Genomic DNA, 120,000 nt, shown 5'->3' on the forward strand with positions numbered 1-120,000 from the left:
CTGTATATTAATCACTGATCAAGAAAACTTCACCACCAAGATTTTATTTTATATACAGTACAGAGGTGTTGAGCCCTAGTGATTTCTGTCGCTTTTTGAGGGGCTGGTTAGTCGTTCCAATGATGGGTTTAATTTATGGCTTTGTGTAGTGAGGATATGTGTTTCTGTCTGTCTGGCTGTTTGTGTGTATTGTATAGGTCTGTGTGTTTGTTTCTGTCTGTATTGTATATGTCTGTGAGTGTGTTTGTTTCTGTGTCGTCTGTCTGTATATTTCTATGTGTATTTTTCTCTCAGTCTGTTTCTGTCTAACTGTCTGTCTGTCTATGTCTCAATTTGTAAGTGTGTCTGTACTTTTCTGTCAATCCATTATTGTTTGCCTCTGTCTGTCTGTGTATGTACTTGTCTGTCAATCTGTTTCTGTCGAGCTGTCTGTCTCGATGTATACTGTGTCTATCTATATGAGTCATACACAATCAAAACCTTTTCTCTATTGTTCAATGTTTATGAAGTTCTAGTTTATGGTTGGAATAATTCAGTTTTAATGACTTCTCTTATATAACAGTATGATATGGTTTTTGTGTTAGATAGGTCGGTCAGGAAAAATGGTAACACTTTTATTACAAAAATTAATGATTTTCTACTACATTCAAGGAAATGCTGTTACATAAATATCATTAACCCTTTCCTGCTTTGATGTAGATATGTCGCACCTAATGGCCAAAAATTAACATGTTTACACACTAGAACTCGTTATTAATAAATGTTGTACCTTACATTAAAATTGATAAAAAAATGTCCAAACATTTTGTATTTATTTCATATTTTTATTGGACGATATAACTTGTATCTGAATCGGTATTTTGTGTGCTATTTGTGGCTTTCATTGCAGAGAAACTCATTAGTACAAATATAGGTATTGTGGACATCATTTACACGATAGACTGTATCCTGTTATTTTTACAGATATCATCTTGTTGTGCTTCTGGATCTTGCTGTTCATCTCTGGTATGGCTTACCAGCTTTATCGAGAAAAGTCAAGTCCTCCATTCCATCCACCAAACCTTTCCTCTTGGAAAGCTACTAAAAAGTTCTTTAACTTTGTTTTTGATAAAATATTTGTTTGCCTACCAATGGATCCAGATCCTGGAGGTGCAGGCATAGAAGATCGGCCAACGTGGATATTAAGAGTAACGTATTCATTTAAACTATTACGTCGTCGAGTGACCTGCAGTAGACAGGATGGATTTGAGTCTGGCTATGAGAGTTTCCAAAGGGTGAGAACTTTATCTCAGTCAGCAGAATCCATCCCAGAGTCTGACAATTCAACAGTTCGCACCATTAAGACAAGAGTCAGTGAATGGATTGAGAAACTGAGATCCAAATCTAGACCAGATAATGAAAGGTTACTGCAGGTCAGTGAAAATGAAGAGCATGAAGAAGAGGATGAAAATCAGCTTCAGGATGCAGATGTTTCATGCTGCACTTTCAGACAGACTCAAGTTGTCCTCGATGATGAGTATACAGACAATTCTCAAGCTTAATCAAATCTATGCAATGAAGTCATTTAATGTCTTATATCTACCTAGTGATACTCCCCATGCCATAGAGGGAGCAACATAAGTAAAGCAGTGTCTGAGACGGTGGACAATCAAAGGATTTTGGGAGAAATTTACATTACCAACCATGCTTTCTAAGTCCTATAGTGGTGCAAACTAACATCACAGGAAATTGACTCATGAATGTTTCCAGCAGTAGCAAGATCAATATTTTTGTCATACAAGAGTGTGTTGATTCTCTCTGCCACAAATAATCAAGCTCAATACAGTACATGCTGAGGACAGTACTGTACATAGCAGTCATCTGAAAAGTTTTGTGTTATTGTAAGCTGGAATTATTAGAATAGTTGAAAAGCTGTGGGTCTTTTGTCTTCCTTTTTATACACTGCTCATCATTTATTGTTACACTTGCCAGGGTCTCAAGAAAAATTTTCCAATATTTGAAAGTTATGAACTTAGCAGTGTAAGAGTACTGTACACTGGGCCTTCACTCATATTATTATTATTATTATTATTAGTTGTGGTTTTTAGCAAATATTTCATAGTGTTTAGGCATCTTAGAAAGTACAGTATCAATATTTTGAAGTATCATTAGAAATTGATCTTTTTATTAGTACAGTACACATTACAGTACAGTACTGTATTGTTATAATATTTATTTGGTATTTTTTCTCCAACATTTGCTTCTCAGTTGATTCAGATACATTGCTTTGTTTATTGAGAATTAAGGGTGAGAGTAATAATTCTTTAGATTTGTAATTGCAGTTTTACTCTTTTGTAGAGTACTGTATAGATTGTATAAATAACAAGAGAAATTAAACTTCATGGAACATACATGGTGTTGCTATATATTAAAACTTCAATTTAGAAAAACTGTAAGGGAGAAACTTTCATGAATCTGGTGATTTTTTTTTTTTTTTTTGCTTCTGTTTCATTCTAAGTTTTTAGGGTGCTAGACCATGGGTGGGCAATTATTTTTGATGGAGGGCCACTTCATGAATGGTGGCACACTTCGCGGGCCACTGGTTAACAGCGACGAGCCAGTATTGCTGCTATGTCCACCCAACTTCCAAAATTGTCCTTTCTGTAATTAATAAGAATTTTTTTTTTCTGGTTGCCAAATGCAGTGGAGGGCCACAGAAATAATTTGGCGGGCCAAATGTGACCCGCGGGCCGCACTTTGCCCACCCCTGCGCTAGACTAAGCTTGCCTCTCTCACTGGGAGTTGTCATGTTATGGTGTAGGTCAAATAGGTCACAGTTCTAATAGGTGACAGTCATACTGGGCCCCAAGTTAACCTACCCATTTAGGATTTGGGCTCACTGTGATTGTATAGTATACTTGTTAGGGACTGGAGCCCATCAGAACTGGGTCCCCAATTCTAGTGGTAAGGGTAGTTTAGGGTTTAGTAGGACTAGGATGGGCTCCAATCCTAAATGTACCCGGTAAGTTTATTGTAGGTTAGAGTTGACCTGATTAGTATTGGAGGCCATTTGACCATTCATGAACAAAGTTATTTATTTATTTAATCATTTATTTATTTTTTCATACATAGTTCTCATAGAATCCCTTCACACTATGTTTAAGTATACTGTACTTTCATAATTCTCAGATATAAATCATATTTCCTGAAAAAGTTGTTTATCTTGAATACATTACAGTATATGCATTCTTTGTTAATAACTTGTTAGAGCTCTCTTCATTCATGCCACTTTTATATTAGGTATATAGTTATTTGTCATCTACCATCATGTAGGTACTTTTAGTTATTGTTATTTCACCCTATAATGAATGAAGGCATCAGTGAGGTAGAAAGTACAGTATATTCAGATTAGAAATATCGTCACAAATTAATCAAAGTCCCTGTGATCCGTCTTCTCATCTTAGCCATCGAAGAATTATTATTCTTAAGTTTTTGCTGACAGTAATGTATAGGCATTTTTCACTCAATCCAAATGTTTTAAAAATATGTACAGAAGGTTGGCTTATGCAGAACCTTATCACCTTATCGTGGTGCAGTATTTGATTGTGTCTGCAGATTCCTCTTACACAAACACTCTGTCTCTCTCAACCTCTCTGTACATCCACAAGTTCTTCCAACTTTCCTTTATTGCAAACAACTTATTTTCTGTCTGCATGAAGTTAAAATTTAGACTATATATATATATATATATATATATATATATATATATATATATATATATATATATATATATATATATATATATATATATATATATATATATATATATATATATATATATATATATATATATATATATATAAGACAAAATAGTCATTCAGATTTGTATGATAAGTATTCTTAAACTTAGTCCCCAAGGAATTAGTCAGTCATTGTTTCTAGCATTACTATTCATATATACTGTAATATGTTTGGGTTTTTCACCACCCTTCCTTATTTATTTAATGTTTAAATAGACCCCCAGGCTAATGTAAACTAATAATTAGGGTTTGGGCCCATTAGGATCAGATCTTATTAGAACTGGGACCCCATAGGATTGGCACCCATTCATCCTAAGGAATAGTTTGGGGCATAGCAGAATTGGGACTCATTTGACCAGTCACCTCTGGATTTCATTAGTGTATGCAATAAATAGTCTGTGATAAATTCCTGACTCCTTTACAGTTTGTTAGCAGAACTAAAAAGTTTATCATGTGCTGGCACACTCCACTCTACACAGTACACTATATTACTGCATATGTTTTACATATTCTGTTACTTTCTGTAAATTATATTTTAAGCTTTCAGTTGGATTCATTTCTAAATACGTATACTGTACTGTACTGTACTGTACTATTATTATCATTATGTGTGAACTGTCTTTTTAAACAGAAGAACAGTATTTAATCCAAGTGCATTAACTACTCAAACATTCTTCACACTACTTGCAATATTTAGAACATTGTTTGATGGGCTTCTTTTTCTGCGCTGTATTTGGATGTACAAAAAGCCTGCTCATTAAATCCGTCCACTTCTTCCAACTTCCCCAGACTAGTAGCCAGTGTAGTAATACACATTCCTTTTGTTCTTCAGTCCATTGTCTTAAGGTGAAGTTTAGTCATAGGTGCTTTATCATGTCCTTATCATTGCCACCAGAATTTTAATTGTAATAATCAGTTGTATCAATGGTCCTGCTGCCAGCATGCATCATGTACTCCTCATAAGTTCAGCTCATGTTCAGCTTTTGGTTTCAACATCTTTTCTCTTTATATGTCCTTGAGCAAGTTTGTTTTCAGCACTTTGGTTTTAGTTCACCGTCACACTATTCCATGTATCATACAGCAGCATTCCATCTGAAATCTTCCCCATGAATTCTTTAGTCTTTAGAATAAACCAGTTTCCTGCACCTTTGAACACAATTTTCTTTATAAGATTTTGAAATTCCCCAGTAAATGCTATTACTGTATTTTATATTAATAAATAATTGCATATTATACAGCCTATGAGTAACTTGAGAATAAGGGATAATATACAGTAGACAGGCATCACAAACACCATTTTGGTCTTTATGCATATTTTGCTGACATGATAATATGTGAGTTACTTCCAGTTGGTTGCTGTTTGTAGGTAACAAACAACTTTTCTACATGTGTAAGAACCTCCTGGCATAAAGGTACAATATTATAAGACTGCTTTTGCATATTTCACATAGTCCTCCCACATTGTACAAAATACTAAGTGGTTAGTTACCTTTGTATTATTAGCTCAAGCAGCTTAAACTGATGAGACAAATTCTCAGGAAGTTTAAAATATTATTAATTTCATATTAAAAATTATCCATATGTTTACTGGTGTTCATTTGTATTAGACAACGGTTTTATTCCAGATATTATCCTTACCCTTGTGTATGGAATGTTAATATGATTTATGGGAATGTCTTCTCAATTCAAAATTTATAAGTTGTATTCAACATATTTCAGTTGTAATTCACTCCTCACTCATACAGATATGTACACATACATACAACATTTGCACATTATAACGTGTCTATCAATGCACATATCTGCACACCTCATATTACATATGAAAACAAACACACCATACTGTGCAACACCAAGTACACCATTTAGCACAGTATTATACCCCCCCCCCCCACACACACACACACACACATTGTTAGAGTGTTGTTATGGTTGGATTATTTGTATTTAGATTTTGTGAGTACAGTTACTCATTCGTGTCAGTCAGTTATATTTAGTACCATAATATGTGATACCCTGGTTCAATAGCCTGTGATGGACTAGACCAGGTTCTCTTGGTTGTCTCCATTGTTTTCATGATCAATAAAATTATTTATGCAAACATATAAGAACTATGATATCCCATACTGTAAAAAACATATGATCACATGAAGATTAGCCACCCCAGCTTATTTCATCTGATGATTAGACACCCTAATGTTAGCTTAACCTAATTCCTAACAGGTAGTGTCAAGGTGTTTAATCAACAGGTAAAATAAACAAGGGTGGCTAATTTTCAGGTTAATTTACAATGTATAAAAATATAGGCTGTGAAAGTCATAATGTTTTAAATTTACTTTGAATAGAGGTCAAAAACATGAGTTTGAATGTGGAGGAAGACTAAAACCGGTTCCTGACCCATGTAAGTGTGGTTATACCAAGAAATTTCCAGCCAGATGGTTCCCGTTTTCTGTATAAGGTATTGTTCATCAGTGGGGGAGACACCTGTGTTTTGCGAGGCAGTCAAGCGTAAGTGATGTCCATCTTGGGAGAGCAGAACTTAACCAAAGAATTTCTTTAAGAAAACCTTATTCGCCCTTCATAATGCATTTAGAGGTGTCAGACTTTATAATCGTTCTGATATTGTCAAACAAATTTATTGTTTGAAATTAAGTCTTTCTCCTGTAGTGTAGTGTAGTGTATACAAAATGTCGACGTATAAAATAATTGCTTTCTTATATCTGTACATTCCTTTATATTGTCAATTTATTAGTATTGTATAAAGTAGAAGTAATTTCGAGATGAGTTATGTGCCAACTTACGTTGTTGTATTCATTGAGGGCTGACGGCATTCAAGAGCATAACAGAATACAGTGCGTACAGATGTCAAGGAATTTTGTCTGAAAAAAAAAAAAAATAATAGCCTTCACAGCTATTATAATAACTAATGTGATTTTATTCACATACAAGAAGAATCAACCCTCCTGAACTGCAAAATTAGTAGTTACTGTGGTTTCAAATATTTTATCACATATTTGCATATTACGATAACTGTATGTTGCAAGTAATGTTATGCAGTTGAATATATGACGATTAACAGCACCGTACTTTATATGTGCCAATTTTCAACATAATATCGTTGTTTAGAAAGGAGGTTAATTATATCTCGCATCCTCGTTGTGAGTTAGGATGACATAACTAGTCAAACAAAGCGGGCGGACCCTAAAATAATCAATACAGAAGTAGGGGAAGGAAGATGAGCCAAAGACTCGGGGTGGTGGAAAGATGGGGGAGGAAGGACGTGTTGGTGAGACGCTATGACATAATAAATATTCAACCTCATAATATTTTCATTATTTACTAAAATAATTAAGATTTATGTTAAATTTACATGGAAGAAAACATGAATAAGCGAGTTTAAAATAAGAATTTTACTTGGGGTGCACTTAGGATTATACCATTTATGAAAAGCATGGAGAGCCGTTTTATGACAAGGATATTACCGCCCTCTATGAGCGTGTACTTGAACCCTGGCTCAGGTAGTTCACTCCCCTACCACGAGAGTGAGCTGCAATAGTCTCACCTTGTCTTTTAAACAAGCCTTTTCTCGCTTGCTGCTTAGCCTCATCATTTTTACATATATAGTAAATTCTTACACCATTACAAAGCTATTTAATAAACATGTAGATTATAAATAAGTGATGAAACACCCAGGGTTACAATAAAAGTGCATATGTCGAGGTTTCATTATATTTCATATATCTTACAATAACCACTACACACAACATGACTGGCGGGTGGCGGGAAAAACAGAGTATATCATAGTTCACATGATAATGTTATAAAATGGTCCTAAAATCATAACCTGGGTAAAAAATTCTGGTGTTTGGGGCAGCTGTTGTTGTGTTTCGTGTTGCCGCAATTTTCTCTTATGATAAATAACTAATTTTAAAATGATTTTATAATTAATTCTCAGCGTTTAATCTCCAGTGATATGCATTTAATTTAGTAAACCCAAATTCTGTATTAAATGCCTTGACCACACAACAGGAATTAAGATTAATTGACAGCGTTATTTGTTGTTCTGGATAACAGTTTAGTGATCAAAGCGACGAAAAAAATAATTAAGGATTGTAATATGTGCGTTTAATATTTCTTTTTTTTTTCATTGTGCAGTTTCTATTACGTAAAAATTACTTTCCCATATACTCAAAAATAGTTTACTATACTTTTAAATATATATCTTTTAAAATATAGCCTCTGTTTACTGCATATCTGAAAAGGTTAAATTATTTTAGAAACACAATTTAGCTCATCCCACTGTCCTCGCTACCAACATCACTTTTGTTACTTTCAATTCTAAAAATGTAAAACAGTAAAACCCTGTTAAAGCGATGTCTTTTAGAGGCCGGTAGCTTTAGCTAGATGGCAATTGTAAATAATGCGAAACTGATGGCGAAAATACGTAGGTGACTGACTGTAAGTGTTGAGTGTTATGACCAAGTTAACGTTATATATAAAGGTGACAGCGAGTGAAGGTTTTATTGTAGATTGACGTGAGTTGTAGCGTCATAACATTGACGCCATAACATTGATGCCACAACATTGATGTCATAACATTTAATTAGCCGTCCACATTATTAACGAGACTATATTTTCAATAAGATGAATATAGTCATTCATGACAAATGAATATATAAAACGTACCGATTCCATACATAAATTTCTATTGATGGTCAGAGTAATTTATGATAATTTTGATGTTCAAATGAATAAAATATGAGGACTTTGTTTGGTATTTGAAGCAACATACGACATTTCTCCCTCAAATATCAGCTAACATTTTTTTCCCGGGGTAAAAAAATATATAGAGTCGCCAGCATCGAGAAAAAATCAAGAAAATCCATCTTATGATAAGGTTAATATGTTATAATAATTTAGAGATTATAAGTGTGTGTGTGTGTAAAGTATGTTAACAGCTGCCCCAAATTATTTTAAGTTAGATATTTTGGGTCGCGTCTATAAGTGAAGACAGATGCTGTGGAGAGCAAGAGGGAGGAAAGTGGCGTCTCTTTGGTATAAACAATCGGCTGAGGCCACTTACTCTATCAATTATTTTTTTTCCTTTCACTATGCAAGTGTATAATATGTGTGTAACAGATATATTACCATTAACTGTATGAAGAATTCTCTCGGCTACTTTCTATGATGATGACTGCGTGATTGATTTGAATTATATACATACAATTACAGTGTGATAATCATGTGGTTTACAAAAATAATCACAAAGACATTACAGTCAGTGGGATATTACAGAAAGCTACTGTACTGGCATATCTGAAGTGTAACATTCACTATAATACAATTTACAACACAATAAACAGAACAGTATAAAAATTAAATAAGACTGGCATTTTTATAGCTTTCTAGTATCTCAGTTTAGTAATTACGTCGCTTTTATCAGCACATACCGCGGAAGGGTCGACATTTTTTTCTTCATATCACAACCTAAAATTTTATCATTTAAAAAAAAATATATTCACAATTTCGCAGAGCATTACAAAGGATCCTATTTAAGTCGGTCTTTCGTCTGTGCAAAATAAAATTGAGTAAGCCATTCACATAACACCAATCAATTAAGGGCGGAGGAAAAGACGTGATCATGGGGTGTTTTCAGCGTAAACAGTCGGCCGGGCCCGCGCTGCCATTCTGCAAGTGACAGCCATTGAGCGCGCCACCGCAGCCCCTCCCGCTACACTGAGCACACTGAACATGGCAATACGCTGTAAAATTCCCACCATGCGCTCAGAATGAAGTCTTTTGTCGCTAATTTTATGGGAAATTAGTTCGTGAAATGCGGCGCTATTCAGGTGAAACCAAGTCTGATATCTGATCAGATTGAATTTGTCATAAGTGCAGTGATATCAATCGTGGGCAGCTCTTGACGGGGGGTCTGGTAGGACCGCGTTAATAGCTTGTATTATAAGGCTCACTGCCACCGTAATGCTGCCACTCGTTATAATACTCGGCAAAAATCTAGTGATTAGAAGTTTCTTAACTCATTAAGTGCCTTGAGGAGAAAGAGAGTTGTTCCTGGAAAACAAATTTATGGATTTGGAATCTGGGAAAGAAATGTCGAGGTGAAACTATTTAAACCGCGGGGGAGAGAGGAGAATGTTGTGAGGGAGGGAGGGAGGAGAATGTTGTTGTGGTGAGGGAGGGAGGAGAATGTTGTTGTGAGGGAGGGAGGGAGGGAAGGTTGTTGTGGTGAGGGAGGGAGGAGAATGTTGTTGTTGTGAGGGAGGGAGGGAGGGAAGGTTGTGTTGTGTATACGCATGAGTATGATAACTAAACTACACAGTCTACTACACTATACACAGTTTACACACCTTTATACAGTAATAAATAGGTGTCAAGAGGCCATCCGCTGCCGCCCATCACTGTGAAAAGCAGAGACAGTTGACAACACCCGTCTCGCAGTGCTCGGCTACAGCATCCCGTTTTCTGTGACTAAATTCTGTTTTCTCTGACTCGGGGATGCTGTTGGCCGCAGTCAGAAGCAACAGCAACTTATGTAACTAAAGATTAATCCTAAGCTATGGGTATCTTCGTAATCTTTTACCTTTCAAATACCAATGTACATGACAGCATGCATTATAGTTAATATTATTTTGGTTACAACTGGTATCGTCATTTTGTACCTAACTGGGGGTTTCTTTGTGTCATTCATCCGTCAAAAAAACTTATCACCTTGCGCTTTAAAAACTTGGGAAAAAAAAGAACATTGGCAGGAGTATCAGCGCAGATTGCACAAGTTGGTCAGAAAACCCAGCACAGTTGTGTCCTCTTCTACCGGGAACAAAGAGCTTTACAAAAGGTCTCCTCACTACAACATAAGTTTTGTATCAATAACACGTCCGAAAACTTCCACGATGCCACCATAATGTCAGCCCAGAGCCGGGACAGCCGTACAAAATCAGAATCATATGTGCACAATGTTGACATTATCTCGTGGAAAGTCGCCGTGATAGTACGCCCGTTCTTCGTTATGTCTGAAGAGGAACTATCACTAAGGTCACGCCTCATGGGTGAAGGCTCACCCCCATGGGTAAGCCACAACTTTTGAATAGGCCACAACCTCCATGGGTAAGCCACACCTCTTGAGTAAGTTTTACAGCCTGTGGGTAAAGCCGTACGCTATGGGTAAGCCACACTCTATTAATAAGCCACACCACTTGGAGTAGGCCACACCCCATTGGGTAAATCACACCCCCTTGAGTAAGCCACACCTCCCCCGTTGATAAACCACACCCTGAGGGCAGGTGAACCACACAAGAAGACAAAAAAAAACAGCCACTCGAACCTCAGTCGTATTAGATGACGGTGGTGACGGCGGTGGTGACGGTGGTGGTGGTGACGGTGGTGGTGGTGGTGGTGAGGCCCTTAGACTTGTGAGTACTGCGAGGCCGAGAGATCCGGCTCACGCATCAGAGACCATCACTGGAGCCTCGGCCAATAGTTGGCGGCGCTCAGATCAGGGGTCTGGCTGGGGATCTGGACTGGCACTGACACACCCGCTGATATTAAGCCTGTGGGAAGAAGAGAAGAAGACATGGGTTAGTTAGTGTCTTAGCTGACGTAATAAGCCTGTAAACAATCATTACCCAGCAAACAATAAAAAACACTGAACAATTACAAGTTTGCAAACAATAATAACAAGCATGTAAGCAATGATAAGCTTGTGGACAGTTATAAGAATGTGTAAACACTGATAAAGGGAATGTTTACAATACTTAGAATCAATATAAAGGTTGAAATGTTAGTTTAGTGTAAAAACCCGGTAATAGTGAACTGTAGGCTGGCGCTATACGTGTTGTGTTGTGTTGTGTTCAGTCTGACACACACTAACCTACAGTCACCAGTTAATGTTCTCTGACTGTTAACAACCTATGAGAAACTGATCTATATAGTCTTGTATTCTAAAAAGGTCGTAAGTTAAATTTCCATCTTAATTTGATATGTAAGAACGTATTTAACACTTGAATACTAACCCCCTCCTCCCCCCCCCAAAAAAAAAATGACATCGAAAGTGTACTGAGACTATATCTTAAGTTAATCAGTTAGGTACATTCTTACATCTTTACTTAGGAGGAAAATTTATCGTAGTAACCTTTGAATTTTTTTTTATTCCTGGTTCATACACGCTTTCCTTCTCTCCCTCCCCTTCCCTTCTTTCATCCCTCCTTCCCTCCCCCTCCCCCCTCCCTCCCCTGGGCCACCACACCTTTGTCTCCCCTCCTCCCCCCCTTTTAGCCCCCACCATATCACCACCACCATCTTCACACTTCCCACCCCAACCTGCATTTGTTCCTCACCCCTCCACCCCTCTTACCATTATCTCTCTCACTCTTACCATTATCTCTCTCACTCTTACCACTATCTCTCTCACCACTATTTCACATCATCTCACCACTATCACCACCACCACCACTATCTACCACTCTACCACCACTATCGCCACTCTACCAACCACTATCACCACTCTACCACCACTATCACCACTCTACCACCACTATCACCACTCTACCACCCTACCACCACCACCACTATCTACCACCACTATCACCACTTCACCACCACTGCTCTACCACCACTCTACCACCACTATCACCACTCTATCACCACTCTACCACCACTATCACCACTCCTCTACCACCACTATCACCACTCCACCACCAACACTATCACCACTCAACCACCACTATCACCACTCTACCACCACTATCACCGTCTCCAGCTCATTATTAAGTGTAACCAACTATCATCAACACCGTAGCCTAACACCCTGTCTCCTACACTTACACTCAACATCCTATCACGTTCTCTGCTACACCCAACTACACACACATCACTCCCAAATTACACCCTATTAGTCACCTCTATACACCTTACAAGAATCAAATATACACCCTATCATGTTGTTGACTACACCCAGCTACACCTATCACTGTTTACACCCTATCATAACTCGATACATTGTTGATATGTCACTTAACACATTCAAACTTGTGGTGTAACTCTTCAAGTCCTCGAGTTTGTATACAAAGGAACTATTCTATTGTTATATTGAATACTACTAGAACCATATAATAATAATAATAATAATAATAATAATAATAATAATAATAGCAGCAGTATTGATTATGTCTAGCTATGAACCAATCAGAAAAGTCGTATCAAATTTTAGAGTTTCTGATACGTTAGTAAACCAAACACAGAAGACCACCCATCTACGTTCAAAACTTTCTATGAAATAATCGATTTTTTTTACACGATTTCATAACAAAAATCAACGTGAAATTAGAACAACTTCCAAATAAACTCTCAACAAACACCATTCATACAGAGCCTTCACACGACACCACAACACTAAGTCATTCAGATCCTTTACAAGAGACCGGGGTATAAATGTGCAGTGTCTTGGAAAGTTGTAAACGAAACCGATTTAGCAACACGGAGAAGGGATCGAGGCGCCACTTGGAACTTAGCACGGGGAATCAGCGCGAGGAATCGACCCACCGCTAATTGTGCAAGTCGACGGGTGTTTGCCGAGCCCAGTCGCCCGGAAACCAGCTGGAGGTGAGTGAGGGTGTGTGTCCGTCAGCTCGGCCCGTGGGAAGCTGCCTCCCCCGCCTGTGGCACGCTCCATGTACGGACGAAATCCCATCACTAAAATAAAAATGGACAAAATCTCACCAGCCCATGTTTTTAAACCCAAATACACCCCGTTTTTTTTTTTTTAGCCTAGGTTCGATGGGATTTGGTTATACACTCGATACGACATTCAGTATTGGTTGTTCCTCCCGTGATGCACTCCCTGACTGTTGGTAAATACTCTAAGTGTTGCTTCTGACGCCATCTACATGTTAAAAGTCAGTTTATTAATATCATCTACGTCAGCAGCGGATCTACACATACATCTTGTTGACATTTACGGGATATCTAGAATTTATTTAAAACTTATACTGGCATTCCCTCAGTCACAGATGTTTCGAGGTTAGCATTCTGTTTCTCATGTTAACGATTTTATCATTCTCTTATTAACTTTACCCTGATGTCTCTTGTTAGTTTTAGAACCTTTTTAAATACAATACTAAAACTAATAAATTCCCAAATATGAAGACAAATTTACCCTCGTATCTGATATAAATAGTTATCAGAATTAATAAAGAAAGATTCCCATAGATTAGAAAATATATAAGCGTAAAGGATGGACACGTAGCATTATAATCCTTTCTGAGTCATAGAATCGAATCCCACATAAGAGTCTCGAGATGTATTGAGGAGAAATTAGGTTAGATTTGAATGTATGTGAGTTCAGTGTGACTCTCTCTCTGATACATTTTCACTCGGTATTAACAGTATATCTCTACGGTATTGACAGTCTCTCTCTCTCTACGGTATTGGCAGTCTCTCTCTCTCTACGGTATTGACAGTCTCTCTCTCTTTCTACGGTATTGACAGTATCTACGGTAATGAAAGTTTCTCATCTGTTCACAATATCTCCCACACGTCACCACAAATCAGCTGTTCCACCAAGTAACAATTAAGGCGCCGTCTGTATCTCGGGAACCATTTAAATGATGAAGGCAGCCAAGACAGAGAGAGAGAAAGAGAGAGACAGAGAGAGAGAGAGAGAGAGAGGTGAGAGCAAGAGTGGCCTAATACTGTGTCAATATGCACATTGCCGCGCTAATGTTGGGATATTACGGTTCAGTTTATATTTCTGTCTGTTAGTCATTTGGTTTGTCTTGACGGAATGGATCACCTGAGGATTACACACCCCGCCAGTTTATTTCACCTGGAGATTAACCACACTAATGCTAATCTAATTTTGACCTAATCTAACCTAACCTAACCTACACAAGAACCTCAGGTGGCGTAAAGGTGCTTAATCACCAGTTAAAATAAGCTGGGGTGTCTAATCTTGTGTGTCAGGGCCGGGAGGGGGGTGGGGGAAATATAATAATAATAATAATAATAATAATAATAATAATAATAATAATAATAATAATAATAATAATAATAATAATAATAAAAATAATAATAATGTAATAATAATAATATAACAATAATAATAATAATAATAATAATAATAATAATAATAATAATAATAATAATAGCCATAAATAAATACGAAAAAAAATCAAGAGTGGGAAACAATATATGTATGTTGTGTTGTCAAAGTAAGAGAAAAAAATGAGACCCTGCAATTGTGTGTAAATGAGGCAGAAAGTCAGATCAGCAACCTGGGACTTGATCACATATGGCAGCAGGGTCTACCATTAGACAATACGTTATGCTTCCAATATCTTCCCAGGCGGTAGTACCTCCCTGTTCGGTAGTATTTAACGCACTGTATTTTGTAAACAGTTTCCCGGATACAAAACTAGAGATAAAGTTTTACATCGACTTAAGTTTTTTACAATGTGGACCATTAGCCTAACCTAACCTAACCATTGTAAAAAAATATGACACATTTACATAGTGTATTTTGTAAACACCTTCCCGTATATAAGAAAATTAGTTATTGTGTTTTACGTATTTACAGTGGCCAAGTTTTTACAATACTCTTCAATGGGAATATCATTGTAAAAAAGTAAAAACGTTTGTATATGATATATTTGTAAACAACTTCCTGAGTACATATATACATACACAATACCTCACTAGTCAGGCATTGTAAATGGAAGTCCGCGTGTATATAAACTTGACATACATACATACATACATACATACATACATACATACATACAGTATATATATATATAAAATGCTAAAGATTATATTTTTTCAACTAACCTCAAAACTCAAAACTTTTACAAACATCCTGAACTCCCCTCCCCTCCCCCTACCTCCCCTCCTCCTCCTCCTCCCTCTGAGTCAGGGTCGTTTCACAGATAATTTGGTGGTAAATAAAAAATAAAATCTGTAAAACTACCGCTGTTTTGGGTTAAGTTAGAATTGAAATGTCGGTGAGTGGTAGTATTTATATTTCATATATTCTCCTTGTAGTAATTTTCTATGCGGTCTCGTTCAAACTCGCTCAGCCTCTACACACACACACACACACACACACACTGGACCGACACACACACACACACTGGACCGACACACACACACACACACACACACACTGGACCGCACACACACACACACACACACACTCTGGACCGACACACACACACTGACGCTCTTTCTCGGCCATGAGGGACATTTTTTTAACTACGTCTCTTGGGTTTTTTGGGGTGATTATATTTGTCACTTTTTTCGTGTGTGTGTGTGTGTGTGTGTGTGTGTGTGTGTGTGTGTTACAAGAACATATGGGTTGACACTTTATATGTTAGTTAATATGCCAGGAAAAATTGTAGACGAGTGAGAAATGGTACCGGTATTTGGAGTGTACCTGTACCTGTAGTGTACCTGTATAACATTCCTAGTCAACAACACAACACGGGGACACCATCAGACAACACACAGAACAGTACTCATTAAGCACGACACTCACCTGTTCCCGTGCCGCCTGCGGAAGAGGTGGCTACGGCAGCGTAGGAGGCGGCCGCCGCGTGGCTGGCGGCGTTGAAGGAGGAGACTGCGACCTGCGACGCCGTGTTACCGCAGGAGGCCAGCTGGGAGGAGGAGCGCTGGTAGGAGGAGGAGAGGGAGGAGAGAGGGTCGTGGAACATGTAGGGATAGGCGGAGGCGGCGTCCCTCTGCTGTAGGCACGACCCACCCATGGAGCTTAGCGACCCGGACATGCTGTAGGTAGGACAAACACACACATGGACGTTAGTGGATTGACACACATACGTACGTTAATTTAATATAGTTGTTACTTAAGAAAGGCAACATAGTCACCAGCAAAAGGATAATTGAGAAATATTATGTAAACCGTAATTTATTAATGTATAATAATAATAATAATAATAATAATAATAATAATAATAACTTACCTGTCAATAGAAGATAAAAGTGGTTAAATATTTCTACTACTACTACTACTTCTACGACAACAACAACAACAACTACTACTACTACTACATTAAAATAAATGCGCGGAAAAGTATAGACGAATGAAACCAAAGACGATGAGTAGAAGCTAAAACAGAGACAGATGCTGAGAATATTAACAAGGAGAGTCCCGTAGTCATAAAAACAAAAGCGCAACGCATTATTCTCTCAGCCAATAAGAGGACCGAGAGTGACGCGTCAACCAATCACTTGAGGTAATCCAGGTCACGTGACTCGAGATGAGGTTGTTACACCCGAACGAGCAATTACCCGTCGTATTATCGGCACTCACTGGTGCTCCTGAGAACTGAGGCTTTAACCGGATCACTGCCAGGAGAAAGAGAGAGAGAGAACTGAGGCTTTAACCGGATCACTGCCCAGGGAGAGAGAGAGAGAGAACTGAGGCTTTAACCGGATCACTGCCAGGAGAAAGAGAGAGAACTGAGGCTTTAACCGGATCGCTACCTCGAGAGAGAGAGAGAACTGAGGCCTTAACCGGATCACTGCCCAGAGAGAGAGAGAGAGAGAGAGAGAGAGAGAGAATTCTTACCCCCCTAACCATCTCAACCTCATACTAACAAACCCAGAATTCGCCTTTAAACTACATTATAGAAAATATAAAATAAAATAGTAACAACAAATAGCAATAAATAACAGCTAGCAAAAAAGAGTTAACTACCCGACTTAGGTAATTAAACACGGGCGTGATAAACTGGGCGTGTGTGACCAATGGGTTTATTTCCTGATGGTTATAGAGGAGGCCTATTAGCTCTGGGGTCTATTGGGACTTGGGGTCTATTGGGACTTGGGGTCTATTGGGACTGATGCCTACTCGGTCTGGGGTCTATTGGGACTTGGGGTCTGTTGGGACTTGGGGTCTATCTGGGGTCTGTTAGACGATGCCTACTCGGTCTGGGGTCTACTGTATTGTCTGGGGTCGTTGGTTCTGGGGAGGGGAGGTAAGGAAGGAGTGGAGGGAAGGGGGAGGAAGAAGGGAGAGGGGGAAGAAGAAAGACGGGGGAGATGGAGGTAGAGAGGTGGGGGGAGGGAGGGAGAGATGGGGGGGGGTAGGGAGGGAGGAGAGATGGGGGGGGTGGGTCGTGGATGTTCATATCGTCATAATCCCGGCCACGTGACCTCTGACAGGCAGGGGTCGTTGAGTGTGAGTAGTACCTCCCTCCCCTCCTTCCCTCCCTCCCTCCTACCCTCCCTCCTCCTTCCCTCCCTCCCTCCTTCCTTCTTCCCTCCCTCTCTTCCATACTAATTATCAACATTCTTTATTCTTCACGTTATTGCTGTGTTGTATGTTTATTTGTGTGATTATCCCAAGGCTGATGTAGTATTCAGTGTGGATCGGGGGGGGTGGGGGGGCGGGGGCGTGGGCGGGGGGTGGGGAGGCGGGGGCGTGGGCGGGGGTGGGGGAGGCGGGGGCGTGCGTACTGGACAAAACCCGAAATGGACAAAATTAAACTAATAACAATATCCTAGGAAATAAAATCACACAAAATTATTCCCGTAAAACCCAAAAACCCACAAGACTAAAATAATTCTAATATGTAAGATGTAATAAAATGTCTAAACTCACCTTCATTCTCGAGTTGTTCTGACGCGGGTTAATTCTCCATTGCAGATAAAAATATGTCAATTTCTTATCTTTCTCGCGTCTAATTTTTCTTTATATTCAGTCTAGTGTTCGTTGTTTATACCTGGTTAATTTTACCAATGAGTTATAAAGACATATATTCCCACGGGCATAATATTAACTCGGTTTAAAAGTATATATGGAAGAGTATTTATCAGAATTCTAGACTTGCTTCATGTATAAACTGTGTATATAATTTCCAGTACATAACTCAGCCTATAACTTATGTGAATTAACTCTATAATAACTGGATGTATCTGTTATCATGTTATTATAGAGATCAGTGTTTTACTGGTATAATTGTGCAAAATTAACATCAAAGAAATATATATCGTAATTGGAACTATGGGAAATTTTTAAATTATATCCTAAAAAGACGATACCACAATTAGCGTCATTTATAAATTCGTTATTTTCGACATAAATACAGCTTAGTGAACGCTATTAAGAAATTTAGAAGCTGATAAAATTAAATATATTATAAAATCATAAGTCAAACTGAGAAATAAAAGTCATTATGAATAATTTATTGAATATTTTTTTCTTTGTTGATCTTTTAGGTTTTATTTTGGTGTGGCGTAATAATGGCGCTTGGACTGTAAACTGGACGACGCTTTGTTCCGGGACATAATTACCGATTATAGATACATTACGAGTGTTATGTGGACTATAACCGATTCACAAGGTGTACTATATCATGAACAGTGACTTAGATGTGTAAGAGTGACGGAAATGTGAAGTTAATGGTGAATATTTAGTTAAACGATGGAGGCGGGAGTGAAGGAGGCAGGACAGAGGTAAGCAATTAACCAACCTTGTTTACTAGTTAGCGGCCAGGTAAGGTGATGATAAAGACTGGTGCCGATATTGTGTGGTGCTAATATTGTGTGGTGCTCATTGTGTGGTGCTCATTGTGTGACTTATTTCGTATGGGTAAATATTGTGCACTACAGCGGGTATTAATGACGTCACTTTATTAAGCGTCAGTCACGTGTTTTGGCATGACGTCATTGTTTACACGCTACAGCTTTACCAATCACTCATGACGTCATTGTTTACACGCTACAGCTTCACCAATCATTCATGACGTCATTGTTTACACGCTACAGGTTTAATCCTCATGACGTCATTGTTTACACGCTACAGCTTTACCAATCACTCATGACGTCATTGTTTACACGCTACAGCTTCACCAATCACTCGTGTTGTCTTCCATACTGCCAAACGCACCATAGAAGTTTGTTAACATAATCTTTTGTGTTTTATGTTGGGGTACAGGGAATTTAAATCAGTTTTTGTGTATATATTTTTATTTTATTTTTTAATTTAGGGTCATTTAATAGAAGACGTAATAACCGAAAACAATCATACGGAAAATTTCGAGAAGCTGGAATCATTCTGCTCAGTGCTCGCCTTTCCTGACTTGACTGATAATGTATTTCTTGCTTGAGGAACTTTTTTTAAATTACGGCTTAACGCAGCCAGTGACCTAACCTTATTTAAATTACTCAAGATCACACACACGCACGCACACACACACACACACACACACACACACACACACACACACACACACACACACACACACCCACACACGCGACCTCCCATAGCCCACCCATAACAAATGCTAATATTGATGTAGTTTGAGCACTTATACAAATGTCAGGTATTAGTGAGCGTGAGGGGGAGGAAGTGAGGGGCGAGAGGTGAAGAGCGGTGAGGGGGAGGAAGTGAGGGGCGAGAGGTGAAGAGCGGTGAAAGGTGAAAGGGGGAGGTGGGAGGTGAGGGGAAGAGAGTGAGAGGTTAAGCGTGAGGGAAGAAGAGGGGAGAGAGGGGTGTGAGGAGAGAAGAGGGTGAGGGGAGGTGAGTGGGAGGTTAATCGTGAGGGAAGAAGGGAGAGTGAGGGGAGAGTGAGGGGAGGGTGAGGGAGGAGAGACTGAAGTGAGCAATAAACCAGAGGAAAGTGTCGTTCGTCTGGAGAAGTCAATGGCAGGGAAGGAGCTGACGATGTGATTACAATATAGAGAGAAGACGAGGGAATGGTGGGGGGGCGGGGGTGGGAATGATTGGTTGGTAGCAGGAATGACAGGGTAATAGAATGACAATAGTTTAATTAGGTGGGATCAGGTGGGTGGTGGGTGGATGGGTGGGTTAGGTGGTGGGGTGGATGGGTGGGTTGGGTGGTGGGGTGGATGGATGGGTGGAGTTAGGTGGTGGGTGGATGGGTGGGTTGGGTGGTGGTGGATGGGTGGAGCAGGTGTTGGGTGGAATTGGGGAAACAGGTGGTGAGATTGGATGGGTGGGTTAGGTGGTGGGGTGGATGGGTGGGTTGGTGATGGGTGGATGGGTTGGGCCAGGTGGTGGTGGATGGGTGGGGCGGGTGATGGGTGGATGGGTTGAATGGCCCGGGTGGTGGTGGATGGAGTGGGGCAGGTGGTGTGGTGGATGGGTGGGGCAGGTGTGGTGGTGGATGGGTGGGGTCAGGTGGTGGATGGGTTAGACGGGTGGTGGTGGTGGGTGGAGCCAATTGGTGGTGGATGGGTGGGGCGGGTGGTGGTGGATGGGTGGGCCAGGTGGTGGTGGATGGAGTGGGGAGACGGAGTGTTGGATGGGTGAAACAGGTGTGGTGGGGTGGATGGGTGAGGCCAGATGGTGGTGGATGGGTGGGGGCCAGGTGGTGGATGGGTTAGGCCAGGTGGTGAGTGAATGGGTGGGGGCCAGGTGGTGGTGGATCGTTGGGCCAGGTGGTGGTGGATGGGTGGGGCAGGTGGTGGTGGATGGATGGGCCAGGTGGGGGATGGGTGGGGCAGGTGGTGGTGGATGGGTGGGGAGCCCAGGTGTTGGGTGGGTGGGAAACAGGTGGTGGGGTGGATGGGTGAGGCCAGGTGGTGGTGGATGGGTGGGGGCCAGGTGGTGGATGGGTTGGGCCAGGTGGTGGTGGATGGGTGGGGCAGGTGGTGTGGTGGATGGGTGGGCCAGGTGGTGGTGGATGGGTGGAAACAGGTGGTGGGGTGGATGGAGTGGGGCCAGGTGGTGGGGTGGATGGGTGGGGCTGGTGGTGGATGGGTTGGGCCTGGTGGTGGTGGATGGGTGGGGCCAGGTGGTGGTGGGTGGGTGGGGCAGGTGTTGGGTATTTTAGGCCAAGATAGGGATGGTAGTGTGCTGGTCAGACCATAGTAGATGGAGTTGGTACGGTGGCTCGGCCTATGTGGACGAGGGGACACAATAGGTGGAGGAGGGAGGAGGTCGGCCCGGGCCAGGTGGAGGAGGGAGGAGATCGGCCCGGGCCAGGTGGAGGAGACAGAAGAGCGACCCGGGCCACCCACTTATCGTGTCTGGGCCCTCACCTCCTCCTCACAGTCGTTGTCTCAGTAAACGCCATTCATCCCGGGATCGATACTGACGACGGCGATTATTAGCGCCTAATAGTGGAGGGGTTAGGTGAACACTTAATTGGCCCTCCTACACCTCCTCTCTCTCTCTCTCTCTCTCTCTCTCTCTCTCTCTCTCTCTCTCTCTCTCTCACACACACACATAATTGTTGGCTTCTTTTCTCTTCCACTACTTGACTTCTCTTTGTTTCTGTTTTGTGTACGTCTGTGAACGAGTGTAGGTGTGTATCCGAGTGTATGTAAGTGTTAGTCCCTGTGTACGTGTGACCTGATCTGAACCCTGTTATCTTTCTCTTGTTTCATACTTGTTTCTGCTGTTCTCTTATTCTTTCTCCGTAAATTGCGTTATTGTGTGTGTGTGTGTGTGTGTGTGTGTGTGTGTGTGTGTGTGTGTGTGTGTGTGTGTGTGTGTGTGTGTTTAAAGTGCTGACGGTACAGTACATTATGACACAGGTATGAGTCGACTTACCATTGGAAAAAAAAGAATATATCTGGCGTAGGATGGTCATTGGTGAGAAATATATTATTGATAAAGGAGAGAAGAGTGAGGAGGGGGTGTCGGAGAGGAAGAGGGAGGATGAGGACCACTCGGGGATGTTGACCCTACAGTTCAAGAGGCTGGCTGGGAGCAGTCCACCCATTACTCTTGATTGCTCTCACCTCACCTTATCTCCTCGCTCCACCGACTCCCAGCCCCCCTACCCTTCTCCACCGATTCCTTCCTCCTCCCCTTCTTCTCTCCCTCCACCGACCGAGGTCTCCCCCTCACTCCACTAAATGCCTCCTGTCGCTTTTCCATCGTCTCTTCCCTCCTCCCCTCACCTTCCCTCAACACCCCTTCCCTCCCTCAAACCTTCCCCTCCCCACCCCTTCCCTCTCTCAAACCTTCCCCCTCCCACCCCTTCCCTCCCTCACCCTTCCCTCCCACCTCTTCCCCACCCACCCTCTTCCCTCCCACCCTTCCTCCCTCACCCTTCCCTCCCTCACCCTTCCCTCCCTCACCCTTCCCTCCCCGCCCCACCCTCACTCTTCCCTTCCCTCCACTTCCTTGTTAGTTGCTGCGTCTTCTTATGCCCTGTTAAACACACTCGTTTATCACCTATCATTATTACACAGTTACACCGGCAGCTTTACGTTAAGCGCGTCGACTACCGAACAATGTAGATCACCCTACTAAATCATATCCAATTATAATTATTGATATTTGAAGGTAAATTTGTCATACTACTACTACTACTACTACTACTACTACTACTACTACTACTACTACTACTACTACTACTACTACTACTACTACTACATTTAGCCAGTGCCTGTGTGTGTGTGTGTGTGTGTGTGTGTGTGTGTGTGTGTGTGTGTGTGTGTGTGTGTGTGTTTGACTACAACTGTCTATAAAATTTGCATCTATACAAATGTTTGTGTACAAGTTTCTATAACAGGTGTACACGTATATTGTATAACAGTTTGTGACTTAGTGTGGGAGTTTGTACACGTGTGTCTGTGTACTAGTGTTGGTGTAAGTGTTTGAATCATGTGTATGTCTGTAAGTATATGTGTAACTTGTGTGCTTATGTATGTGTCTCAGAGAACGAAAATTAAAGTCCTGTAGACGTACATGTGCGTGTATGTGATTGTGTGTATCTCGATATATGTATGTGTCTGTCTGTTGACGTGTATATGCCACAGCCGGGAGTGTATATCTACGTGTGTGTGTGTGTGTGTGTGTGTATATATCTGTGTGTGTGTGTGTATCTGTGTGTGTATCTGTCTGTGTATCTATGTGTGTATTTTTGTGTGTGTGTTTGTGCATCTGTGTGTCTGTGTAATCTGTATGTGTATCAGTGTATGTGTGTTTGTGTGAGTGCCGTGAGGTGCCTGGTGGTGACATATGTTTGAGTGGCTGCCAACGACTCTCCTAACATCAAGTCTAATTATCTCTCTCGTCAAACTTCCTTTCCAAAGCTATTGAAAGTTTATGTCGACAGCGTTACCAACTTACCCCCAGTCTCTCTCTCTCTCATTATTCAACATTTTAATATATGTTGAGTGTGCAATGAATAAAATAACAAAAAAACAACGGGATGGGGATGGTGATTGATGGTGATTGATGGTGGTAGTTGATGGTGTTGGCTGGTGGAGGGATGGGTACTACTGTTGGTAACGGTGTTTTTAGATCAGCCTCGAGGACTGTTGAAGAGTTAAGACACAACTGTTGTTACCGTTTGTACTGCGGAAATTGTAGGGGGAGGAGGGGAGAGGAGGGGGAGACAAGTTACAGGTGGGGGAAGGGGTGGAAGTTTGAGGAGGTGGAGGAAGATGTTGCAAGGAGGGGTTAGGGAGGGTCTAATGTCCGGGGGAGGGGTGGTGGGGGGCTGTGGTGAGGGTGGGGGGCTGTGTGTGGTGGTGGGGGCTGAGATGGTGGTGGGGGTTGATGCCAAGTGGGGATGTAGGGGGTATACCAGGATGGGGAATGGAGGTGAAAAGAGAGGGGTTAATGGTAAATATCCCTCCTTCCCCTTCCTGTCCCCCTACTCCCCAACACCCCCCTCTCACCCCTCCAGCTGCATTTAATCAGTGGTTGTGTCGTAAATGCTGTATTAGAGTCTGTGTGTGTGTCGTGGAAATTAGTTTGTGCGTCTGTAGGTTTAGAGTGGCTGAATGGATACTTCGCTCGTCTGCAGTTCTAAGGGATGCTAGTTCGTGCCCCGGGGTACTTCCAGTTTACTCATGTGTAAAAAGACCTTTGCAGTTGAGGAAGTGAAGGCGATCGAGTGCAGTGTCGGCAATACTGTCTCCTTGTTGGTTGAAGGATCAGTATTAAGTGTGTCGTATCTATACTGACTTTGGGGTCTTGTTTCAGTGTATATTTGTGGAGGGACTCGGAGGCTAAATGATAGGTGAAGGAAGCTAAATGATAGGTGAAGGAAGCTAAATGATAGGTGAAAGAAGCTAAATGATAGGTGAAGGAAGCTAAATGATAGGTGAAGGAAGCTAAATGATAGGTGAAGGAAGCTAAAGGATAGGTGAAGGAAAATGATAGGTGAAGGAAGCTAAATGATAGGTGAAGGAAGCTAAATGATAGGTGAAAGAAGCTAAATGATAGGTGAAGGAAGCTAAATGATAGGTGAAGGAAGCTAAATGATAGGTGAAGGAAGCTAAAGGATAGGTGAAGGAAGCTAAATGATAGGTGAAGGAAGCTAAAGGATAGGTGAAGGAAACTAAATGATAGGTGAAGGAGGCTAAATGATAGGTGAAGGTTGTAAAGGATTATTGTGGACCTTGACTACAATAAAATCTCCTTATATAAATAGGACACACACACACACACACACACACACACACACACACACACACACACACACACACACACACACACTACCTATGCCCCCTCTTGTTGCAGTAATGGCACATCATAGTAACATCACCCTTCCTCACAGTCGCTCCATAATATCACATCATCGTAAATCTCAGCACCTCACGTCACTCCGCAGCAGCCCACAGCTTGTAGTACAGTTTTATCCCACAACACAACACAACACAACGCAACACTGTAGGATTCCACAATTGCAATAGGTTATAATCCTAATGGTTTCACGTTATGTTGGGGGCCTATTAACACAGAGGCCTATTAGCACAGAGGCATATTAGCACAGAGGCCTATTCGATCGGTGAGTGGTGGTTTATAGGCGTGGGGTGGGCGCGGCGCGGGGCCCTGTGATCTATCCACTAGAGACTAACTACAAGTGTGGGAACGGCCGGCACCCATGGCTACACATCCACCTCACAACCTCTTGACTCCTTTGATATAGTTAATTAACAAGATAAATTGTAGGCACGAGTTTCTGCGCCATTCACACAGCCTAGTTTAATTAGTAATTTTATGTAAAGGGAAATACTTCAAATGAATATGCTTGTATGAGGCTGTTTGGGTAGGCCGTGTTGATGGTAGAGTCAATCAGGTCTATTTTGTTATACCACGTTTAGAGCGATGAAGATATTTAGGGAATTGTATATCTTAAGGTGATGAGACAATATGAATTACAGGAATTATTTTATCATATTTCAGGTAAAACTGATATAACGCTTGATTTATTACTATGAGTTAGGGTAATCGAGAGGAATAATGAAAAGTATTAGGGGATTCTTATTATGGTACTGTTAAAAGTGCATTACGCAATCACCAACTTACTAATAAGAATCATGTGTAAAACAATTAAGCCGCTTCAAAGTGTAATTCTTTGTTTGAACGTTTAAAAGGTGAATGGAATTAAATTGGAACACCTGAACACCACACTAGGTAAGCGATTGTATTGGCGACAATTTTTTTTTTTACTATAATACATTACATCGAAAGGTTGAATATTTGGATAAGTTATATGAAGTTTTACCTTAACATATTTGTGAAAATGTCGTGTTTTGTCGCTCTAGTGGGAAAGGTTTGTTTTTTTGGAAGCCGTAGAGGTCTTAGGTGCATAGCTAAGACGGTGTTTACAAGAGGTTAAGACAACGATGCGTGTGAGGTTAAGTAATGCTCCCTGAAAGGAATGCTTGCTGGACTTTGACACTTAGCTTGTTACTGAGTTGATCTTACGTGTAGAAGCCATGAAAGAGCCAGAGGACCGTGCACCATGCAATTCACTTTACCTGTAAGAATATGCCATGAGAGAGCCATTATGCCCTCCTCCATGTGAGTAACCTTACCTGTAGGAGTCTGCCATAGTGTTGTGAGAGTCTGCTTGGGTGCCATATGGATGATCTTACCTGTAGGAGTCTGCCATAGTGCCGATGGGTTGCGGGATGGACGGGTACATGGAGTTGAAACCAGACTGAAGGGGTAGTCTGGAGGCTGCGGCTGCGGCGGCGGTGTTAGCCATGCCCACGCCCACCTGGTCGACACTGCGGCGCTGGGTCCTCAACTTCTCCTCCCGCCGCCACTTGGCTCGCCGGTTGCTGAACCAAACCTGTACCGACAGTTGGGTAAAGAAATCCCCGTTGATGCAGCGTCAGGCCGGCCCCAACACGCAACCACACGCAAACTCACGCACGTGCACGCTAGCCACACGTCAACTCACGCGTCATGCCCACTACCACACGTCGTCCACGCTAGCCACTCTTAAACTAGTATATTCAGAGTCAGACGCACATACAGAGACTCTACCACACGCATACTCACCAAGTACTCAGAGACGCGCAGACTCGTGCAAACACATTCACACGATATTATGCGTACATGTATTGGGACGCAAGCACACGCACACATGTATACACTTCTATTACGTCTGTATATGGCCGGTTGGGTAGCGCACGTATGAACTGGGACATGCACGTCAGCACACTCATTTTAACGTGCACATATCCGGGTATATGCGTCACATACTTGCATACAAACAGACGCAACTCACTGACGTTCGCATCGTATATAGTTTAACTTTACACTAGCCAGGGGTGACAGCATGCATTTGTTTAACCATTGAAATAAACGGCTACGTATAGTTACCACTGTACCCGCCACTTCTGACCTGACTGGTAAATGTGTTTCTCTAGAGGGGGGATTCTTGTCCACCAATGACTGCTCATCCTTCACTTTATCAACTAAACCCCTTTGGTCTTAACCCAGATTTTTAACGCAGTAAATTTGTCGTTTACTCGATTAAATATTTTTTGGTTCCCGGTCAAAATAAAATAACCCCAAACAACGCCATCAGCCAGTTATTGACGTTTGGTGACCGAATGGCAAGTTTATCGGTGTACAGGTAGTTGATGCCTGCAAGCGAATTTTTTTATTTTTTTCAAGTGTGAGTTTTTAATCTTTTTCATATTATTTTATTCATATTGTAATGTATTTTTTTTTGTAGTTTTGTTTTGTTTCTTATTTGTAATTAATCTTTTGTTTTGTTAGGTCACTCAGGATGGTAAATAATTCGCGTTGTAATTGATTGAAAGATAGTTTACCAGTCTTAGGTCTACGGTAGGGCGTTGATTTTAGTGCTGACGTCTTCTGTCTTACACGCACGCACACACACACACACACACACACACACACACACACACACACACACACACCTCAAGACACATAATCTAACCAAGACACAGGAAAGGTAGAGACACTGAAACCTCACAATCATGTAGGGGAGAGAATCCATTACCGAAGGAAAATTATACCAATAAATTAAACCAGTGACGTTAGGGCGGCCTTAAATGACCTGATAAAACGGCGTGGAAAAACCTAATCCACTGTTTTGTTTTTTGTGTTTTTTAGGAAAAGATTATTATTACTGGGAATATTTAGTTAAGTTTTGACGTTAGTAATGAGTAGTTAGGGTTTGATCTTATCTCCCTTAACAACTTCCTTTTCTTGTATGTGTTTTTGTTACGGTAATTGGAGTTTTATGTTGTTGTTGTTGTTGTTGTTGTTGTTGTTCCGTGTCTCTCCCCTGATTGTTAAGGTGTCATTATTTCCGCCTCGTAACATTAAATATACATTCATCATTACACATTACAGTACACGTTATTATCCCGATAAATGAGTCGTGTTATTATATTATTCTATATTAATTAATTCTTCTTAAACCTCTACTCTTCCTCCTATTAGTGACTAAATTAACTTGTGTATTCTCTCACCTTTTTACCATTTCCTCCTTGGGTATATCACTTTATGTATCCTAAATCTGTTACAATCCTAAAATACTGTATTCCTGTATCTGTAAGTCATGAATCCTGTATTTGTCCCTCGTCGACTTGGTTGCTACGATCAATCATCCTCCTGACGCGGCTCTCACCATAGTCCACCTTCAGACACTACGTCACTAGCTCATACCACACCTGAAGGTTCTCTGTTGAGTTGTGTTTGCGTTCTTAGACTCTCCTTCAGATCAAACACCAAATTTAACCCACCTTGCCTTGTTATTGTCTCTGATCTAACACCAAATCTAACCCACCTTGCCTTGTCATTGTCTCTGATCTAACACCAAATCTAACCCGCGTATCACAACTACTAATACCTGCGTTAGCTAAACTCCTCATTAGTAACACCTTATTCCTTCTCCTCTTGTCTCCCTCTTCGGGTTTATTATCTACGTTCTGTTTACATTAGTCTTCTCATTCTTCCTCAGCACCAAGAATGACTATACACTGCCCAGTCTAATCCTCCACCCACTAAAGCGTCCTTCTCTTCTCACTGACTGACTCTAGCTGATACTGACTGACTTTAGCTGACACTGACTGATTCTGGCTGACATTGACCCCCCCCCTAATTCTCACTGACTAAAGGTTGACTCGATTGATTCAAACGGTTACACTGACTCAAGGGTAACACTGACTCAAGGGTAACACTGACTCAAGGATGAACACTGACTCAAGATGAACACTGACTCAAGATGAACACTGACTCAAGGGTTACACTGACTCAACATGAACACTGACTCAAGGGTTACACTGACTCAAGGGTAACACTGACTCAAGAGTAACACTGACTCAAGGGTGACACTGACTCAAGATGAACACTGACTCAAGATGAACACTGACTCAAGGGTGACACTGACTCAAGGGTGACACTGACTCAAGGGTTACACTGACTCAAGGGTTACACTGATTCATGGGTTACACTGACTCAAGATGAACACTGACTCAAGAGTAACACTGACTCAAGGGTGACACTGACTCAAGGGTTACACTGACTCAAGGGTTACACTGATTCAAGGGTTACACTGACTCAAGATGAACACTGACTCAAGATGAACACTGACTCAAGATGAACACTGACTCAAGAGTAACACTGACTCAAGGGTGACACTCTGCGCCTCCCCCCTACCTGTATCCGGGCCTCAGGTAGTCCAATCTTTTCCGCCAGTCGTTCCCGGGCGAACACATCTGGGTAGTGAGTCCGCTCGAACTCTACTCCGTCACCACCACCAGGGAAGGTAGAGTAAGACAGTGTGAACACAGGCACAGTTAGACCAGACGTGTAGGTGTGTGGGTGATGTGGGTGATGTGGGTTATGTGTGCGTGTGTGTTTGGAATAGAAGTGAGCTGCTGGTGTGTACGTGTTGGGTTTATGTGCGTGTTTTGGGTGAGGTGTGTGTGTGTGTGTGTGTGTGTGTGTGTGTGTGTGTGTGTGTGTGTGTGTGTGTGTGTGTGTGTGTGTGTGTGTGTGTGCGTAATACAATATAGCAATAATATAACACCTCATTGTTATAGTTAATTAATAGATGACCTCAGGTGTTTCTCTATATTTCCTATTTTCTCCCTATAAGTTTCACAGTCACTTCTATCCCATCTTTATCCTAATCTCCCCTCTCCCTTCATCCACTAGCCACTCCTATTATCCATTACTCCCTCCTTCTCTACCTTCCCTCGTCTCCACCTCCCTTCTCTACCCCACCCACCTTTTCTCTACCTACCCTCCTTTTCTACCTTCCTTTCTTCTCTCTTTCCCTTCTTCTCTACCTTCCCTCCTTCTCTCCACCTCCCCTCTCTACCTTTCCTTCTCCACCTCCCTTCACCATCTTCCCCCTTCTCTACCTTCCACTGTCTCCCCCTCCTTCTCTCCACCTCCCCTCCTTCTCTCCACCTCCCCTCCTTCACCACCTCCCCTCCCCTTCTTCTCCCCTCCTTCCTACCTCCCCTCCTTCCCACCACCTCCCCTCCTTCACTACCTCCCCTCCTTCACCTCCCCTCCTTCCTACCTCCCCTCCTTCACCACCTCCCTTCCTTCACTACCTCCCTCCTTCACCCACCCCTCCTTCTACCTCCCCTCCTTCACCACCTCCCTTCCTCTCTCCACCTCCCACCTCCTTCACCACCTCCCCTCCTTCCACCCCTCCTTCACCACCTTCCTTCTCTCCACCTCACCTCCTTCACCACCTCCCCTCCTCTCCACCTCCCCTCCTTCACCACCTCCCCTCCTTCACCCCCATCCTTCCCTACTCCCCTAAGCACCACACTTCGTCTCACCTTTCTCTAGGGCGTCGATCTGTTCATTAGTGAAGGAAGTTCTGTTTCGCTGTAGTTTTCGCTTAAGCCGCAGACGAAGCTGTGAGTCCTCGTCCGTGCTAGAGTTGTGCTCGCTGTTGCCGTCACTTGTCACCTCGTTGTTGTTGTCTGACGGCGAGAATAGTCCTGCGGGAAGAGAGAGAGAGAGGTGGTGTTTAGTAATGGATGTATGGCCTGCGGGGAGAGAGAGAGAGAGAAGCGTGAAGCTGATGAAAACAGTCCTGCGGGAAGAGAGAGAGAGAGGAGGCGTTAAGTGAAGGTCTTGAAGCTGATGACCCTTTAAAACCACAGCTAAAGTGACAAATAAGCCAGATATTGATAAGTTAAGCTTCAAAACCACAGCTTAAGTGATGATACGCCAGATATTGATAAGTTACGCTTCAAAACCACAGCTAAAGTGATAATACACCAGATATTATAAAGTTACGACTCAGAGCCTCAACTTACGTGATAAATACGTCAGATGTTCATAAACTATCGCCACCAAACACCAAGTGAGGAAGGCGGAGAACTGCACAATGAAAGGGCAGAAGGAAGGAGAATAGGAGAAGACAAAGAGGATTATAGAACAAGAGAAGAAAACAGTACTAAAAGGAAAAGAAGATAAAGGAAACGAGAAGAATACAAGACGAGGAACAGAAGAGGAAAAGGAGATGGAATAAGAAAAGGGAAAGGATAAGAAAAATACGAAAATCAGACAAAGAGGAACAAATGGAAAAGGAGAGGGAAATGATAAGAAAGCACGAGAATCAGAAGAAGGAAAAGAAGAGAGAAAGGATATGAAAAAAGACGAAAATCAGACAAAGAAGAACAGAAAAAGGAAAAAAAAATGGGATGGTAAAGGATACGAATGAAAATCAGACCATCTTGCCGCAATCCGGTTAGGTCATGAGTGGTGAAAACTTGGACTGAGACAAATTGGTAGCGTGTAGTGATGCCGACAACAGCAAGTTTAAATGAGGACTACATGGTTTAAAACTACGGCAAGTGAACAAGTAAACAAGGAGGAGGAGAGATGATGATGATGATTAAGACGGAGAGAGACAAAGGAGATTGAAGAAGAAGGGATAGGTGGTGTTGAAGAAGAAGAAGAAGAAGAAGAAGAAGAAGAAGAAGAAGAAGAAGAAGAAGAAGAAGAAGAAGAAGAAGAAGAAGAAGAAGAAGAAGAAGAAGAAGAAGAAGAAGAAGAAGAAGAAGAAGAAGCTGTGATGATGAAGATAAAGAGAAATACAAAAGAGAAAGGCAGTAATAAAAAAGAGACATATAGAGGAATGTTAAAAGAGAAATGCAAGAAAAACAAGAATGAGAATGCAAAGAAGAAGGAACTAACGAAGAGAAAGAGGAGGAGAGAAGAAGAGGAGGAGAGAGAGAACAGGAACAAGAGGACCATCACGCCGCAATCATGTTAGCCAAGTGCCGCAAAGACTTTCCTCAAAGACAAATTGGTGGCGTGTGCTGGTAGATGCTAGCGACCGCAAGTTTAAATGAGAGACTCCCAGCCTCCACCCCGAGAGTCTTCAAGCAACACCATAACACTTTACGACAGAGAGATAATATAAAGAGGGGGAGGAGAAGAAAAGGAGGAGGTGGAGAAGGAGGAGAAGGGGGAGGAGGAGGAGGAAGAGAAGGGGGAGGAGAAGAAGAGGGGGAGAGGAAAATATGGTTTATATTTACAAGTTTGCTTCATTCAGATCCTTCTCCACATTGCTACCACTATTATTGGAATCAGTACTACCACCGCTACTACTACTACTACTACTACTACTACTGCTACTACTACTACTACCACCATCATCATCAGCAGCCTTACCATCACTACCACTCTTACTAAAACCATCACCATCATCACCACTACTACCAACATCATCTGTCTGTCTGTCTGTCTGTCTGTCTGTGTGTCTGTCTGTCTTCATCTTGTTTATGTTGAGAGAGAGAGAGAGAGAGAGAGAGAGAGAGAGAGAGAGAGAGAGAGAACAAAGGGGAGAGACGGAGTAGACAGATGACAGGAAGATAAAGAGGGTAGATAGGAAGGAATAGAGAGACGGTAAGAGAAGAGGGGGAGACAGACTAATGACTCAAAGGAAATGGGAAGAGGAAATTCGATCATCAAAACACATGATAAAAAGTAATAAAATCCCCAAGAAATTTATTCCCTAGAACCACAGACCGTGACGATACACCCTTTATCACCCCCCCCCCTCCCCCAGCTCCTTCCTCTCTCTCCCTCAGTACCTCCCTTCTCTCCCTTGGTACTGATTTTCTCTCCCTTGGTACTGATTTTCTCCTTCAGTACTCATCTTCTCTCCCTTGGTACTCATCTTCTCTCCCTTGGTACTCATCTTCTCTCCCTTGGTACTCATCTTCTCTCCCTTGGTACTCATCTTCTCTCCCTCAGTACCCGCTTCTCTCCCTTGGTACTCATCTTATCTCTCTCAGTATCTCCCTATCTCCCTCGGTATCCCTTCCTCCCTCAGTCCCCTATTTCCTTCAGCTCCTCCCTCTCCCTGCTCTTCTCCCCACCTCATGCGCCCCTCCTCCCTCCTCCCTCCACCCTTCCCCCTTCATTCCTCCTCCCTCCCTCCCTCCTTTCATCACCTCAACCCCCTCCCTCCAACTCCTCTCCTTCCCTCCCCCTCCCTCCAACTCCCCTCCTCCTTCCCCTCCCCCATCCCTCTCCTTCCCTCCCCTCCCTCTGTCCCTCTCCCTCAACTCCCTCTCCTCAACTCCCCTCTCCTTCCCTCCCTCCCTCCAATCTCTCCTTCCCTCCCCCTCCCTCAACTCCCTCACCTTCCCTCCCCTCCCTCTCCTTCCCTCCCCTCCCTCAACTCCCTCTCCTTCCCTCCCCTCCTCAACTCCTCCTTCCCTCCCCATCCCTCCTTCCTCCCCCTCCCTCCAACTCCTCTCGCCCCCTCCCTCAACTCCTCTCCTTCCCTCCCCATCCTCCCTTCCCTCCCCTCCCCTCCAACTCCTCTCCTTCCCTCCCTCCCAGCTCCCCTCTCTTCCCTCCCCCATCCCTCTCCTTCCCTCCCCCTCCCTCCAACTCCCCTCTCCTTCCCTCCCTCTTTCCCTCTCCTTCCCTCCCCATCCCTCTCCTTCCCTCCCCCATCCCTCCCTCCTGCTCCTCTCCTTTCATAATACAAAAATCTGCACAAATAGCCCCCCCTAATGGAAGAGCAATAGAGCAAGGCTGTAATAACTTTTAATATCACTCGTAAGGCAACAATTCTATCAGGTTGAAGGGGCTCTCAGGTTGGCAGTGTTGAAGGAGCTCTTGTCTAGCTGATGGGCGCCTTGTTTCTAGGGTGAGGTGGGGTGCAGGGGAGGGGGGTGGGAGTGGAGTAGAGGTGGGGTAGGAAGTAGGGAGGGGTGGGATGGGGTGGGGTGGGGAGTGGTGGGGTGGGGTGGGGGAGGGGTGGGGTGGGGTGGGTGGAGGCCATCTTTCTCTCATTCTCTGATAGCAATTATCAAAATAAAACACACAATCAATATTTTTATTCGCGGGAAAATTGGTGTTTTATTTTTCTTCTCCACTGGACGTAATTGCTCATTTGAAGTGCATTTGGATTTTTTTGTTTTAAATATTTGTATAATTTATGATTTGATTTGTTTTACTTGTTTGTTTTTGTTTGATTCATTGTTTATTTTTTATTCCTGATTATTATTTTTTTTTATTAATTTTTTTTTCTGATTATTATTATTAATTTTAGTGTATTTTATTGTTATTTTTATTTAAATAGTGAATAATTAATACATTTTTAGTCTTTATATTAATTATTTACATATCAGTTCTCTTCAGTAAACAACTCTATACGCTAAATCACACCTTTCTAAAAAAAAATCCCCTCAAATACGAATAACAATAACAGTCAAGTCAAGAAAGGCGGACACTGGATTGGGTAAACTCAGCCGAAACATCACTTGGGTCACCGCTAACAGCACAATGGAGCGTTTTAGCGTGAAATTGTAACAGGAGCCAGTGTGAATGTTAGTCTGGTACTCGCTGTGAAGTTATACATTATTAGTATCTTAGTTTTCATCAGCCTCTGCCAACACTCTTTATTATTATTATTATTATTATTATTATTATTATTATTATTATTATTATTATTATTATTGTTATTATTATTGTTATTGTTATTATTATTATTGTTGTTGTTACCAGCCTGGGTACTTGTATTACTATCACTATTCGTCATTATTACTACTACTACTACTACTACCACGACCACCCCTGTCTATCACCACCATTACAATTATTACCATCACCAGCAGTACCTACCATTCCGACCATTATTACTATCACTACCACCCGTACTATTACTATTACCACCATCCCTACTACCACCACCACCACCACCCGTACTATTACTATTACCACCATCCCTACTACCACCACCACCACCACTCGTACTATTACTATTACTACCATCCCTACTACCACCACCACCACCAACTTATCAACCACTACTACCACTATCACCATCATCACAACACCACCACCACCACCATCATCATCATAAGCATACCTGCGTAAAACGGGACAATGAGGTCGTTATATCTCTGCGTGTGTATGGAGGACTAAACAGTGGGGTAAATACCAGCTTTCCTTCCCCGTGTTAACATTCGTCCTGGCGGTGACGAGCTGACCACGCCTCAACAATCATCACAAATAAGTAAATAAACAAATAAATAAAAATAAAAATACTACCTCCATCCTGGGCTGCTGTCCATCACACCTACCCTGCCATCACCTGCCCCCAAGCATCACTCAATTCTGCCATCACCCACCCCTGCCATCAATTTCCACCCCAAGCATCACCTACCCCTGCCATCACCTACCCTTGCCATCACCTACCCCTGCCATCACCTACCCTTGCCATCACCTACGTTTTGGATTCCTATTTTGCATTTTGAATTCAACTCATAGCTTACAAGTTGGGTTTTGAAGATGAATAAGACTGATTATCCTGTGTGTGTGTGTGTGTGTGTGTGTGTGTGTCAAAAATGTTTACTTCCCAGCTTGTTTACCTCATATAAACTTCACCGAAATAACTATAAAACTTTCCTATTTTGTTTCACTTGTAAAATTACTTAAAATTCACAAACACAAGATTTTATGGTATTTCAGTTACTAAAATTAATGACTATTCGTAGGTAAAATGGTTATCATATTTATCTCCTAAGAACAATTAATAAATCCCTTATAAAAAATAAAAAATAAAATATATTGTCATTTTAGGTGAGCATTATGAAGGTCCCTGATGAGAGGCATATTTGTCAGGTCATTTTACGTAAAATAATGGAAATCCACGAGGGAGAGATGGCTGCATTACGCTTTGATAAGGTCCAAAACAAAGTGAGCGCCCCTGGGGACTTATGCCTCCCCTTCACCCTGGCGCGGATAACAGAAGCAAGAGCCACCCCGCCCCGGCCGTCCTGACAAAGAGGGAATAACCTAAGAGCCTCCTCCATATTTCCTCCCGCCATTCTGTATTCTAGGGTCATTCTCCGCCACTCGTAACAGAAGCAAACGGTCGACATTAAAATGCAATTCAAGGGAGCATGAATACCAAGTGGCAGATAAAGTTGTCGTAGGGAGCGAGGGGGAGAAGCGCCGCCTCTCCATCATCGGATGCTTCACGTGCGTTTGGGCAGCCTGAATTAGCGTCTAAAGAGGCACTGATACACTGTGGCCCGCATGTACCCCCACCCCCTACTACCCCCACCATCTCCACCCTTACCCCCATCAATTCCTTTACCCTCACTCCCTCACCACCACCCTGACCCCCCACCACCCTCATCCCCACCACTTGCCTTAACCCCACCACCCTCACCTACCCACCACCCTCACCTACCCACCACCCTCACCTCCCCACTACCCTCACCTCCCCACCACTGCCTCATTCTTCACTCCTTGACTTCTCCCAGGCTACCTCACAACCCTGGCCCTCTGTTTTGACTCTCCCAGCCTCTCATAACCCTATACCCACAACCTCAGTGACAGTTCCTACCTTTATTTTCAAATTGTCAATGTTCCTCTCGATAAACCCGTCCTTGTGCCGCCGCTGTCGTCTGTTTAAATTCCATCGTTTAACTCAGTGGCCGTCAAAGATGAGGGTTTTTATCCACTCGTCGTTAAGCTGTGACCTACACATGGCGTCGAGTTTGTACAAAGATTCTACCGTAATTTGAGGCAGTCTAACATCCCTACGTCCGGAATATTTCTTCCCTACCTAACCTAACCTAACCTAGTTGAGTTCTGATTGAGTTACTTGGTAGAATGTTAAAGTATACAGTATTGTTTGAGTGTGAGGGTCGTTTGCTAACATTCTTAAGGGTTTGTTCGTCACAATGTATCAAAACTGTTCACTTGGGCTGCAGACTAAATATTGTTAAATCAGCATTGTAGCTACGTGCCTTTTCTCATGAGTGAAAATTTACTTACTAATCTTACTAATCCTATGACTGGGCTCAGAGCTCGTGTAGGGTCGTGCAGTGCGGAGTGACACACATTATCTTGTATCTACACACAGTTCATTGTTTAATCAACACGTTAGGTAGCCCTTAGAGAACCTGTAAAACAACTTCACTTCACTATTATTCGCCCATAACAAAGCACTTCCATGTTGCTACTGTTATCTGCATCAGGGAGGTACTGGAGTGGGCGGCGGAGGGCACTCGTGGGTGAGGTGTCGTACGGTCCGCCACACTCCACTTGTTATTGTGTCTGTTATGAGGTCTCCCCTCGTCCACGTCGAGTGCTTTGATAAATCAGGGAGCCAAGTGTCGACTTATGACCACCTAATTGTTGTTTACCGGACGACCTTACCCCCTACGCGTCCTCACCAGCTTATCTTACCCCATGACAAGTGCTTAAGCGAGATGTGGAGGTCATTGTGTTTTGAGTGGTTTAAGTGTTTGATATGAGAAGGAGTTACTGTCACGAGGGTGTAGTGGAGTCTCAGATAATGGATACCACCTGTTGTTACGTTCTTTCTGTTCGTCTGTATCTCCGTTGACTCAGGGAAGTGTGTTATGGGTTATGACGTGTGTGGGACCTATGACGTGTGTGGGACCTATGACGTGTGTGGGACCTATGACGTGTGTGGGACTTATGACGTGTGTGGGACCTATGACGTGTGTGGGACCTATGACGTGTGTGGGACCTATGACGTGTGTGGGACCTATGACGTGTGTGGGACTTATGACGTGTGTGGGACCTATGACGTGTGTGGGACCTATGACGTGTGTGGGACTTATGACGTGTGAGTGACGTAGAGTGAAGTTATACGTAATTTGGGGTTTAAATTTCGTATCTTAATGACTGTATCGTCCAGTTGCTGTCATTCTCTATCTAGTTATCTTTGACACCTGTGTGTGGTGGTGGCAGTAGACGCTGCAGGAGTATGGTGGTGGCAGTAGAGGCAGCAGGAGCATGATGGTGGCAGCAGGAGCATGGTGGTGGCAGCAGGAGCATGGTGGTGGCAGCAGGAGCGGGTTCATTACTGAGTAATTGTGTTAGCGGACCACTTGATGACAACAGCAGGGGAACAGCGCCTCGCGGCCCTCCACCGTCGCTGTTTATACGCCCTGATGTTGTACGCCCTGATGTTGTACGCGTATGTACGTTGTTGTTTTATCCTGGCATGCATGCTATTGTTTACACTGCCACACGGATACTGCAATTCTACACTGCAACGCGCTGCTTGATAATTCATCTTATTCAATGGGTATTGTACTCAACGGATTAAAATATTAGACTCATTAGATTAACTCATTGTACTCGGGGGGGGGGTGGCTTCGTACTCAGGGGTTGGCATCGTACTCGAGGGGTTAACGAGTCAAACACGCATCATTACCAAGTCGAACAAATGAGTTTTACTGTGACTTCTCCCTGTTTAGTCTAGTTCATGAAAGTGACAGGATCCTCACATAGGAATTGACGTAAAAATGGAGTCTTAGATCTCTATGACTTGAGTCTCTACCGTAAAAGCAGCGCCAGCACGAGCAATCAGCTGCGTTTGACGTTCCCTTCCGCTGTGTAGACTTTTTTTTTTAAGTTATATGTAAGCAAACAAACCTGAAGTGGTGTTTGTGGTAATAACATTAAATACATTACATCTATGAATTACCCATAGAAAGTTTCCTTGTTTCCTTGTACTGGCGGAAACATACACGACCCAGCCACCATGACAAGGGGTCTTGTGTATTCGTCTATAGCCCAACACACGAACTTTTGTATCGAATGTTACAGTGAGTCCCAACCTGATTTACCCATTAGAATTTGTTCATTAGGGTTAAGAGCCCATTGGGATAGGGTCTCTTTAGTGTAGGAGTTGAACGGGCCCATAAAAACTAGTGCCCACTGTACTAGTCATGAGTATGTAGGTGTTGTGTGATGCGAATATTGGACCTGTATATGTTGTTAAAGTCAGTGAAAATCTGTGTTTATATGTCACTTGTTTATCAGAGGCACTTCCGTGTTTGACTTTACGAGGAATCCCGTCCCTCGTGTCTCACCCCCCCCCTCACACACAAACATGGCTGTGGTGAGACTCTGACCTTATATCATGTCTCTAACACAGCTGGAGACGTCTTTGAGCAAGTGACATAATCTTCCATCCTTAACTCGAGTCGCTTTTAAGGCAATTGGCATGATCCTGCACCGCCTTGCACCTCAACCTGAAATGTCTGAAGGCAAATGACGTGATTCGATATTACTCTCCACCCCTTAACTCTCGATAACGTACAGGAGGACTTGGCCGAGTCCAGTATTAGACACGTACAGGTCATGTAACTGACTTGATTTACCCTCTCACCTCGCCACGCCAGATGCCAACTGACTGACATGACCTTTGTACGAGACATCTTTGCCCACCCCTCTTCCTTCACCCCTCTTCCCTCTCCCCTCTTCCCTCTCCCCTCTCCCTCTCCCCATCTCTCACTTCTCCGGGCCAGGACGTCTTGAGTGCACCTCAGCCCGGGGCGCCACACATATTCTCCTCCCCAGTCAGCCCCCGACAAAAATGTGTCTGAAAACAAATTTCGTGGTCAAATCAGGCGTAGGGGGCGCGTCTGTAAGCTCTGATTGTTAATTTTCCCCGCGCCCCCCTCCCCATCCCCCACGCACTTTGATGGCGTGTGTGTGTGTGGGTAGGTAGGGGAAGGGATGCGTGGGGGAGGCGGGGGGGAGTGAGGGGGAGGTGGTGTTTCCGCTCCACTCGGCGCTTTGATTTGAAAAACATGCGTCTGGCCCAAAAAACTCGATTTGCTAGCAGGCTCCTCTTTTATATATGAAATGGTTTATGCGTAACTCAATTTCCAAATGTTGCCGTTTTATTTTGTGGCAGATAAATGGGACTGAGAGGCGTACATGATATTTGTTAGTTTATGGCTTTGATGCTGCGGCCTTTTTTATTTTTTATGGTGAATGTTTGCTGCGGGGGGTCGCCGATTAGAGCTTTTGCTAATAAAATTATGGCCATGAATATTTCATGTTCTTTAGTTATACGAACATATCAAAGCTACCCACGGCAAAATTGCGCCGAATTTTCGCTGGTTGATATATGCAGTTCTGAAATAAAAAAAATTAAAATAGTATTGGCACACAGTCACGTATTCATTACGGGACTATAAACATTTTGCTAACTTTGGTCTGTAAATTATTAATGCAACAATGGGAGTTTTTTTTCTATATCATATACAAATCAATACCTGTTCGATGGTGTTTACAGTAAGAGTGAACTTGTGTACAGGATGCAACACGAAGTAAGAGTAACGATATGAACATGGTGAACAATTGAATTTTGTTCCTGATATTATTTAGACGTCGTAATAATAATATGTATTCGACGACACTAAATAAATATGTAATACTAATACATACGGAAGGTAATGTATACGGATGTGTTAATTTTACTGACAGTAATAAGTTAACATATCATTATTGAAGAGATCAAACGATGTGTATTCTGTTGGGATGATTTGTGTGTGTGTGTGTGTGTGTGTGTCATTAAGTATAAAGTTGCCGGTGCGTTTTATTACGTCTAGACACACTAAAACATCTAATTTAAGCAAACACTTTAACAAACACGATCCCAAAATAGCATAGCGGCAAGTCTGAACCGACCTCACACGTCATGGCAAGATGTGTAACTGAAACGTGGCAGCCTTTCACCGTAGACTTTCAAGACCCAGATAATATCTCTATTAAATCTTCTCTTGAATAATTTACCTTAACGCAAATGACCAAGAACTAGGTCATTGGTTGTATGATTCCGCACTGTACAATATCATCCCTGAAACGCAAAAATTTATGTCAGTCAGGTCAGGATGGCTTGCATTTGGGTTGACTAAACGCTGCCGGGAACGTTTTTATGCATGACAAGACCTGCTCACGCCTCACTGAAGAGCGATATTTATTGACAGAAAAATGAGGTTAGAAATATTGATATGAAACAAAATTAAATGTGATGATACTGATAACGATAACAAAGGCTAATGTGGTGCGTAGTTAAGGCGGATAAAGTATGAAGATTATCTCAATAACTACAATACTGCTTTGCCTTAGTTATTACCGGTTATAAAACTGATGAAAGAAAGATTGTAAGAGAAAGAACATGATTAATGGTAGGCTGTGTTATCTCGGACATAATTCAAGGCATTAAACTATGCGGACGATAAAAAATATAAAAATGTGAAGAGAAACAGGAGGGGGAAGGAAGCTGGCACCAGCCATCACTCAGGGAGACCAGGCATCAAGTGACTCCCGGGGCGCCGAGACTGAAGACAAAATGATGGATTCGCTCGTTGCTCTGGCCAATAGGGGGCGAGGAGAGTGACTCATGTTGCGGGATACGTGTTATTCACCCACATTTTTTTTTTATGTTCTCTGAATCGTAACTATATTTTGTCTTCTTTTTAAAAATATTATTGTTGTGATATGTGTGTAGGAATTTTTTATAATGTTGTTTCTTAAGATCATCTATGCAAAAATGATTCAATAATATCCTAGGTGCCAACTCGTCAGTGATAGCGAGGGGCGCGTCTAATGTCCCGTAAGTTGTCTACAATCCCACTCATCAATCTACCCGAGGAGTCACCGAGACAATGGGGTAAAAAAACCCACTGCATCGAGAAGGAAGCGACACTATTATGTGGATGATAATGTGAGAAGGGCGTGGCTGGGAGGGCGCTGTGCTACTCTTGACGTAGACGTATGGGGCCGGGCAGTAAACAAAGCTAAAACGAACGCTGTCTTCACACTCCCCGAGGCTATTTTTTGTGCCATCAACATGTATCTCAGTGGCTGGCGGCTTTAGTAGTCAAGATGTAGGACTCTACGTGCTGGATGTGTAGAGAATGTCTTTGGTGAATTTTCTTTCCATCTAATATGAAGCGCTTAATTTAACCCTAAGTGAAGATATATACTATACTTAAATAAGAATCTTGTGTAATTTAGATGAATTGTTATGGTTATTTTTATCGAGGTTAAATCATCTAGATGTGTCCTTCCATCTCAGTCTACGAGGGAAATTGATCTAACCTAAGAACATTTGTGAATTTGGGACTTGATCTGGTTGAATCTGTCTTAAGAGTTCTCCCTGATGGGGTACTCCAGCGAGAGGAACACACATACAGTACATCCAGCCTTCAAGTCTCCCATCGGAAAGTGTTTGTCATGACGATTTTAAAATCCATTATGCCCATGAGATCAGATCTAACTACTGACGGAGGGAGGCGGAGAGACCTTCCCCGTCTTCTGTGACTCCAGGCAGCTCGTCCTTAACTGTCAAGGAGATACGTCATTTGCTCAAAGATTCTCTGCTGGTGACTCGTTCAAGCCTTCACATCATCGCTATCTCCTCTCACACGATCTGATGATGACTGTCTAGTATCTGAAACTTGTTCCTCTGTCACGTAATCTTGGGCGTTTTCCACACCATTTGATACTCACTTCAGCAGGAGGTAATCGAGTGACTGCCACTTCTATTCCTTATCTAAAATCTCCTTTAAGACATTGACTTTAAGCCTATATACTGAATCTTGTACCAATACCATGCTATATCTCCATGTATACTCGTATGTATCACTGTATCTGACTATTCTTGTACCTGCATTACATTATATTACTGTAACTATGTACAGTATCTATGTATATTACTCTCTGACTGTATTCCTGGATCAACATTCAGATTTTTTTTATGATGGTTTACGAGTCATCTTACTGAGTCTTCTTCCCATAGGTCGTGGCGGAGTATAAACACAGAGGTGAATGATGGTTAGGATTATAACATCAGAAGACCCACCATAAATTATTAACAAGACATTACATCCCTCTCCCTCTCACCCCTCTCCCTCTCACCCCTCTCCCCCTCTTCCCCTCTCCAATCACTGGCCAATCATCCCGCCGCGTAATTCGATTATTTACCCGTTTATTTCTCGACAACTAATTACTGCTTTCACCACCACACACAAATTTCTGATGGATCTGCCTCGTCTAAATCACATTACACCGCCAGAGCCATGTGTCCGCTCCATCTACCGCCGCTGGATCACAACTCACTCGCCAGGCCTACGCGACTGACAAGAATACGCGCCTTTCCACCTTTTTTTTTTAGGGAATAACAAAAAATTGCTATTTACTACATTAGATTAAGATTAGATAATTGTTGATGATGTTTTGGTAAGTTTGGCAACGTGGCAATATGGAGGAAGGGGGGTGTAGCTTCGTCAGGAGGGGGAGGAGGGGCGGGTGGTAGGGGTAGAGGAGGGGGAGAGAAGGGAATTACGGAGCAAATGACACAGCCTAACTTCCTCCTCCACTATGGCAAAAATAAACTATCAAAGAATTTTACGTAACCTAACCTAACAACCTAATTTACAACTTGGTACAGATGTCAGCTGTACCGGTAGAAGAGAAGAAGGTAGATTGACTTTTGGAACACCCTGTATTCACCCTGACCCTGACATTCACCCTGACAATCACCCTTAGAGCACTTATATGTGTTTTTTTTTTAGGTCATAACTTAAAAAAAAAAAAAAACGCATCATCGAGAACCATATCTAGTTGCTCGCTATGTTCCTTCTGATTTTTGTTTTGCTTTTGTTTTTTATTTGTTTTTTGGTTTTGTTTGTATTGTTTTAATTTTTGTTTTCATTTGCATTGTTTGTTGTTGTTTTTATTTTGTTTTGTTTTATTTCTTTTGTTTTAGTTTGTTTTTTGTTTTCGTTTTATTTTGTTTGATGTTTTTATTTATTTATTTATTTTTTATTATTATTTTTTTTTATTAAGGCTTCTGTTTTTCTTGTTTTGTCTCTGTTTTTTTATGTTACGAAGATTATCTGTAACGATCTCAGTAACAGCGAGAAGAAACCTGAAGAGTGAGATTCCTTCAGAATAAACCCCCTCCTCCTCCTACTTTCCCCTCTCCCTCCCCTACCCCTCTACCTCCTCCCCCCTCCTACTAACCCCTCCCCCTACGCACGCCTGAGTTATGCCGTGAGCGCTGGATCCTAGCGCCCTTCAACACTACCACTGACCTTTGCTTCTGGGCCTACCACCTCTACCTATCCTCTACCACCACCACCACCACCACTACCACCATCCAGTGTTTTGGTGTTTTTCCTCCTCCTCCTCCTCCTCCTCCTCCTCCTCCTCCTCCTCCTCCTCCTCCTCCTCCTCCTCCTCCTCCTCCTCCCCCCTCTTCCTCTTGCTGTAGTAGTCATAGAGAAAGATATAGATTGCCGAGTCCATTGGTGTGTGTGTGTGTGTGTGTGTGTGTGTGTGTGTGTGTGTGTGTGTGTGTGTGTGTGTGTGTGTGTGTATAAGATGTACAGTTATGGGCAAAATTCCCTTGACACTTTGGGCATCGACCATCTGATTAAGGGTCTTGTACATAAGGGAGTTTTTGATCTTAAAGTCATTTTATTTATTCTTTTTTTACTCCTGTTTTTCTTATTATTCTGACGTGATATAATGAGATGCAATGTGTCATGAGGAACTTTGTCTGGAGCCATACCAATGACAATAAGTTTTAGTGATAAAGATCCAGGGATGAGTATTGTTATTGTCTGTGAATTACGGTAAAAAATGTAAACAATGTATGATGATAGTGAGGTAGGAGCACATGGGGGTCATGGTGTAGGGGGTGTGGTGACGTATTGCCTGGTGGGGGAATAACTGAGTTAGCGAGGGCTGCTCTTTTTACCGATGAGGGGAGCGCCTGTAACGAGGGCAGCTCGCCCGAATGCTAATGTTCCTCTCTACCGCCAGGGAGCCTCCCTCTGTCTTCCTCCTAACACCGCTAGAGGGCCTCTTCTGTCATCTCCCTTCCTCTACCTCAGGGAGCCTCTTCTCTCATCTCCCTCCCCTCTCTATCTTTCATCCTCCTCTTACCTCAAGGGAGTCTCCGCCTCATCTCCTTCCTATTACTTCGAGGAAGTCTCCTTCCTCTTCTACACGGAAGATCTCTTTCTTCTACCTCCCTCTACCCCAAGGACGTGTCCTCCCTCATCTTCCTCCCTCTGAAAACGGATCCCCTTATTTCTTTACTATAGTGGAGTAGGCTGGGCTAAGGATAGGTTAGATTAGCTTAGTGTTTGGTTCGCTAAGCTGTATTAGGTCAAGGTTAGGTTAGATGAGTTGTAGGTTAGATTAATTTAGGTGCTGGCTAAGTTAGGTTATGTTAAGTAAGGTAAAGTTAGGTTAAGTGGAGAGCTGGATCAGTAAGCATTAGCAGTGAGCTGACTCATCCAGCTGTCGTGTGAGCCTCTTCCTCACATGTTACCACACCGGATTCTTTTTAACCTACTTTTTATCCTGGGAGGGGGGGGGGGCTGTATTTACCTCACCCCTTCCCGGCCCTGATTTCTTCCTGAACTGACTGATCTTTTTTCTTTTCTTTTCTTTTGTTCAATGTGCATCCTATCGTAATAAGTAACTAAATTCTTCCTTACTTTCCTCTTTGGTATCGGTATATTGTTCTTCACAAGGACGTGGTGGAATTTGTACTTTAAAACCTCCATCAGTATATTATGCGTTTATGTAAAAGACGAAGAATGTTGACTTACATATTGGTAGGAAACTCGTGAGTGCTGGACAATCTGTTTACTGGTACAAGTTTTTAGTGAAATTGTAAATGAGTAAAACTGTTAAAGTTATACAGTGGTGTAGAAGTGTTAAGGGTGATTATATAAGTAAATGGAATACCAAAGACGTCGGGAGGAAGGTAGTCGGTGTTGGGTAACAAGAGGGGAGAATTACTAAAACCTGGAGATTTACACCTGGCCCTCCAATGGCTTCTCTTCTACAAGTATGGATTAGGAATCTTGGTCTTTTTTTAGAGGTTATGAAAGTGAGAAACCTTAGTGCATAAGTCTTTTAACCTGCCTCTTCTCCGAGACACTTGAGGGGTGCCTCCTGTCAATGATTTTTTACGTTATTGTTTTTTGTTTTGTTTTGTTTGCCGCCATTTTATAAGCTTCTACAGTATGCTTTACCTTTATACATGCACGCGGACGTGTATACTTGTTCCCACTTGCTTATAGGTTAGTCCCACAAAGGGTAACGGCTTCGTGGGGATAACCATTAGGCAAGCTTGGACGAATCGAAGCTCCCTGACATTCCTCAGCAATTCCAGTCGGGTGAAGGTCGTCTCGAGTTAACTCTTGCCACAGGAACACGCCCCCGGGGTCAAGTGTGTGGAGTTATGAACGACGCCTCCGTGGTGTGGTGCGCTGTGAAAAACTCTCCTGAATAACTTTACGGAATCTCCGAATGGTGTCACTCAGCGCTTTATCACCTCGCGAACTCCTCTCACGAAGAACTGATACGTCAAGCTTTTCAGTGAAGCACGCTCTGACCCTCGATACTGACCCCCCCCCCCTCCTGCGGGAAGACAAAATCGTTCTCCTAGGGGACTTCAAGACGAGAGTGGGAGCCGACCTACGATATAGAAAGAATAAACGACAGTGGACTAAAATTGCTAACGCTCTGCGCACGACCTGGTTCTTACCAAAACCGAGTTAAAATTGAAGACCCAAAATAAGGCCACCTAGATGCACCCGCGGAACAAGCACTGACAACACCTTAACAATGCAATCACACGCCGAGCAGACCACACAATGCTGGACCCATCACACACTTCTCATAACCAAATTACGACTAGAATTTAGAGCCCTCGAAGACGACAAACAGACGACTCAACTGCGGAGCCCTTGAAGTCTCTGTTAATGTGTGTCGACTGAGAGTGAAACTTGCAGAGAACTTCGACGCCATTCCCGAGATGACCGACCTTGTAGACCTCAACATCAACGACAAATTTGCCGAACTGAGATTCACCATTCACCAAGACAGCCACTCAACTCCTCACCGTCAAACACAAAGCTCACAACGAGGCTCTATCAAACCAGCAGCCCATTCGTCCTTGTCGGTGCCTTAAAGAACTTAGTAACAGAGGTGTGGTGTATGCAGAACGATTGTCACATAACTCGTTTTTACATCTAGATTTCTTAATGCATTAAAAGATACATCGTTTATTTGGAGGAATCATCAGGTATCGTTTTACTTAAATCTATAAAGGTGCATTTTTTCCCCAACTTAATATCATAAATAATAAAATAAAAAAATACGGTTTACTCAAGTGGAAATAAATGTTACCTAGTCCGTATCTCAGTGGACTCCTCAGAAACACCATCTTTGATCCACCGACTCGGCCTACATCAATGACCCGCCTCGACTAATCCTCAAACAAGGCTTTCAGACGCACCTCAGAAACCCAGTATTACATTTATTGACCATTTAATTGCTCTCCACACCTGTACCTTCACTTATATTGACCTAGAGATTAAGGTGAAAGGTGGTCTTAACTGGTATTAGTTGAGCGTGTGTTTGTGGAGGCAGCGAGGTTCATTGTGTGCCATATACCGGGCTGTGTTGACGAAGCCTAGCCACACGTGCACGGGATTGGCGTCTTTATTGTTGAGCTTGGAGGAGGTGGGGGAGCCGCGACAGGAGCCACCACCCCGACAAGACAAAATGCCCAATACAAGATAAGCTAGTGAGTAAACATGAGGCTATATAGACCCCATGAGTTATATAGAGTCGTCGTAAGGTTACCTGAGGGGGGCTGGTACTCTCTCTCCTCGTAACATTTCTTGATTCATAATGACTTAAATACGACAGGGAACAAATATTAAGTAAACACAAGTATACACGATTCTGTATATTGTATAATTTATCAACGTTTCATATAATTATTAAGCAGTGATTCATACGGATTATGATACACCAAGCAGCAATTATGAAGCAAATAATAGCCACTTCACCAGACAGTGTTGTAGCTAGTGGGTAGATTATTACGTCCTGACCGAGAGGGTAGTGGAGAGAGAGAGAGAGAGAGAGAGAGAGAGAGAGAGGGAAGAGGTACTAGAGTATGATAGAGGAGCGACCAGCAAGAGGAGGAGGAGGAGTAGAAAAAGAAGAAGGAGGAGGAGTAGGAGGGGGTACTGGAGTATGATAGAGGAGCAACCAACAAGAGAAGGAGAAGTAGGAGGAGTAGGAGAAGAAGTACCAAGAGGAGGAGGAGGAGGAGGAGAGGGTCACTGCCACTTTGATGTCCGTCGGTGTCCACTGTGTCCCTGGTGCGTCTAATGGATCCCAGGGACATGTCCAGCGGGCCTTTGATGGTGACCAAGTGTCCTCAAGGTCCCCCCGTGCACAAAGCTGAGGACCAGTGATAATACTTTCTTATGTCCTCGCTTCATTTCCCCCACCAACTCTTATTGGGGTGGGGGGGGCTTTACCCTCTGGAAGTGAAATAAGTCTTGACCCTTTGTGAATCCCGTTTGCCTCTGTCTGTCTCTGGCTGTCTGTTTGTCTGTCTCTGTCTTCTGTCTCTCTCTCTCTCTCTCTCTCTCTCTCTCTCTCTCACCCGTGTACGTAATTTGGTGTTTTACGTAAGCAAGAATTGAGTGAGAAGACTTACAGAGAGTTAAGTGCATGAGATCTAGCTTAAGACACTGATACAACCTATTTTTGTCATGGCAGTAAGCTTCAGTATCCCTTAGAGTCTTATGTGATTCTCAACTTTGATTTTATTTACTGTTTTGTGTGTGTGTGTGTGTGTGTGTGTTTTAAGATAGTGGTATTCTGTGTTCTGATTGATCTATAGTCTGTGTTATGTACGATTATGACCAGAACGTGATTTTGTAAAGTTTGTGGTCTTTATCAATGGTAATTTTACATAACTAATCATATTTTTTTTTTACCAACGAAATCTTGATAATAAGACCTAAAACAATATGTCAACAGCTAACACTTGATACACGTCGTTGAATACACTGTAAGAATACGCACATATTTTTTTTTTTTTGTTATATGAAAGGACGGCCCACAACTCCCCAGAGGCCAAACTGTCCACTAAAACGCCAGAGATGAAAACGTTTACGAGTCAATCCATCGTGTCAACCTCGGCGTCACCCATCACACACACACACACGTTGAGAGACTAACTGTATTTTTAGTCCCGATATTTCACAACCAGTCGAGTTTAATACTACAAGCTGGTGGGAATATAGTTACGATATTACTACTAGTACTAGCACCTCGTTATAATAGTAGTACTAGCTCACATAACAAGCTAGTTGGGGGGGAGGGGTCAGAGGTCATATAAGAAGGTAGCTCACTAACTGTAGGGTACTGGGTGGCGTGCGTGTTAAGAGTATTATTATATCAGCGGCCTCAGGTGCAATGGATCTCCAGTTAAGCTGTTCGAGGAAGTACCACAAGTGTTCGAGTCTTGGTCGCCGCTTTCTGCTGATTTACAGTAACAATTTCTACTGATGGTATTGTTTCTGCTGTTGTTTTTGGGGTGTGCCTTTATTATCGTAGCTACTATTATTCTTCTATTGGTTTTGTTATTACTATTACTCGTAGATCTATTATTTAAAAGTGATATTTCAACCTATTTTGAAAGTATTAACAGAGCTGACCTGACCTGACCTTACCTTAACCTTACCTTAACCTTAACCTAACCTAACAGTGACTGCTCAATCTTACACACTTATGACATTAAATTGCATTGATACCTAAATTTAATTGCCTCCACACACCTGGATATATATATCATAATTCAGGTTTAACTACTGACGAAAGAAGACCAAGAACACATCGTTTTAGGGCTGAGTCTTGCTGTTATATAATTTTTGTCCACTGCTGCTGGTATTAACCCATAGGAAAGACTAAATAGAACGAAGACCTTGGTAATCCGGTCTTTCAAGCCTGAGTGTGTGCTTGGACAGGAGATACCTTATATAAGTGTGTCTCAATACAATAAGTGTGTCAAGGAAGACGATGGTGTAAGAGATAAATACGTTACTAAGTTTTAAATAGTAATTCTGATCGGGATTCTTGGAGTAACAGAGTTAGTGTGTTCGGTAAGGTGGTCGGGGAGGAGGAGTGAAGTAAGGCGATTGTAAGTACTGAGTGCAGGTGTTTGTGTGTGAGTGAGTGAGGTATCTCTTTCAAAGCTGTTTCTCTCCATTTCATCATCTGTTTTTTTATATATAGTTATTTACCTCCTTTACCTTCCCCTTACTGTATATAATAGACAAGAAAAAGGGTAATGGGAGGTATTTCTGATGATTAGGAACGTCCAGGTAATAATATAATAAATTTCGGAAGGTAAACAAAACAGACGAAGATTAAACATAAGAAAATAAAGATAAATGATAATTAAGGGAGTGGAAACATAACAGTACCGTACCTCTCTTGGGGTCTTCCCTGGGTATAGGCGGCAGGGCTGTGTTGTGATGCTGAGGGAGTCCTAGGTGACCAGCAGCCGCACCTGGGTACCACGCCGCAGCCCACCCAGCCGCCGCAGCTCCTCCGTTGAACATCCGTAGTTTATCGTAGACGCTCTCACCGCCGGCTGCACCCACACCCACGCCCACACCTGAGCCTTGTTCCTTCTGTGCCGCCAAGTTCCTCAGTACCCGGTTAATGGATGATACCTGAAGGGGAGAAACAAGGTCCTGCTGTAGTTTCATCACATTGTTGTTGAAATTTAATTAGTGTTATAAAAAACATAGACGGGAGTATTAATCCAAGCGGGATATTATCTACTGATCGTAACGTAACACCTGGCGTAGTATTGACGGTAGAAAGTATGAATAATTATATCTTACAGGTGTTGAAAGTCACAGAAGAAAACAACCTTTTTTACCTGTCGTTGATTTCTTATTTTCTCTCGGTTTTCAGTCTCTTTCCCACTTCATTTCACCTTTCTTTCCCTGGCTCCATATTTTCCTTTTCCTTTTTGTTTTCGACCCTATCCTCTCCCATCTCTTCCGTCCCTCTTCTATCTCTTCCCATCACTCTTCCTCCTTCCACCCCATCACTCTACCTCTTCCACAACTGTCCCATCCATTCATCCCCTCTCATCTCACTTTCCTACACATGGTGGGTAGAGGTAGGGGTGTGTGTGTGTGTGTGTGTAATCGCCGCGGAACACTGGTTTGGTAGAGACTTAGGAGGGGTCCTCTGCACGCCTCCCAATCTGTGCCGTGTCTCTTGTGTTGACGATGATGACGAGGACGACTACGATCTGGCTTTAATCTCTCTCTCTCTCAGTCAACACAAGACTTGAGAGTTTTAACAGCACAAATTGCCTGACCAGACATGACTGTACCTCGGCGCTGTTTTGCCACCAAATATGAAGAGTAGTGTAAAAGACTGGTACTGTGCCCTAATGAAATATATTGAAGCCCAGACCAGGTGAAGCCCAGACCAGGTGAAGCCCAGACCAGGTGAAGCCAAGACCAGGTGAAGGTGCCAGTGAAGGTGAAGCTAAGACCAGGTGAAGCCAAGACCAGGTGAAGGTGAGGCCAAGACCAGGTGAAGGTGAAGCCAAGACCAGGTGAAGCCAAGACCAGGTGAAGCCAAGACCAGGTGAAGCCAAGACCAGGTGAAGGCCAAGACCAGGTGAAGGTGAAGCCAAGACCAGGTGAAGGTGAAGCCAAGACCAGGTGAAGCCCAGACCAGGTGAAGCCCAGTAAAACCTAGACCAAGTAAAGCCCGCAAATCCCAGACCAGAGGACAAAAGATTATAGTAGTCCCCAAGTTCTATCGGACCCTAGTTCTATTGGGCCCCCGTCATATTGGGGTCAGTTTTATCGGGCCCCAATTCTATCGGATCTTAGTCCTATTGGGCCCCAGTCTAACCTAACCTAACTTAACCTAACCTAACAAAATTAACTTAAAGGGAAATTTTGTCTCGGTCAACTAGGAGAGGTTTTCATAGAGCTGACTAACGCTTCTGGAATAGAGATGGAGAATAAGGAAGGGGGAAAGGAGAAGAGTGTAATAAAGAAGGTGAAGAGCAGGAGAAAAAAATAAATGAGAAGGAGGGAAAGAGGGAGGGTGGAGATGTAAGTGGGGAGGGAGGAGAATAAAGGAGAGAAGAGGAAGAAAATGGGGGAGGGAGGAAGATGATTACAGGAAGTGAGAGAGAGAGAGAGAGAGAGAGAGATAAGCAGTAATCAGTAAGAGAGGCAGCAGCAACAAGAGAGAGGTGATCGGCCGCTCTGTCGTGCATATTGACAGCTTCTTAAAGATGACGCGTCCTGCACGGTTCTCAACACTCCTTCTTCTCTTCCTTCTCCTCTTTCTTCCCCTCCTCCTTCTTCTTTTTCTTCCCTCCTCCTCATTCTTCTTCTTCTTCTTCTCCTCCTTCTCCTGATCCTCCTTTTTTTCCTACTTCTTCTCCTCCTTCCCCTCATCCTCCTTCTTCTCTTCCTCCTTCTCCTCCTTCTCCGCCTCTACACACCCTCTCTCTCTCTCTACCATCTTCCCTTTCTCTTTCGTTTTCTGTCCTTCTCTTCTCTATACACTCCTTTATTCTCTCTCTCTCTCTCTCTCTCTCCTCTTCCCTGGATCTATGGTCGTGTTTGTGCGTCTATAGTCAGCCTCTTGTCATTTCCGTATGTTTGAATGTTAGTCTCTGTTCGTCTATCTGTCTGTCTGTCTGTCTGTCTGTCTGTCTGTCTTGGCGTATTTGTTTATGTTCCTGTCAGTCTTTATTCGTTCATCCGTGTGTGTGTGTGTGTGTGTGTGTGTGTGTGTGTGTGTGTGTGTGTGTATCGCTTATGTGGTTGTCTGTTGGAGTATATGAGTGTGTTTGTAAGGCTGTTCCTGTCTGTCTGTCTGTCTGTCTGTACAATATGGTTTTAAGTCTGTCTAAACGAAATCCTATGAGCTGGAGTATCTGTATTTCTCGTCTGTCTGTGTCTGTCTGTCTGTCTCTGTCTGTCTGTCGCACATCTGACCCGCTACCAGGCTTATTTCTTCCCTCCAGTACACGCGGGAAGTTTTATAATTACACGGTGTTGGTGGGTGAACTTCAGACGACCCCAGAAGTTAAGGAGGAAAAATATCTCCATTATCTCAAGGTCAAGATAGAGGGAAAAAAATAATTAAGGAAAAATGTCAGTTTTTTTTTTCTTTTGAGTTGTGTTAATTACTTGTTTTTTTTCCTCAAGTGCCTTACCTGTTCTTTCCCAATTAGCTTACCTGTTTTTTTCCAAATACCTGCATGTCCTTCTTTTAATTTTCTATGTAATTATTAGCTTTATCGGTGTCCTATTTACCTATGTAGTATTTAGGTTATACCCGTGTCCTAACTACCTTGTGTATTAATTAACTATACCCTATTTATATCCCCATGTCCTAACTCTGTGTTACTAATTAGGTATACCTGTATCCTAACTACCTGTGTATTAATTAGCTATACCCTAATAGAATCACCGTGGCCAAGTGGAGATGACAGGCCCTAGTGGGGGAAGACGGGGGGGGGGAGGTGCTAAAGAAAGTGAGAGAAAGGGAGTTAATGTTAAGGAAGAAGGAAGGGAATGGGAGAGAGCGAGAGGAGGAGGATAAACAGCGAGGAGAACAGGTTGTGATGTGGGTTATGACGAGTAGATGAAGCGAAAGGGAGTAGAAGTAGACAAGAAGAGACGTAGAGTTAGAGAGGGTAGATAACATCCAAGGAGGGAGGGCAGCCAGCCAGCCTCTCGACCCTAGCCCAGGCGAGGTACCGAACGCCATTCACACCCACCCACACGGAAAACGGACGAATGTCTTCTAGTACCAGCACTCAACCGTGACTTAGTCTTCCTATAACACCCTCAACTAATTCAACTAACCCTCTAACTTAACCTAACACCAATGACCTACGTCTTAATCCTTATTCTTAACCTGATAATAAAAATCCGAACGTAAACGAACACATAATTCCATCAAATGTGGTTTTTTTTTTAGTAAATGATGGGAATCGGATGAGTGACCACGGCTTAGGTCCTGGAAATAGACAACGCTCATGAGCCCCTTGTAAAACAGGCTACAGCATTGCCTCGTCTGGTGAAGGAAGAGTCGAGTAACTTCATATATTTCATTTAGAAGTTTTTTTGGGGGTGAAGGAAGGAGGGGGAGGGGGAGGGGAAGGGGAGGGAGGATGGGGAGGAGTTATGTGTGTGGTGCCGAGAGTAACATAGCGAAGAGCTTTGGCTGGTGGTGACTGCTCAAATGGGCCCCAAGTCCTAATAGGCCCCCTACTCTTAAAAGACTCTATAGTCCTAATAAGATCCCCTCTTAATTGACCTCTCTCCTAATACTCACTATCCTAACCTAACCTAAACCTTCAATTCTACGGTCTGGGCCTACTAGGACTTGGGGCCCATTTGACCTAAAATCTTGTGCTCGATGATGTGGGTAGGTGTCTGTCTCTGTCTGGCACTGAACAGGGACCTCACTTTTCATAACACTATCCTCTCTCTCTCTCTCTCACACACACACACCACACCACACCACACCATACTGGCACTCCTCCAACGCTCACCACACAGGCACTATACATACAAACATACATACATACAGTACCTACTATAAATTAAATACACCATCGAAAAGTTAACCTGTCATTCGTCGCTCACATATACCACTAACATGAGGTCAGGTCAGGTCAGGTCAGGTCAGGTCAGGTCACTGTGTATTAAGTCTATAACTTTACCCGGTTCAGAACACCGTATATGTCTGTGTGTTGGTCGTAACTCACATCGCTACAGAATTATGGCGGAAAAAACATAAATTTCAGATATTTGAAAATTAGGGAATCATCATTTGTGGAGTGAAATGTTGGAAATGAAACCTATGAGATATTTTACGTATTTTGCTGTCAGATGAAACTACAGACCGGGTTTTAAAATAGCGTTGACTGCCAGTGGTCCACATGCTAATAAAATGATTTATGGTTTTGTGTGTGTGTGTGCGTGTGTGCGTGAGCTATTTCCCGTTTTATAACCTCAGTTTAGTGTATCAGAAAGTCTTATTTTCATGTCGGGAGGGATTCCATAATAAGCCCTCGTAATAATGTTCCAGGATTGTGCTTATTATTATTATTATTTAATCAGGTGTTATAGTTGTGTGAGATAGAGTATAATACATGCATTAAAATCTTATATTTGGAGGCATTATTGATATTAATTTCTAAAGTGAGAGAGAGACACTAACCAATAACTAAGACATTTTTAATTAGTATATGAATGTTTTACCTGTGTTAAGTCCTTAATTGCCAGGTACACGTCTCCCCTGGTCCTAATGAACCATACTAAATGTACCATAGATGTACCTCATGTACCCCAGCAGTACCCAAGATCGATCACCTTCTCAAAGACTCATCCTAATTGGTCAGAAGGTCTCCACATCCATATACGTGATTGGTTGTCTCGCGATAGGGACGGGGGCGGGGAGAGGTCCTTTCTGGGTTCAGGATTCGTAAGGATTCGTAGGTATTTTTTCAAATTAAGTAAAAATAAGGGAAGTAAACTTTATATAATCGAGTCTTTTGTGTGGTTTGTGTGCCATTCTGGTCACTTTCTTTATGACGTAACTTAAAGTGATCACAAACTTTCAACAATTCGAGTCCTGTGTTGTATCTTTGGCCATCACACACACACACACACACACACACACACACACAGCATAGAATTAACCCAATACCACCATCAACCATTTAACCTAACCTAACCTAACCACTACTCTGGAACCACAATTACACCAGAACTGTAACCATGTGAACCAACAATTCCCTCCCTCCCACTCCCCTCACTCACTCACCCCCTTTCCCCTCCCTCACTCCTCTCACCCCCCTCTCCCTCCCCTCACTCCTCACCCCCTCTCCCCCTCACTCCTCACCCCTCTCCCCTCCCCTCCTCCCTCACTCTCCCTCCTCACTCACTCACCCCCTCTCCTCCACTCAATCACCCCTCTCCCCTCACTCCACTCACCCCCTCTCCCCTCCTCACCCCCTCCCTCCCCTCACTCACTCTCCCTCCTCACTCCCCTCTCCCTCACTCCCTCACTCCTCCCCTCCCCCCCTCCCCTCACTCACTCACCCCCCTCTCCCCTCCCTCACTCACTCACCCCTCTCCTCTCCCCTCCTCCCCTCACCCCTCTCCCCTCCCCTCCCCACTCCCACTCACCCCTCTCCCCTCCCCTCCCACTCACCCCTCTCCCCTCCCCTCCTCACTCACACTCACACTCCAAACAGGAACCCACAGTACCGTATAGAGTGGATCAGCCCCCCTGCACCATCGGCGTTCATCGACCATTTAAGCCAACACTACTCGTGGGTGAAACAGGAGACCATCGGAAAGGCCATCGGCTCGGCCCCTCTACCTGATCTGTTCCATAAACACCTCACACACCTGATAGGATGGCCCTCCCTACCTGCCTCCCTACCTCTCCTCCCCCCCCCTATCCCTCCTCCCTGCCTCTCCCTCCCTCCCTCAACCATCCCTACCCCTCTCTCTCTCTCTCTCACCCTCCCTGACTCACTCACCTTACCCCCCCCCCCTGTCTCCCTCCTCCCTCCCTTCCTCTCCCCCTCCCTCCCTCCCTTCCTCTCTCCCTACCTACCTTCCTCCCTCTCTTCCTAGTTGGTGAAGGATTGGAGTAGATAACGCGGTCAGATTGGAGGTTAAATCTCTAAGGGATTGGAACTTTTAATGTCCAGTGTTGATGACAGACGAAGTGATTGGTAATACATGACTTGATTAGAGGTAACGGTGAGGGGATTGGTGAAGAGACTGGGTAAATAAAGTTAACACGGAGGGATTGGGGGTAAATATTTGAACACCTGAAGCGATGATAACAATTTGGCAATAAGACATTCTTTGATTAGTCTTATTAATAGCAGATTAGGTGATTGGTAGAAGACTCTGATTAAATGATTGGATGAGAAGGAACGGGCCCGTCTCGGATTACCTCTTTTTGCTCTTAACTGATTAGATAAGTGGGCGATGGTTATTAGTGTGGCTCTGAGATTAGTGTGGCTCTGGGATTAGTGTCTTTCTGATACCTGATGATTCGGTGATTGGTAATAGAGCGTTCTCAGGTTACCTTGGAGGTCGCTAGCCACGCCCACACCGCCCACACCGCTCAGTTATACATGGGCGCTGGTCTAGGGCTCTGGGAAGTTCATCAGAGTCCGTAACAACAAGTATCGCGTCTTACAGTGTATTGTAAAAGTGGAGTAATAATTATTTTTTATCGCTGCATAGCTGATAGTGTAGTGTAGTGTATAGCTGATAGTGTAATGTAGTGTAGTGTATAACTGATAGTGTAGTGTAGTGTATAGCTGATAGTGTAGTGTAGTGTTGTGCAATTAATTCTTCTTTTTTGACGAGAGATACTCTTAGTGCGATGCAATTGTGGAGTTACATCGCAGTGAGTGTGATTCCGTATAGCAAATAATAGGACTCACTTTTTGACAGTCTCGTATAGCCGCTATGCCATTCCAACATAGCGGGTATTGCTAGTGTGAATCAACTATTTTTTTTATATAATAGATTTCCTATTTTTTGGGGGGTGGAACTTTTTCTACCTTGGATTTGGCTGTTACAATTCATTAACCTGTCACCTGCCATCGTTACCAGGTAAACACCCACACCTGTATAATATAATATCAAGGTAAGAAATGATACAGCCTCACTAATCCACTTATCCTTTTGTTTACAGGGATGATGTTTAGCCGATACTGCATTCGACAGTCTTCACATCCTCAACTGTTAAGAAAGGATGTGAGTGTACTGGGGTCGAACGTATAGCCTTAGAACAGGTGGCGAGCGCCGTAGCCACTCAGCCACCGCTCCCCTATTAGCAAGGTTAGTTTTGTAAATTGTTGTAGTTGTGCTAATTAATTTTTTTTTATAGAAATGGTGATTATTGTTTGTCTCAGGAGTTGTTTATAAACAAGAGTAATCAGGAATAAGGCATAGTTGAGTTAATCCGTACTTGAAGAGAATCCCCTCACGTATAAAAACTTACATCAGTAAAATTAGGAAATGTGGGCGGTAGACTGACTAAAAGCTGTCAGAAAAAAAAAACTCACGCGGAAAAAAACATTGTCAGTCTAGTCAGCCAGATAGAGTTCCGAAATTCGTGTCGGAAAATAACGTAAGGTTAGGTTAGGTTAGGTTAGGTTATGAAGAGACAAGAGGTGTTATATTGCCTTACGCGTTATCGTGTTGAATGCTGAACTCGAGTATATACATTGATATCTTGTGTTAGACGATATATTAAGGAACACAAAATTTAAGGCAATATATCGTGTTAGAAAGACGATATCTCACCGTCCAACAAAAAAGGGGCAGGTGGGGTGGGTGGGGGTATAAAGTTCACATCTCGTCATTTCCGTTGTCAGGACAATGGCGGGTGAGCAAGACTATCTGTCGCCGTCATCTGGATCCCCCACGTTGGCGCGGTAATCACAACTCGGGCCCATCTAGTCGAAATTAAAACTCCTCATCTCACCGGACTCCTCACCTGGGCCACTCGAGGGACCGCCCCATCAACCCAGGGAGTAATAATCGACGTGACTGACGATTCCAACACTCGCTTTTGTCCTAGGAAAGGGATCGGCAAACGTTAAAGACATTCCGGAGCGGATTTGATTCCCTTTCCAACTTTCTCGGTTAGATAAGGGGGTGTGTACCTGTAACAAAAGAGGGTCGCTAATCCTCTATGATAAGGTGGTACATTCCGACGTCTATACTCTTGAGTTGCCAGCGCGGTGGGAAACTCTACTTATTTTTGTTGTTCATGCTCGGGTAATTTCAGTCATGTTGTCGTTTTTAAAGGTGTGTTGTAGGTAAGTGGAGGGCGAGGGATGATGACGATGATGATGATGATGATGATAGCGATGAATGTATGAGTGTTGTTAGTTTTTACTGTTAGTGGGAATCTTATTATTCATACCTGCCTGTGTTTGTGTGAGTTATCTGAAGGATCTATCTATCTGTCTCTGTCTGTCTGTCTGTCTGTCTATTTGTCTGTCTTTGTAAAATATATTAAAACTGTATTTTCCTTATGTGTCTTGTGGGTTAAAATATTGTTAGAATTTTACATTGAAAATAACTCAACGTGTTTAATAAAGGAAAATAAAAGTATAAATAAAAGTTATAAAAAGTTAGGTCGGTTACAACACAAAAAAGTCGTATCTGAATATAAGATAAAAGAGAGACGGGAACAACACGTGAGACGCTGTTAAAATAATCCCGCCATCGTCTCCCAGCTGTGATACACAACCATCACTCTAATTCCAACAATGAAATATCTTCTATAATCCTATTTCCCCATAAATCATCATTAGATTTTCTAAGTGGCAACCTTAAAAGACAACACAATCCGCCCCGTGTCGTCTCAGCCTATCATGCTTACCGATGAGGAGATACCTTGTTTTGATTGGTCATTTCAGAGCGGCGGCTCGGGTGGAGGAGAGAGTCCGGACACGGCGACACTGCGGCTCAGAGCCATACGTGAATACCGCCAGCCTGCCATATCTTAAAACATTTCTCTTATATTCGTTCATTTTCAATTTGCATCGTCCAGAAGTGTTGAACATCATGTGGTACCTGTAGTTGGTGTTCCCTATGTAAGAGTTTAAGAACGGTAGATGTATGTAAGATAGGAGGGAATGATGTTGCCAGGAGCGCGATGTGTGTAAAATACCTCTGGTGGTGGGAGGGAGGGAGGGAGAGCCTTCAAGCAGCAAGCAGCGACCACTCTCTGAAGAACCTATCGCTTTAAAGTTACACGTTTCCAACATTGTTCTTCGGGCATCACTCGTCGCCGCTCACCTCCCTTACCACACACTCAAAACACGACGAAACCCACAACAAACCGACCCCCGGACCCCTAAATCTCCCTCAAATTCGATCCCATCCACGTCTCGCTAGTCCTTAAGAAGCGGCCAAAAGAAAGGTCGTTTAGTTAGTACCTGTTTGAGAAGTTTGTACGGAATATCGAGGTGGGGGATTTTAGTGCCAAACATGACAAGAATATTTGCAGTGACAGCCCTTGCAGCTCATTACCATACCGAGGCGACAAGGCATTCTATCTCCACCTACCGTAAAGCCGACGCTCATAATGCTAGACGCTGGGATAATGGCCGCTGAGGTTGTTAAGAGCGTAGCATCGTCTTAGGGCTGTTTTTTTTTGTTGATTATTAAGATTCACTCTGCTGGTCTGTCACAGTAGCCAAGATGTTGGAGGTGTGTGGGTGTGTGGGTGTGATACAGGGCTGAGCAGTACTGGTGGTGGATGGGTAGAGAGAGAGAGAGAGAGAGATAAGGAAGGAGTTGGGTGGACGAAGGACGGCAGAATGGGTGGTACGACGAAGTGGGTGGGTTGAGGGTGGGTGGTGGGCTGAGGGTGGGTTAAGGGTGGGGTGGCGTACCAGAACAATACACCACCTAACAATGATCATATTACAAACCTTACCTAATTGGATTACTTCAGTCAATGACCCGAATTATGAAGGAAACCCACACACACTCCTTACCACGCGGCGCTCCTACCAGTATTAGTGGTAGTGGTTGGTGGTGGTGGTTGGTGGTGGTGGTAGTGGTTGGTGGTGGTGGTGGTTGGTGGTGGTTGGTGGTGGTGGTGGTGGTTGGTGGTGGTGGTAGTGGTGGTTGGTGGTGGTGGTAGTGGTGGTTGGTGGTGGTGTAGTGGTGGTTGGTGGTGGTGGTAGTGGTTGGTGGTGGTGGTAGTGGTGGTTGGTGGTGGTTGGTGGTGGTGGTTGGTAGTGGTTGGTGGTGGTGGTAGTGGTGGTTGGTGGTGGTTGGTGGTGGTGGTAGTGGTGGTTGGTGGTGGTGGTAGTAGCAAAAGCGATAGTAATAATAGCAGTAGAGTACCATAGATGTGATTACTTATACCATACATACATACATACATACATACATACATACATACATACATACATACACACACAAACGATATGATTAAGAATACCTGGCGTCTTGGGTTACAGGTGAGGGGCCGAGGACCAATCAGTGTAGGTCATGCCCGCAAAAACGTGGATTTTTTTTTTTTAAGATACTACCACCTCCAGAGAACAAACGACCCCCTATCGATAACCAGGCTCGTAACAAGGCCATTCAGGCCCTCCCTCGTAATGGTGACGGGGGAGAACTACCGATTGTTTGATATATCTGTAGCCCACGACGGTAATTGGATCATCGGAGGGTAGAGGGGGGGGGTGGCAAATTGGTGACTGACAAATTGGGGGAATGAGGAATTGGGTGATTATGATGGTTAGGTTTGGTTAGCGGGGCAAGACGTCTTTATTAGGATTATATTATGTTATGTTATACGAGTATAGACAATTTCTGATAACACACACACACACACACACACACACACACACACACACACACACACACACACACACACACACACTTGTTTAGTGATGGCAAAGCTCTCCCTATGGGTCTAAAAATAATTACGTATTAATCCTGTTCGTTGTCTGTATATTGTGTCGGTGTATGTGTGTTATAGAGACCAAGGACCTATATGCTTGCTATACTAAACGACATTTTATTTTATATTAAGGGAATTTGTCTTATTTTTTGTTACATATGTGTTATCCTCTTGATCTTCCTACATATTTCGGATACGCCCACCTTGTTTATGGCCACGCCCACAGCGTTGGACATGCCTCCCCCCACCGCCCCCCCCTCCTAATGCCACCACATCAAAGTTATCATGTAATCAGATCTCTGTCCCAGTAGACCTTCCCCTCCCAACCCCTCTCTACCCTCCCCTCCCCTTCCTTCACTTCCCTCTGATTACCCCTCTCCCTTCCTTCCTCCTCGACTACCTTCCCCTTCCCCTCCTCCCCTCACTACTACCCCTCCCTTCACTTCCCTCACGACTACCCCTCACCCTTCAATCCCTCACTACCCCTCTCCCTTCCCCTCACTCCTTCCCTACCTTCCATCCCCCACTAGACTCCTTCCCATCTTTACCTTATTTTCCATATTTTCCCCAGTCTTCCTTCCTTCCCCAAGCTCTTCCCTACTCTTCCTAATTCTCCCCCACCAGCCTCTAACTCCGTGTTCATTTATTCCCTACCTCCTCATTAACTTCTACCTGCCTTCCCCCCCCCACCCCCCTCTCTCACACTCTCTCTCTGTTTCCATTAAATATCACATTTATTATTTTCCCCTCTCCTCTTCCCTCTGTTTTATCTCTCCACCTTCATCTCCCTCATTCGTTATCCAACTTTTTTCCTCTCCTTGGTGGATTTCTCTCAATTCTTCTCTTTTTTTTTCCTCCTCCTATCTTCCTCACTTAAGGCTCTACCTTAATTTCCTCGCCATCTCTCTCCCTCCCTCCCTCCCCCCACTCTTGTACCCCATCTTCTAGGAGAGAAAGAGAGAGATAGAGAACAAGAGAGAGAGAGAGAGAGAGAGACCAGTAACCACAAACAACAACCATTAAAATAAACAACCAAGAGAGTAGTGTGGCCCCCCTCCTCCCCTCTCCTACATATAATCATTGATCAGACGACCAAAATCGGGTTCATCAGAGAAACAAGATCAATTCTCCTTGATAAGATAATATCGTTATCATCAAAAGTCACCACCAGAGCCGGCAAACTCTCCTCCCCCCCTCTCTCTCTCTCTCTCTCTCTCTCTCTCTCTCTCTCTCTCTCTCTCTCTCTCTCTCTCTCTCTCTTCTGCTACCCTCTCCTCTATCCCCTTCCCTTCCATTCTAGTCTCTCTCTCTCTCTCTCTCTCTCTCTCTCTCTCGTCAACAAGATACATACACACACATACACACACACACACACACACACACACACACACACACACACACACACACACACACACAGCGCCCTCGTTTACAAACATTTGCCCCAGATCGCAACCCACTAATAAACTCATATGTATTATAAGATTAAGATTAACTCCCCCTCACCCTCCTCCCCTCACCCTCTTCCTCCCCTCACCCTCCTCCCCTCACCCTCTTCCTCCCCTCCTCCTCTTACCCTCTTCCTTCCCTCTCCTGACCTCCGCTTCTGAATATCACCTTTATTCACTGAGGTAAGACGGTCGATCTCCCCATCATACAGTACTCAAAGCACCACCTTTATGTACCTGTGTAATAAGGTCGATTTTCCTAGTACTCATGATATCGCCTTTATGTACCTGTGTGATAAGGTCGATCTTACAACAACTCCGGGTAAGGCAAATGCGATCTTAATTATAAGGGTTGTTAGGGTTATGGCCGAGGGGAGGTGGAAGGTGGGGTTAAGGCGTTATTGAAGGTGAGGGGAGACTTGTCGAGGGTGGCCTGGTCCCCCTGTGTGTCCCCTCAGACCGCGACTTTTACCCTCAGGCAACCACAACGACACGCGGGGTCCTGGTAAAACACCAAGTACCTTGTTGGCCTCTTGTGGTGGTGCTGGAGGTCGGTGGTAGAGGTAGAGGGGGCAGGAGGAGGTCCGTGGTGGAGGTAGAGGGGGCAGGAGGAGGTCGGTGGTAGAGGTAGAGGGGGCAGGAGGAGGTCAGTGGTGGTAGAGGGCAGGAGGAGGTGTAGAGGGGGCAGGAGGAGGTCGGTGGTAGAGGTCAGAGGTAGAGTAGGGGCAGGAGGAGGTCGGTGGTGGAGAGGGGGCAGGAGGAGGTCGGTGGTGGAGGTAGAGGAGGCAGGAGGAGGTCAGTGGTAGTGGTGGTCAGTGGTTGGTGGTGGAGGTAGTCGGTGTTGGTGGTAGAAGTGGCTAGTGATGTTGGAGGTATAGGTGGTAATGGTGGAGAAAGGTGTGTATGGGTTGTGCACTGGTGGAGTGAGGGAGGGAGGAATGACTCGGAAGATGGCCATTGGTGGAGAAGGCGACTGGCTATAGTGGTGATAAGAGTGTAGTAGACGGTAAACAGAGAGAAACAACGGTCATAAAACAGTAATAAACGGTAAAGAGAAACAACGGTAATAAACGGTATTGTTCAGATGACATATGGTTATCAAGGTGAGGGGAGGGGTGAGGGGAGGGGAGGGGAGGAGGATAGACGTATACAGACGCGGCTGTTGACGTATTGTTGTCAGTGAGCAGCGCCTCTGGTGGTCACAAACCTTATTAATTTGCCGCGGGCTGCCACACACACTGTTGATCTTATCACTCCTGGGCATTATGGCTCCAGATTAACTCACGTATTGACATAACCTTAGTCTTGGTCCGGGTTCTCTGAGGTTCGTATCGTTCGTTGGATTTTTTTTTTCTCGTATTTTCTCTCGTAAGTTATTGTGGATTCTCTGAGGTTCGTATCGTTAGTTGGATTTTTTTTCTCGTAATTTTTCTCGTAAGTTGTGGATTTTCTAAAAGACTTAACGTTGGATTATTCCACTTCGTAAGTATGGTCGTAAGATCTCGTATACTAAGATGATGATTTAGTCTAATGCTCAAAATTAATGTCCAAGATGGTATAAGAATTACACTTGAGAACTTCCTTAAAACACACACACACACACACACACACACACACACACACACACATCAGGAGAAAACTTTAGAAAACGGATTATTCAGTGAACTTGAGTCGAATACGGAAAGTTATCACCAGTAATATTTTGTCCAATAAAGCAATGTGACTCTTTGGCCACTTTTGCATGAAAGAGAGTGTGTGTGTGTGTGTGTGTGTGTGTGTGTGTGTGTGTGTGTGTGTGTGTGTGTGTGTGTGTGTGATAAGTTTATACATAGTTAATGAAGAGGAAGATGTGGATGTGAAGAGAGAAGGAAGGGTAAAGGGGAGAAAGGGGGAAGAGGAAAAGTTGGAAAAAGTAAGGGGTGAGGGAGAGACGAGGAGGGGAAAAGGAAGGAATGAGGGGGGAGAAGAGGAAGAGCCTGAAAGGGATTGAGGAAGACAAGGAAGAGGGAAGAGAAGACGAAGAGGAGAAGGAGAACAGTAAATAGAGGGAGTGAGAGCAAAACAAAAAAGAGGGAAAGTCAGGAGGAAGAGGAGGAGGAGGAAGAAGAAGAAGAAGAGGAGGAGGAGGAGGAAGAAGAAGGAAAGAAGCGGAAGGAGGGAGGAGGAGGAGGGATAGTATTGCGTCATGTGTGTTGGCCGCCATGACTTTCTCTGTACCACGCCTTTGTGTTTTGTGACGTCACCCGGGGAAATTCCCCCTACGACCATCCCTCCCTCTCCCCCCTCCCCCTCTCCACCGATCTGACTACCATACTATCACCCCTCCCTTGTCCTTCACCACATCCCTCAGCCATGACATTTACCCCAGTGAGGACAGAATATATATCAAGTAGAATTTAATATAGATAAGAATAAATTATACCAATTCCTATATATTTTGTCTCTATAATCGTCTCCATTACAGCGTGGTTTATACACGTAAGACAACCCTATAACACAGTATCTATAACAAACCTTTATATTAGAACGAAAAAAAAAAAACTAACCAATCAAAAATCGTCTCTATAATGAAAATGGTATCCTCAGCCAATCACATTTTAACGTATCTTCCATAAATGTTTTTCACTATATGGAGCTGTGTCGCCCGTGTACAACGCTCACTACCCCGGAACGGTTAACTCTCAACACAGAAGGCGGAGAATAATGAAGAGATGAGGAGTAGAAGGTGAAGAGGATGAATAAAAGGGTGTAAGAGAGAGAGCGGTGAAACGTAGAATAATAATATTAATAATAGAATAATGAATGGAAAGAAGAAAAGGTTTGGTGAGTGAACGGCGTGAGGTGGAATAATAATAATAATAATGACGATAATAATAAAAATGACGATAATAATAAAAATAATGATAATAATACCACAAATAACACTCATAACAGGACTAATATTAATGCAACTGTAATAAATAATAACAGTAATAATAACAGTAGAAGTTAACGACAAAGAGTAATGATAATAATAAGGGTGGATTAGGAAGAGGATTAAGCGAGAGAGCTGATTATAAGAGTACCGGATGATAGGGGGGGGGGCTAATCCTAGGGGTTAAGGTCATTGTACTCAAGGGGTTAAGTTATTGTACTCAAGGGGTTAAGTTATTGTACTCAAGGGGTTAGGTCATCGTACTCAAGGGGTTAAGTTATTGTACTCAAGGGGTTAAAACATCGTACTCAAGGGGTTAAGTTATTGTACTCAAGGGTTAAGTTATTGTACTCAAGGGGTTAGGTCATCGTACTCTAGGGGTTAGGTCATCGTACTCAAGGGGTTAAGTTATCGTACTCAAGTAATCAAGTCATCGTACTCTAGTGATCAAGCCACCATTTTATTACGACCTTTTTCTCCTTTTTTAACGTGACCCTTCTCTGACCCTTCTCTGGGGAGGGACGTGACCCTTCTCTGGGGGACGTGACCCTTCTCTGGGGGTGGGACGTGACCCTTCTCTCTGAGCAGGGGACGTGACCCTTCTCTAAGGGACGTGACCCTTCTCTGGGGGGGCGTGACCCTTCTCTGGGGGGTCGCCTACTTAACCCCAATAACTGAAGAGATTCTTATTATCACCAAGGAACCAAGAAATAACGTAGGATTAATTAAGAATCCACAGTGGTTAAATATGACGCGGGGGGAAGAGAAAGGGGGGGGAGAGGAGGATTTAATAGCATATTACTATTTGATTCGATTCCGACGTCTGGATTCTCTAAGTTCCCTGATAATATTTTTTTTTCATTTAATTTGATAAGATTAAAACACGACACATTGGCGATGGTGTCAGAATTATACATTGATTCTACCTTAACTAGATCCGGTCTCTTTGTTTAGGGGAAGAGACTTAAGGTAATGGTGTTTTAGAATCGTAACCTAAGGGTGAAAAGTGTGTGTGTGTGTGTGTGTCAAAAAGGGTAAAGGGCGTGTAGATGATGTTTTAGTTTGTGTCAGAAATGGCCAGAAATTTAGGTGTCTAATTAGTGTCAAAAATGGCAAAGACATTTAGTTGATGTCTTAATTAGTGTCAAAAAATGGCAAAGACATTTAGTTGATGTCTTAATTAGTGTCAAAAATGGCAAAGACATTTAGCTGATGTCTTAATTAGTGACAAAAATATCAAAGACATTTAGCTGATGTCTTAATTAGTGTCAAAAATGGCAAAGACATTTAGCTGATGTCTTAATTAGTGTCAAAAATATCAAAGACATTTAGCTGATGTCTTAATTAGTGTCAAAAATATCAAAGACATTTAGCTGATGTCTTAATTAGTGTCAAAAAGGGCAAAGACATTTAGTTGATGTCTTAATTAGTGTCAAAAAGGGCAAAGACATTTAGTTGATGTCTTAATTAGTGTCAAAAAGGGCAAAGACATTTAGCTGATGTCTTAATTAGTGTCAAAAAGGGCAAAGACATTTATCTGATGTCTTAATTAGTGTCAAAAATGGCAAAAGACATTTAGAAAGTGCCTTCGTGTCAAAAAATGGCAAAATCACACTAAAACCAACTAGTTGCTTCTTATTCTGGTGAAAATATACCGCTAAGAATGTTTGTGTGTCGGTCACGCCGGCGGCCCTGTCCCCTATACAACTCAACTTCATCTCGTTTAAGTCTTTGCCGTTTATTAGTATTGATCATCATTACTATTGGGGCCCGTTAAGGCTTAGATCCATTAATGTTGGGGCCCGTTAAGGCTGAGATCCATTACTATTGGGGCCCGTTAAGGCTTAGATCCATTAATGTTGGGGCCCGTTAAGGCTGAGATCCATTAATGTTGGGGCCCGTTAAGACTGAGATCCACTAATATTGGGGCCCATTAGAACTGTCTCTATTAGAATTTAGGCATGTAAGTATTGGAACATATTAGAACTGGAGTCAATAAGCACTGGGACCAATTAGGACTGGGGTCTTGTAGTCCTGGGGCCTATATGGAAATCGAGGTCTTATTTGTCACGGGACTGAGGGGGTGGGAGGGTCTTTATTAGTCCTTGGAACCTTTTTTGAGGAACCAGGAACGGAATGTTGGGGGAGGCAGGCCGGGGGGTGGGGGGAGGGGGAGTGGTGGAGAATGGCGCCGGACGCCCACTTTCTCTCACCATTGTTTTGCAAGCTCACATTCACCTGGGAGGACGAGACGAGACCAACAAAAGGCTGTAGACAAGGACGGGATAGAGTCCAGGCAAGAACCCAGACAGTGATCAACACACCACACACCCCTCCTCCTCCCATTCCTACCCCTTCTACCTCCTTTGAGTTCTACCCTCCAGTTAAAACACAAAACAAAAAACAAAAGGGTTAAGAGCACAAGAGAGGGGTGAGGTGGGTGGGGGGGGGGATTAAGGGGAAATGAAAGACAATCGGTTTGAGTCGTCACGCCACAATGTAATGGCCTGTTTGGTATTGTTTCAGGGTAGACAAGTTCACCTCACCTCACCTCTCTCTCTCGTAAGGCTGAACGCTATTACCTTATCGATGAGTGATGGTATATGAATGTCACTTTTTATTTTTAATTTCTTATACGTCTTCTTTCTTTCTTTCCCTCTTTCTCTCTCTCAAGTTCTCGTGTCACTGTGGGTGGTGGTGGTGGCAGTGAGAGTTTGTTTTTATAGGTGGGAGGGGGTGGTGGGGGGGAGGTGTGGTAGAAATATGTAGAATAAAATGAAAAAAAAGAAGTGATTTTTCAATTGGTGATGATCAGGTTTGTTGGTGGTGTTGAGGCGTTATTGATGTTTTCTGAGGGAGTTTGTATAGGATTGGATTCCATCACATCACCACTTGACCTTTAGGATTGGGGGTTCATTAGGACTGGGCCCCAATCCCCGGTGGTTTGATTAGATAAGCTGTGGGGTCTTATGTATAGGATTGGTGCCTTATGTTAATTATTATGAGTCGGGCTTAATGCTAATGGTTAGGTCAGGTGAGGTCAGGTCCCTCTCGTAATGACTCGCCCTGACCTAAAACACGAGAATCGAGTTCCATTTTTGAAGATTAAATATTAGTTAAATGAAAAGAAAAAATAGTGGAAATTATTAGGTTAAGAAAAGCTCTTGGAAATCTATTGGGGAAATTTTCAAAGGGTTGAGGAAAAAAAATCCTCACAGAACTTTAATCTGAAAATCTGACGTTGAACATATAAATAAGCGCCTGATTTTTTTTTTTTAGTTGAGGGAAAAAATTTACATTATACACCGATTTAAAACAAAAATATTAGTGAAGAAAAGCGCGCGAAAATGTGACGTGGAGTTGAGAAAAGCGCGCGAAAAATTTTACGAGGAAAATTTAGTAAAGACTTAAAAAAAAAGATCGCGTATATTTGCCGGGGGAAAAAATAAGCAAAATCTGCACGAGACGGATAATTTGGCAGTAGTTGTCAACACACTTAAGCCGACATTAAGGAGATATGAACTGTATTACGAGTGGGTTTTTTTTTTATCATTCATGTTTATAATAAATGATAAAGTATACGTTGAAAGCAAATTACGATAAGAGATAAATCACTGAGTTAAGAGGTATTCGTGACTCAATATATGGGTATTATTATTAATCATTATTCTGTGGATCTCTCCTTTTTATTTATCTTTTTTTTGTGTCTACGTTTATTAATTTTTCTCCCACTACCGGTGTGTGTCTCTCTGTGTGAATCTTGAGGCTTTTAACTCATTACTGTGGTGAGAGGTAGAGGATATGGGTGTGTAGTTAGTGTTTTGTTTAATTGATTTTGTCTTCGGATTTTTTTTTTTGGTTGTTTGTTTGTTTATATTTGTTTGTTTTCACGGTGTTTTTATTTTTATTTTTGCACTTATACTTGCTATATGCTCTCTCTCTCTCTCTCTCTCTCTCTCTGCCCTCTCTCTCTCTCTCTCCTCTCCCTCCTCATCTCTCCCCCATTTCCCCACCACTCATTGACCACTGTCCTTTATCATATTCTTTCTCTCCCCCTCTCTCTCTCTCTCCCCAACTTCTTCCCCCTCCTCCCCACCTCTCCAACAACCTCGTATCTCCACTCATTCCTTGTAACTCTTCCCAACTTTCGATCATCTCTCTTCGCTTCTTCCTTTTCTTCTTGCAGTTTCTTCCTCCTTTTCAACCCTCCTCCTCCTCAACCTCCCCCTGCCTTCCCCAACCCTCCTCCTCCTCTCCCTGCTCCCCTGCAACCCTCCTCCTCCTCCTGTCTTCTGCAACCCACCTCCTCAACCTCCCCCTGCCTTCCATCTCCCTCACATGCCAGGCAGTTAGAGTCTGTCTGGTATCTAGGAATTTCACCACCACTACCATCCACCTCTCTCTCTCTCAACCCCAGTCAATGCAACAATACCTATTCTAGGACCCCCCCTACCCCCCCGACACCCTCCCCCTTACCCACCCCTTTTCACTAACGACTAATCAAAGGCAGAGAGGCGAATTATTCCGTCACGTTACCCTCTCACATTTTCTCCCCTTTCTCACTGCCCCTTTCCATCTTTTCCACAATTGCAAGTTTTCTCAGGATTCTGTAAAAACACTTTCCCACGCAACTCAGAAATATGTTGCAAGTAGATTTTTTTTCTTCTGTTATACGTATTGTTGTATAATTTTTGGTTAGGTTAGGGTTGGTTTGGTTAGATTAGATTTAGTTTGGTTTGGTTTGGTTTGGTTGAGTTGGTTTGGTTGGGTTTGGTTAGGAAAAGATTAGGTTGGGTTCGGAAAAGATTAGGTTAGGTTAGGTTATATTTAGTTAGGTTAGGTTAGGCTCACGGTAACTATTATACCAGATTGCATAGTTATCTCACCTAAGGTCCAACCACTTATTCATCATTAAATACAAACTTTCCAACAATGAATAACACAACAATTTTAGGTCAATAAACGAGAAAATATAAATAATAAGATAAACACGATAATTGGACCGATAGATTGAATAAAATATGACTTAATTTACGTAACTATTATTATTTATCGTTTAGAAAAATTTTTGTTGAATGATCCCCAAAAATAATTACAATATAAAAGTTAAAAATACAAAACAAAATAATAACTAACAAAAGAAAAAAAAGAACAACAGAAATAAAAAAAAAATATATATAAATTGAAATATGGAAAGTGACCAAAGTTTTCTGGAAATTAGACCCTGGGCGTTCGCGGAAATATTGTGACGATTTTGCAAGAAACTCCGCCATTCATAGCTTGTTAATGCCTGGAGCACACTCAGCTCTTAAGTAGCTTCCTATCTGAATAAAACCTGGATAAAAAAAAAACGGGAAAATGAAAATAAGTGGAAGTGGAAAAAAAAATGAAGTAAAATAAGTCGTTTCTGTTAAGGCTTTTGAGTTGATACATTGTGTTAGTGATTATTTACTTCTCTCTCCCCCTCCTCTTCCTCCTTCTTCTTTCCTTCCCCTCTCTCCTCTCCTTCTTTCTCTTCTCTCTTCTTCCTTTCCTCCTCTCCTCTCCTTACTAAACTAGACTGTATTGGGGCGAAGTGACAACATGACGACGGGTGGCGCCCTAACCTAACCTAACCCTAACTTAACCATAACCTAACCTAACCCTAACCTAACCTACCTCCACTATCTGACCCCAGGAAAATGTATATGAGTTATGATCAATATAAATAGTTATAAACACAGCTCAAAAGAGGGACTTTATAAATAATGTATATAATTATAAACATATATCAAAGGGTATTTTATGACCAATTTATATATAGGTATTAACGACACTAAACTACATCATTACACCGGGACGAGAGTGATAATAGAGGTGAAGTCTTAACCCCCCCCCCCCTACAAGGCCCCAATAAGGGACGATAAGTTAAGTAAATAAAGAAGGCGGTGACTGACATGTGATCACGATGTAGCTGTTTATTATATGGGAGATTAATTTTGTATGGACAGAGGGATGGAGGAACGGACTGAGAGATGAAGGAACGGACTGAGGGATGAAGGAACGGACTGAGAGATGAAGGAACGGACTGACGCACGGACATAGATAAAAGTAAATACTCCTCTCCTTCTACATCCTCCCGTTGGGGTATGAAAATAACAAAACAAAAGCCAGACAGGAATACAGAGATAAATGGGCAAAAATAACAAACAATAAAAGATAAGAGAAAACAATTCCAACACAGCCTAGGAGGAGGAGGAGGAGGAGGAGGAATACAGGAATGACAAATAAAAGGTCCAAGAAGAGAGAAACGTTGAGAGAGAGTAAAAAAAGAGAGAGAAAGAGAGAGAAAAAAGAGAGATAGAGTCCAACAACAGTTTTGGACAATGGTGGAGGGAGAGTGGTGGCCGTGTTCTATTGTGTAGTGGTGCTGTGTAAAGTCTGCTAAAAACTTCAAATATATATATGTGTTCCCCCTAAAAAAGTGGAGTAAGCCTACCACGGCCTAAGAGAGAGAGAGAGAGGCGAGGAGAAACACACACGAATGAGGAAAGAGAGAGAACGATAAATAACTTTGGTTAGAGAATAAAAAGTAATTATAACATTCTTGATTATTTTCATTACAATTATCACACACACACACACACACCCACACACACACACACACACAAACACACACACACACACACACACACACACACACACATTTTTCTTATTTTTTTTTTTTGCTCTGAGGACAATTTTATTATTAGCCAAAGAAATAAATTTGTTGGCAGAATAATTTATTTTTTAGTCATGTCTCACTTATTTTTTCTATACAACATCAAGTAGGTAAATGTGAAGTGTTATTGAAGGTGTGTTTTTTTAATTACTCCGGTTGTGTAGTGTCGTTTGTCTGTCTGTATCTGTCTGTATCTGTCTGTCTGTCTGTCTGTCTCTGTCTGTCTGTCTGTCTGTCTGTCTGTCTGTCTCCCTCCTCTCTCTGTCTCTCTCTCTCTCTCTCTGGTAAAATAATAACACTGTGTAGAAATAAGTAGAATTAAAAAAAAATCGTGCACAACCTGACAACGTGAACAGAGAGACAACATAAAAAAAACAAGAGAGAGACAGAGAGAAAGTGACAGAGAAAGAGAGAGAAAGAGAGAAAGTGGCAGAGAGAGAAATAAAGAGAGAGAGAGATAAAAAGTGTTCAACAAGAGTTTGGACAATAGCCGTATACCATTGTGTGTCGCCGGTGTATATAAAAGTCCCGCTACGGCCGCCCTCCCGTCCTCCCGTCCCACCATCCTCCCGTCCCACCATCCTCCCGTCCCACCATCCGCTCTACCATTTCAACAAAAGCACCAACTCCCGAGAAATGAAACTTGCTCCAACTTTTTTTTTCTTCTTCCCCTGAGCTAAACATCAACAGAAGCTGGCAAGTTTTAGTCACACGGGGTGGGGGAGGGAGGGGGGGAAGAGGGAGGGAGGAGGGGGGGATGTTGGTGGGAGGGAGAAGAAAAGGGGAGGGGGGTGGGGTTGGAGGGAGAAGGGAAAAGGGGGCATTGAGGGAAGAAGGAGAGGGATAGTGGAACAGGGAGGAGGGAAGGAGGGGGGGTAGGTGGAAACAGGAGGGGGGGAAGGGGGTAAAGGACCAGGAAGGGAGGGGGAGGGAGGGGGGTGTAGCGCTGCCAAATGCCAAGATTTTTGCCTTAATCCTTCCTAGTTGTTCTTGTGTTTTGTTTATGTTTTTGTTGTTTTGTTGTTTTGTGTTGATTAGTTTTGTATGATCCGTTTGTTTTGTTGTGTTGCAGGGTTGTTTGTGTCTCTTGTCGGTCTGTTGTGGTTTTGTTTTGTTTTTGTTTGTGTTCTGGTGTTGGTGTTTTTGTTATTTTATTTATTTTATTTTTAAGTTCCATTGTTTGTTTGTCTAATTTGTCTTGTCTACAGGTTAGTCGTGTTTGAGGTAACGTTGTTTGTGTTGTTTACAGGTTGGATATTTTGTTTGCAGACTCATTTTATATATTTTTTGTAAGTTGTAGTGTTGAGTTGTAAATTAGTCTTTGTTTGTAGGTACCAAGGTGTGTTGCAGACTAGTTTGTGTTTCTTTCCTAAGTGTCGTATGTGTTGCAATTATTGTTATATTGTTTTGGTGTTTTGGTTAGGTTAGGTTAGCTCAGGTTAGGATGGATTAGGTTAGGTTAGTTTAACATGTCTATTTGCTGGATCTTTTTATTAAATGTAAAAACAAAAATAGAAATAATTAATAAAGTTTTGGAAATTCATTGAGACGAAAAGTGTCAAGTATTAGGAGGTTCTTCAAGGAGGTAAGTGGGGTCTCTCTCTCTCTCTCTCTCTCTCTCTCTCGGGTGTAATATTGATTCACTATACTATATAATGAGTGAGTGTGAGGTATAATGCTCAGCGACCTTCAGTAGACGAGTATCTTCACCCTGTCATTGTCTCTTAACCGGTATAAAGTGACCCGGGACTCATACAGCATAATCGGCCCTCATAAACGCTTCAGTTAACACAAATTGATGAACGACGATGAAAACAATTGATTAAAGGATTGATGTTGTTTGTGTTGTCAGGAAGTGGTTGATAACGTGATCACTTTGTTTATAACGTGACGTCACTGTCGTTGTTTACCCATACGATCTCTATTAACCACCCAATTAGAAGATAAGGGTAACAGAAGGGTATTTATCCTCTGTATTAAACCACATTTGGGGGAAAAAAATTACCTCATGTCATAAATTTCCATCCGTCGAGTCAGGAAGGTCGGAGGTCTGAGTGGCTAAACGGAGGTAAAAATGGCGAGCAATATATAGCAGCGTTTGTGATACTGAGAGTTATAAAAATCCTTGTATACAACTGCCTAACACATTCACCCCAGCGGCAGATTAATACCCAAACAGCAATTTGACTGCGTTACCAAATCCTCCCCTTCCAATTCGCGAGCAATAGATGTAACCTAATACAAGTATTTAGTGGGGAGGGATTAAAGAGGTTGAAATGGGAGTTTGATAGGTGTGTGTGTGTCGGGGGCCAGGGATTAGGCCACCGGGGTCCCGCGCTGTGGCCTGTCAACAAAGTCCCGCCCGCCGGCCCGCCTCCCACCGATACTCCACCCAACAGCTGTGCCTTCCTCACCCACCCTCCACATGCTTGCATCTGACTTTAAATCCCGGTAATCTTATCATTTTTCAAGGTATCTAGACGAAAAAACACACCATTCCACACTTAATCCCGTCTATTTGAACGCTTGAGTGCTTCTTAATATTGTGTAGGAGAACTTGTGAGCCCAGCCGATGGTAAACTGCGCCAGGCGAAGTCACAGACACTAATTGGGAGAGGTTAAGCCGCATCCTGGCTAAGTGACGTCCGTGAAATCACCACTTGAGAGCTTGGAGATTACTGTGGCGTGAGACTGATTGTGTATTACCTATCAAAGACGCCCGCGGTGTTGGCCTCCTACTGCAGGCTCCTGTTCTTCAGGTAGACAAACCCTCGTCTGTAACCTAAACTAACCTAACCTAACCAAACCTGAGCATTAGGATTGAGGGCCTGTTTGGAATGTAGGCCAGCTAGGACTTGGGCCTATTAGGGCTGGAGCTCATTAGCACTGGGGGCCTACTAAGAATGGGGCTTATTACCACAGGGGTCTAAGAACTGGGGTCCATTTGGGTGAGGACCTGATATTTTGTTGTTACTTAAAGAGGAGGATGAAACACACGACTGAAGAGGAGGATGAAACACACGACTGAAGAGGAGGATGAAACACACGACTGAAGAGGAGGATGAAACACACGACTGAAGAGGAGGATGAAACACACGACTGAAGAGGAGGATGAAACACACGACTGAAGAGGAGGATGAAACACACGACTGAAGAGGAGGATGAAACACACGACTCAAGAGGAGGATGAAACACACGACTCAAGAGGAGGATGAAACACACGACTGAAGAGGAGGATGAAACACACGACTCCAAGAGGAGGATGAAACACACGACCCAAGAGGAGGATGAAACACACGACCAAGAGAGGAGGATGAAACACACGACCCAAGAGGAGGATGCCGAAAACACACGACTCAAGAGGAGGATGAAACACGACTCAAGAGGAGGATGAAACACACGACCTTAAGAGGAGGATGAAACACACGACTCAAGAGGAGATGAAACAATACGACTAAGAGGAGGATGGAAACACACGACTCAAGAGGAGGATGAAACACACGACTCAAGAGGAGGATGAAACACACGACTCAAGAGGAGGATGAAACACACGACTCAAGAGGAGGATGAAACACACGACTCAAGAGGAGGATGAAACACACGACTGAAGAGGAGGATGAAACACACGACTCAAGAGGAGGATGAAACACACGACTCAAGAGGAGGATGAAACACACGACTCAAGAGGAGGATGAAACACGACTCAAGAGAATGAAAACACGACTCAAGAGGAGGATGAAACACACGACTGAAGAGGAGGATGAAACACACGACTCCAAGGAGGATGAAACACGACTCAAGGAGGATGAAACACACGACTGAAGAGGAGGATGAAACACACGACTCAAGAGGAGGATGAAACCACGACTCAAGAGGAGGATGAAACACACGACTCAAGGAGGATGAAACACACGACTCAAGAGGAGGATGGAAACACACGACTGAAGGAGGATGAAACACACGACTCAAGAGGAGGATGAAACACACGACTCAAGGAGGATGAAACACACGACTGAAGAGGAGGATGAAACACGACTCAAGAGGAGGATGAAACACACGACTCAAGAGGAGGATGAAACACACGACTCAAGAGGAGGATGAAACACACGACTAAGAGGAGGATGAAACACACGACTCAAGAGGAGGATGAAACACACGACTGAAGGAGGATGAAACACACGACTCAAGGAGGATGAAACACACGACTCAGGAGGATGAAACACACGACTGAAGAGGAGGATGAAACACACGACTCAAGAGGAGGATGAAACACACGACTCAAAGGAGGATGAAACACACGACTCAAGAGGAGGATGAAACACACGACTGAAGAGGAGGATGAAACACACGACTGAAGAGGAGGATGAAACACACGACTGAGGAGGATGAAACACACGACTCAAGAGGAGGATGAAAACACGACTCAAGAGGAGGATGAAACACACGACTGAAGAGGAGGATGAAACACACGACTCAGGAGGATGAAACACACGACTCAAGGGAGGATGAAACACACGACTCAAGAGGAGGATGAAACACGACTCAAGAGGATGAAACACACGACTCAAGAGGAGGATGAAACACACGACTCAAGAGGAGGATGAAACACACGACTCAAGAGGAGGATGAAACACACGACTCAAGAGGAGGATGAAACACACGACTCAAGAGGAGGATGAAACACGAGCAAGAGGAAGCAGTGTAATTGAAGCCTTTGATTACTCTCAGCTGTTTCAAGCGTCGTTTATATTTTTAAAGGGGATGAATAATATTTGTGTTATTACAGTATATATGTATTTTAAACTGTTCGGCTCTTGTGTTTATTAACAAAAGTCTTGATTCCAGTTGTAATATTAATGACTACGGAATAATTGATAATGTTTTTGTAACGAATTATTTATACATTTTTACTCAACTGAGCAGCCAATTATTATTTTACTTACCTCCGTGCCATAAAAACAACGCCACTGCAGAAGTATGCACCGCCTGGCGTTCCGATGCACTGGCCGTAATAACTCCTGACGGCAATACCACCTGGCGCACTTTTGCTCGCCTTTGCCAGCGCCGCCGTTGCTTTGATCTCAGTAGTGTTTGGATGTGTGTTTGTGTGTGGTTGGTTACTTAAAAAACACACAATTGAGATATATCATGCAGTTTTAGTCCTCATAAGCCCCTAGTCGTAATGGGCCTTAGTTCTAATAGGCCCCATTCCGAATAGGCACTAATTCTAATAGGCTCCAAGCGGTGACAATAGCAGCAAGAGACTCACTTAGTTGTATGTGATAAAAGTCCGAGATTATGTAATAGATTTTCCTCGCTTCCCTTCCCCTCCCTTCTCCTTACCCCTTTTCCTGGCTAATCTTCCGCCAAGTGAGGATAAAAACCACATAATCAATAAACCACAATAACACAACGACGACCGGAAACACGCGGTGGAGTCCTCACTGACAGGACCTCGGGGTGGACGAACACGTGGTGATGCGCGCGCTCTTACAAGTGTCGGGGAAAAACACGTGCGCGTTCAGAATTGGATATTAATGGATGGGGCGTGTCAGGCGTCGTTACATCGTGTCATTGTTGGGTGGTAATTATTCATAATGAAGCTAAACAAGTGAACGTCGAGGGTGTAGGGGGGAGGATGATAGGGGTAGTGTAGTGAGGATGATAGAGGGTGGACGGTGTAAGTGGCTGGCATCATTGTTCATCATTCACTGAGGCACAAGTGGCTGGCTGGCATCATTGTTCATCATTCACTGAGGCACAAGTGGCTGGCTGGCATCATTGTTCATCATTCACTGAGGCACAAGTGGCTGGCTGGCATCATTGTTCATCATCACTGAGGCACAAGTGGCTGGCTGGCATCATTGTTCATCATTCACTGAGGCACAAGTGGCTGGCTGCATCATTTCATCATTCTGGCACAAGTGGCTGGCTGGCATCATTGTTCATACTGAGGCACAAGTGGCTGGCTGGCATCATTGATCATTCACTGAGGCACAAGTGCTGGCATCATGTTCATCATTCACTGAGGCACAAGCTGGCGGCATCATTGTCATCATTCACTGGGCACGCTGGCATCATTGTTCACATTCACTGAGGCCAAGTGCGCTGGCATCATTGTTCATCATTCACTGGGGCACAAGTGGCTGGCTGGCATCATTGTTCATCATTCACTGAGGCACAAGTGTGCTCATCATTGTTCATCACGGGCAATGTTGGGCACATTATCATCATCACTGAGGCACAAGTGGCTGGCTGGCATCATTGTTCATCATTCACTGAGGCACAAGTGGTTGGCTGGCATCATTGTTCATCATTCACTGGGGCACAAGTGGTTGGCTGGCATCATTGTTCATCATTCACTGGGGCACAAGTGGCTGGCTGGCATCATTGTTCATCATTCACTGAGGCACAAGTGGCTGGCTGGCATCATTGTTCATCATTCACTGACATGGCTGGCTGGCATCATTCATCATTCACTGAGGCACAAGTGGCTGGCTGGCATATTGCTCTTCAAGGCACAATGGCTGCGCACATTGTTCATCATTCACTGGGCGTCTGCCATCATTCATACAAGTGGTGGCATCATTATCACAACTGGGCTGGCATCATTGTTCATTAGTGGCTGGCGTTGTTTATCGGTTATCATGTCGCTGGCCTGATTAATCAAACTTTTGTTACATATCGAGATCAATTTATTTTTTAGTGAGATTAAATGTTAACCTTTAAGGATTTGGGGGAGGAGGATGATATATCAGACAGGGATGAAGCTCGCCTCGCCTCTCACCCTACGTAAGGATTATTGGTTAGCGTCAGGTGAACTGCCTTCCTGTGTATGAAGCTCAAGTGTTCAGTGTGGAACTAACTTTGTCTTTTCATTTATTAAACTTGTTGCTCTAGGCTACAGCTCTTAGGAAATACAGGAATTTATTATGATAGATTTATAGCACATGTTTATTTAGTGCCTGTAGGATTTTTTTGGGGGGGGATTTAAGGGGTATTTTTTGGGAGGTAAGTATCATTTTTAGTTACTACTGTCAGGAGTATGGGTGGTAAGAGGTCCAGGGGCAGTGGGTTCATCTTAAAGCGGGGATATTTTTGACGGTAGCTTCACTTCGAAAAAAACCCACCGCCGTTTATGTAGTAGTAGTAGCAGTGGCTGATGGCTAGGGCAGGTGGGTGTAAGGTGGCATCCCCGGCTTTCCCTTACTTCTGGTGTCATGGTATAGTGCCGCCTCTTCCATCATACGAGTGCCACCCTCCGTCTAGTGCCATATGATGCCACCCATTTACCTATCCTCTCGTCTTGTAGTGTCATCTCCCTACCCCTAGTGTCATAGGGTGCCATCTCCCCCTACCTGGTGTTATAGGGTGTCATATCCCCCCGACTTAGTGTCATAGAGTGCCATCTCCCCCTACCTGGTGTCATAGGGTGTCATAAGGTGGCCCCTCCTCCCTCCCCACAACAACACAGACACTAACGCTGGATCACGGGTGCCAGGGTCGATCCCCAGCACCTGCCGCCTTACCCACGGCGCCACGACTCATGTCACAGCCCTACTCGTCACTCCGCCACCACCTTCAGTATATCACGTGGCTCTATCACCACCTTCAGTATATCACGTGGCTCTATCACCACCTTCAGTATATCACGGTCTATCACCACCTTCAGTATATCACGTGGCTCTATCACCACCTTCAGTATATCACGTGGCTCTATCACCACCTTCAGTATATCACACGTGGCTCTATCACCACCTTCAGTATATCACGGGCTCTATCACCACCTTCAGTATATCACGGCTCTATCACCACCTTCAGTAATATCACGTGGCCCTATCACCACCTTCAGTATATCACGTGGCTCTATCACCACCTTCAGTATATCACGTGGCTCTATCACCACCTTCTATATCACGTGGCTCTATCACCACCTTCAGTATATCGGCCTCTATCACCACCTTCAGTATATCACGTGGCTCTATCACCACCTTCAGTATATCACGTGGCTCTATCACCACCTTCAGTATATCACGGCCCTATCACCACCTTCAGTATATCACGTGGCTCTATCACCACCTCTTGTACCCTCACCATTATATTTGTTGGTTCAAGAAGACTTTTGTACTCTATATCCGCTCCACATTTTGTAATTTTGTAATGCCTTATGCAATGTACTGTACTTAGGTGTACTGTACGGTGGAATTCAGTGGTCTGTACACAGCTTTAGAGAGAGAGAGAGAGAGAGAGAGAGAGAGAGAGAGAGAGAGAGAGAGATTTACAATAACATTTTATTGTGAGTGGCTCGCCCCCTCCCCTCCCCACCTCTCATGCCCCTCCCCTCCTCACGTCCCTCCCCTAAAGCACCTGTGTGGAGACGAGTGATGGGGAAACACCCACCAACACGCAACAGCACCTGACTATAGGACCTACACCCACCCACCCACCCACCCCACCCCACCCACCCCACCCACCCCACCCCACCCCACCCAACCCACCCCCCACCCCACCCCACCCACCCCACCCCACCCCACCCCACCCCCACCCCACCCCACCCCACCCGCCCACCAGCCGCCCACAGTGAGGATTCCCAATCTTAGTGTAAATTTTCTTCTGGTAACGCGGGGTGAACGAGGGCGGCCGGTCTCACTACTGCTCAATGTATTTTCGAGACATTTTTTTAACCCGCCATCTTTGTTTTGTCGTTCAGGTGAGCCACTTCGACGTTTACAGGTGTTTTTTCTCTCTCTCTCTCTCTCTGTGCAACTACTACACCACACTACACCACTGTAACACACCACACCACACTACACCACTGTAACACACCACACTACACCACCACTGTAACACACCACACTACACCACTGTAACACACCACACTACACCACTGTAACACACCACACTACACCACTGTAACACACCACTAATACAAAACCGCTAAGCATCAGTAATGACCTTGTCGCCACTTACATCACTGTTGGGTACATTAATCATCCGCCCTGGCAGTCTCTCTCTCTCTCTCTCTCTCTCTCTCTTTTCTATCTTCCTCCTTTCTCATTCTCTCCTATCTTTCTCCATCCATCCATCCATCCATCCATCCATCCATCTCTCACGTGTACCTATGCTACTATCTGTGTACTTTTTATTTACCCTTTACAGTAGCTTCTTAAGTCAACCAGTGAGCTACATTCTTAAACATCTTCACTTACGATGAACGTTGGTGGTGTAAACGTTTGTGAATCTCAACTCAGACTCCACCCGAAAGTTTTCCCCACGAGAAACGTTATTTTGCCCGCCTTTTGATCATAACTTTTGGCGATGGAGGAATTTTGAGGTCGAACCACTCAAGGACATTACCCCACCCCCTATCTCGTCTTTCCTCTCCTCTTCCTCTTTTACCTGGTATCCTCTCTCTCCACCTCCCTTCCCCTGTTCTTTCCTTTCTTCCTCCTCCTCCCTCTCCACCTCTTCCCTCCCTCTCTTACCCCCTCCTCTTTTCCCTCATCCCCTTCTCCTCCTCCCCCACCTCTCCACCTCTTCCTCCTGTACGATGACAACTCCTGAGTACTGTATCATCGTGTTCTTGTTTATTTGTTTTTATTTTGTTTGTTAAATTTGGATTATAATGCCAACCTGAATAACCAATGAGACTCCTGTTAGTTTTGTTAAATTATAAACTCGTGTAAGAGCCTTTTAACCTATAATCTCTTGTTTACTGTTAAATTAGGAATATGACTGAGTGTTGAATTCTTGTTTGTATTTTTGTCGTTGCATTGATATCAAAGCTGTGAAGCAATAGTATGATGAGCTTTAAAAGTGCCGCCAAGCTTATATTCCAGCTTAGTCTATTATGTCACCAGAGTAGCGTATAGCTGTTTTATATATAGCTGTCACACTCTGGTCTTCCTGTTTACTCTATTAAATCAACAACAATGTATATAGCTGGTATGAAAAGGTTTGTATAACTGTTGTAACGAGGGATTTATACACCTGTTGTATCGCCGGTGTTGTATTAGTATGAGGAGTGTTGTGTTATATGCCTTATGAAGCGTTAGATTTTTAGCATACAATCATCACCAGCAAGAGCATTTAACAGCGTCTGGCGTTTTCCTCCACCCTACAGTAACACGTCTTTGGGTATTAATATCTGCCCGCCTTCTGCCTACATTGGCGCTCCATGAAGACAGGTGAGTTATAGTGAGGTGGACGGAGGTGGGTGAGCCTGCTACCTGGCCTGCACCTGTAGCACAAGTAGCCGATGTTTGGCCACAGCAGCATTACCATGTTGCTACAGTCAAAGCCTCTTAGTTTGGTCTTACTCGCCAAGTGCTTGTGTGTGTGTGTTTGTGTGTCTGTGTGTGTGTATATGTATGTATTTGTGTTATGTGGTGATAAATTCTATAGACCGGCGCCACTGCCTTTAGAATTACCTCCTATGATATTTTGATAATTTCAGTAAGTATTAATAAGGAGGGGATGGGGGGAGGGGGGGTATACCCTCAAGAGAGCCACCCAGGTCCTGACCCTTCAATCAATAACTCACTCACATGAGATGACAAGTTTTCGCCTCACACCGCGGCCGTTTTCCACCAGTGTACCTTCAAAGCATCACATTTTGTGCCAACATTTTCCACGCGGCGAGCTTCCCAAAGACCCATAAAACAGCCTTGCATAAGCCCATTTATTAATATCCCTGCTTAGCACTTGCGGCAATGCCCGGGCTGGACACCAACCTGCAGATACTCTTAATAAAAACCCATTTCCTTAAGCATTTACAGACCATCTGTCGGGAGAGCGGAGGGAAAAGCATAACCCTTTACCTCAGCATTCTGCATATTGTGTGGCGCGATATTCACAGGCCATAAACAACATTACATAAGCCGTTGTATTGACACCCCCTCCAGTATCCCGGGCGGTGGAGGAGCGACCGGGCCGCCATCTGTCGGCTCTCACGGGGTGAATGAAACTCGCTGGCATTGTTGTGGCTCCAGGATCCGATTAGGGGTGTTTCTCTTGTTTTGGACATTGTACAACGCATGGGCGCTGTGGGCTTGTCGCGGGGAAACGCCTCCATGCAAATTTTTGTTGTTTTTGGCCCACTGTAATTCTCGTTTTACACGGCGCTTGTGTTTCTCGATTGTTTGAGGTGATTGATAACACGAGCGGCCGTGTCGTGAATATCATTGTTTGCAGAATTTACTCTCGCGTTGTGCTTCCCCTCCCACTGTTGTTTGCCTGGTGCTGTACTGCTTGCTCTTGTCTACAGCGACGAAAATATAATTACTACATAAAAATATAACCAGTTTAAAGTTGTAGCTTATAATTACAACTTTCTACAGCGAGGATGTTTTCTTGAGTATCATCTTCGGGTGAGAGCGTTCCTTCTTACGGGTGACCAAGACATCTTAAAGGTTAAACACCGAACACAGGAGTAGTTTTATAAAGTGAGGATAACGCGTCTTACTGTGAACACATTCCCAAATTGACCAACATGAAGATAAAGCTTATAACGCCTTCAGTTTTTAATGTGTAAATAACATGTCTACATGAACACAACACGAAGGTTAAAGCTCGCTATTCTTGAACATCTTCGTTGGGAAAAAAAATGTCTAATCTTAAGAAAATAAATAAATTAAAAACTCGAATATATTCTCTTGAACACATCGCTGGGGGAAACAATTGTCCTCAGAAAAACAAGGGAGGTAAATCCAGCCGGTGTGAGTCGGCAGTGGACGGCGCTCATCCCAGTATATACGGTGATGATCAAGATAGTGTATTCCTGCAACACCCCGCCAGTTGCAACAGTCGTATTAATGCAACACAACTCGGATTTCTCGACTCCTTACAGCCGCCAAGACACGTGTTCGGGAGCCCAGACCACCGTCACTCACACCTGTCTGGCCACGACTTAAGATCTGGATCAATATGTACAACAACAACAACACGTGTAAGAGACCTGTATAGTGTATTAATAACACCTGTGGTATAGTTTAGGGTAGTGGTGGTTATGGTGTTGTGGTGGTAATTGAGGGGTTAAAGTGAGTGAGGAAGGCGAAGTCTGTGGTTGGTGAAGGTGTCGGGAGGGCGTGACGCTGCGGACCACCAAGGAGGAGGCAGCCGGGTAAGTTCCATTAGCCCCGGCCTCTCTAAACCAACCTCCTCCCCCCAACCCTCCCTCCTGCCCCCCCTCCTGCCCCCCCTCACGCCGGGTTAAACCATTTCATATATTTTTGTTGTTTTGTTCGTTTAGTTGCTGATTTATGCAACATTTTGAATAATATTTGTTTTCCATTTGTTTTACATTGGTTACAACATATGTTAATTAGATGGTTATTGCCCCCCTCCCCAAAAAAAAGTTAAATTAATTAGCGAATTATTGAAGAAAAATGTTGGATTTACTTTCGGTTTATATTACACACACACACACACACACACACACACACACACACACACACACACACACACACACACACACAGTATTTGTCTATAGTGTAATTCTACGATCTTTTTTAAGGTTAGGTGAGGTGTGAGGAGCCGCCATGATAGTTGTCAGGGGTCAGCCAAGCACGATGGAACTCCTCCATCACTCACTACAACACCTACTGACCCACACCACCCACCACCACCCACCACCCATCACCCACCTCACAGCCCACCACCCACCGCCCACCACCCACCTCACACAGCCCACCACCCACCACCCACCTCACCACCACCCACCACCCACCACCCACCTCCACACAGCCCACCGCCCACCACCCACCTCACCCACCAGTCACCACCCACCTCTCACCACCCACCACCCACCACCCACCTCCACAGCCCACCACCCACCGTCCACCACCCACCTCACCACCCACCTCACACAGCCCACCACCCACCGCCCACCTCACCCACCACCCACCTCTCACCACCCACCACCTACCTCACACAGCCCACCACCCACCTCACACCACCCACTCCACACAGCCCACCTCACACCACCCACCGCCCACCTCACACACACACATGCTGGGATAGATAGATAGATAGATAGATAGATAGATAGATAGATAGACTGATATAATCTCTTGTATAGTTTAGTTTTAATTTGACAGGCCATCGGAGACAGTGTAGGTGTAGCAGTGGGTGTAGCAGTGGGTGTAGCAGTGGGTATAACAGTGGGTGTAGCAGGTGTAGCAGTGGGTGTAGCAGTGGTGTAGCAGTGGGTGTAGCAGTAGGTGTAGCAGTAGTGTAGCAGTGGGTGTAGCAGTGGGTGTAGCAGTGGAACAGTGGGTGTAGCAGTGGCAGTGGGTATAGCAGTAGGTGTAGCAGTGGGTATAGCAGTGGGTGTAGCAGTGGGTGTAGCAGTAGGTAGAGAGTGGCAGGAGGCCTTTTTGTTAGCTGGGTGTAGTCAGAGAGAGAGTGACAGTGTCCGGGAGGGTGTATTGAGAATATATACTTAGCTGGGTGTGATTGAGGGTGTAGGTGTGTGAGTAGGGTGTAACACAATGGAAGTGGAGGAGTAGCAGTGTAGTGAGGTGTAGTAGGGTGTAGTTAGGAGGGTGTAGTTAGCGGGTGTAGTTAGGAGGGTGCATCAGGGAGGGTTGTAGTTAGGAGGGTGTAGTTAGCAGGGTGTAGTTAGGAGGGTGCACCAGGGAGGGTGTAGTTAGCAGGGTGTAGTTAGCAGGGTGTAGTTAGGAGGTGTAGTTAGCAGGGTGTAGTTAGCAGGGTGTAGTTAGCAGGGTGTAGTTAGCAGGGTGTAGTTAGCAGGGTGTAGTTAGCAGGGTGTAGTTAGGAGGGTGTAGTTAGGAGGTGTAGTTAGCAGGGTGTAGTTAGCAGGATGTAGTTAAGAGGGTGTAGTTAGGTGGGTGGAGTTAGCAATGTGTAGTTAGGAGGGTGTAGTTAGCAGGGTGTAGTTAGGAGGGTGTAGTTAGCAGGGTGTAGTTAGCAGGGTGTAGTTAGCAGGGTGTAGCTTAGGAGGGTGTAGTTAGCAGGGTGTAGTTAGCAGGGTGTAGTTAGCAGGGTGTAGTTAAGAGGGTGTAGTTAGGTGGGTGGAGTTAGCAATGTGTAGTTAGGAGGGTGTAGTTAGCAGGGTGTAGTCGGGAGGGATTTAAGGTGGGTTAGCGAGAGCACTCGGCCGCGTTCACACATGGCTCACTGACGTAGTGGGTGTGACGTGGCCTCCGCTCCCCACCACGGCCCTCACCCTGCTGTACCCTGCTGTATCGTGGTCCTCACCCTGCAACGTGCACCCTGCTGTGGGTCCTCACCCTGCTGTAACAGGGTCCTCACCCTGCTGTAACGAGGTCCTCACCCTGCTATAACAGAGTCCTCACCCCTGCTGTACCCTGCTGCAACGTGGTCTTCACCCTGCTGTAACGTGGTCCTCACCCTGCTGTACCCTGCTGTAACGTGGTCCTCACCCTGCTGTACCCTGCTGTAACGTGGTCCTCACCCTACTGTAACGTGGCCCTCACCCTGCTGTACCCTGCTGTAACGTGGCCCTCACCCTGCTGTACCCTGCTGTAACGTGACGTTGCCTGTATTCACCACCGGGGTCAGTGTTCAGGCTCTTGTTTTAGGAGTCGCCATCACTCTTAAGTCGCCATCACTCTTAAGTCGTCATCACTCTTAAGTTGCCATCACTCTTAAGTCGCCATCACTCTTAAGTCGCCATCACTCTTAAGTTGCCATCACTCTTAAGTTGCCATCACTCTTAAGTCGCCATCACTCTTAAGTCGCCATCACTCTTAAGTCGCCATCACTCTTAAGTCGCCATCACTCCTAAGTCGTCATAACTCCTAAGTCGTCATAACTCCTAAGTCGCCATCACTTTTAAGTCATCACCATCACTCTCTAAGTCATCATCATCACTCCTAAGTCGTCATAACTCCTAAGTCGTCATAACTCCTAAGTCGCCATCACTTTTAAGTCATCACCATCACTCTCTAAGTCATCATCATCACTCATAGTCACCACCCCCGCAATCTCATCTGTCACTATCACCATCACGACCTACCCATCCACTGTCACCACCACCTGTCGTAGCCAACCCCTCGAGTATAGACGCCCTGTCCATCTTTACCACTCACAACACCACCACCATCACCACCATTACCACCATCGTCACCACTACCACCACCACCGTTAGCCACGTCACCACCACGACCGTTAGCCACGTCACCACCACCACCACTCGTCTCCACCATCACAATTAACCACACCACCACCACCACAATTAACCACACCACCACCACAATTTACCACGTCACCACAATTAACCACACCACCACCACAATTAACCACCCCACCACAATTAACCACACCACCACCACAATTAACCACGTCACCACAATTAACCACGCCACTAGCAGGTACCAGCAAGAGGCCAATTATGGTAGGTCATCGTCATCACCTTCAGTGTTTCACCGGCGATAATAATCTCTCATTATATCGCTGGCAGGACACCATCTCCAGCAATGTACATCATTAGGCGCTCTCAGGACAACGGGGGAGGGAGGGAGGGTAGGAGAACAGGGAGGACAGAGTAGAGGAGACAGGTAGGGTTAGGAAGAAGCGGGGAGGGAGGGGGGTGAGGGCTAGATGAGAAGCAGGGAGGGAGGGGGGTAGGGTTAGAGTGAGAAGGGGAAGGAGGGAGATGGGAGATAGGAGTGGAAACAGGTTAGGAGATGGGAGGGAGGATTAGTGGAGGTGGGGAGGGATACGGGGCAGTGAAGAGAAGGGGGGACCGGAGGAGAGGGGTGGAAGAAGGAGAAGGTAGGGGGAGTATGGAGGGATGAAGAAACGAAAGGAAAGGGAGAGGAGAGTAAGGAGGTGTGTGAGGGAAGGAAGTAGAGGTGTGTGAGGGAGGAGGGAGAAAAGGAGGAGAGTGTGAGAGAGGGAGAGTAAGGAGGTATGTGAGGAGGAAGGAGAGGAGGATTGTCCGCCTTATTTGACCTGGCTGGTAGGTTTGTTGGCCTGTGAGGGATGCTTTTTAAAATACGGTATAACGCAACTAATGGTCACGTTAGGTTAGGTTAGGTTTGGATCACCCTTGTTATTAGCTCTATATCTTGAATTTTGGGTCAGCATTTAAGTATTTTATGATTTATGCTGCGTCAGTCAGCTATAAACGCCTTCCCTGACTGACTGACTGACTCATTCACTGCCTAACTGACTGACTGACTGACTCACAAACTCACTTACTGCCTAACTGACTGACTGACTGATCCGCAAAGAGTAAAAGAAAAAGCATTTACCCATCCACAAGAACTACTGTATATACCAACACCAAGACGCTTCACAATACTCTAACCTAACCTAACCTAACCTAACCTAACCCAACTTCAACACCATCCCTCCCCTCCCCCGCAAAACTTCACCAAACTTGCCTTAACTAATCTCGCCTTTACAACATTTCCAACGGCGTAAAGAAAAAAAAATCGTGGTGTGAACAGTGCTAAGGCTGCAACGAAAACAAGAAAACTTTGCAACTTCATAATGTTCTGTGCAACTGGGGAAATATCTAGTATATTTTAACGTGAGCATATGCAGGGGCGTGGGTAGGGGGGGAAAGGCTACATTCTCAGACATTCTTACGATTTTTTCTGTATTTTCTCTCAACTAAAGTCTCAAGTGTAATTTCAACGCCATTTAAAATCTCTCGTATGTTTTATCCTGCACGTCCTCCTCGGTCTGGATTCTCAAATGTTCAATATTTTTTTTATCTTAGCACTGTCAGGGAAAGCATTTAGTTACGATGATAAGTCACAGTACAAATTGGATATTATATATTGTTATCTTTGTCCCGTAGGTGGAGTGAGTGAGTGACATGAATCTCTCTCTTTCTTTCTTTCTTTCTTTCTAACCTAACCTAACCTGACCTGACCTCCTGACCTGACCTGACCTAACCTAACCTGACCTAACCTAACCTAACCTGACCTAACCTAACCTAACCTGACCTAACCTACCTAACCTAACCGAATCCAACCCCATTAGTTTAACCCTTTCCTCGCGTCTGTAAAAGGTGAAAATTTACCGTACGAACGTTTTAGAATCCGTAACCAAGGTAACAACAATAGGAGCAACAGCCAGACTCACAATTCTCATTTACTGTTAATTGCGTTTGTATTTTGTTCTCAGTACTGGGGTCGAGCTCAGGAATACGTCGCCTACTTGTTGATGACGCCAGCCTGGTTATACACACCTTTAGATAAAGTTAATATTACTGTAATGTGTGTGTGTGTGTGTGTGTGTGTGTGTGTGTGTGTGTGTGTGTGTGTGTGTGTGTGTGTGTGTGTGTGTGTGTGTGTGTGTGGAGATGAGCTTTGGGCTTATGGGTATAAATGAGTTTTTATCTGTGTATGAGTATTTTGTAAGTAGTATGTGCGTTTTAAGAAAGTGTGTGTGTGTGTGTGTGTGTGTGTGTGTGTGTGTGTGTGTGTGTAAAGACTACTGTATTTACCTTATCCACATACGACAATGGTGACGACACTAACCCTCAGATCACACTGTTATTACTTTCCTTCACACTCAAGTACCAACTACACCTGTGTCTTATATATATATTTACGTCATTACCTCTGTTGTATCTACCTTAACTATCTACCTTAACTATCTACCTTAACTACACCTCTATATCATTAATCCACCTTATCTATTTTAACTTTATATCATTATCTTTTGTTTATCTTTTTTTGTATCTTTTTTGGCGTTCTAAATATCTGTACATGAGGGTAAAATGGAGGGTCTACCGCCATCTCCAGCGAGGAATATCGACTCTGGAAGGTGTATGGGGTTACAAACAATTTACGCGCGTTATTAAGGACACGCGCCATCACGTGTTGGTCAGCCGCCGTAACGTAACACCAAACTATCAACCATTTCCTTAAACCGCAAATTAATCCTTGGTTAAATAAACTTGTAAGTATACCCGTGTGTTTTAGCTTTGTAAATTATGAATTACTTTTAGTTAAATATTCCACCTAAAATAAAATGTATTTGTGTTAATGCGTAAAACTTTCATCAATTCAGGTGATTTGTTTGTTTACATCGTGTGCCGTTCTCGCCAGCTCGTAACTTGATAGTGGGAGTAGTGTAATCTGACCCGCCTCCCTGAGATTAACAAATGGCGGTCGGTACTCCATTTGATGCGCTAATAACTGGCTATTAGAATCCTCCCACCCATTGACGGTACATGATGGATTTCGACGGTCTGAACAGTGGCTTAAAACCTTGATACAGTTTCCATTTTGGGACGCACTCTTGTAACAGCTGGTTGGTGGGATTGCCAGATAGCTCATTTACTCATTTATTTAATTATTCTTACGTTTATCATAATTATGTTCTGTTATTATCGAAATATGTTAATTTATATTGAGTACATGTTTCCAAGATTTAAAAAAATTTACGGAAAAAACTAAGGAAATAAATGATCTTTTAAGAAATATGGTCATCAAGTGTAGGCAACAAGAGTAACAGCCCCCCCACGGAGTACGGTGATTGGCTGGTGGCGCGCGGTGTAGGGGGCGCTTCACCAACACGAGTCACCCTTGTCTCACCCGTAACTCAATCCCTAGTTGGTTTCGGCCGCAGTTTGTATTGAATACCTCCTGGCTGTATTATTATCCACCTCCAGTTCCTTTACACCTGGCCAATGTGACTCTTTTTCATTCGTAATTAAAATCTAATACAATTCCCCTGAAGTTACACCTTTTAAAACTCGTAGAAATTAGCATACTTTCTGTACTTTGACCATAAACTCAGGGAATTCAGCGCTATGTACAAAGTTCCCGAATTAAATATATCATATATCTATTTTCGGTTATATTCATAGTTTGAGATAAAATAAAAGAAAGATCAGTTGAAACTTTATGGGTTTAGAGGAAGATTATAAAAGTGTATAGGAAAAGGTAAATGATGTTTACCTATTATGTTGTGATGGTGACTGTACTCTTGACTTACCACAGCCACAGGGGTGTTAGCTTGTGTCTCGTCACCCTTCCTCTCGCTCTCTACACTCTCCTGTCACTCTCTACACTCGCCTGTCACTCTCTACACTCGCCTGTCACTCTCTACATTCACCTGTCACCTCACACTCGCCTGTCACCTCTCTACACTCGCCCGTCACTCTCTACACTCGCCTGTCTCTCTACACTCGCCTGTCCTCTCTACCTCGCCTGTCACTCTCTACACTCGCCTGTCACTCTCTACACTCGCCTGTCACTCTACACTCGCCTGTCACTCTCTACACTCGCCTGTCACTCTACTCTCGCTTGTCACTCTCTACACTCGCCCGTCACTCTCTACACTCGCCCGTCACTCTCTACACTCGCCTGTCACTCTACACTCGCCTCTCGCCACTCTCCCCGTTACCTCCTCTTCGCCCCTTTCATCCACCCTCACACATAAATGGAAGGGGAGTGAAATATAGACAGATAGTTGGAGCCTAAACTGGAAATGCTCCTTATTCTTCATCTGAGTATATCTGCAACACTATCTTGCTCCGGAACACGGCCAGTGCACGAGGGCGTCACCCACCCTGCAGGGGAGGGAGGCGGACACCCCTCCCTCTCTTGTATACGTCACCCACCCTGCGGGAGGGAGGACGGACACCCTCCTCTCTTGTATACGTCACCCACCTGCAGGGAGGGAGGACGGACACCCCTCCCTCTCTTGTATACGTCACCCACCCTGCAGGGAGGGGAGGACGGACACCCCTCCTCTCTTGTATACGTCACCCACCTGCAGGGAGGGGGAGGACGGACACCCCTCCTCTCTTGTATACGTCACCCACCCTGCAGGGAGGGAGGACGGACACCCCTCCCTCTCTTGTATACGTCACCCACCCTGCAGGGGAGGGACTCTTTGACCAAAACACCCCCACCACAAGACGGACACCTCCCTTGATACCCCCACCCTGCAGGGGAGGACGGACACCTCCCTCTCTGTATACGTCACCCACCCTGCGGGAGGAGACGGACACCCCTCCCCTCTTATAGTCACCCACCCTGCGGGGAGGGGGACGGACACCCTCCTCTCTGTATACGTCACCCACCCTGCGGGAGGAGACGGACACCCTCCTCTCTGTATCGTCACCCACCCTGCAGGGGAGGGAGGACGGACACCCTCCCTCTCTTGCATACGTCACCCACCCTGCAGGGAGGGAGGACGGACACCCCTCCCTCTCTTGTATACGTCACCCACCCTGCAGGGGAGGGAGGACGGACACCCTCCCTCTCTTGTATACGTCACCCACCCCTGCGGGGAGGGAGGACGGACACCCCTCCTCTCTTGTATACGTCACCCATCCTGCAGGGGAGGGAGGACGGACACCCTCCCTCTCTTGTATACGTCCCACCCTGCAGGGAGGAGGACGGACACCTCCCTCTTGTATACGTCACCCACCCTGCAGGGAGGGGAGGACGGACACCCTCCCTCTCTTGTATACGTCACCCACCCTGCAGGGGAGGGAGGACGGACACCCTCCCTCTCTTGTATACGTCACCCACCTGCAGGGGGACGGACACCCCTCCTCTCTTGTATACGTCACCACCCTGCAGGGGAGGAGGACGACACCCTCCCTCTTGTATACTCACCCCCTGCGGGGAGGGAGGACGGACCCTCCCTCTCTTGTATACCCCACCCCTGCAGGGGAGGGAGGACGGACACCCCTCCTCTCTTATGCGTCACCCACCCTGCGGGGAGGGAGGACGGACACACCTCCCTCTCTTGTATACGTCACCCACCCTGCAGGGGAGGGAGGACGGACACCCTCCCTCTCTTGTATACGTCACCCATCCTGCGGGGAGGGAGGACGACACCCCTCTCTTGATACGTCACCCACCCTGCAGGGGAGGAGGACGGACACCCCTCCCTCTCTTGTATACGTCACCCACCCTGCAGGGGAGGGAGGACGGACACCTCCCTCTCTTGTATCGTCACCCACCCTGCGGGGGAGGACGGACACCCTCCCTCTCTTGTATACGTCACCCACCCTGCAGGGGAGGGGACGGACACCCCTCCCTCTCTTGTATACGTCACCCACCCTGCAGGGAGGGAGGACGGACACCCCTCCCTCTCTTGTATACGTCACCCATCCTGCAGGGAGGGAGGACGGACACCCCTCCCTCTCTTGTATACGTCACCCCCCCTGCAGGGGAGGGAGGACGACATCCTCCCCTCTTGTAACGTCACCCACCCTGCAAAAACCCACACCCAGGGACGGACACCCCTCCCTTGACCACCCACCCTGCAGGGGAGGGACACCCTCCCTCTCTTGTACGTCACCCATCAGGAGGGAGGACGACACCCTCCCTCTCTTGTATACGTCACCCACCCTGCAGGGAGGGAGGACGGACACCCCTCCCTCTCTTGTATACGTCACCCACCCTGCAGGGGAGGAGGACGGACACCCCTCCCTCTCTTGTATCGTCACCACCCCCCTCTGTACCGTCACCCACCCTGCAGGGAGGGAGGGACGGACATCCCTCCTCTCTTGTATACGTCACCCACCCTGCAGGAGGGGGAGGACAGGCACCCCTCCTCTTGTATACGTCACCCACCCTGCGGGGAGGGGACACCCCTCCTCTCTTGTATCATCACCCATCCTGCAGGAGGGAGGACGGACACCCCTCCTCTCTTGTATACGTCACCCACCCTGCAGGGGGAGGGAGGACGGACATCCCTCCTCTTGTATACGTCACCCACCCTGCAGGGGAGGGAGGACGGACACCCTTCCCTCTCTTGTATCGTCACCCACCCTGCAGGAGGGGAGGACGGACACCCCTCCCTCTCTTGTATACGTCACCCACCCTGCAGGGGAGGGAGGACGGACACCCCTCCCTCTCTTGTATACGTCACCCACCCTGCGGGGAGGGAGGACGGACACCCCTCCCTCTCTTGTATACGTCACCCACCCTGCAGGGGAGGGGAGGACGGACACCCCTCCCTCTCTTGTATACGTCACCCACCCTGCAGGGGAGGGGAGGACGGACACCCCTCCCTCTCTTGTATACGTCACCCACCCTGCAGGGGAGGGGAGGACGGACACCCCTCCCTCTCTTGTATACGTCACCCACCCTGCAGGGGAGGGGAGGACGGACACCCCTCCCTCTCTTGTATACGTCACCCACCCTGCAGGGGAGGGGAGGACGGACACCCCTCCCTCTCTTGTATACGTCACCCACCCTGCAGGGGAGGGGAGGACGGACACCCCTCCCTCTCTTGTATACGTCACCCACCCTGCAGGGGAGGGGAGGACGGACACCCCTCCCTCTCTTGTATACGTCACCCACCCTGCAGGGGAGGGGAGGACGGACACCCCTCCCGCTCTTGTATACGTCACCCACCCTGCAGGGGAGGGGAGGACGGACACCCCTCCCTCTCTTCTGTGTCTTATACTGTATATCGTTGTTTTGTATATTCTTAACACGTATATTTTAGTCTATATGTTTATGTTGTGTGTGTATGTTACGCACACACATACATACACACACATACACACTTTGATATTACACTGGAAGCCGATACAGCACCTGATAAGGTATGTCGTCACACTGCTGCAGTAACGATAATACATAAAGAACAAGGGTGAAGGGAGTACTCACGCTGGGGATGTTGTCGTTGGTACACACACACTCGGACAGTAGTCGGTCGCGGATCTCCCATGCGAAGATGGAGGGGCACTCCCTCTTATAGTCGGCGATCTTGTTGACGACGTGAGGCGTCGCCACACGGGGTTTGGAGCCTCCGATGGCCCGGGGCTTGATGGACCCCGTCTCGTAGTACCTGTGGGGCGTGGGAGAAGACCTGGTTAGTAAGTCAGCTCTGGATAAGGTGTCCGCTAGCGCTATAAAGGCTCTGATATAACTGTACTGCATTAACACTTTAAGCTGAGTCAATTAAAGTAAGTGACCTTGATTCAGTTAAAAAGTAAACAAGTTTGTGAGCTCTTAGAGTTATTGACTATGGCTGACATTAGACAAAATCCTCCTAGGTGACATATCAGAAGCCTTCGCAGGACCCCTAGCGGGCGTACCTGGCCAGGATCTTGGAGACGCAGCCATTGGACACCTGGAGAATGCGGGAGATGTCGCAAGGCCTAGCGCCAGAGTGGGCCAACTCTACGATCTTCTGGCGTGTGGAGTCCGGCAGGGGGCGGCCGTTCACATAGACGCCCCCCAGCTGGTTTATCCCGCTGTGGCCTGCAAGGGACACCAGAGAGCTCGGGGTTAGGAGGACAGCGGCCCGCGTACACTCACCTAGCAAGGATCTTGGACACACAGCCATTGGACACTTGAAGTATGCGGGAGATGTCGCAGGATCGTACGCCAGAGTGGGCCATTTCCACGATCTTGTGGCGGATGTGGTCTGGCAGCGGCCGCCCGTTGACGTACACGCCACCCATCTGGTTCACGCCCGTACCTCCTGCAAGGATACTAGGTCAGATACGCCCACGCGCTCGCCGCTCACACACGCCCGCCCGTCCAACACTAGGCAAGAATTTAAGGAGGTGACTAAATAAGAAGTAGGAAGGAGACTACAGCTACACGACTGCTGCTACAAGAAAAAAGAGGCAGTTGTTACTGAGGCAGCGGGGGTCTGTAGAGGCATGGACAAGGTTAGTAGTATAAGGGGTTTAATACCACCTACTGCTGTTAATGACTCAACCAGGTACGAGGAGTGTGGTGATGGTGTTCTGGGCACATGTGGTTCTTAGTAACAGTACTCATACAACACACGAGGTAAATAATACACATCAGGGCCTAAAAAGACTCCTGCATAGTGAACAGTGACTGGCTCCCTGCAGTGTCGGATCAACCATGAGGCACTTGAGGCACTGGCCTCAGGCCCCCCCCGACTCTAAGGGGCCCTCAAATCCAAACATTCTCGAAGTTGAAGCATATAAAACATGAACTTCGGTCAACGATTTCCTAGCAAAGTCTCAATTTTCTGTCTCTTATGAACATTAAATGTGTTATTTTGCAGAAGCTTAATATTGATGAAATAATTGATAAATTTGGGTATATTTTTTCTTGTTATTTATACTGTATATACCTTGAGGGTAGGGGGCCCCAAGTTGATCTGTGCCTCAGGCCCCTATTAAGCTTAATCCGGCCCTGTCTCCCTGTGTCCAGTAGCTTGTGTTCATCTAACTCTCCTAGCTGGCAGTAATGAGCTGAGCTTCTATCTGAACCAAAACTGACCGAACTGTTGTCAAATCTCAGGTGAATTGTCTCATAACGATCGTAGTTACGGTTTCAAATTATAATAAGTTTCAAAACAAGGAGAGGTTATTTTCACACATTAATATAACCATTAACATCCAAGAACAAGAATGTAAACAAACAGTAACATTACAGCGATGTATCACAGAGAACAAAATCAAGTTTCCCTAATGCTACCAGATCCTCCCCGACCAGAAAGAAGCGGATCCAATCGTCCATTTCCGATGCTTCTTTTAACCACCTCCGTTTTCTTCCTCTATACCCCTCTGTCAACCTCCCTCAATTTCCATATCCTGAACCTTTTCCTTCTCTACCACACTCATCCTTTGATTCCAGTGGCATGACAAAGTCCTCCTCTCCTGGAAACGGGCCTGGAACGCATTCGACTGGAAGAATTACATTTAAACGCATTTCAGTCAAATAAAGATCCACAAAGGCGCCTCGATGCCACTGGCTGCTGACGCGCCATTTAACCCCCACTATTTTATTGGTCGTCATTTCACCACATATTCATCCATCATGTTTTTTTTTGTGTATGGATGATGGTATTGACTTCACGGATGACTGTTGGTACACAAGAAGGATGTGTCAGCACTGTAAGATGAGCCAGGTAGGGAGGCAGGTACTATATATACCTGGAAATCCCCCTCCTCCCCCTCCTCCCCCACCTGCCAACAGCTCTGGAATCATATCTTGAAGTCGAATCATCATCGTCTCTCTGTCATTAAGAAACCCAAACATAGCCAAGACCTAGCCAACCTCCTCTCACCCCACCCCACTCCAACCCAACCCAACCCCACTCCACTCCACCCCACCCCACCCCCACCCCACTCCTTGGTGACCTCTGCCAGTCTCCTCCACTAGACTTCTTTGCCTCCTACGCACCCCGTCAGCTGTGTCCCCCTTCCTTTAAACACCTACTATGGTCTTAGAGAGAGAGGAAGGAAGAGAGAAGGAAGGACAGTGAGAGGAAGGGAGGGAAGGGGAGAGAGAGAGGGGGGAGGGGGGGGAGGCAGAGAGAGGAGGGGAGGAGGAAGGAAGGCAGAGAGGTAGGTATATGTGTGTGTGTGTATTGCTGGTGTGATAGTTACGTGTTGTGTGGTGGTGTTAATTGCGTGTTATTATGGTAGTTGTATAGTTAATTTCTATATTCGTTTCACTGTAATTCAATTAATGTTAAAGCCGCTTGGTTTGGTGTTAAAAGTCGTGTTATAGAATGAGTTAGTGGTGACGTGTGACTTAAATGTGTACGTATAAGTTAGGTGTACACGTTAATATGTACACACACACACACACACACTAATGGCTGGCCTCCAGGATTTGTCTAAAATTGTCAATAACATTTACTTGATTCTCCCTCACAAGACCCTTCCTCTCCCGCCCTCCCTCTTCTCCTGTTCAGCTTTTTCGGTCTCTCCCCTCCCCTTCCCTTATTCCACACTTATTCCTTCTCTTTAATTCTGCTTTATCATCTCTACTCTTCCTCCCACGTACCTCCTCCTCTTCCTCGTTGTTATTCTCTCCCTCCTCCATATTCTCTTTCCCTCCACCCTCTACCTCCATATTCCCATTCCATACTCCCCTTCCTCCATATTCCCATTCCATACTCCCCTTCCTCCATACTCCCATTCCCTCCTTACTCCCACCTCGTACTCCCCCTCACGCCTGTCCGCACCTCCATTAGCCACCTCACTCCCAACGCCTTCCCTCATTGGTCCATCGGTAATGATAACTGGGCTGAGAAAATAGACCAATAAACCCTCGTTAGCCAATCAACGCGAAGGGAAGAGACCTCGGTGATTGGTGGAAAACGCGACACCTGCGACCAATCAGCCGGTTGATGAGTTGCATATGTATTTGGAATTCGCATTGGTGATTGGTGGAAAACACGACACCTGCGACCAATCAGGGAGTCGAGTGGTGGTATCCGTAGTTAGGTCGGAAACATCTGGGCCAGAAATTCCAACACCTGTAATCTGTTTCGTTGGGGAAATTTGCATCTGTCACAGTTTTGGTAATTGTAACACCTGGCTGTATTGTTTACCTGGTTGTATAGGATAAAATTTCCACCTGACCTGACGTGACCTAATCTACCCCCAACCTAACCTGACGTGACCTAATATATCCCAACCTGACCTGACATGACCTAATCTAACCCAACCTGACCTGACGTGACCTAATCTGACCCGACGTGACCTAATCTACCCCAACCTGACCCGACGTGATCTAATCTACCCCAACCTAACCTGACATGACCTAATCTACCCCAACCTGACCTGACGTGACCTAATCTAACCCAACCTGACCCGACGTGATCTAATCTACCCCAACCTAACCTGACATGACCTAATCTACCCCAACCTGACCTGACGTGACCTAATCTAACCTAACCTAACCTAACAGAGTCACCAGGTTGTAGGTACTGTATATGGTGAGGTGAGGTGGCTGGGCACTATGTTGACCTCACTAATCAATGAGACAGAGTGGGAAGCATTAAGGCGGGATTCTCTTGAAGCTGTTGCGTGTGTGTGTGTGGTGGTGGTGGTGGTAGTGGTGATGGTGTGTGGTGGTGGTGGTGGTGTCCAGGTGGTGGTGGACTGTGTGGGGAATTAGTAGTAGTAGTAGTGGTGGTGGCATGTTGTTTGCAGTAGTGGTGTGTGGTGGTGGTAGTGGTGGTGGTAGTGGTGATGGTGTGTGGTAGTGGTGATGGTGTGTGGTAGTGGTGATGGTGTGTGGTGGTGGTGGTGGTAGCGTGTTATGTGGTGGAGGTGGGAGGGACGGATTGCTCTGTGTTGTGTTTGGAGCAAAGTTGTATCTAAAAATGTAACCGTGTGTGTGTGTGTGTGTGTGTGTGTGTGTGTGTGTGTGTGTGTGTGTGTGTATCCATTGAAGCTTTTGTTGTTATTATTGTTTATTTATATTTTTACTGTTACTGTTATTATTATTTGTTTTTGTGTCATCCACCTTCCTTCCTTCCTTCCTTCCTACGTTCTCCATTTTTCTTAACTTTTTTCTCATATGACAAATTTCTCCTTATCTTTAGCCATATTTCCTTTTCCTTCTTCTCCAAAAATCATCCAAATTCTCCTCCTTCTTTGTGACTCTTTCTTCCTTCTTCTAAAAATCATTAAATAATTCTCCTTCTTCATCTTACCATAGATTTCTCTCCCCTTCCCTTCCTCCCTCCTACTGTGACTCATTCTTTCCTTCTCTTTACCCTCCCTCTCATCCATCTGTTCTCTCTCTCTCTCTCTCTCTCTCTCTCTCTCTCTCTCTCGCTCTCTCTCTCAAGGGAGGTGTGTGAAAGACATTATTATTTTGTTCAGGATCTTTGCTTTCAGGTAAAAAGAGATGCGGTCTTGACTCCCTTTCACTCCTTGAACGGGTGTCGATGTGGACCGGCGTGGTTACGTGTAAGAGGGCGTGGTGGGGGTGTGGTAGATGGGCGTGGGTACTTGTAAGAGGTCGTGGTAGGGGACGTGAATATTTGTCTGTAGGAGGGCGTGGTAAGGTCCTGGTGGCGTGGGTGGTGGCGTGTATCAGGGGGAGGTGTGGTTGGTTCACGTAAGCACGCCACCTGACTGATCTCTTCCCTTTATTAAACAGGTGTAGTGGCGGGAGTGTCACTTTTTGTTATGACCGTCAGCACCCACTCAGCCTGGCACCACCCCCCTCCCCCCACTCTTTACCTCTCATTTAACACAGGAGTGGGATTTAGCACTTATACTTAACACAGGAGTTTGATTTCTTAAGTATTTCCTTTAAGTGGTGGTTATTATACTGATACTCGATACTTAAGAGGAGGGCTGTGGTTTCCTACCCTAAAGACATGAGGTGGGCCATGGTCGCCTACCCTAAGGACACGAGGTGGGCCATGGTCGCCTACCCTAAGGACACGAGGTGGGCCATGGTTATCTACCCTAAGGACACGAGGTGGGCCATGGTCACCTACCCTAAGGACACGAGGTGGGCCATGGTCACCTACCCTAAGGACACGAGGTGGGCCATGATCGTCTACCCTAAAGACACGAGGTGGGCCATGGTCGCCTACCCTAAAAAACACGAGGTGGGCCATGGTCGCCTACCCTAAAGAAGCTTGAATATACACCCTCCCTCCCCCTCCTCAAGCTTCCATCAGTCAGATCAGGAAAGGCGAACCAACATTAAGGACTGATTAAACGCTTCCCAAAAATCGGTCAAAATTATTTACCTTTTAGTGTACAGTAATTTATCATCTATTTAAGTAGGGCACATTTACAGGTGTTAATGTATCAGTAATTAGTAACATTAGTGAGTTAGTAATAGGTAAATAAGAGAAAACAAGTGTAGTGTAATAGTGTAGTGGTGTAAATTGTGTAAATTAATAGTGTATACATCTGGAGTGGCTTTGTCGTCGTCTTAAATTTAGGTGTCTGAGTGGGTGTCGTGTAGTCTGGCGTTATTAACTTCCTCCTTGACAATAATAACGACAAAAAAAAATAACACGAGAAATAAAAACGACTTGAGCGACCAGGGGAGGAAAGACGTCTAGCTGTGACGTCTTACACACCCCGAGGTTTATGAGTGACTCGAGTCTCTCAAGTGAAAGGAAATTAAATCATTTGCATGGCTATTTCACCCTACCCCCTCTCCTTCCTTCCTCCTTCTCTCCCTCCTTCTCTTTCTCTTTATCCTCCTCCTCTTCCTCCTTCCTCAGCTACCCTCCTTCCCCCTCCATTATCTCCCCCCCCTCCTCATCTACCCTCTCCTCCCCCCCTCCTTGTTTACAAAAATTACCCCACTAACTGTACGCAGTGTTACAGGTCTCCACTATGGGTCGACTAACGATTGAATTACGTGATTCGACTGACAGCTGGGCCGGTTTAGATTATTATTAACCAAAATATTATCTTATCTATAAATGAATAAATGTTTTACCTCAAGCTTATCCAATGTTAAATAATCATCTGTATTTTAGCATATTAGTGGCGTCTGTCTGTTAGTTTTAGCAGTATACCTGTAATTAATTATATATATATATTAACTTAAATGTTTACCTGGGTTAATCTCTTTAAGTATTTCTTTATTCATCACTTAAGAGTCGACTTAAGTTAATCTCTATTTGTATTCGTATCATCAGGCAGAGTGGCAGTAGTATACGTACCGTGTGTTTGGGGTTAGGTTAGGTTGGGTGGGGAGTCCTTCGTCCCTGGCCTCTGTACCTCCATCTCCGGCCTCTTTACTTTCATCCCCGGCCTCTCCACCTTCATCCCCGGCCTCTGTACCTTCATCCCTGGCCTCTCCACCTTCATCCCTGGCCTCTCCACCTTCATCCCCGGCCTCTGTACCTCCATCCCTGGCCTCTCCACCTTCATCCCCGGCCTCTGTACCTCCATCCCCGGCCTCTCAACCTCTTACCTCAACATAGAGAGAAAATCCTGTTTGTTGTGGAGGCTGAGGGAGGTATATGTAGGAGCGCCGTACACCTTCCCCTGTGGAGGTAATATACTGGAGTGTTGACGTCAGAGGGTAAATATAAGTCTTCCCCCTCATCCTCCTCTTCTTCTCCTTCCTCCTCCTCTTCTTCTCCCTCTTCCTCATCTTCTCCCTCTTCCTCTTCTTCTCCCTCTTCCTCTTCTTCTCCCTCCTCCTCCTCCTCTTCTTCTCCCTCCTCCTCCTCCTCTCCTTCCTCCTCCTCTTCTTCTCCCTCTTCCTCACTCCCTCCCTCCTCCTCTTCTTCTCCCTCCTCCTCCTCTTCTTCTCCCCTCCTCCTCCTCTTCTTCTCCCCTCCCTCCCTCCTCTTCTTCTCCCTCCTCCTCCTCTTCTCCCTCACCCTCCCTCTTCTCCCTCTTCCTCCTCATCTTCTCCCTCTTCCTCTTCTTCTCCCTCTTCCTCTTCTTCTCCCTCTTCCTCTTCTTCTCCCTCCTCCTCCTCCTCTTCTTCTCCCTCCTCCTCCTCCTCTCCTTCCTCCTCCTCTTCTTCTCCCTCTTCCTCATCTTCTCCCTCTTCCTCTTCTTCTCCCTCTTCCTCGTCTTCTCCCTCCTCCTCCTCCTCTTCTCCCTCCTCCTCTTCCTATGACCTCTACCACCATGTCTCCTCCCTACACCTCGCCTCTCACTCACAAGCCACGGTCATCTTCGGCCTCCCTCTCTCTTCTTATTTTCCTCATTTTGCCGTTTATCCATACCCTTGTCTTCCCCCCATGCTTCATCCTCTCTCTCTCTCTCTCTCTCTCTCTCTCTCTCTCTCTCTCTCTCTCTCTCTCTCTCTCTCTCTCTCTCTCTCTCTCTCTCTCTCTCCTGACCCACAATCTGCCCCTCTTACCCTCCCCCCTACACTACCTCTTGACCTCCTCAATATCCCCTACCACCCCTCCTCCACTGCCAGCTTACGTCTCCACCCCTCCCTTCAGCCCCCACTCCCAACCCCCCACGGTCCTAGATTCCCGGGAACCATTCCGGGCTGAGCGGGAGTACTGTACCCTGGCTGGCAGGAGTGCCTCGTAGTGCCTCCTCCTTCACGCCACGCTGGTCCTGGGCACTCAGCCGTGACAAATTTCCCGACTTGGCACTCATTAAGATTTCAAGGCAGGCTGGGTATAAATTTAATTTTCCCTCAATTACAGGCAAGCAAGAGGCGATTTGGCAACACAATAGAGGAGTGGGAGGCGGTGTTCGCTGGCACGGAAGGCCATTAACACGAGCGCTGTGCCACTGCACCAGCAACCATGATGAATTTGCCGCCATAATTGAATTTGGCACGACTTTACCCCTCTACGTAACGACGCATCCTCCGATTTACACGAGCTGTAAAAATGTTGCGTGATTAATGCGGCCGACTGTAGACTTACTGCGTGATGGATGGTCCCGCTGCCTGATGGAGGCCGTGTGTGTACACTGATGCCTGCGGTGAGGCGCCTCATACTTACTCACTTTGGTAAAAAAAATAGATTCATCATTTTCGTTAATATTGTCACGGACAATATCTGGTTGTTTACAGTTACACTCGAACATTACTTTTTTAGTTCTCATATTCCAACATCATTGACCAATGGAGTCATTATGGCCGCGTGGAGGCAGTGTGTGGCAGGCCGCCGTGCCCTGTCAGTGAGGGGCCGCTGGGAAGGAGATAAGAGCAAAAAACCTTTCTCGGGAAAGTATTATTATGTCAGGACAAAAGGTCATTGAACTGAATATTACAGCCAGAAATAGGGTGGTGTAGGTGGTCTCCCTGGCTGCCTCAGTATCTACGTCATGACTCAGTGTACAGTATATTGAGTCCAGATCCTGTCTTACAACTAATACTGACTCGTGAATTTATTTGGGTGTTGTTACGTACAAGGTGAACATGATATAAATTTAAGACATTTTTCAATTTATTTATTTGTCTTTGTTTTCTTACGGAAATACCGGTCAATAAGTAATAAATAATCAGTGTGTGTGTGTGTGTGTGTGTGTGTGTGCGCTGCCAGTTAACATAGCAAAATGTTTGTAAGATCAGGTAATTGTTTGTGTCGAGTTTTGACCTTAACCAATTTTACAATAATAGGTGGTGAAAGACAGACAGACAGACAGACAGACAGACAGACAGAGCTCATCACCTGGGCCTCCTTGTTTTCATCAATCTTAAGATGACTTATTGTTTGTTGTATTTAGTGTATATTTAAGCAGTTGAGTATTACAGCTCAACTAAACTAACGAGCGACGACCTGGCAAATTGGGATGTACTGTACCATAAGACCTCTGAATATAGGTGGTTAAGTTATCAGGTCAGTCCTTAAACGTAGAATCACCCGAAGGTTTGGAGATAAAAGTCTATTAGAGTTTTATGGGTCTAACATATATACATTAACTAACTGAAGGGCGACTTTGTTCGTTGTCTTTATGTTAAATTGATGTTCAGTCATTCAGAATCATAAAACAGATTTATAGTTAACAACACAACTCTAAAACTATCTATCTCAAGTATTACCTTACACACACACACACACACACACACACACACACACACACACACACACACACACACACACACACACACACACACACACACACACACTGACTTGTGGTAAAGTACGAGGCAGACATAAACTTCCATCCCTCACTTGATGTACAATATAACTCTCAAGTGTGAAGTGCTTTGACGCTCTGAATCCTTTAGCACACCGAACCTCTGATTTCTCTTCCACATTTAAAGTATTCCCTCCACCCGAACCCGGCACCGAAGACCCTCTGAAACTCTCGCCTCCCCATCTGCTTTAACCCACACTAAACTCCCTCCTTAACTAAGAATAGCACAGTGAAGCTTGGTCCTTTTGGTATCGGGAGGTGGTAGGTGTGAAGGCGTCATGTGTTACTGTGGAGTGGGTGTGTGAACCATCCACCGCTCGCTCACAAGTGCATGGGAGGTGTGAGTGTGTCATATGTTTTTGTGGAATGTGTGTTTCATTCCCCCGGTGGTGGTGGCGCCTCCCTCAGGTGGTGCCTCCCCTAGGTGGTGGCCCCTCCCCCAGGTGGTTATGCCTTCCCCAGGTGGTGATGGTACCTCCCCCAGGTGGTAGTCCATCCCCCGAGGCTAAGGTCCCTCCCCCAGCCTGTGGCCCCTCCCCCAGCCTGTGGCCATTCCCCCAGTATGTGGCCTCTCCTCAGGTGGTAGTCCCTCCCCCTAGGTTGTGATCCCTCCCCCTGCCTATGGCCACTCCCCCAGGTGATGGCCACTCCCCCAGGATTGCGGTCCCTCCCCCAGGCTGTGGGCCCTTCCCCCGGCATGTGACCCCTTCCCCAGGCTTTGGTTTGCCCTGGGTTGCGAGCAAAATGACGGGCCATGGTAGTGAGTGAGTGAGTGAGGGAGGGGAGGAGGGAGGGAGGGAGCAGCCGGCAAATGAACCAGCTCCTCCCCCTCTTTGCCCAGCCCTGTAAAAACAATCTCCACAATGGGAGCTTCTATTCACCACGCCTCCCTTTCATAAGTTAATGCTCGTTACTTGGACCCTCCTCAGCGATGTCTCATTTCGAGTTTTGTGGGCAAGACTTTTTTTCCGGGGGTTGAGGGGGGAGGGGAGATAGTTTTTTTTCAGGGGGGAGAGACGGAGGGAAAAAGTGAGTTTTGTGGGGAGTCTTACAAATATTGTGTCTGGCTCGTATCAGTCCAGAAGCAACTTTGTGTGTGTGTGTACGTTTGGGTGAGGAGGAGGGAGAACTATGTAGGAAAAAGTAATGATGAGGAAGTGAGGTATGTGACGGTGAGGGAGATGGATGGGGTGGGGAGTAGTAAAGGAGACAGGAGAATTTGAGAAGGTGAGAGAGAGAAAAATGAGGAGTAGAGAAGGAGACAGAAATGCGTAGAAGAATGTGGAGTGAGGAATATAGTCGGATGTTAAGAGGTAAGAGAGACGGGGTGAGAGGTAGTGAGGGAGACGGGAGGAGTGAGGGAGATGGGAGGAGTGAGCGTTGGTGGTGAGGAGAGGCAGGGGGTGGCAGGACTGGGTAAACATGGGTCGCCCCACGGGGGAAGGGGGGGCGGTACACACAGTAAACACTCGTGTCCTTTTCATTAGTACTCTCCAAGACCCAGTTTTCAAAATCCGTGTCCGTCTCGTCTACACTTGTCGAGGTGTGAGGCGAATGGCGGCTCTGCACCTCAAGTTTCTCTGACACCTTGGAGGGTATAGAGGAGGAGGAGACTCACCAGTGTGTAGTCCATTTCTCTCCAGGAGAGACACAGTCCTTAACAAGATGCCATCACCTCCCCTCACTCTCCTCCTCGCCCGCTGCAACTCAAAAAAGGGGACGATAAAAACTTTTCCACTTGACAAGTTTCCCGAAAAAAATTTACCTACACGAAAACACCTTTTCTTGAATACTTTTTCCCCGTCGCTTCATTTTTCTCTGTCTGGCTTTTGTATGCACAGGGCCATTGAGGATGCTACTGTGCTTTTCCACTAGGCGACGCTCATAAGGGCAGAGCTGCGGGCGGAGCAAGAGAGTGCTACATACGGTGGGATCCTCCAAGGGTCAGAGACGCGTAGTTTGGCACTAGCAATGTGAGCCGTGGGACCCCCAGTGCCTTGGCAAAGTGTTGTCCCGAGTGCCACATAAAAGTGGTGGCAAGGCTGGAGGGTCGACTCTGCGGTGCCGTGAATGGTGCCATTGTCGTACTTACTCCACGCTAATTATTTTCAAACTTGCGCCTCTGTTTGACATGTAATGTGAAGAGATTTCCGCGTGTCCCTCCCCAGGGAGGCGCCGCCACCCACGGTCTGAGAGACGCACGTCCGCCACCCACGGTCTGAGAGACATGTCTGCCGCCCACAGTCTGATATACAAGTCCTCCGGGCGCCGCTGTCCTTAGACTTAGAGACAAAGCCGCCACGCAAGGACTTAATAGACTGAGAGACAGTTCTCAAGGTCCGCCGTCCTTGGACTAGAGACAAAGCCACCACACACGGACTTAATAGACTGAGAGACAGTTCTCAAGGTCCGCCGTCCTTGGACTAGAGACAAAGCCACCACTCATGGACTCAGAGACTGAGAGACAATTCCTCCAGGCCCCATCACCCAGACACAAGTCCTTCAGTCCGGGCTGAGAGAGAGACTCGTCCTCCAGGCCCCGTGAAAATCCCCTTAATTCATAGCACCATGGTATTATTTTCTTCTTCCTCCAGGATAAACAAGGACGTCCTCTGTCACCACTGTTAGAGGTCATATCAGGGGTTCTGAGTTAACGCCCCAATACTAGATTTAAAAACTGTGCTGGTGTGTGTGTGTGTGTGTGTGTGTGTGTGTGTGAAGAAGATATATATAATGTAATATAGGAAAAAAATTCATATGTTTTGGGTGGTCATATATATATATTTTTCCTGACACAAACACTATACCTCAACCTGTCCCACATAAACAAAGGTTCAATATACAATTTGATCCCACGTTTGAACCCCAGCAACAAGATGAACCACATAGAATTATTTGAACCCCCTCTTACCACAACTTAGGGTGGTCGACAAGGCTGATAACATGTATTTAGTTCAGGGTGGGATTAACTACGTCTTGTTTTCGTTAGGTTTTCGTCAATTCGTTCTGCTTAAGATTAACTGCGTCAATTTTTAGCTACGATGTTTTTAGTTTTCTTAAGATTACATTTTTTTTTTTTACTCAAGTTGTGAAAGGTTTCGTCAGTGATAATTATTCTAGTTTATTTTTTTGCGTCGCTTGAGTAGGGTGGTCAGTGTAGTGTGCGTTTCTATATATACATAAATATATACACACACTGGCCTGACTATATACATCGATAGTACAATACGAGAATGGTAAGATCTACAGTGTTCAAATTTAGTATATAAACATTCATCATAATCATCTCTAACTGTAATGATTTTAAGGTCAAAAGGTCACAGATATGAATTAGTAGGTGGCTTGAGGGTGGTTTAGTCTTCTGGTTTAAGATTAGCAGCGTGGATTTTTTTGTTTTGTTTTTGTTTTATTGTTTGTTTTTTGTTATGAGAGTTTAAGGTAACGTGAGACTTAGTGATTCGTTTTGGTTGAGATTAGTGATGGAAAAATGATACTTGGGAAGAGAAGATTTGTAAGAGTCTTGTGCTTATTATGCCTTCCTCCTTCTTCCTCTTTAATCCTCTTCCTCCTCCTCCTTCATTCGTCCCCCTCTCCTTTCCCCATTTTCCTCATCACACCCCTCCTTCTCCCTTTACCTCACCCCTCACCTCACCCCCTCACCCCCCCCACCTCACCCCCCGTCTCCACACTAGCAAAAATGCCGGAGAAACTGTATTTTGAGGTGATGTCCTTGACGCGGCGCTGAGACATGAAGATGACGCCACAAGCAGACAAATGGAGGGTGAAAACACGACACTAGACACACACACACACGCACGCACACACACACACACACACACACACACACACACACACACACACACTTCTCTCTCCCACCCCCCTCCACCCCAAGTCTCAGTCATTTCCCCTCATGTCTTCCTCATCTCTCACTCCCTCACTCCTCTCTCTTCATCTCTCCTTGATGGACACTTGCCACAGTTGAAGGGTAATAAAATACTCCTTTATTACTCCTCATTGTTATTCCACTCCCTGATTCTCTCTCTCTCTCTCTCTCTCTCTCTCTCTCTTTCATTTTGTATATGTATGTATGTACTTTGTGTTTGTATGTGCGTTCTGTATGCGTGTATCTATCTGTGTGTGTGTGTTTGTGTGTGTGTCCGCCATTTTGACCTTCAGGATACGTAAACAAAACGACCCTCACTCTTCCTCCTCGAATAAACTTTCCATTCCATCCTTCCCCTCTCTCCCCTTCCATCCTTCCCCTCTCCCTCGTGTAAACTTCATTTCCCTTCCCTCCCCTTCCTCTTTATTCTCCCCTCCTTTACTCTCCCTTTTCCTATTTCATTTAGCTATTCCTTTTCATCCCCTCTCCTCTCCTCCCCTCCCCTCTCCTCCCCTCTACATCATCATCATCTCCCCTCTTCTCCCTCACCTTTATCCCTCTATCCTTCTTCCCACTTCGTTTCCATCCCTCTCATATTTTTTTTCAATCCTTCCCTTTATTCCTTCCCCCTCTTCATTCTCCCTCCCTCCCTTAAATCCCTCACCCTGCTCGTCCTCCCTGCTCCCCCCCTCTCCCTGTAAAACTACTTCACTTAACTCGACTCTCCCTCTTCCCCCCTCCCTCACCCTGTTCCCTCCCTCACCCTACTACACCTCTATGCTCTCTCCTCTCTCCCTTACCCTTCCCCCCCCCTCCCTCACCCCTCCCCTCTCTCACTCTACTACCCTTCCCCCTCCTCCCTCTGCAGACCGGAACATAAAATGCCAATGTGGTTGTATCAATGTGGATCTTGGGCCGATACAGTGCTGATGTTGCAAATGTGTGGAATACCAAATGTTGCCTCAACGTGTGATGGTGAGGGCTATCATCTACCACCCATCACCACTTACCCCTCACACTTACCCCTCACCCCTCCCTCACCACCTCACCACCCTACCAATCACCTGTGGTCTTGTCTCTCTCTCTCTCTCTCTCTCTCTCTCTCTCTCTCTCTCTCACCTCCCTCCTCTCTCTCTCTTACTCAGTGTTTTTATTTATTATTGTGTGTGTCTGGAGTGTTTGACTGTGTGTGTGTGTGTGTGTGTGTGTGTGTGTCTGGGTGTTGACTGTGTGTGTGTCTGGGTGTTTGACTGTGTGTGTGTGTGTGTGTGGAGAGACAGATCCCCTAGCATCCATCTTTATCTACGTTAATCACATATTCCTATACAATATCAATGGGCTTCTCACTCTTATGGACTTGTTTGTTATTAATTTCACCATTTCCTCGAACCCAACCCAACCTAACCCAACCTAAACCCAACCAAAACCCAACCTAAACCCAACTATTAACCCCAACCCCTAAGCCAACCTAAACCCAACCTAAGCCAACCTAAGCCCAACCCAACAACCCCAACCTAAACCCAACCTAAACCCAGCCCAACCTAGCCCAGCCCAGCCTAAACTGGCTTCAGCCCAACCTAAGCAGCCTAGAAGCCCAGCCTAAACCCAACCTAACCCAGCCCAGCCTAAGCCAACCTAAACCCAGCCTGAGCCCAGCAACCCAAGCCCAGCCTAAACCCAACCTAGGCAACCCAGCAGGCAAGCCTAAAGCCAACCTAGGCCAGCCTGAGCCCAACCCAGTGACCCCAGCCTGACAACCTAAACTGACTTCAGGCAACCTATTGACCCAGCCAACCTAAACCCAACTAAACTGACCTAAACCCAATGACCCCAGTTCTATTGACCTAGGCAACTGACTGACAACCTCAGGCAACCCCAATGACAACCTCAATGACCCCAATGACCTAATGACCCCAGAGCCAATGACCCTAGGCCAACCCCAACCCAACCTAAACCCAACCCAACCTTAACTAAAGCAACCCAACCCAACTTCATGTAGCCCTTTTTCCACCATTATAATCCGTATCACTCCCGTATAAAACATAAACAAACACAACAAATAAAAAACAATCCCTAAAAACATCACATGGGGAAAAAAAAAACCAAATCTTCAACGGGCAGTAACTATAGTCAGGGATTTTTCCGTATATTTTAAACTGAAAGGAGGGGAAAATATGAGGAATTTTCCCCTACACTTCTTTCCTCTCAACACATTTGAATCCTCACAGCCTAACCTAACCTAACCTAGACAAAGAAAAAGATTTGACTTATATATTCAGCAGAAAATCTTGGTTTATTGTCTCTGAAATCACGGGTCTCCTGCCTTGAATAGGAAATCAGTGGAGAGGTGATGGGCGGTGGTGAGGGTGGGGGGTGTTGGGGGGTGGAGTGTGGTGTGGTGGGTCACTGATAAGAGGGGCACTACTGCCCTTCCTCTTCCTCCCCCCTTCACCACTTCTCTCACCACCATCTCCCCCTTCACCACCCCCACTCCTTTACAACCCCCCACCCGCTTTACCAGCCCCCCACTCCCTTCACTTACCCCTCCCCCTTCACCACCCCCTCCCTTCACCACCCCTCCCCCTTCTCCCTCCCTCCCCCTTCCACACCACCCCACCCCCCACTCCCTTTACCACCCCCACCCCTTTACACCCCCCCACTCCCTTCACCCACCTCCCCTTCACACACCTCCCCCATTCTCCCCCCCTCCCTTCACCCCCTCCCTCTTCACCCTCCCCTCCCCTTCACCCACCCCCCCTCCTTTACCACCCCACCCGCTTTACCACCCCCTCCCTTCACCCCTTCCTTCACCACACCTCCACCATTCACCACCCTCCTTCTTCACCCCCTCCCTCCCCCTTCACCCCTCCCTCACCCCTCACTCCTAGAAACAGACAGACAGACAAGAGAAACGTAACAGAATTATCTCTAGTCTTGCCTTGCCTCATAAGGGGTATGGAAAGGAAAGGGGGGGAGGGAATAAGGGAGGGAAGTAGGGGGAGAACGTAAAAGGAAGGAGAGGAAGTAGGGAGAGTGGGAAAAGGAGGAAGGATGGAGGGAAGGAGTGAGAGTGACTGAAGAAGAAAAATAACTTGTTGACATAAGGAGGGAGATATTGAAGGAGGGAGGAAGGAATTAAAGGGATGTATTGTAAGGAGAGTGAGTCAGGGAGGAAGTGAAGGAGGTAGGGAAAGGGGGGGAGGAGTGAGGATGAGGGAGGGAGGAGAGGATGGAAGAGGAGAGAGAGAGAGAGAGAGAGAGAGAGAGAGAGAGAGGAGTGATACTGACGTGGGGGAGGGAGGGACTTATAATACCACACGTCTGGGAGGGGGGGAGGTGATAAGTTGAGGGGATGACAGTACCATAAACTATACGTGACATCACTGACCTTTGCCCAGCTGAGCCCCTCCCCGTTCCTAGGGAGGGAGGAGGAGGGAGGGAGGAGGGAGGGAGAGGGAGGCAGGAGGGGAGGGAGGCAGGGAGGGAGGGGAGGAGGAGTAATATTGAATGAACAAGGGCACATTAGAGTGTTACACTGAGTGAGCGAAATAAAACGTGTGTGTGTGTGTGCGTGATGTGTGTGTGTGTGTGTGTGTGTGTGTGTGTGTGTGTGTGTGTGTGTGTGTGTGCTGAGGTCATACATAAGCCAATACAAGCCAAGACTGTTAAGATTAATACGGGGTCATCGGTTGCAGATCAAATGGGCCCCAGGTCAAATAGGTCAAATAGTCCCCAACCTAACTTATCCATTGGACCTCAGTCACAGTGGCTTATATCAGGTTAAAGTTGGGGCCTATTAGGACTGGGGCCTATTTGACCTGGACACATGGAGGCGGGGGCTACCTTTGTGAAGTATTAACACCCGAGTTATTTTATCGGCCTCTACATTATTATTCATGAGTCACCTGACAGACGGCCCGAGATCATTGGTCGACGCCATACTTTGACGTCATTACCAGTGGACGAAATTACGTTTGATTTGCCTGTTTTTTTTTTTTTTTCGTTTTTCGGTTTTTTTTTTCTCGTTTATTTGGTCCGTGTGATCCTGATTTTGTCGCTTTCTTTGTTTATTTATTGAGAACATATTTAACTTTGGGAAAGTTTTAGCCGTGAGGTTTTGTTTTTAATTATATTTGCGGACAGTGTGTGTGTGAAGATGTTTACGTGTGTACAAATAGAACACTTGTGATCTTCCTGTGTGTGTAATTAAAGTTGCATTCATACGGTAGGTGTGTATAAAAAAAATGTTTACATGTGTGTGTGTGTGTGTGTGTAAGGAAACGTGTGCTCGTGTGTAAAGAAAATGTTGATGTCTATGCATAAAAATTACATATCTGTGTGTGTGTGTGTGTGTGTGTGTGTGTGTGTGTGTGTGTGTGTGTGTGTAAAAAGAATTTGTGTACATTAGAGTAGCGTAGAGGAAAGGCGGGCGTCCCTGTGAACGTTAAAGTAGTGTACACGGGAGAGCAGGCTTTGTGTACGTTAGAGTAGTGTACACAGGAGGGCGGGCGGCACATTCACACACACACACACACACACACGCGGATATTGTATATTTTAACCCCGGGGACTCCGATCAAGATGCTGGTTTTTGACAGTGTGTGAGAATCGATGAATCTCATATGGCCAGGTCCCGCACCACAGCCAACCACACCCTCAGATTTGCATGTGAGGGATGGCGCTAGGGAGGGGAGTGTCAGAGGGGAGAGGGAGAGGGGAGAGAGGGAGTGTCAGATAAGGGTGTGTCTGGGGAGAGAGGAGAAGGAGGAGGGGTGTGTCAAAGAGAGAGGGCAGGAGGGGTGTGTCAAACAGAGAAGGAGGAGGGGTGTGTCAAAGAGAGAGGGAGGAGTGTGTGTCAAGGAGAGAGGGGAGGAGGGGTGTGTCAGAAGGGGTTGGAAAAAGAGAGAAGGAAGGAGGAGGAGGAGAAAAACGAAGGAGAAAAGAGGTTATAGGGATGGAGACGTGTGTGTGAAGGAGGGGAAGGGTGAAGGAAGGTGGGGGGGGCGTAGGGAGGGGGGTATGCTAAAGGTCTTTCCGTTCTTGAGACAGACAGACAGAGATAGACAGACAGACAGACAGACAGACAGAGATAGACAGACAGACAGACAGACAGAGATAGACAGACAGACAGACAGAGAAGATAGACAGACAGACAGACAGAGATAGACAGATAGAGATACAGATAGACAGACGAGACAGACAGAATGAACAGACAGATAGACAGACAGACAGATAGACAGACAGACAGAGATAGACAGATAGACAGACAGACAGACAGACAGAGATGGACAGACAGACAGACAGACAGACAGACAGAGATGGACAGACAGACAGACAGACAGACAGAGATGGACAGATAGACAGACAGACAGACAGAGATAGACAGATAGACAGACAGACAGAGATAGACAGACAGACAGACAGACAGACAGACAGACAGACAGAGATAGACAGATAGACAGACAGACAGACAGAGATACACAGATAGACAGACAGAGATAGACAGATAGACAGACAGACAGACCTTACTCAAACGTCCCCATTGGCTAGTAAGAACGTCTTATTTTTTTAAACAGTAAAGGAATCCAATATGGCTTAACACTGCAACAAGGGTTTACATGTCTTTAACACTGTATGTCTGTATGGTAGGACATGGCTAATCTCTCTTGACATAGGGAGGATATATAAACGTATCAGGGTATACACATTTCCACGTAAATATACCCTAAGATGTGTATAGGTGTGTGTGTGTATAGGTAGAACGTATTTTACAAGGGGATTATATTGCAGGTGTGGAGAAATATGTAAATTTATGGTGAGTAAATCTGTACGACTTGTTGACTGTCTGAGGTGAAGGAAGTTTTTGTTATTTCTCTTACATTAACTTTTGTCTTTGTGGTGTTTTTTTTATGTCTCCATTTGTATTTTATCTTCTCTCTCTCTCTCTCTTCTTTATTGTTTTTGTTCTCCTATCCCCTCTCTTCATTTTTGTCCTTGTATTTCCTATCTTTCTTTCTTTCTTTCTTTCTTTCTCATCTCCCTCGTTTGTTATCCTTCCTATCATCCTTTTCTTCTTAACTTGACTAATTCATTGTATTTTTTTTCTCTATTTACAGAAACACGAAGACGAGCCGACAATGAAGCTCACGGAAGCCTCAGGTAGGTGACTAGAGAGAGCTTCATTTGACTAATTATTTAATATTTTGATCGTGTTGACCCTCACTTGAAAAACGCATCTATCAGTCTGGTGCGAAAAGGCGGCTATTGAATGAAACTCGGTTCATAAAATATACAGGTAAATGGAACAGGTGAAGGTTAGGAACCTCAGCTTATATTAGGCACCTCAGCTTATATTAGGCACCTCAGCTTACATAAGGCACCTCAGTTTATATTAGGCGCCCCGGCTTATTTTAGGCATCTCAGCGTATTTCACTTAACGCTACCTGGGGGAGGGGGGTTAAGCTTAGGTTAGGTTATCTTTAGGGTGGTTAAGCTTAACGTGAAATAAGCTGGGGTGCCTAATCTTCACCTGATGTCAGATTGGTATTCGTAGTAAACATTTGAGACGTTTTTGAGTCAGTTGAGGGCCGTACAGGTGTCTGGAGTATACACCTGGTGATTCTTGTAATTAGTTCATACCTTTACGCTTAATCTGAAGGGTGGGAGGGGGGGGGAGGGAGGGGGGTGTTATCTTTCTGGCGTGTAGGTGTGTGTCAATGAGTGAGTGAGTGATTGAGTCAGTGAGTCAGTCAGTTTAGAACAAGGAGACTGACTTGTATACACCTGGGTCTTCATACCGGTTACTGGGTCATATGGATCCCAGTCCTAATAGACTCCAAGACTTACGATTAGGATTGGGGCCACTACTAATGGTTAGCTTCAGTTAGGTTAGGTTAGGTTAGGTTAGGTGAACAGGTAACCCAGCATATGGTGTGGTCCTGAGAAAAGATGTGGCTTAGGAGGGTGTGGTCCTTCAGGTGCCCCAGTACGTCGTGGTGTGGCTTTAGGAAATGATGTGACTTAAGAGAGAGAGTGGTCTTTCAGGTGGCCCAATACGTGGTGTGGTCTTGGGAGCAGAGGAGTATTGTGAAAGGATGTGGTCTTTTATGTACAATATCACATGGTGGTAGGTGTGGCCATGCAAACATTCCAACACATGGAAATGTGGCCCTCGATGTGCCAGTCCTGACGAAGGGTGTGGCCACGCAGGTAAACCAACAGGTAGTAGTAAGTATGGCGTTTAGTATGGCCCTGGGTGTGGCAGAGAGAGAGAAAGAGAGAGAGAGAGAGAGAGAGAGAGAGAGATCCACCACACCTCGGATTTGACTACCCCACACACACACACACACACACACACACACACACACACACAGGCCCCCTGATGTGTCTGCCCCTGGTAGAGAGAGAGAGAGAGAGAGAGAGAGAGAGAGAGAGAGAGAGAGAGAGAGAGAGGCCCTGGCCCCCACACCCTGGCGTTATCCCAGCAAGTCCCTGGTAATACAGATGGCCGACTCATCCTTCTCTGAGTCGCGGAGAATCACGCCCGCTGTAATACCGGCGCCTACCTACCCCGGGATACAAGGCTTTTACACAATGGTCCGTGTGTTGGGGGCGGGAGAGGGAGGGGAAGGAGGGGGAGGACTGAAGGGGAAGGGGAAGATGTAGGGGGAGGTAGGAGACAGGAGGGATGTATAGGGAGGGAAGAGGAAGTTAACAAGAGGGTAGCAGAAGGAAGTGAGGTTAAGTAGGGAGAGAGGGGAAAAATTAACGAGAGAGAGAGAGAGAGAGAGAGAGAGAGAGAGAGAGTGTCATGGTCAGAATATCGCTAAATCCTTAACTATGTTTGAAACTCCTCCTACACCGCTTTCTTCCCTTGCTACTGGTGGTGGTAGTTGTGGTGGTGGTAGTAGTGGTGGTGGGGGTGATAGTAGTAGTAGTGGTAGTTGTGGTAGTAGTGGTAGTTGTGGTAATATTATTTAGCATGTTAACAGCGACTATAGTTAAGGAGGAAGAGGAGAGACGAGAGGAGGGAGGAGAGGGTGGATGAGGGGAGGGGAGGGAGGGGAGCGTGAAGGAGGGGAGAGGAGGGAAGGGGGTTAAATGAGGGGAGTAAGAAGGGGAGAAAGGGAGAGGATTAGAAGGAAAAGGGGAGTAGTATATGTACAAGAAGGTAGAGATGATGTAGGTAGAATAGGGAGTGGAGGAGAGAGAGAATGGAGGGAGGACGAGAGTTTGGAGGAGGAGGGAAGGGGGAGAGGAAGGGAAGACCTCAGTAACGGTGAGACACACTCTTGGTAGGCGACAAGGGACCGAGCTTCACAATGGGGCCGCGCTGATACCCTCTTTGTCGCACCGCAAGGGGGAAAGGGGAGAGCCAGAGGGGGAGGGGAGAGAAAGGGGAAGGGAAGAGAAAGGGGAGGGGAAGAAAGAGGGGAGGACCAAAAGATGAGAGGAGTGAGGAGGAGAGAGAAGGGGAGGGACAAGGGTGTGGAAGAGAGGGGAGAGCCACCGGAAAGGGGGGAGAAAGGGGAGGTGCTGCAGGAAGAGGAGAGAGGAAGGGGAAAAAGAGAAGGGGGAAGGGAAAGAGAAAAGGGAGGAATAAAGAAGGAAGAGAAGAGAGAAAGAAGGGAATAGAGGAAGAGGAGGGAAGGAAGATAAGAGGATACAAGTGGAACAGCAACAGCAAGAAGGAGGAGAAATAGAAGAACAGGAAGGGGAATAGGGTGAGGAAGAGAAGAGGAAATACAAAGAAAAGTGGAATAGCAACAATAACGAAGAAGAAGAAGAGGGGTGGAGGGGATAGGTAGAGGGTTGAGAAAGAGGGAGAGAGAGAGAGGGAGAAGAGAGAGAGGAAAAGGTTGAGAGGGGAGAGTAAATGGGAAAGAGGTTGTTGAGGGTCCAGGGAGGGGAGAGAAAAGATGTGGGAGGGAGAGAGAGAGAGACATGACGATAAAGGGAGGGAGAGATTTTCTGTGTCAGAGATAGAGAAGGAGAGAGAAGAAAGAGACAGAGAAGAGTCGTAGAGAGACAAACGGAAAAGGAGAGAAGGGGGAGGATAAGGTGGGGGGGGTTCCCCAGTTGTTCGTTCTCTCACACGAGATTTTTGTCTCAAGAGGGAGGTGCTGAGAGATGACGGGCCGAGGAGGTGAGGAAGATGACGGGGCTGAGGGGAGGTGCTTAGAGATGACGGGCCGAGGGGAGGTGCCGAAGATGACGGGGCTGAGGGGAGGTGTTGAAAGATGACGGGCTGAGGGGAGGCTGAAGATGACGGGCTGAGGGGAGGTGTTGAAAGATGACGGGCTGAGGGGAGGTGCTTAGAGATGACGGGCTGAGGGGAGGTGCTGAGAGATGACGGGCTGAGGGGAGGTGCCGAAGATGACGGGAGGTGCTACTGTGATATAGGTGAGGTTAAGGGGTGTAGATGATGCTGTGTAGGTGGTGGTGTGTGTAGTGTAGTGTAGGTGTTGCTGTATAGTGTAGATGGTGTAGGCAGTGCTGGAGAGTGTAAGGTCATCATGGGTGTGTGTGGTGGCGTCTCAACATACACTATAGGCTTCTAGTTAATTCCTAAGTCATCTAGTGAATGAATAATCCAACTGATATATTGAAGACAAATACTGACTTTACTTAACCAGAATTTGTACTGTTGAGATTATTTTTATTTTTATTATTTTTTGTTATTTGTTTTAGTAAAGTTGGCGAGTTGGCGAAACAATATGTTAGTCGACGATTTTTTGTTCCAAGTTGGCTATAAAATACAACGTTCGCCGAGGTTGGTTTTTTTAGTAAGATTTTTTTTTCAGACTTGGCGAAAAATGCATTTTTTTTTTACTGATGAAAAAAAGTAAATTTGGGTAAATTTTTATGTGATTTTTTTTTTTAAGTTGGCGAAAAAAACTACTTCGGGCGATTTTTTTTATCCTGTCGATGTCTTGGCGATATATTGCTGATTTTCCTGTTCTGAGAGAGAGAGAGGAGAGAGAGAGAGAGAGAGAGAGAGAGAGAGAGAGAGACGGGGTCAACAGGTGGGCGGGGTGGGAGGTGGTGTTTACTGACCATATTAGCACCCCAAACACTCCCCTACTCCTCCTCCTCCTTTACCTCCTCCTTCCTCAATCTCTTCCTCCTCCCCTTCCCTCAACCTCCTCCTTCCTCCCCACCCCCACCCTCCTCCTCACCCCACCCCCAGATCCTCAGCGGTAAAATATCTCCATAAAGTTCTCTCAAAATGCCACTTGAGGAGGTGACACGAGCTCCCCCATCCCTGTTTGTTTACTCCCTCTCAAGGTTACATTCCCCTCACTCCTCCTCCTCACTTCACCCCTCACCTTCACCCACCCCCTTCCTCCTCACCACGTGCAATTGTTGACATAGATTAGATTAAAAGCTACTGGAGAGAGAGAGAGAGAGAGGAGAGAGAGAGAGAGAGAGAGAGAGAGAGAGAGAGAGAGAGAGAGAGAGAGAGAGAGACGGTCAGTGGCCTTGAAGAGATAAAATATATACGTGTGTGTGTGTGTGTGTGTGTGTGTGTTTGTGTGTGTGTGTGTGTGTGTGTGTTGGATAGGTTTTATTAACTGGACGGCAGAGTGAGGTATTTAGATATGATATTAAGCTGTACAATTAATTATGGTATTAAGCTGGACAATTAATGATGATAGTGAGCTGTACAATTAATGATGATATTAAGCTGTAAATTAGTGATGATATTAAGCTGTACAATTAATTTTTTGGGTGAAGGGGGAAATGGAGGACCAGCTTAAGGGAAATTTGGGGATTGGGGAAATTTATCGGATAGTTGGGGAAAATTTTTTACGTGATTAGATAGAAATAAAAAAGTACAATTAGGGATGAAGTTTACGTATGGTTAGGTTAGGGTAGAGAGAGAGAGAGAGAGAGAGAGAGAGAGTTTTATCACTTCATTCTGTGTGTGAATTTAGCGACGGTATTTGATGAAGTGTCAGATAAATGAACACCCCGTCTCCCCCAGCGCCCCCCCTCCCAGCAAGTCCCTCTCTCTTCTCCCAATTTAACACTTTATTCTCCTGTCTCTCCCAGTTTAAATACGCCCTCCTCCTCAATCCTCTCCTCCCTCTCCCACCCTCCCCCTCTCCCACCTCCCAATCCTTCCCA

The 120,000-nt window shown here is 45.0% G+C and overlaps 2 protein-coding genes across 2 annotated transcripts; one reads left to right on the forward strand and one right to left on the reverse strand.

The window, feature by feature from the left end:
* Positions 1-963: 963 nt before the first annotated feature.
* Positions 964-2,353, forward strand: LOC121873863 (transmembrane 7 superfamily member 3-like; the record flags this gene model as incomplete). The annotated part of the gene is given in 1 exon segment (XM_042377672.1): positions 964-2,353. A coding segment is annotated over 1 exon segment (578 nt), but the record flags the coding sequence as incomplete, so codon positions are not given.
* A 7,692-nt stretch (positions 2,354-10,045) lies between these two features.
* Positions 10,046-97,158, reverse strand: LOC121873981 (paired box protein Pax-6-like). Its single transcript, XM_042377862.1, has 10 exons — positions 97,073-97,158; positions 95,974-96,150; positions 95,320-95,500; positions 50,621-50,867; positions 30,816-30,980; positions 29,674-29,756; positions 26,625-26,824; positions 16,327-16,577; positions 13,338-13,487; positions 10,046-11,347 (listed from the first exon to the last, which is right to left on the reverse strand). The coding sequence occupies exons 1-10, from the start codon at positions 97,156-97,158 to the stop codon at positions 11,256-11,258; spliced, it is 1,632 nt and encodes a 543-aa protein (XP_042233796.1). The 3' UTR covers positions 10,046-11,255.
* Positions 97,159-120,000: the final 22,842 nt, after the last annotated feature.

The sequence above is a fragment of the Homarus americanus genome, unplaced genomic scaffold (genome assembly GCF_018991925.1).
Source record: "Homarus americanus isolate GMGI-L3 unplaced genomic scaffold, GMGI_Hamer_2.0 scaffold25827, whole genome shotgun sequence".
Lineage (NCBI taxonomy): Eukaryota > Metazoa > Arthropoda > Malacostraca > Decapoda > Nephropidae > Homarus > Homarus americanus.

What these genes read in the sequence shown, in the direction of transcription:
- LOC121873981 (XM_042377862.1), bottom strand. Translation starts at nt 97,158, where the DNA reads ATGGACGATTGGATCCGCTTCTTTCTGGTCGGGGAGGATCTGGTAGCA. An exon ending in GATCGACGCCCTAGAGAAAG is followed by an intron (nt 29,757 to 30,815) that starts GTGAGACGAAGT and finishes GTGACGGAGTAG; the next exon opens with AGTTCGAGCGGACTCACTAC. An exon ending in ACTATGGCAGACTCCTACAG is followed by an intron (nt 16,578 to 26,624) that starts GTAAGATCATCC and finishes TCCTACCTACAG; the next exon opens with CATGTCCGGGTCGCTAAGCT.